This window comes from Nicotiana tomentosiformis, chromosome 2 (genome assembly GCF_000390325.3).
Source record: "Nicotiana tomentosiformis chromosome 2, ASM39032v3, whole genome shotgun sequence".
NCBI classification, from domain to species: Eukaryota; Viridiplantae; Streptophyta; class Magnoliopsida; order Solanales; family Solanaceae; genus Nicotiana; species Nicotiana tomentosiformis.
Genome location: NC_090813.1, coordinates 63,139,166 through 63,283,344, shown reverse-complemented (window position 1 = coordinate 63,283,344; position 144,179 = coordinate 63,139,166). Strand labels below are relative to the sequence as shown.

Below are 144,179 nucleotides of genomic sequence, written 5' to 3'. Positions count from 1 at the left end.
TGATATGGAATTAATTCCTATAATTGTGTGGACTGGATCAAATTTATTGTGGCTAGATTCGAGCCGTTCAGAAGTTGATACGCACATAATGGGAATTCTGGAGCATTATTTAGCTTGCTCGACTTTGGATTCATCTTATTCGAGGTAAGTAACTCTTCTAATATTGGAGTTGAGGGCATGAACCCTGAATATACGTATTATGTGAATTGTTTGGAGGTGACGCACATGCTAGGTGACGGGCGTGTGGGCGTGCACCATAGAAATTGTGACGTAATTGTTCCATAGAATGTTGTTGTCAAATAATCTTGGCATTTCCCATGCATTTTTATGTGTTAAAAAAATTGAGCTGAGAATCATATTAAAAATCATGTGAGGCTATGAACCAGTATTATTGAGACCCACAGAGGTCATATGGTTGTGAATTATTTGTTAAAAATAAAATTTCATACTCAGACATATTCATTTCATTGCATATCATATCTCAGTCTCTGTTATTTATTGATACATCATATCATCATTTTTGGGCTATTTTTATGACATTGTGAGCCCATGAGAGAGAGACTGGAGAGATTAATGACTGAGGGAGGCCGAGAGCCTGGCTGTGAGGATATTATTATGTGAATCGGGGCTGCCCGCCTGCAGCATGCCTTATAGGCTTTACTATAGTACGTGAGTTGTCCATGCAGCACGTGAGTTGTCCATGCAGCACGTGAGTTGTCCGTGCGGTTTATAGAGCTTGGGCCGAAGGAGCCCCTCCTGAGTCTGTACACCCCCAGTGAGCATGAATGATACTATTGAGGGATGGATTTCCCTGGACATGGATTTGTCCGAAGTACTTACTACCTGAGATGGATTTCTCCACATGGCTGGATTGCCCTTTTTCCTCGGTACTGGGTGACTTATATTCAGTGTTGTATATGTTCCGGGATGGATTTCCATGGGCCGTATGGGCCATATGCAGTATCGAGTGGCTGAGCATGATGAGTGAAAAGTGAGAAGCAGTGAGATTGAGTACTCTGAGAGTGTGAGTACATGAGTTCATCTCTGAGAAACATTGCATTGACATGCACACATGACATACAAGCATAGAGATGTATTTTTCTCATGCTTTACGGTATCACATCATTCATGATTTCTCACACATGTTGACAGATGGGCATAATGATGCATTTGTTTTACACTGGTTATGTCACGGCCCAATTTCACCTATAGGTCATGATGGCGCCCAACACTACAGCTAGGCAAGCCAACTTAATAAATTAATCATATATTGATAAAATTTAAAACCAAGAAAAATAATAAAACACCAAATTCTACCAATGTGTGTGCCAAGACCTGGTGTCACAAGTGTATGACCATCTAGTAGATTATACAAAGCCTCAAATACTGCCTGAAATAAAAATAGACAGAATGAAAAATACAACGAGAGACACTAGTAGCTGCACAACGGTTCAGAAAGGCAGCTCACCACTATGCCCCTGGATAATGTGGGTGTAAGACGATAGGTTCCCCACTAGTACTTGCCTCAGGTCCTGCACAAAAAGTACAGCAAGTGTAGTATGAGTACTTAAACAACGTGTACCCAGTAAGTATCAAGCCTAATATCGAAGTGGTAGAGACGAGATGACCGACTTTGACACTCACTATGGGTCAATAATAATAACTGAAATACAACTAGAATATCTAAATCAGCATGATTCACAGAATTTACAATAATTTATTTAACCAGTGGAAATAATCAAATTCCTTTAAATGCAACAATTCTTAATATATTAATTAAATTCCTTCAATTCAAATAATTTCCAATTTATCAATTAATCTCATTTACAGGAATAATAATTAATTCCTTAACAAGCAGGCATAATAATTCATTAAATTCCACGGATTCTCAAATTTAACAATTAGCTTCGCAAGCTGAAATAAGCTATTAAGGTATCGTGTGATTATTATTATTAAGCACGATTTCTGCCGAGGACGTACGGCCCGATCTAGAGTGTCGTGTACACTGTCGAGGGACGTGCGGCATGATCCATAGATGCATCTCTCCTGCCGAGGCGTTCGGCCCGCTCCACAAGAAAGGAGGACATTTTCTAATATACCTACGGAAGGAGAGTATATTTATTATAAGATAAATTCTGAAGGAAGAACAATTTCTTTCATCTCTCCTGCCGAGGCGTTCGGTCCGCTCCACAAGAAAGGAGGACATTTTCTCATGTACCTCCAGAAGGAGAGTATATTTATTATAAGATAAATTCTAGAGAAAGAATAATTTCTTTTAACAATTAATTAATTTAAACAGAAAATCAAGCATATGAGATTTCCATCCTTTAATATATTTATCTAACAATTCACAATATATTCATATATATCAATTAATATTAATTAAACAAAGAATACAATTTACACAAGTAATTCGTGCTTTGAGTCCTAAACTACCCGGACTTTAGCATTAATAGTAGCTACCCACGGACTCGTGTCACTTCGTGCGTACGTAGTCCCCGCAATTAGCAACAATTATTCAACATAATACCTATGGGGTAATTTCACCCTCACAAGATTAGACAAGAGACTTACCTCGTCTCAAAGTCCACTTTTCGATTACCACGTCGCGATGAATTCTCGATTCTACGCCGAAAATCCGAAACTATCCAAATATTATACAAAATAATTAATATATGCTAAATGATTTGAAATTTATCTATTAAATAAATTACCTTATCCAAAATGGTAAAATTCCTAAAATTTACCCCGGGCCCACGTGCCTGGATTTCGAAAATATTTAGATGAAAATGTTGCCCATAACCTCAAGAACTCAAATATATAATTTCTACCAAATTCCATTACTATTTTCGTGGTTAAAATTTCACTTTTATAAAAATCTAGGTTTTTCATCTAAATCTTTGATTTCTAAGCGTTACTAGTTATAATCTACCTATAATCTATGTATTTAACTCAAGGGGTATAGAATTAACTTACCTTTTAATTGCTAGTTGAAACCCCTTTCTCAAAAGCTCTGAAATCGCCCAAATGTGGAGAGAAAACGGGAAAAAATGGTGGATTCCCGTTCTTTTAAGCTTTCTGCCAATCAGGCCTTTCGCACCTGTGGAGGTTGGAATGCACTTGCGGCTCCGCACCTACGGAAAATCCTCGCAGGTGCGAGTTCCACTCGCCTGGCCAATTCTCGCATCTGCGCGTCTAGCCTCGCACCTGTTTTCAACTCAAAGTTCCACTTCTGTCAACATTTTGAGAAAACGACCCCGGAATCGGGATTTGACGGCTCCAATAGGTTCGTTTGATAATTTTGGACTTGGGTGTATGTTCGAATCGGGTTTTGGATAACCCAGGAGCGTTTGACGTTTAATAGTAAAAATCAAATATTTAAAGGTTTAAAATTCTTTAAATTTGGTTTGGGGTAGGTTTTTTGAGTAATTGAAGTCCGTTTGGAATTCTTCAACTCAAACGCTTCCAAATCCCGAACCAACCATCCCCGGAAGTCAATAATCATTAAAAGCACAAATGGGAAATTTTATATTTTTTAGGGAACGAGGTTCTAAAAGTTAAAATGACCAGTAGGGTCATTACAGGTTATCTGGAAAGAAAATGAAATATCTTATTTATTATAGAAAGGATTTTGGGAAAATTATTGTGTTCAAACTTATTCATATTTTTGGCAACTCTGGTAAACGATTTGGGTTTTCATTGGTGTACTTGAAAGGCAGAACTATTTTAAAAAATCATGTTTTGTGTTTGGTGAGCATTTGATTGTTGAGTTACTTATGGTATTACTTGTTTTATATTGTTATGAACTATTGTTGGTTATTGAAATTGGGATCTGGCCTTGGTACAAGCTTGTCACTAGTTTCAACCTAAGGTTAGGTTTGTTATTTATTGAGTACATGGGGTCGGTTGTACTCATACTACACTTCTGCACCTTGCGTGCAGATGTTGGCTGCTGATGTTGCTGTGTTCGTTGGGAGTTGGATCTGAAGATGTACCTGCGCTCCGGTTGTAGCTGCCTCTTGTTCATGGTTGCCTTAGATTCATAAAACTCTGTTTATGTACTTTTCAAATAGATGATGTATTTACTTCATATCAGCATTGTATACTCTATTCTTAGAAGCTCATGACTTGTACTACCAGTTCTTGAAAAATGTATAAGATTAAGATAATGCTTTACTTAAATTGTTTTATTAATTATTATTGGAATTGGTTAGTGGTTAAGAGGCTTACCTAGCGGGTGGGTTAGGTGCCATCACGACTAGTCGAATTTTGGATCGTGACATTTAACGAACACTTCTTTGTCCTTTCCTCCTAATGTGTTGGTTGCTCTGCCTTAACCAGAACTCTTGTTATCGATCTTGATATCCCTCTTGAAAGTGCAACATACAATTGTTCGTGCAAGAAAACATATTGCGGTAAATATAATCCAATATTTAGGATGTTTGTCCCTATGCTTTATTTATTATATTTGCTAAACATAAACATACTAAATATTATGTTCACAAAAATTTAAACAGATATTATTAGTTCCGCAAGACGAAAGTTGAATTTAGGGATAATAATATACTTAGAAGCACTTTAACCTGTATGATAATTTTGTGTGTATGACGTTATTGTCAAAACTTCTATATACTATATGTGTGCAATTACATAAGCTATTCGGCGTATCTAAGTTTTCAGTAGCATGATGTACATATTTTTCTTCAAAATTAACCTATATACAATGGAAGATCAGTTTTAACTTAGTCTATTATATATACGGTGACATTAACATATGTAAGAAATAAGAAACTTGACAACAAACATGTATGATAGAAGGCCATTTGGTATTAAATTTGTAATGATCCGGCCGGTCGTTTTGAGAATCAGAGCCCCGATCCCCTAATATCTGCTTTCCCCATATTTGTTTCTGCTTTTGGGACTTGCCGAAGTGATTGGTTATGGAATTTAGAGAGTTTTGGGACACTTAGTCCCTAGTTGTGAGTTTAAGCCTTAGAGTTTGGACCGTAGTCGGAACTATGTGAAGACGGATCCGGAATGGAATTTCGTCGACTCCGTTAGCTCTGTTGAGTGGTTTTGTGGTTAGGAGCGTGTCTGGAATATGTTTTGGAGGCCTGTAGTAGATTTAGGCTTGAATTGGCGAAAGTTAGTTTTTCGGCGATTCCGGCCGATAGTGAAAATTTTGATATCAAGCTCGGAATGGAATTCTGAAAGTGGTTGTACGTTCTTAGTGTCATTTTTGACCTGTGTGTAAAATTTGAGTTCATTCATACTAGATTTGATGTGGTTTGGCGTCGTTCATAGAAATTGGAAAATTTTAAATTCTTAGGCTTGAATCCGTGCTTAATTCATGATTTTGGTGTTGTTCGATGTGGATTGAAGGCTCGACTAAGTTTGTATGGTATTTTAGGATTGGTTGGTATGTTTGGTTGAGGTCCCGGGGGCCTCGGGTGTGTTTCGGTGCTTAATAGGTGAAAGTTTGGACTTAGAGGAATTTTTGTGTTGCTGGTTCTGGTGTTTTCGCACCTGCGGTGGGGAGTCCGCAGGTGCGGCCCCGCAAAAGCAAGGCTGGTATCACAGGTGTGCTTTTAGGATGGGTGTCAGTGGTCAGAGATGCGACGAGTGAGCCGCAGGAGCGGAGCCGCATCTGTGGAAGGGCAGTCGCAGAAGCGGACGATTGAGCGCAGAAGCGCATCCACAGGTGCGGACTCAAACGCGCAGGTGCGGACCCAACCCGTAAAAGTGACCTTTGCACCTGCGATGATTTTTCCGCAGGTGCGCGACCGCAGATGTGACCCCATGAGCGCAAGTGCGGAAATCGCTGGGTTGAAGAGGCATCTTCGAGAGTTCACTCCTCATTTTTCACCAATTCGATTTAGAGCTCGGTGGGGGACGATTTCTCGAGGGATGTTTAAGGAGAACTCTTGGGTAACTAATTCTAACTCTATTTTGATCATAATACATAAATCTATTATTGTTTTCCTCGTCTAATTAAGGAATTTGAGGGTAGAAGTTTGGAAATGGGGGGAAAGGTTCCCTAATTAAAAATCTAAGATTTGAATGGGAATTTGACGTCGTATTTAGATGATTTTTGTTCGAGTGAACTCGTGAGTGAATGGGTGTTCATAATTTGTAATCTTTACCCGATTCCGAGACGTGGGCCCGGGGAGACTTTTTGGGCGTTTTTCCTAATTTCACGCTTTAGCTTCGAATTAATTAGTTACTTGTAGTTATATTTATATTGTGCAAATAATTTGAATAGATTCGGGCCATTTGGAGTCAGATACTCATGGCAAGAACGTGATATCAAGTTGATTTGAGCGGTTCAAGGTAAGTGGCTTGCCTAACCTTGTGTTGGGGACTTTACCCTTTGGATGTTTGATATTAATTGATGTGTGGGCGCCATGTACATAAGGTGACGAGTACGTACACGGGCTATTATTGCAAAAATCCCGTTTTCCTTTCTAAATAATAAAATATTTTTCCTTATTAAATTGCACTAATACGTTTAATTGTTAAACTTAGACTAGAGAAGCATGCTTACGTGTTTTAACTGCCTATTTGACATTCTGTGTGCCATGCTTAGTTAAGTCCCTAATTTCCTTATCTATGTTCAATATAAACTGTATAACTCGATGCCATACCTGCCATTTCATCTTGCGTTGCATATTTAAATTGGGACTATAGACGTATTCCGGGAGATCCCCCTATCTTGCATATTTACTTTGGGACTACGGACGTATTCTGGGAGATCCATACTTTGGGACTACGGACGTATTCCGGGAGATCCCCTAGCACTGCATATTTACTTTGGGACTACGGACGTATTTCGGGAGATCCCCTTGTACTGCATATTCATTCGGAACTACGGGACGGTATCCCGGGAGATTTCCCACTGTGTTTACCTTGTTCTGAGCCGAGGGCTCCCTTAACTGTTAAATTTTCGAGAATTTCTTTAACTGTGTTACCGTAAATTTTACTTATATCTTTTAATATTTAATTTATTATATTTACTCCGGTAGGGCCTTGACCCGACCTCGTCACTACTCGACCGAGGTTAGGCTTGACACTTACTGGGTACCATTGTGGTGTACTCATGCCCTTCCCTGCACATGTTTTCGTGTGCAGATCCAGGTGCGAGCTATCAGCCTCAGGGTTAGTGCGTGCTGCTGATTTTAGGAGACTTCAAGGTACTACTGCTTGCGTCCGCAGATCTTCAGAGTCCCCTTCTACTCCTTCGCCTAGAGACTTTCTTTATTATCTTCAGACTTTTGTATAGAGCTACATAGATTATAGTAGCTTGTGACTTAGTGTTATTCCGGGTCTTGGAAAATTATTTTGTATATGTCGAGTGGTACTACTCTTGGCTATTCACAATATGCTGATTATTTTTAAAATGTTGTGTTTTCTTTATATTTTTCGTAATATTAGGCTTACCTAGTCGTAAAGACTAGGTGCCATCACGACACCTTACAGAGGGTTAATTAGGGTCGTGACAAAAGTTTTAAAGTATTCTTCTTGGTAGTTATTATTGGTATTATTTTCTGCTGAGTCAAAAACTGAAAAATATTTTATTTTTACTATAAAATTTTGCAATCAACATTTTATTTAGTTGATCAACATATTAATTTATGCTAACTAAGATATCTTTTTAATTCTATCGTGCGATTTGCACAAGTTGTGTTTTAATCTAATGATAGAAATATTTCTCTTATTAAATGCACCACTATTACCATTGCGATTGATAATCAAGTGTTCGAGAAGAACCAAATCATCTTTTATTGGATGTTCTTCATCGTTTCCCACACGAAGCAAGAAGACACTGAATACTAGATCTGTTCTTACTTTATATTTCTTGTCAGTTGAATCTTTTTCGTTTGAGGCCAGAAGTATAACTTTAGCAAGCTAGCTTTTACAGTCTCTGCTTTTGTCGATTTTGGAACTATTGGTAGTACTTGACAATCACCTCCCAAACCATTAATTTTTTACCAAACGGTTCATTAACAGGGGCAGCTCGACATAATATATGGCCTAAGGTGAAAAGAAAAAGTGAGGCCTTAATTTTTTTTAATTATTATTATTTACTCTTAACATTCTGCAATCATTTTTGTTATCATCTGACTCAACTAAGTTAGTGACTTATTCATCTATAGAACATTCTCCAATATTTTGCGATTTAGATTTTTCATTGTTTGTCAAAAATTTGTCAAGAGCTTCCTTTTGAGATTTTATTAGATTTTCAACTTTTCTTTTCTTTTGGATTTTTGAATAACCAGATTCATATTTTTTTGTTGACATATTTATATTCTAAAAATAAATTAAACAATATGTATGGAGTAAAATTAATAAAATAATAAATAATAAATAAAAATAATACTAGAAAGTTAGAATGATATTACCCAATGACTGATTCAAGAAGTTTGAAGATTTTGATTCCAAAATATCTAGTTGTTGGCTTGTAGGAAAAAGAAAGAAATCTAGTAGAATTGTAGAAAGAAGATGACACTACTAGAAAATAAACCTATTGCATCTATTGCAAGGGTTACAATCGTCGCAATAGCCTCTTGAGCCTATTAAGACAGTACTAAAACTAAACCGTCGCAATAGTACCATAACCGTTGCCACATACCTATCTATTGAGACAGTTTGGTAAAATAACTCAGTGGGGACGGTTCTTTGTAAAAAAGAGGATTTAATTTCCCTCCAATTATTTTACTAAACCCGCGAATGCTCCTTTTTATAATTAAAAAATAATTTCAAAATAAAAAACTACACGTATCAAACTAAAAGAGGGGTCTTCTTACATCTTTTCTATTCATTGAGAAAAAAACCCTCCAGTGAAGGCTTCTTCAAGAGGAAAAAACCCTCCACATCCAGCGAAGGATTTCGACCAAGTTTACATATTGCTCTCTACCACAATAGGTCTGCATGATTCTCTCTCCTCCACGGCTTATAAGTTCTCTATCTCTAGATTTTCCATTCAAGTATTTTTGGAAAAGCTTACAAAATACACAAATGGATTTCTATGAAGTTACTGTCTTTTGTTCTAATATATGTTTGGTTTTTAATTTTAGTGTGGTTTAAAGTTTGTATCTCAAATTTGGTGAAGAATTGAGTTTTCCGTGAAAAAATCTATGATACAAAATTAAAGAAGATTGCTTAAATATTGGGTTTTAGTAAAATTGGCGTTTGAGAAACTGGGTTTCAATTCTTTAAACAAAACTTTTATTTGAAGTTGATTTTGTACTAAATATTGAGTTTACTGTTGTTTGGGAGGAATTAAAGTGACAAATAGCCTTCAAAACTCCATTGTTGAGGTCGACAAAGTTCTAAAACTTAAATAGAGAAATTCAAAGTTGGGAGAGTTGGAGAAAACTGCTGTATATATACGGGAATTTTACTTTTTTGTTGGTTTTATGGTTGTTTGGCTCTTGTGTTCTAAAATGGGTGTTGAGGGGTAAGTTTTAGAAATGTACTGTATGTGTGTTTTCTCGTAGAACTGTTCTATGTGGAAGAAAATATTATATTTTCTTATCTTAATGATTGGTGTGACTGGAGAAGAGAAAAGTATGTTAATGTTAATCTTATTAGTGTTAATTTTAAATCCCTGGCTGCAATTTTGTGTATGAAAATGCTATTCTTTTTCCTACCTGCCGTAACGGTTTTGGAACCGTCGCCATAAGCCTAATTTCTAGTAGTGTGAACATGAATAAAGAGGAAGCAAGAAGGTATGTCTCATATATGGAATATCATATATGAGGAGTGAAATAAAATTGTAACGTTGGGATTTACTAGAGAAGAGTAAAAAATAGAATTGTCAAATCAAATTAAATTGAAAACTATTCTTCTACTATGAAAAGTACAAAAGTACTATATATATATATATATATATATATATATATATATATATATATATATATATATATAAATATTATTCCTAGAAAATGGGGTCCCCAAAATTGGGAGCCTAAGGCACTTGACTTACCCCATACAATGTTAGAGGCGGCCATGTTCATTAATACCAATATATCTCTAAAACTTCGGACAATTATTTCGATCGTTTGACACTTAGCCATAAGTGCTTCATCCCATATTATCAATTTTGTTTTCCTTATAAATTTAGCACCATTGATCTGCTTTGATATATTTGTGATGGTTATTTAAGTTGTTTGAAAAAGTATATCAAATCTAAAGTGGGTGATCTCACAATAAAATCGTTGTTGGTACACCACTTGCTATTATTGCTAACAGTGTCATGCCTCTTGATATAATATTTGCAAGTAATGCAAGACATAGAAATATTATTTCGATTCCGCCGGAGGCATCTACAAAGAATAATCCCGTTATATCAGAGTCGACTCTTTATAATATAGTCTTGAATGTTTGTTCTTGTTTATGATTTAGCTTTGATTGTGCTTATTCAGACACTTGTATAGCATTTTGATTCTTAACAATATATTAACATTTTTACTTTGTGTTCTAACGCTCTTTTTATGGAATAAATTTATGTACCCTAAGATTGTTTTTAACTTGACTAAGAATTTTACTCATATGATAAATTTAAAATATAATTGAATTGGATTCTCTTGCTAAATAATTAATTAAAAGAATTAATTATTTCGTTGTAACATAAAAAATAATTTATTCTATGTTGATTCAGCTCTTAATAATAGTTCATCTCTTGTTTCGAATATTTAATCTTAATTATAATTATATTGATATGACATTTCACTTTTAGATCTTTATGTTTGCAGAATCATTATTGGTATAGACTCTTACCAACTATTTTTTTTTTCTCTTTCTCACATATTTATATTCTTGAATATTTTCTTAATTGTTGTTTAATAATTGGGTATTTTTCAATATTACATGAAAAATTGATTAAAAAAATTATTTGAGTAGGAAAATAGTTCAAATATAATATAAAAATATATTATCGTAGGGGTATTTTTTTTTCTCAATTCAACTTTTTATGCATCCCATTTAATATTACTTGTATTTTTTCTTCGTATTGGACATTATGGAGTGGTAATGTAATGCCAATACAGAGGATTATTATGAAAATAATTTTATTAAACCTTCATACATATTTTTAATAAGAATTTAACAGACACGATTTTATTAATTTTAAAATCTTAAATATTAAAAATTAGCATAGAAGGTATTGTCGTAAAGACCCAACCGGTCATTTTAACTTTTAGAACCCCGTTCCCTAAAATAAAATTTCTCGTATGTGTTTTTAATGATTATTGATTTGCGGGAATGGTTGGTTCAGGATTTGGAAGCGTTTGGGTTGAAATCGGAACACTTGGTTCCTTAAGTTAGCCTTAAAAGGTCAAGTTTGACTTCGGTCAACATTTTGAGAAAACGACCCCAGAATCGGGATTTGACAGTTCCAATAGGTTCGTATGATGATTTTCGACTTGGGCGTATGTCCGAATCGAGTTTTGGATAACCCGGGAGCGTTTTGACGCTTAATAGTGAAAATGTACTATTTTAAGGTTTAAAGTTCTTTAAATTTGGTTTGGAGTAGGTTTTTGAGTAATTGAGGTCCATTTGGAATTTCGGGTTTGGGAATAGTTCCGTAAAGTGATTTAAGACTTGCACACAAAATTTTGTGTCATTCCAAGTAGATTAAGTATATTTCGGCACATTAGAAGTAAATTGAAGAACTTGAAATTTTTTAAGTTTGAATCGATTTGGTTTGAGGTATGATTCTTAGATTTAATGTTGTTTAACACGTTTCGAGAGTTCGAGCGAGTCCATTTTATGATTTCAAACTTGTTGGTATGTACAGACGGGGTCTCGGGGGCCCCGAGTGTCAATCGGACGAGGCTCGGACCAAGTTGGAAGTTGGGAGCCAAAACTAAAGCTCCCAGCTACTGTCAGAATCGCACTTGCGCTTGGCCAGTCGTAGGTGTGACATTCACAGGTGCGGCAGTAGCTCACAGGAGCGAACCTCGCATATGTGAGTCTTTGTGCACAGAAGCGGAAAAGGGGGAGGGGGCAGTAGACTGCAGATGCGGAGAATTTACGCACTTGTGAACGCGCAGGTGCGAAGAAGGGTGCGCAGAAGCGACCTTGGCCCAGGCGAGTGAAACTCGCCCCTGCAAGTATTTTTCCGCAGGTGCGAAAGCCGCAGGTGCGGAAATGCCTGTTGGGCAGAATGGTTAAAAAGTCGGGGCTCAGACATTTTGAGCCCATTTTTCCTCCATTTTCGAGCAATTTCAGAGCTTTTGAGAGGGGGATTTCAACTAGCAATTGGAAGGTAAGTTAATTCTCCACCCCTTGAGTTAAATACATAGATTATGGGTAGATTATAACTAGTAAATCTTAGAAATCAAAGGTTTAGATGAAAAACCTAGATTTTTATAAAAATGAGATTTTAACCATGAAAATGGTTATGGAATTGGATAGAAATTATATATTTGAGTTCTTGAGATTATGGGTAACATTTTCATCTGAAAATTTCCAGAATCCGATCACGTGGGCCCTGGGTAAATTTTAGAAATTTTACCATTTTGAATAGGGTAATTTATTTAATAGATGCGTTTCGAATTATTGAACATATATTAATTATTTTGAATGATATTTGGATAGCTTCGGATTTTCGTCACCGAATCGAGAATTTTACGCGATGCGGTAATCGGAAAGTAGACTTTGAGACAAGGTAAGTCTCTTGTCTAATCTTGTGAGGGGAAAATTACCTCATAGGTGATTAAATTAAATAATTATTGCTAGTTGTGGGGGCTACGTACGCACGCGGTGACGAGAGCTCGTGCGTAGCTACTATTAATGCTAAAGTTCAGGTAGTTTAGGACTCAAAGCATGAATTACTTGTGTAAATTGTATTCTTTATTTAATTAATATTAATTGATTTATATGAATATATTGTGAATTGTTAGATAAAGATATTAAAGGATGGAAATCTCATATGCTTGATTTTCTGTTTAAATTAATTAATTGTTAAGATAAATCGTTCTTCCTCCCGAATTTATCTTATAATAAATATACTCTCCTTCCGGAGATACTAATAAAATGTCCTCCTTTCTTGTGGAGCGGGCCGAACGCCTCGGCAGGATAGATGCATCTATGGATCGTGTCGCACGTCCCTCGGCAGTATATACGACACTCTGGATCGGGCCGTACGTCCTCGGCAGAAATCGTGCTTAATAATAATAATAATAATAATAATAATAATTACACGATACTTGGACAATTTATTGTAGCTTGTAAAGCTAATTGATAAATTGGAAATTTATTGAAATTGAATTGCAGCTTGTAAAGCTATTTGATAAATTAAAATTTTTATTGAAATTGAAGGATTTGATTAATAGATTGGAAATTGTTGCATTTGAAGGATTCTTATTATTTCTGCTAATTGAAAAAAAAATATTTTTAACTCTGTGAATCATGCTGATTTGAATAATTATAATTTATTCCATTTATTATTGCTGACCCTTAGTGAGTGTCAAAGTCGGCCATCTCGTCTCTACCACTTCGAGATTAGGCTTGATACTTACTGAGTACACGTTGTTTACGTACTCATACTACACGTGCTGCACTTTTTGTGTAGGATCTAAGGCAAGTACTAGTGGGGGACCTATCGTCTTATATACAAAAAAAAATCATTTTTCAAGCAAATGGTTTGGAAAAAAATGTGATATGTAGCAATTCGATCAATTATGGATCTTTTTTCTATTTCATAGTGACGGTTAAGGATTTCAAACATAAAACTGTGTCAATTCTTTGTATAGATATGTCTGTGCTTCGTCGTCTATTGAGCACGTTCCGAAAATCAATGAGCATGTGGTTTGATTGATATTGTCTAAATCCAAATTTTAATATTTAGTCATTTAATAAAAGAACAATAGAGTAGATTGTTGGTGTAATTATTTTAACTATTTTTTGTGTAGGAGATGTAGTGAAGGCCGGAGGTAAGCGTAAGTTTGAATCTTTAAGTAAAGAAGAAATTTAAATTATATGGTTGTTATCTAGGACAACATAACTCAAAATTCTTTAAAGTACAATAAAAGTGCATTACTTTGTTGTTTAAAAACACACCGTTAGTTGATTCAAATTTGTCACGACCCAAAATCCCACCACATGCGTCGTGATGGCACATAGTCTCTAAGACTAGGTAAGCCGACTTCAATTACCTTTTGAAGCCAATTTTATTTTTGAAACTAACAACAAAATAATTACAATATACAACCTCCCAAGACTGGTAGTATTGAGTCACGAACTCTAACTGAATACATGGAATGATCACGAGGACCGAATATACAATACTGTTTGATTACAAATTAACAGTACAATGAAATGAAAAGACTCCAAGGGACTGCGACGGCCAAGCAGCTCTACCTTGAATGCTTACGATCCCACTTTAACTGTACTCAGGTTCGATATCTCCAATACCTGGCTCTGCATAAAAATTGTACAGAAGTGTAGTATGAGTACACCACGGTCGGTACCCAGTAAGTATCAAGACTAACCTCAATGGAGTAGAGACGAGATATAGTCCAGACACCCACTAGTCTAATAATAGGTGCAATATAATATACAAAATACTAGGAAACATATAGCAATAAGGGCAGGATAAAACAACTAGTGGTATGCGCAGAAAGACAACAAGAATACCATAAATATCACTCAACAATTAATAAATACATGTACGCCCAATTAATTCAAGCTTTTCAAATAAATATCCTTCACATATAATTCTTCTAAATAACTCTCTTCTAAATGTAGTTTTCTCAAATAAATATCTTTCAGATACAATTCTTTCATATAATTCTTTTTTAATAAAAATCCCTCCAAATAAATATTTTGAATATAATTATTTCAATTAAAAAGTCACCATGTGACACCTCATTTCATAATCATAAAAAAATTACGGGTCTCAGCCCATTTTCATATTTTTCGTAAACACGGGTCTCAGCCCAATTTCATATTTTCACGGCACCTCGTGCCCATAATTAAATCATATCACAGCTGCACGGACAATTCACGTGCCAATTATCATCATCATTTCATCACAGCACCTCGTGCCCACATTTCATATCACAACTACACGGACAATTCACGTGCCAAATATCCTCATTATTTACTCACGGCCCCTCGTGCCCATATTTCAATTTATAATCCGCTTGCCAATAGCCACAGGCTCTCAATTTCAACATAAATCAGATTGTTATCAATTTACCAACAACAAGACAAATTGTACAAGGTATAAAAGTAAACACAAGAAAATCACAACATCACATGAAAATTATCAACACCACAACCCCACATCATCACATATCGTCCCTGACAATAGTGGCCCTTATCGCTCCTATTGCCACCCTTATCACTCCTATAGCCACCCTTATCGCTTCGCCCAGACAATACAATAGCCACCCTTATCGCTCATATTACCACCATTATCGCTCCGCCCAGACAATATTCCAACAAACACAACAACAGTGAAATATCACCCTTATACCCACATAATATCGACGGTGAAATGCCACCCTTATACCCACATAGTATCGACGGTGAAATACCACCCTTATCTCCCCAAAATAATAACTCACACAACACAATAATTTTCATGGGAAATTAACACGGCAATATAATAAAATCAATTCATATCACAATTTGTCCAATGGCCACAACCAAATTCCAAAGATATAACAAAAATCAATTAAATTCACTACAAATAGCCCAAGTCTCCACACAATGTATATAACACCCAAAAACAATCAATAGAGATAGAAATTACTTAGCATAAAGCAAAACCTTCATTAATGCAAATTTAGATAATTATATTAACACTTATTCTTAAGCTCGCTTAAATTAATTATTTGCATAAGAAAATTCATATTGGAATTAATTTCCAAGAAATATTAAGCCAACAATACTCACGAAATTTCATAAATATTTCAAGTAACAATCACATCAAATTATCATATAAAAATAAATTCAACAATAAGGATATAGGCATGGCAAACAGATGATTTAATAATTTTTCACAATTTTTCAATTTACTACACAATAATGCCTAAGACTTTAATTCAATAAATTTTGCACGTATAAGCCCGAGTGCGTACTCGTCACCTCACGTACACGGATTTTCACATTTCATAAATGGCACATAAAACTCAATGCCTAAGGGGTAATTCCCCCACTCAAGGTTAAGCAAGACACTTACCTTTTTGAAGTTAGGCCGATATTCCAAAATAGCCTTCTTGCTTGAATTGACCTCCGGACAGCTCAAATCTATCCAAATTAATTGTATAACTCCATTAAAATTCGTCGGAAACAATTTTGGATAATAATATGTCGACTTAAAAAATTATTCCAAAAAGTCAAAAAATGTCAACGTGGGACTCGCCCCTCCGAACCCGACATAATTTTCATGAAATCCGAACACCCATTCCGATACGAGTTCAACCATACCAATTTTATTGAATTTCAATAATAACTCGACCTCCAAATCTTAAATTTTTATTTTTTTTACAAAAATCTTGATTTCTTCCATTAAAATCCAAATTAAACGATGAATATAATCATATATTCATGAAATATAAACACTTTAGGATATAGAACATTTACCCTAATCCATATGGTGAAAATCGCCTCAAATATCGCTTCAATCCGAGTTTCATAACTCTAAATATGTCAAAAATGGCTGAAACCTCAAAATATAGCTACTACCCAGGTATTTACTCTTCGCGATCATGGAAAATGCTTCGTGATCACGAAGCACAAAAATTTTCAGCCCCAAAATTGCTCTTCGTGATCGCCGAAAATCAATCGCGATCGCGAAGAACAAACTCCCCCAACTCATCCAAATAGCCTCTAGTATAATGGTCATAACTTTTTGTGCAAAACTCCAAATAACAAATAGTTTAACTTTATGAAAATTAGACATCTAGGGATATAACTTTCATTTGTTGCTCATCTCCCAATTCCTTATAGATTTCTAGATATAAGCTTCAAAATTCACTCATGTGCAACAGAGATTTCCAAACTCTTCCCATACAGTTTATAGTGTATCCACCATAACTTTTTGTACATAACTCCAAATTATAAATGGTTTCCTTTTCTGAAAATTAGACATTAAGGGCGACAACTTTTATTTTTGGATTATCGTCAAATTCATTATAGATTGCGAGGTATAAGCTTCTAAAGTCGGGTCAGTGCAACAGAGATTTGTTCTACGCGATCGCGAAAGAGCTTCCGCGATCGCGATTCACTAGGCCCCAAACTGCTGTTTGCTCTTCGCGAATGCGACCAAAAGCTTGTGATCGCGATGCACACCTCTGTAGGCACAAACAAGCAATTAAAAATGGCCTAAAAATAGTCCGAAATCACCCCGAAACTCACCCGAGCCCCTCCGGACATCAACCAAATATACCAAAAAGTCCTAAAACATCATACGAACTTAGTCAAAGCCTCAAATCACATCAAACAACGCTAAAACTACGAATCACACCTCAATTCAAGCCTAATGAACTTTGAACTTTCAAATTCTATATCTTGTGCCGAAATACATCAAATCAATCCGGAATGACTTCAAATTTTGCACACAAGTCATAAATAACATAACGAAGCTATTCCAATTTTCAGAATCGAATTCTGACCTCGATATCAAAAAGTCAACCCCCCGGTCAAACTTTTCAAAAATTCAACTTTCGGCATTTCAAGCCTAATTCCACTATGGACCTCCAAATAATTTTTCGGACACGCTCCTAAGTTCAAAATTACCATACGGAGCTATTGAAATCATCAGAATTTGAATCCGATGTCGTTTACACATAAGTCAAATCTTCGGTCAACTTTTTTTTCATTTAAGCTTCAAAAATGAGAATTGTTCTTTTAATTGAATTCCGTATCTTTCGAAAATCAAACTCGACCACACTCGCGGGTCATAATACATATTACGAAGCTGCTCGAGACCTTAAGTCACTGAACGGGGAGTTAATTCTTAAAACGACAAGTCGGGTCGTTATAATTATTCCTTCTAATTCCTCAGCTATTCTCTTCAGATGATGCCACAAATTAAATCTTCTCCATTAATTAATATATTTACATCTTCCTCTTTAAGTCTCCTCCTGTTACAAAAATAAAAGAAATTAGTTTATGAACTACCTCGCATATAAGGAAGACGAAATAACTCATGAACATACTATCAAGTTAAAAGATAAGAAAACGAATATTATAGTCCCACTTACTTATAATTCGGCCACGTCCTTGAACGTTAGTTATAGCCATGCTGAGCAAAATATTATAAAATAGTTCCTTTTGATGGGAATTATGGAGACCGTATTCCCACTATTCCGAGTGTCGTTTAATTCAAACTTTACATCAACATCCCTTCCAACAAACAAACAAAAATCTTACTTAACCCATAAAGATATGGACGAATTATCAGCCAACATGCGTAAAATTAAAGATTCAACATCTTAATTATTAGTAACTTTTTTTGGCTATGTTAGAGAGCTAAATCTAATTTATAAAATATGATAATAAAAGAGATAAAAATTACCTCTAAAAAGATCCTTGTATACATGTTTTGTGCTGCAAGCATGAATACAATGAAATTGTTTATATAGAGGCAATATATGTTTCATATGTGGGATTGATATGGGTTTGGAACTCTGAGAGCACATGGGATTCTACTATTGTAGTATTGTTCCATGTAATTGTCCAAGTAGAATTAGTATGAAAATAGATCTTTACATTCAATTATTAAATTTTTAAAAAATTCTATCTTTAGTTGGTATCATATTCCTAAATATTAGGCAAATTAATTAGATAGTACTGTTTAATCCAACATGGAACTATCTTTTTGACAAAATATTTAAGGATATAAAAGTCGATTAATATATTAAGGATATTTTTGTCGTTTAATATTTAGCGTGAAATATTTGTACTTTTATAATAATATAGATATAGATAGGTATAGATAGCTATAGATTGTTCAGTTTGCATTTTGCACTTTCTTTCATAAAGTATTAATAAAATGCTTATTTTATTAAATTATCCTTATTTAAAATACTTTGAAAATCTAAATTTGACTACTATATGTGATATAGTTTGGGAATGATTACTTATAGATAAGGGTAAAAGTGAAAAGAATTAAGTATTAAATCTGAATTTGGCAACTACTCCACTTGTATGAAAACCCCAAGCACATCTTGAAAACAAGTATTAGGTGCGTACTCCATATAATAACATAATTAATTTAAACATTTATTACAAGTAAAACTTATTACACGTACGTAACCAAATGATGAAGCACATGACCGTTACTCATCATACACTTTATTGTTCCTGACCAAGTGACGGATATCCATAGGATAAGCATCTGACGGTAGGACGGAATTATAAGCTCTGTTGGTCGCGATCATATTGGCAATCTCTGTGGGATGAAAATTATCATAGAAAAAATATATTCCCCTAAGCAAACATGGAGTTTCTCCAGCTACGCATTGCCCTTCAGGCATGCTTTCCGAAACTTCACAGCATGGACGATTCAACACACTAAAGATATCTGAAAAAAGACAGTTCGCAATATCCAATCCATGGAGTTAAAAGTGCAAAATATCTCATAAAGATTCAATAGCAGGGGTGGCAAACGGGGCGGGGCGGGTCGTGTCGGATATGGGCGAGCTGAAAATGAATAATGCAAAAACAGATAAATTATCTGACCCGACTCATATTTAATGCGAATAGAAAATGGGTTAACCGGCAGATAATATGGATATCCATATGAGGGGCGTACATAGAGTTTTTCGCAAGCGGTGTCGATATTTAATAAAGTAATAAATGAACAAATATAACAGTGATGCTACATTAAATTCAATTATATCAATAAAATGCAATACAACTACAATACTATAACTTTCCTCGACGAGTTTTTACTTTTTGAAATATATTCATAAAGCCTCATATAGTACTATATAATTTTTTATATAAGGCATCACACAACCATTCAAATTTAAATAAATTTCAAGGAACTTAAAATAATTTTTTTTTACTGTGTAGACGCCGATTCTTTTTTCCAAGTTAAATGAATTTTCAGATGTTAAACTTGATTTTGAAATCTTATAAGGTGTTGTCTTCAAGAAAAAGAAAAGGACAAAAAGTAGTAGCAAACACCTTATAACGAAAAGAGTATACACTATACTTGAATTGAATTAGAAGGCTTTAAAATGCTCATCGCACAGTTAATAAATGAAAGTTAGCTTTTTTTAAAAACATCCATTTTGGGGGTAAGTTACGAACCGCTTACCTTCCACTCAAGATTTGCCGCTTAACCACTGGATCAAGACGCGCTTCTTGGCAAGCATTATCATTTCAACATATATAGAGCTAATTTAAAATATTGTATATTTAATAAAATATATATTAAATGAAATTTTCTGATGAAGCAGTGTCGGATGATATCGCTTTCACTAAGGTGCATCCGCCCCTGATCCATATTATCCATGACTTCTTGAATATGATCATTTATAAACGTAAAAGTTAAACTCGTTGGTTATTCATTTTTTAAGTGAATAATATTGATCTTATCCATATTTAACCCACTTTTAAAAAGTTTATTATACAACCTATTTTTTATTAAATAATATGAATGAATAACTATTTTTTTATTTATTTTGCCACCGCTAAATAGATTGAAAGGAAAAGTAAAGGGGGGAGAATTACCAATGAGTGATGAAATGCTGTACATGTTTATATAAGTGAATTTTGCGTCCGGAAAATTGGTGTTAAGATTATCTACGAGAGACTTTAGGTTGCTGTTGAATAGTTGAATTGCATCATTTGTTGAACCCACACATCTACGTGTATTGTGTTTTTGCAACTCGTCTGGAATGCAACCAATCCGGCCTAGTCCAAATAGGGCAACTTTCCTTGCACCATCTTCATATAAAGTCTAATCACATCAACCAAAGAGTAGCATTAGAAAAAGTAGAAATCCGATTTTTATATGAAACGCCAAAAGAAAAAGAAACTCCCCAATTTTAGTCCCATTTAATACAATGTTCTACAGTTTGACTTTCAGATTACTGTCATAAAATATGTTTACAAAAATAAATTAAATAAAAAACTATATTAAAAGGAAAAATTAGTTAGAATATATTTTTCTTAATGACGTATATTTTTTTGGAAGGAATATACGAATATGTTAAAAGAATTTTTACAAAAAAAAAAAAAAAAAAAAAAAAAGATGAGGTAAGCATAATATTACAAACCATAAAGAAGGGTAGTATTGCGAAACCAAATTCTCTGAACTTATCCCTTTTTTATTTATCTTTCTTACTTATTTGAACTTAAATATATGAATAAGATATGAGTATAAATTAAAGTAAAACTCTAACCCTAAGATGTTGTGAATATTGTTCTATCAAGGCAGTTGCATATTCGCTTGGTGTGTACAAATGACTTGAGGGATAGGTTTCGGGCATCAAGTAGTTGTTGATGTAGTCATTGCTCCCTATTCCCACAATAAAGAGACACTTATTCAAGTGCTTTTTTGCTGAGGTTGTATTCCCAAGTAAATCAGCAAGACGGGAAATTGTGACTTGATGATTCTCCAATTGCCTGCCCAAGTAAATCCGATCACCCTAAAAACAAAAATAGGAAGAGAATAAAAGATCAAGAAAACAAACTTTTAAGTAAATTCCTTATATATTTTTTCATTTACTATTAGTCATTCACGTCCAAAGAGGAAGATAAAATGCGTAATAAAGGTGTTGTGTTAAAACCGTCCAACGATACTCTTAACATGGTGTGATATTATCCGATTTAGGTCAAGCCCGCACGGTTTTTCTCAAAAGACCACACGGTGCTGAAGTTTATTTTTATTTTTTACTTTTCATGTAGGAGTTTGTTCAACTGTTACTTATGTTTGCTTTGGACGCAATGAATACAGCACATATATACACTTACAAGATGGCTTCCGCTGTCATTGCGAATTCCAGCTGAACCAGATGCATAATTTACACCTTCCAAGATCTCACTACCTTCTGCACTTGCAAAAGGTGGAATGTAGTGATCAAAATCTAGGAGTTCCGCTGCAAATATGGAGATAAAATCAAGTCAAATGGGTGTATGCGCTAAAGAAGAAATTGATGTTAATAAAATGGACGTTTGATCTAACTAAATTCGAAAAACTAGCTCAGGATCGATATGAGGATTACAAAGACTAGCTATATAAGGAGACAATAGTTCATTCATTCAACATTGTGGGACCTCTAACACCCATACACACTCAGGATTGGACAATGATGATTATATAACATGCGCGCAAGACCATATATATTATGAGACCACTATCAATTCCCTCGACCAATGTGAAACACTTAACAACCGAATACTCTAGCAAGTTCCTTAAACGATAGTGTAGCTGAAACAATTAACTTTGTGGTTCAAAGACTAAAAAAGTCTAGTAAAGAAACACAATAGAATGGAAGTTTACGAAACAAGCAAGAGAATACCTAGGAAGTCTGCCGTATTACGGCCATTGGTGAATCGGCCGGTAGGACCATCACGAAAGTCAACCCCATAGGGTGCGTAATTAGCCTTTGCTGCTGTGTCAAGGTCGTTGTTATTTCCATTATCAAGTAACGAGTCTCCAAAGATGAAGTAGCAAGGTACTTGGGGTGCACCTTCAACAAGTATTTTTAAGCTAAAGACAAAGAATGTTATGGCTATTGTGATCAACCATATCTTGACACAAGAAGCCATTTAATTAGGAGTAGGAGGAGAAGAAGTTATAGTACAAGACTACAAGTAGAGGAAAGGAAGAAAGAGATATGTAGAAGCAAGCATGACGGTGTAAAAAAGATTCACTCACATAAAAGGTACTGCACATATATAATTCTCCCCGGACAGACATGTGTAAATACGGGATGCTTCATGTACATATCATTTTAAACAATACTCCCTCCGTTGTAATTTATATGAACCTGTTTGATTGGACACGGAGTTTAAGAAAAAATAAAAACTTTTGGAATTTGTGGTCCTAAACAAGTCAAAAAGGGACTCAGAGTATTTGTGTGGTTATAAAAGCTTCTCATTAAGGGTAGAATTGTAAGTTTAAGCAAAATTATTTTTAAATTTAGAAAGGGATCATTCTTTTTTGAACGGATCAAAAAGGAAATAGGTTCACATAAAGTGAAACGGATGGAGTAGTTGTTAACCACAAAATAATATATATAGGAAGTAGTAATATACATCCTCTTTTGCCAAAAAATATATATTGTATATCTTTCAAGCCTATGTTGAGCAAAATCAATCGTGCATCATATAATAAGAAAATAGAGAATTAATAAAGATGACGAGTTACGCTGCATGTCTTGTGTTTCAACTGGTACGTGCTTAGCACCACTTTCAATGAAGTTCACATGAATGATTAAAGATTTTTTGACTTCATGACACGTATGACCATAATAAGCTCAGGCAATAATTCCGGGGCTATACCAGAAAGTCAACTCGAAATGTTCTTACATTTTGTATTTTCCCGTTGCGCAGATACTGTTTGAAATCTAGCTATTTTATGGTGGAAAAAGATAGTATAAAAACAAGTTATTCCATTCCACATGCAAAGTCGTTTCTAAGAAGTTGATATTGCAGCTAGATCTATAATAACTTTTTTTCTTTTGCTTTTGGATGAAGTTATATATTATTATAAACTTTTACCTTCATCGTGAACATGCCATATTAAAAAAAAAAAAAAAGCCAAATACCTAGATAGCCCCTTAAACTTGATAATTTTGTAAATAAGTCTTATAAACTTATTAAGTGAAAATATTTTTGTTAACCTTTTATTTTTATTTTATATATGAAAAAGCCTTAAAATTTCAGTCACCTCCTCCGGTGAATACTTGATCGGAAAAAATAGCTCATCTCCCCTAATAAAATCCAAATAGAATCCAAAACCACTTCACATTCAGTTTAATAGATATCTCAAAAATTTAAAATTGCAAACTTAAATGTGAAACCCAGACCAAAACGAAGACTTTCTGGCGGTGTCTGATTTCTATTTGACTTTTGCGATGCATCCCATCGGAGAAGATGCTTCGCCGGCATTTGATCATTTTTTTTACATTACCCCTTTGACAAAAAGAAGCCATAGGATTTAAGATATCCCCTGCACAGTTGAGGCTCACCTCCACCATACACATATATAATTCTTTCTAGTGTTAATTCAACTAAAATTTTTTTTCATTCACAAAGACAACACATAGAGAAATAATCTTCTTCGTGATACACACAATTAGTGCACGACACACTCACATAAATCTCCATTTACAAAGAAAAAAGAGTCACTGTGAGAATAAGAGAAACACCGAGTGTAATAAGTATAATTGTGTATTCTCTTTTTCATACTATATAATTAAACTAATACAAAAAAAAAGGAAGTAAACACCTGAGAGAAGGAATAATAATTGTACCAAAAATGAAGATAGGGGAGGAAGCGATGGGGACAAGGGAGGGGACGGCCTGGGTTTTGGGAAAAAATCAATCCTTTTACTAATTGTATTTTTTTTTTACACTAATTACATGTGGCATTCAATAATTGAATTACTTAAGCAAGTGTATTTCATGCATTTGGTCTTATGAACACGGGTATTCATAAAACACACTTCTGTCATGTCAAGTAGAAGTGTCTATCTGGTCGCTAGCTATGTTAGAGTGTCTAATTTACAAAACGTGTCAAGTTTAAGGGGCTATCCAAGCATTTGGCCTAAAAAAAAATGAAAAGTCATCCTTCCCGCAGCCAAACCCCTTACAAATTGAACCGAAAAATCGCATCAAACCGAAAAGTCAAATCAAATCGATTAAAAAATTCGACTAGGTTTTGTTTGATTTAGTTTGGTATTGAGTAAAAAAAATTCGAACCAAACTGACATATAAATATATAATTTTTTATATATAATTTTAAGACTTTATATAAAAATTTATTTAAAAGATGTCTAGAAATATTTGAGATCCTCTCATGGAATATAATATTTAATAGAACTATAAATTAAAGTGTATTCATTTTTATTTACTTTAAATAATAGATTGTATCACTTTCTTATTATGTGTTATTGAAATGCGTCAATCATCTCTTTGTTCTTTCATATTCATATGTCAAGATTTATTATATGTTTTTCGAATTTGAAGTGGTATTTCGATAATCTAAAATTACATAGAACATGTCATTATTTAGGTATCATAATGATCTTTATGTTTAATTATTAAATTTGGTTAACCCTGAAAGTATCAACCAAAAATTATTGGTAGACGACTAAGAAAATAAACTATTATGTGTTACTAAAAATAATTCTCCCGTAAGATCACTTTAATAGATCATATGTTTGTTATTTTTTTAAAAAAATTTAGTAAACATATATTCACTTATCAAAATTTTATCTATAATTTTAATAATGCAAGATTGAAATAATATTCATATAACAAAAAAATCCAAAAAATCCAACAAAACTGAACCAATCCAAACCGATATAATTGATTTGGTTTGATTTTGATAAAATTCGAACAAACCCGGTCCATATATACCCCTACCTATATATATTATTTATTATTTTAACCTTCAAGGAAATTAATAAAAGAGTCATCTCTAATACAGAGTAATTTGTTTGCGGTAGCATCGACAAGAGTTGATATCGATAATATGAAAATGGTAACACAAGCTGACAAATAAACTTTATCTGATCTTCTGAATGATATGATATCGATAGGATACAAAACCATTGATAAAAGTCATGTGTAATTGGGATCTTTTGTTATTAGAAAAGTATTTAGTAAATATTAATTTTATAAAGAGGAAAGACATCCGAATTTTGGCATGTGGATGCCAGCTTAAAGACCAAACATATAACCCCCCCCCCCCAAAAAAAATAAAAAAAATAAAAAAACCATCACCACCTTCTTGAAAATGCAACCAATTACAAAAGTGGTTACTTATTATATTATTCGTCGTTTTGACTTTTATTTCCCTAAGTAAATACTGCTTAACCCCTTAATTTTTTTGAATTCCGAGAGCAATACTCCCTTCATGAAAAACTCCCTTGATCTTTAATCAACAGCTTAAAATGAGCTGGTTATTGCTGTTTATGTACATGTTTGTCGTCTTTCAATTAATTAGTAAATAATGGCCTATTGTTAGAGCAGCTGCATGAGAATGCCTAATTTATATATTATACGCCTTGAATAAAGTTTGCTTCATCAATTAATTAATGAAAACGATACGAATATCTAGGCTGGAAAATTTAAAATTCAAAGAAAATTTAAATGAAACGAAATTTTATGGTAATGATACACCCAATAGCTGCAGGTATCTGAATGGTTGATTCAACTAAGGGAAGATGGGGCCTTTCATTACATAAAATAAAATATGGGTTTTTTTACTTTTAACCCGTGTCAGAAACTATTTAAATTCGATAGTTAAAAAAGTGTATAAAATTTATATAATTTTTTTTATATAACACAAGAATGTACATATATACAAAAAGTATACAAATATATATATATATATATATTACAGCTATTATTTTGAGAGCGGCTCTACAATGTCATTTTGTCATAATTTATATTATTATAAAAGAATGAATATAATGTTGGTTTACAAAAATAGCCTTATAATATAAGTATAATAACTCACAATAAAAAAATATAACCGAAATTCTAGACATTAGCCTTATAATTCAATTTGTTTTAGGACATAATATTACATGTTAGTAATCCCTACATGATTACCTTTAGGATTTCTTTTAGTATAATTACTTTCGGGTATAGACATATAATACTACATGTGTAACGACTCGACCGGTCGTTTTGAGAATTAGAGCCTCGATCCCCTAATAACTGTTTTTTCCATATTTGTTTCTGCTTTTGGGACTTGTCGGAGTGATTGGTTATGAAATTCAGAGAGTTTTGGACACTTAGTCCCTAGTTATGAGTTTAAGCCTTAGAATTTGGACCATAGTCGGAACTATGTGAAGACGTATCCGGAATGGAATTTCGTCGACTCCGTTAGCTCCGTTGAGTGATTTTTGGGATAGGAGCGCGTCCGGAATGTGTTTTGGAGGTCTGTAGTAGATTTAGGCTTGAATTGGCGAAAGTTAGTTTTTCGGCGATTTCGGCCGATAGTGAAAATTTTGATATCGAGCTCGGAATGGAACTCCGAAGGTGGTTGTAGGTTCGTAGTGTCATTTGTGACCTGTGTGTAAAATTTGAGGTCATTTGGACTAGATTTGATGTGGTTCGGCGTCGTTTGTAGAATTTGGAAAGTTTTAAATTCTTAGGCTTGAATCCGTGCTTAATTCATATTTTGGTGTTGTTCGATGTGGTTTGAAGGCTCGACTAAGTTCGTATGGTGTTATAAGATTGGTTGGTAGGTTTGGTTGAGGTTCTGGGGGACTCGGGTGTGTTTCAGATGCTTAACGGAATGAATTTGAACTTAGGAAAAATCTGGTGTTTTTGTTGGTTCTGCTGTAATCGCACCTGTGCAAGGTTGCCGGCAGGTGCAAGAAAATTAGCGCAGAAGCGGAGTTGGGTGGATTGGTCAGGGGTCGCAGGTGCGTGGGAAAAGGCCGCATCTGCGATGCCCGCAAATGCGCAAGACCGTTCGCAAGTGCACAAGTTACGCAGAAGCAGAGGGGATTTTCGCAGGCGCGCACGCGCATGTGCGGCCCTTTTGTCGCAGGTGCGAAGGCAGAGGGGGAAAGTGAATTGCGTAGATGCGTACTTTTTCCGCACAAGCGCACTCGCAGGTACGAGCCCAGGTTTCGCAGGTGTGGAAATACCTGGGCAGTGGTTAAAATCGAAGAGCTTCGCGATTTTTTGTCATTTTTGACTTTGCAAACTCAGTTTAGGGCGATTTTTGAGACGTGGGCCCGGGGAGACTTTTTGGGCATTTTTCCTAATTTCACGCTTTTGCTTCGAATTAATTAGCTAAATTAGTTACTTGTAGTTATATTTACATTATGCAATTAATTTGAATAGATTCGGACCATTTAGAGTCGGATACTCGTGGCAAGAACGTAATATCGAGTTGATTTGAGCGGTTCGAGGTAAGTGGCTTGCCTAACCTTATGTTAGGGACTTTTCCCTTAAGATGTTTGACATTAATTGATGTGTGGGCGCCGTGTACGTGAGGTGACGAGTACGTACATGGGCTATTATTGCAAAAATCCCGTTTTTCCTTTCTAATTCATAAACTATTTTCCCTTATTAAATTGCACTAATACGTTTAATTGTTTAGCTTAGATTAGAGGAGTATGCTTACGTGTTTTAACTGCCTATTTGACATTCAGTGCGCCATGCTTAGTTAAGTCCCTACTTTCCTTATCTGTGTTCAGTATAAACCGTATAACTCGATGCCATACCTGTCATTTTATCTTGCGTTGCATATTTAAATTGGGACTACGGATGTATTCTGGGAGATCCCCCAGCACTACATATTTACTTTGGGACTATGGACGTATTCTGGGAGATCCCCCTGTACTGCATATTCATTTGGAACTACGGGACGGTATCCCAGGAGATTTCCCACTGTGTTTACCTTGTTCTGAGCCTAGGACTCCCTTAATTGTTAAATTTTCAAGGATTTCTTTAACTGTGTTACCATAAATTTTACATATATCTTTTACTGTTTAATTTATTATATTTACTCTGGTAGGGCCTTGACCTGACCTCGTCACTACTCAACCGAGGTTAGGCTTGGCACTTACTGGGTACCATTGTGCTGTACTCATGCCCTTCCCTGCACATGTTTTCGTGTGCATATCCAGGTGCGAGCTATCAGCCTCGGGGTTAGTGCATGCTACTGATTCTAGGAGACTTCAAGGTACTTCTGCTTGCGTCCGCAGATCTTCGGAGTCCCCTTCTACTCCCTCGCCTAGAGATTTTCTTTATTATCTTCAGACTTTTGTATAGAGCTACATAGATTATAACAGCTTGTGACTTAGTGATATTCCGGGTCTTGGGAAATTATTTTGTATATATCGAGTGGTACTACTCTTGGCGATTCAAAATATGCTGTTTATCTTTAAAAATATTGTGTTTTCTTTATTATTATTTTTTGTAATATTAGGCTTACCTAGTCGTAAAGACTAGGTGCCATCACGACACCTTACGGAGGGTTAATTTGGGTCGTGACAAGTTGGTATCAGAGCACTAGGTTCATAGGAGTCGCGAGTCACAAGTCGGTTTATTAGAGTCTCGCGGATCATATTTCTTTGATTTCTTTGATTTCGGGAGGCTATGTAACTGTTAAGAACAATCATATTTCTTTGATTTCTTTGTCGTGCGAGTTATTGACACCAAAAATTCTAAGATTCTATTCTATTCTTTCTCACAGATGGTGAGGACCCGTACTTGGAGGACCGACGATCAGGCACCCGAGCCCCCTGCCAGAGCCGCCAGAGGCCAGGGTCGGGGTAGAGGACGACCACGCAGCGCAGCCCGAGCACCTGCGAGAGCTGCATCAGAGGAGCCCCCAGCAGCTCCAGCTGGAGGGCCAGCACCGGAGATCCCTATTGCTACTCCAGCCTTCTAGGAGACTTTAGCTCAGTTCATGAGCATGTTCAGCACTCTGGCTCGGGCTGGACTATTTTTGATTGCTCCCGCTACATCTCAGGCCGGGGGAGGGGCACAGACTCCCGCATCCCACACTCCTAAGCAGAGGGTCCAGGTTGATCAGGACCCAAAGTATATTCCTATGCCCCCAGTGGCTCCGGTTTAGCATGAGATCAGGGTAGCTGCTTCTGAGGTAGAGCAACTCAGACTTGAGAGGTACAAGAAGTACCACCCACCTACTTTCAGCGGACTAGCTTCAGATGATGCTCTGGGTTTTCTTGAGGAGTGTCATCGTATTCTCCGCACTATGGGCATTGTGGAGACGAGTGGGGTTTCGTTCACCGCTTTCCAACTGAGGGGAGTAGCATATCAGTGGTGGCATTCCTATGAGCTGAGTAGTCTGGACGAGGTAGCCTCACTCACTTGGACTCAGTTTTCAGAGATGTTCTTGCGTGAGTATGTTCCTCAGAGCCTCAGGGATGCTTGGCATGCAGAGTTTGAGCAGTTGCGTCAGGGTGCTATGACTGTGTCGGAGTATGCAGTCTATTTCAGTGAGTTAGCTCGCCATACACCGGCTCTGGTTGCTACAATCAGAGAGAGGGTTCGTCGCTTCATTGAGGAACTCCACCCCAGTATTCGGACCAGTATGACCAGGGGGTTGGAGATGGACATCACTTATCAGTAGGAAGTGAGCATTGCTAGGAGAGTGGAGGGCATGTTTGCCCGGGACAGAGAGGAGAGAGAGGCAAAAAGGTCTCGAGAGACTGGTCGTTATTCAGGAGCTCGTGCACCAGTAGCACGCTATGGTAGGGGTTTTGTGAGTCGCCCTGTTCATTCAGCTCTTCCAGCAGCCAGCGGTGTTCCAGCTCCTCCTAGACCTCAGGAGCCCTATTATGCACCGCCAGTATCCAGTATGCCTCCTACTCGAGGTGCTATTATCGGCCAGTCTAGCAGGCCAGGTCCGAGTCAGTCTCAGTCGTCGCGTCCTACGAGAGGTTGTTTGGAGTGTGGTGACACTCGTCACATGGTTAGAGATTGCCCCAGATCCAGGAGGGGTACACCTTCATAGACTTATCAGCCTCCACGTGCTCCACCGGGTCCTCCGGCCATTCTTCCAGCACCAGCTGCCACCCCACCTCCTCAGTCAGCTCGATGTGGAGGCCGGGGAGGTCGAGGTCTCCCTAGAGGGGGAGGCCAGGCCAGGTACTATGCCCGTTCAGAGGCCGTCGCTTCAGATTCAGTCATCACAGGTATCGTCCATGTCTGTCCTAGGGATGCATCAGTATTATTTGACCCAGGCTCTACATATTCATATGTGTCTTCTTCTTTTGCTCCACATTTGAGGATATCTCAGGATTCTTTGAGTTCCCCTGTTTATGTATCTACTCCCGTGGGAGATTCTCTCATTGTGGACTGCGTATATCGGTCGTGTTTGATTGCTCTTAGTGGTTTCGAGACCAGAGCCGATATGTTATTACTCAGTATGATAGATTTTGATGTTATCTTGGGAATGGACTGGTTGTCGCCTCATTATGCTATTTTTTATTATCACGCTAAGACCGTGACGTTGGCTATGCCAGGCTTGCCGAGATTATAGTGGAGAGGTACCTTAGAGTATACTCTCCGTAGGGTCATTTCATTTCTTAAGGTTCAGCGAATGGTTGAGAAGGGGTGTGATGCATATTTGGCCTATGTGAGAGATGTCAGTATTGATACCCTTACAGTTGAGTCAGTTCCAGTTGTGAGGGACTTTCCAGATGTGTTTCCAGCTGATCTTCCGGGCATGCCGCATGACAGAGATATTGATTTTGGCATTGATTTGTTGCCGGGCACTCAGCCCATTTCTATTCCTCCCTACCGTATGGCTCCTCCTGAGTTGAATGAGATGAAGAAGCAGTTGCAGGAGTTACTTAATAAGGATTTCATCAGGCCCAGTGTATCACCTTGGGGTGCTCCAGTCTTATTTGTGAAGAAGAAGGATAGTTCTATGCGTATGTGTATTGATTATCGGCAGTTGAACAAGGTTACAGTGAAGAACAGGTATCATTTGCCTCGCATCGATGATTTGTTTGATCAGTTACAGGGTGCCAGGGTGTTTTCCAAGATTGACTTGCGTTTTGGCTATCATCAGTTGAAGATTCGGGAGCCGGACATCCCGAAGACTGCTTTCAGGACCAGATATGGTCACTATGAGTTTCTTGTCATGTCATTTGGGCTGACCAATGCCCTAGCAGCCTTTATGCATTTGATGCATAGTGTGTTCTGGCCTTATCCTGATTCCTTCGTCATTGTGTTTATTGACAACATCCTGGTATATTCCCGGTCTCGGGGAGATCATGAGCAGCACCCGAGGACCGTGCTTCAGACTTTGAGGGAGAAGAAATTGTATGCAAAATTTTCTAAGTGTGAATTCTGGCTTGATTCAATGGCATTCTTGGGCCACATAATGTCTTGTGATGGGATCAAGGTAGATCCGAAGAAGGTGGATGCAATGCAGAGTTGTCCCAGACCGTCATCAGCTATAGAGATCCGCAGTTTCCTTGGTTTGGTGGGGTATTACCGTCGCTTTGTGGGGGGATTTTCATCCATTACAGCACCTATGACCAGGCTGACCTAGAAGGGTGCTCCGTTCAGGTGGACCGAGGAGTGTGAGGAGATCTTTCAGAAGCTCAAGACAGCTTTGACTACAACCCTAGTATTAGTATTGCCTACAGGTTCGGGGTCCTACACTGTCTATTGTGATGCCTCGAGTATTGGCCTTGGAGCGATATTGATGCAGGATGGTAGGGTGATTGCCTACGCGTCTAGATAGTTGAAGGTACATGAGAAGAATTATCCGGTTCATGATCTCTAGTTAGCAGCTATTGTTCACGTCCTGAAGATCTGGCGTCATTATTTGTACGGTGTTCCCTGTGAGATTTACACTAATCAATGGAGTTTGCAGCATTTGTTCAGGAAGAAGGACCTTAATTTGCGTCAGCGGAGCTGGTTGGAGCTACTTAAAGACTATGATATCACTATATTATACCACCCGAGGAAGGCCAATGTAGTGGTCGATGCCTTGAGTTGCCGAGCAGAGAGTTTGGGGAGTTTGGCATATCTTCCGGCAACTGAGAGGCCCTTAGCCTTGGATGTTCAGGACTTAGCCAGTCAGTTCATGAGGTTGGATTTTTTAGAGCCTAGCCGGGTATTAGCTTGTGTGGTTTCTCGGTCTTCTCTTTATGACCGTATCAGGGAGCGCCAGTATGATGATCCTCATCTTCTAGTTCTTCAGGACAGGGTTCGGCGAGGTGATGCCAGCGATGTAACTATAGGTGATGATGGTGTGATGAGGATGCAGGGTCGGATCTATGTGCCCAATATATATGGGCTTCGGGAGTTGATTCTCGACAAGGCCCACAACTCGCGATACTCCATTCATCCCGGTGCCGCGAAGATGTACCGGGATTTGAGACAGCACTACTAGTGGAGAAGGATAAAGAAGGATATATTTGGGTTTGTGGCCAAGTGTCTCAACTGTCAGCAGGACAAATATGAGCACCAGAGGCCGAGTGGATTACTTCAGAGGCTAGAGGTTCCAGAGTGGAAGTGGGAGCGGATCACCATAGACTTTGTAGTTGGACTTCCACGGACTTTGAGGAGGTTTGATGCTATTTGGGTGATCGTGGATCGGCTGACCAAGTCAGCTCATTTTATTCTAGTGTTGACCACTTATTCTTCTGAGAGGTTGGCTGAGATTTATATCAGAGAGATTGTTCGCCTTCATGGTATTCCAGTATCCATCATTTCAGACAGAGGTACACAGTTCACATCACGGTTTTGGAGAGCCGTACAATAGGAATTGGATACTAGGGTGGAGTTGAGCACAGCCTTTCACCCTTAGATGGACGGGCAGTCCGAGCACACAATTCAGATTCTTGAGGATATGCTATGTGCCTGTGTGATAGATTTCGGAGGGTCATGGGACCAATACTTGCCACTTGTAGAGTTTTCTTACAACAACAGTTACCAGTCCAGCATTCAGATGGCACCGTATGAGGCTTTGTATGGCAGGCGGTGCCGGTCCCCAGTGGATGGTTTGAGCCGGGCGAGGACTGATTGTTGGGTACAGATTTGGTCCAGGATGCCCCGGATAAGGTGAAGGTGATTCAGGAGAGACTTCGCACAGCCCAGTCCAGGCAGAAGAGTTATGCGGACCGAAAGGTTTGTGACTTGGCACTTATGGTTGGTGAGCGGGTCTTGTTTCGGGTATCGCCTATGAAGGGCATCATGAGGTTCGGGAAGAAGGGCAAGCTGAGCCCGAGGTTTATTGGTCCTTTTGAGATATTGTGGCGAGTTGGGGAGGTTGCTTATGAGCTTGCCTTGCCTCCCAGCCTAGCAGGAGTTCACCCGGTATTCCACGTGTCTATGCTCCGGAAGTATCACGGTGATCCGACTTATGTATTGGATTTCAGCTCAGTCCAGCTGAACAAGGATCTATCTTATGTTGAGGAGCCAGTAGCCATTTTGGACAGGGAGGTCAGAAAGCTCAGGTCAAAGAATATTGCTTTCAGTAAAGGTCCAGTGGAGAGGTCATAATATTTACTTTGGGACTACGGACGTATTCCGGGAGATCCCCCAGTATTGCATATTTACTTTGGGACTACGGACGTATTCCGGGAGATCCCCCTGTACTGCATATTCATTTGGAACTACGGGACGGTATCCCGGGAGATTTTCCACTGTGTTTACCTTGTTGTGAGCCGAGGGCTCCCTTAACTGTTAAATTTTCAAGGATTTCTTTAACTGTGTTACCGTAAATTTTACTTATATCTTTTACTGTTTAATTTATTATATTTACTCCGGTAGGGCCTTGACCTGACCTCGTCACTACTCGACTGAGGTTAGGCTTGGCACTTACTGGGTACCATTGTGTTGTACTCATGCCCTTCACTGCACATGTTTTCGTGTGCATATCCAGGTGCGAGCTATCAGCCTCGGGGTTAGTGTGTGCTACTGATTCTAGGAGACTTCATGGTACTTCTGCTTGCGTCTGCAAATCTTCGGAGTCCCCTTCTACTCCCTCGCCTAGAGATTTTCTTTATTATCTTCAGACTTTTGTATAGAGCTACATAGATTATAGCAGCTTGTGACTTAGTGATATTTCGGGTCTTGGAAAATTATTTTGTATATGTCGAGTGGTACTACTCTTGGCTATTCACAATATGTTGTTTATCTTTAAAAATATTGTGTTTTCTTTATTTTATTTTTTTGTAATATTAGGCTTACCTAGTCGTAAAGACTAGGTGCCATCACGACACCTTACGGAGGGTTAATTTGGGTCGTGACAACATGTTAGCACGTAAACTTAATACCATTAGGAACATGTTAAGATTCCTATTAGTATAATCACTTTTGGGATAGAGACATATTTTTAGCCATGTAATCCTATTATTTTTAAGATATACTTCTTAAAAATTTCTATTACTAATTTAATTAAAAAACGTATTATATTGTCCTATTACTAATTTAATTTGAGAATGTATTCTATTGTCCAAATCCATTTAAAAAGGAGAGCCTCTATTATTATAAAAGTACGAGTACAATATTGATAAACCAAAATACTCCTAAAATATCAAACAAATTGTCCCGACCCAAAATTTTCACCTTCGGACCGTGATGGTGCCTAACATTTCACTTGCTAGGCAAGCCAACATTAGAATAATATTAACCAATTTTTAAACAATCTTTAAATTATTAATAATCAAAGCAACAAATGCGGAAGCAAAGTTTGAAATATAGTGAAATAACCCATAAAAACTACGGTGTCTAAATACCATACCAGAATTGGTGTCACAAGTGCACGAGCTTCTAGAATAAATACAAACAAAGGTCTGAATAAAATAAAGCTGTCTGAAAATAAACACACAACTAAAGTAAAATAGACAGGGACTTCAGAACTGCGGACGCCATGCAGTTATACCTCAAGTCTCCTCTGGTAGCTGAAATCCAAGCAAGTCTATGGTACACCGCTGGGACCAACTCCAAAATCTGCACAAGAAGTGCAGAGTGTAGTATCAGTAAAACCGACCCCATGTACTGATAAGTGCTGAGCCTAACCTCGACGAAGTAGTGACTAGGCTAAGGCGGTTCACTTACATTAACCTGTACGCAATATTAATAACAACAACAAATAAATAAAATAAATCAAGTAACTCATTTATAATAATTGAAGCCAACCCAGCAGTCATAATTCATTATCATTTCCACCAATTCTGTTGCAGCGTGCAACCCGCTCTCACAATATATTCACATTCAATTTTGTTGCAGCGTGCAACCCGCTCTCCCAATATATATTCCTTTTTATCAAGTCTGTCATATATTTATTTCAATCAAGTATATATATAGACTTTTAAATAAGTCTGTTGCGGCGTGCAATCCGATCCCCCAATATTGACTTTTAATAAGTCTATTGCGGCGTGCAATCCGATCTCCCAATATATACATATACTTTCATTTCCGTTGCGGCATGCAACCCGTTCCCCCAATATGATTTTAAACAACTCATAAATGCATTAAATCCTACTCCAATAAATACCACGTCCAATGAGAACTATTAAACATCAAGGCACACGATAATTATAATTTATTTATGAACAAACAATGGCAATAAAAATTTATTTTGGAAATCAGGGAGAAAATAGACAGTTTAATATTTAATATGCTAAATGTCAAGTAGCAATTAGTGCACATAATTCAAATAAGCATGTAGCAATTATTACAGGAATTTAAGAATTAATATTTGGCAAAGAATAAGAGAGAAATAATTATTATAACAATTAATTTATGGTTTAAAATAATTTATGATTTTTCAAGTAAGCAGGCAAACAATAAATTCCACGACATATAGACACTCGTCACCTCGCCTATACATCTTTCACATGCATTTCATATAACAAATAATTTAAGGGCTCTATTCCATCAAGTCAAGGTTAACCACGACACTTACCTCGCTTTGCAAACTTCAATCGATTACTCAACCACAGCTTTTCCTTTTAAATTTGTCTCTGAAAGCTTCAAATCAATTCATAAACAATTCGATATATTCAATACTAATCATAGAAATTAATTCCATATGAATTTACAAATTTTTCGGATAAAAATCCAAAATTCATTTAAATATTTGACAGTGGGACCCACATCTCAAATCTCGAAAAAACTCGCGAAATCCAAATACCTGTTGAGTTCAATCATACAAAAATTGTCCAATTCCGATATCAAATGGACCTTCAAATCTTAATTTTTCGTTTTTGGAAGATTTTATAAAAATCTGATTTTTCTTCCATAAATTCATGGATTTATGATATAAATGAGTATGAAATCATGAAATATAATCAATATAGGATAAGGAACACTTACCCAAATGTTTTCCCGTAAAAATCGTCCAAGAATCGCCTTACCCGAGCTCAAAAATGGAAAATAGTTGAAAATGGGCCGAAACCCCATTTCCAGAACTTAAGTTCTGTTTCTGGGATTTTTACTCATCGCGATCGCGGAAATTCATTCGCGATCGCGTAGAACAACTTTTGCCCAGGTTCATTTTACTCTTCGCGATCGCGAAGCACATTTTGGCTGCCCAGACTTTTAACTCTACGTGATCGCGTAAATGCTCATGCGGTCGCGGAGCACAATTGACGTGCCTAGCTCCTGCCTTCCTTCCTTCTACGCGATCGCATCTGGTCCCTTGCGTTCGCAGTGCACTGGGAGTTTACCTTCTGCGATCGCGTGCCTTTATTCGTGAACGCGAAGGGTAAAACTCACTACTTACAATTTACTCTTCACGATCGCAGGAATGGCTTCATGATCGCGAAGCACAATGCACCAGATGACAGCAGAAGCTCAAAAACCAGATTTTCTAAGTTCAAAATCATCCCGTAGCCTATCCGAAACTCACCCGAGCCCTCGGGGCTCCAAACGAAAAATGCACACAAGTCCTAAAACATCATACGAACTTGCTCGCGTGATCAAATTGCCAAAATAACACCTAGAACTATGAATCGGACACCAAATCAATGGAAATTTTCAAGAAAACTTTAAAACTTATATTTTTACAACCGGACGTCCGAATCACGTCAAATCAACTCCGATTCTTACCAAATTCGACAAACAAGTCATAAATATTATAGAGGACCTATACCGAGCTCTGAAACCAAAATACGGACCCGAGGTTAATAAATCCAACATCAGTAATTTCTTAAAAATCATTAAGCTTTCAAGCATTTAATTTTTTATCAAAATTTCATATCTCGGGCTAGGGATCTCGGAATTCGATTCCGGGCATACTCCCAAGTCCCCAATCATGATACGGACCTACTGGAATTATCAAAATACTGATCCGAGTCCGTTTGCTAAAAATGTTGACCAAAGTCAACTCAGTTGAGTTTTAAAGCTCTATTTCACATTTTAATCTGTTTTTCACATGAAAACTTTCCGAAAAATTTTACGGACTGCGCACGCAAGTCGAGGAATGATACATGGTGCTTTTCGAGGTCTTAAAATACAGAATTACTTATTAAATTTAAAGATGAAAATTTGGATCATAACATTCTTCACCTTTAAAATAAACGTTCGTCCTTGAATGGAGTTAGAAAAAGTACATGAGCTGGAGAAAAGGTGTGGATATTTACTCCGCATGTCCGACTCGGACTCCCAGGTAGATGCCTCTACCGGCTGACCTCTCCATTGCACCCGAACTGAAGGATAACTCTTACACCTCAATTGTCGGACCTGCCGGGCTAGAATAGCCACCGGCTCCTCCTCGTAAGTCAAATCTTTGTCCAATTGGACTGAGCTGAAATCTAACACGTGGGACGGATCACCCATGATATTTTCGGAGCATAGACACATGGAACACTAGATGAACCGCTGATAAACTAGGTGGTAATGCAAGCATGTAGGCTACTTCACCCACCCTTTCAAGAATTTCAAAGGGTCCGATATACCTAGGGCTCAACTTGCCCTTCTTTCCGAACCTCATTACACCTTTCATAGGTGAAACCCGGAGCAATATTCTTTCTCCAACCATGAATGCAATATCACGAACTTTACGGTCGACATAACTCTTTTTCCTAGACTGAGCTGTGCGAAGTCGATCCTAAATAATCTTGACCTTAGCCAAGGCATCCTGTACCAAATCGGTACCCAACAACCGAGCCTCTACCGGTTCAAACCAACCAATTGGTGATCGGCATCGCCTTCCGTATAATGCCTTATATGGAGCCATCTGAATGCTCGACTGGTAGCTACTATTATAAGCAAATGCCGCAAGTGGCAAGCAATGATCCCAAGAAACTCTAAAGTCTATAACACAAGCGCGGAGCATATCTTCCAGTATCTGAATAGTGCACTCTGACTGTCCGTCTGTCTGTGGATGAAATGTTGTACTCAACTCCACCCGCGTGCCTAACTCACGCTGTACAGCCCTCCAGAAATGTGAGGTAAACTGCGTACCTCGATCTGAAATAATAGACATGGGCACACCGTGAAGGCGGACAATCTCATGAATGTAAATTTCAGCTAACCTCTCTGAAGAATAGGTAACTGCCACTGAAATGAAATGCGCTGACTTGGTCAACCTGTCCACAATGACCCAAACTACGTCACACTTTCTCTCAGTCTGTGGGAGTCCAACAACAAAATCCATAGTGATACGCTCCCACTTCCACTCAGGAATTTCTAACTTCTGAAACAAACCACCAGGTCTCTGATGCTTGTACTTAACTTGATGACAATTCAGACACCGAGATACATATGCAACTATATCCTTTTTCATTCTCCTCCACCAATAATGTTGCCGCAAATCTTGATATAATTTGGCGGTACCTGGATGAATAGAATACCTGGAACTGTGTGCTTCTTCAAGAATTAATTCACGAAGCTCATCCACATTAGGCACATAAATACAACCTTGCATTCGCAGAACCCCATCTTCCCCCACAGCAACCTGTTTGGCATCACTGTGCCACACCGTGTCCTTGAGGACAAGTAAGTGAGGATCATCATACTGCCTCTCTCTAATGCGCTCATATAAAGAAGACCGAGCGACTGTGCAAGCTAGAACCCGACTGGGTTATGAAATATCTAACCTCACGAACTGATTAGCCAAAGTCTGAACATCTGCAGCTAATGGCCTCTCACCAACCAGAATATACGCAAGACTGCCCATACTCATAGCCTTTCTACTCAAAGCATCAGCCACTACATTGGCCTTTCCGGGGTGATACAAAATGGTGATATCATAGTCTTTCAACAACTCCAACCATCTTCTCTGCCTCAAATTAAGATCTTTTTGTTTGAACAGGTACTGAAGGCTGCGATGATCAGTAAATACTTCATACAAGACACCGTAGAGGTAATGCCTCCAAATCTTCAGCGCATGAACAATGGCAGCCAATTCTAAGTCATGAACAGGATAATTCTTCTCGTGAACTTTCAACTACCGTGATGCATATGCAATTACCTTGCCATCTTGCATTAATACTGCACCAACCCCAATGTGAGATGCGTCATAATATACCGTATACAATCCTGAACCTGTAGATAATACCAACACTGGCGCCATAGTCAAAGCGGTCTTGAGCTTCTGAAAACTCAACTCACACTCGTCTGACCATCTGAATGGGACACCCTTCTGGGTTAGTCTTGTCAGTGTGCTTGCTATAGATGAAAACCCTTCCACGAACCGACGATAATAACCTGCTAAACCCAGGAAACTCCGGATCTCTGTAACTGAAGTAGGTCTAGGCCAATTCTGAACAGCCTCAATCTTTTTAAGATCCACCTTTATGCCTTCTACCGATACCACATGCCCTAAAAAGGCAACTGAGTCTAACCAAAACTCACATTTTGAAAACTTGGCATATAACTGATTATTCTTCAAAGTGTGAAGCACACTTCAAAGATGCTGCTCATGCTCCTCTCGACTGCTGGAGTAAATTAAGATATCATCAATGAATACAACCACAAAAGAGTCTAAATAAGGCTTGAACACCCGATTTATCAAATCCATAAATGCTGCTGGGGCATTTGTCAACCCAAATGACATCACTAGGAATTCGTAATGCCCATACCAAGTTTGAAAAGCTGTTTTAGGGATATCAGATGCCCTAATCTTCAACTGATGGTAACCAGACCTCAAATCGATCTTCGAAAATACATTGGCACCCTGAAGTTGATCAAATAAGTCATCAATTCTTGGCAGCAGATATTTTTTTTTGATAGTGGCTTTGTTCAACTGCTATAATCTATACACATCCGCATAGAGCCATCTTTCTTCTTTACAAATAATATTGGTGCACCCCAGGGCGAGACACTAGGTCTAATGAATCCCTGATCAAGCAAGTCTTGTAACTGCTCTTTCAATTCTTTCAACTCTGGCGGGGCCATACGGTATGGTGGAATAGAAATGGGTTGAGTGCCCGAAACTAAATCAATACAGAAGTTAATATCTCTATCGGGTGGCATCCCCGGCAAATCTGCAGGAAATACTTCTGAAAATTCACGAACAACTGATACTGAGTCCATAGAAAGAGCATCCATACTAGGATCGCGAATATAAGCCAAATAGGCTAGACACCCTTTCTCTACCATACGCCAAGCTCTCATATAAGAAATAACCCTGCTGGCAGAATGGCCATGAGTTCTTTTCCACTCTAACCGAGGTAACCCCGGCATATCTAGGGTCACTGTCTTGGCATGACAATCCAATATAGCATGATAAGGGGACAACCAATCCATACCCAAGATGACATCAAAATCTACCATATCAAGAAGTAGAAGATCCACACTAGTCTCAAGATTACCAATAGTAACCACACACGAGGATAGACATGATCTACTACAACAGAGTCTCACATAGGTGTAGATACACACACAGAAGAACTCAGAGAATCGCAAGGCACAACCAAATATGAAGCAAAATAGGAGGACACATAGGAATAAGTAGATCCTGGATCGAATAGAACTGAAGCATCTCTATGGCAAACTAGAATAATACCTGTGATCACAGCATCAGATGACTCGGCCTCAGGCCTAGCTGGAAAAGCATAAAATTAGGGCTGGACCCCACCACTCTGAACTGCGTCTCTGGGACGGCCTCTAACTGGCTGGTCTCCACCTCTAATGGCTTGACCTCTACCTCTAATGGCCGAACCTCCACCTCTAATGGCCCGACCTCTACCTCTAGCTGCCTGACCCCTACCTCTAGCTGGCTGAGCAGGCGGTGAAGCAATCGGTGCCGGTATGATGGCACGAGAATCTTGCCGAGATCTGTTACTCGCCAATCTAGGGCAATACCTTCTGATGTGACCAATGTTTCCACATTCATAACACCCATCCTGATGTCGTGGCTGTTGAAGCTTAAGCTGATCCAAATGGGCCGGATAACCACTGTAGTAACTCTGGAGTGGTGAAGCACTGATAGGAGCTGAATGTGCACTAAATGCCGGCTGCCCAGCATAAGGCATAATAGGACCGTGACTCCCTGAAGCACCGGGAGATGCATGAAGTGCTGAATGAAATGGTTTGGGAGGATGACCCCAACCAAAATTACCTCTTCTTCCAGACGAGGCACCACTAAAACCACCAACTGACGAGGCCTCTTATCGGACCTCTGCCCTCTCTCCTGTGCAAGAACCATCTCGATCCTCCTTGCGACATTAGCAGCCGCCTGAAAAGAAATCTCACTTCCGGTCTCCTTGGCCATCTGAAGTCTGATAGGGTGAGTGATTCCCCTCAATAAACCTTCTCACTCTCTCTCCCTCCGTAGGTAGTAAAAGGAGAGCATGACGGGCCAAATCCATAAAATGGGACTCATACTGAGTAACAGTCATACTGCCTTGCTGTAGACGCTCAAATTGCTTGCGGAATTCCTCTCTCAGTGTGATAAGGAGGAACTTCTCCAGAAATAGCTGAGAGAATTGCTCCCAGGTAAGTGCAGGCGATCCAACTAGTCTGGTCAATGTATAATCTCTCCACCACCTCTTGGCAGAACTCGTCATCTGAAATACAGCAAAGTCAACCCTATTGGTCTCAACTATACCCATGTTCCGCAGCACCTTGTGGCAGCGTTCAAGATAATCCTGTGGGTCCTCAAAAGGTGTACCACTAAAGTGAACTGGAAAGATATTGGTAAACTTATCCAGTCTCAATAAGGCCTCAAAAGACATGGTGGGCCTATCATCGATCTGTGCCGCAACAACTGGCTGAACTACCCCAACTAGTGGGGTTGCTGGAGCCTGATTCTGGGGAGCCATCTGCTCCGGAGCGGGAGTGGTGGGAGTTTGTGCTCCTTCCCCAGCCTGTGAGACGGCTGGTGCCACTGGAAATGTACCATTCTGGGCCACGCCCTCCATAAGACTTACCAAACGGACTAGAGCGTCCTGAAGTACTGTAGTGGCTATGAATCCTTCCGGGACCTGAACTGGTCCAACCGATACATTCTGAACTGGAACCTCCTTCTGAAGGTCCATATGAGGTTCTACAATAGGTGCAGCTGCTCGAGCTCTGGACTAAGCTCTACCTCGGCCTCTAGCACGACCTCGGCCTCGACCTCTACCGCTGGCCATAGTTGCCACCGAGGGTTCTGGTCCCTATCCATCGGTAGAGGTGTTACGTGTTCTCACCATCTGTGAGAGAATAAGAGTATAATAGTTCAATTATCGATGATAGAATAAAATCGCACGATAGAATAAGAAATAAGTGATATTGTTCCTAAACTTCATAGCCTCTGAGAGATAAGTACAGACGTCTCTGTACAGATCCTTCAGACTCTACTAAGCTTGCTCGTGACTCGTGAGACCTATGTGACCTAGTGCTCTGATACCAACTGTCACGACCCGAAATTCCCACCTTCGGACCGTGATGGCGCCTAACATTTCACTTGCTAGGCAAGCCAACGTTAGTATAATATTAACCAATTTTTAAACAATCTTTAAATTATTAATAATCAAAGAAACAAATGCGGAAGTAAAGTTTGAAATATAGTAAAATAACCCATAAAAACTACGGTGTCTAAATACCATACCAGAATTGGTGTCACAAGTACACGAGCTTCTAGAATAAATACAAATAAAGGTCTGAATAAAATAAAGCTGTCTGAAAATAAACACACAGCTAAAGTAAAATAGACGGGGACTTCAGAACTGCGGACGCCATGCAGTTATACATCAAGTCTCCTCTGGTAGCTGAAATCCGAGCAAGTCTATGGTACGCCGCTGGGACCAACTCCAAAATCTGCACAAGAAGTGCAGAGTGTAGTATCAGTACAACCGACCCTATATACTGATAAGTGCTGAGCCTAACCTTGACGAAATAGTGACTAGGCTAAGGCGGTTCACTTACATTAACCTGTACGCAATATTAATAACAACAACAAATAAATAGAAATAAATCAGGTAACTCATTTATAATAATTGAAGCCAACCCAACAGTCATAATTCATTATCATTTCCACCAATTCTGTTGCAGCGTGCAACCCGCTCTCACAATATATTCACATTTAATTCTGTTGCAGCGTGCAACCCGCTCTCCCAATATATATTCCTTCTTATCAAGTCTGTCATATATTTATTTCAATCAAGTATATATATAGACTTTTAAATAAGTCTGTTGCGGCGTGCAATCCGATCCCCCAATATTGACTTTTAATAAGTCTATTGCGGCGTGCAATCCGATCCCCCAATATATACATATACTTTCATTTCCGTTGCGGCGTACAACCCGTTCCCTCAATATGATTTTAAACTACTCATAAATGCATTAAAACCTACTCCAATAAATACCACGTCCAATGAGAACTATTAAACATCAAGGCACACAATAATTATAATTTATTTATGAAAAAATAATGGCAATAACAATTTATTTTGGAAATCAGGAAGAAAATAGACAGTTTAATATTTAATATGCTAAATGTCAAGTAGAAATTAGTGCACATAATTCAAATAAGCATGTAGCAATTATTACAGAAATTTAAGAATTAATATTTGGCAAAGAATAAGAGAGAAACAATTATTATAACAATTAATTTATTGTTTAAAATAATTTATGTTTTTTCAAGTAAGCAGGCAAACAATAAATTCCGCGACATTATAGACACTCGTCACCTCGCCTATACGTCGTTCACATGCATTTCACATAATAAATAATTTAAGGGTTCTATTCCCTCAAGTCAAGGTTAACCATGACACTTACCTCGCTTTGCAAATTCCAATCAATAACTCAACCACAGCTTTTCCTTTTAAATTTGTCTCCGAAAGCTTCAAATCTATTCACAAATAATTCGGTATATTCAATACTAATCATAGGAATTAACTCCATATGAATTTACAAATTTTCCGGATAAAAATCCGAAATTCATTTAAATATTCGACAGTGGGATCCATGTCTCAAATCCCGAAAAAAACTCGCGAAATCCAAACACCCGTTCCTCTACGAGTTCAACCATACAAAATATGTCCAATTCCGATATCAAATGGACCTTCAAATCTTAATTTTTCATTTTTGGAAGATTTTATAAAAATATGATTTTAGTTCCATAAATTCACGGATTCATGATATAAATGAGTATGAAATCATAAAATATAATCAATATAGATAAGGAACACTTAACCCCAATGTTTTCCCATGAAAATCGCCCAAGAATCTCCTTACCCGAGCTCAAAAATGGAAAAAAATTGAAAATGGGTCGAAACCCCATTTCCAGAACTTAAGTTCTGTTTCTGGGATTTTTACTCATCGCGATCGCAGAAATTCGTTCGCGATCGCATAGAACAACTTTTGCCCAGGTTCATTTTACTCTTCGCGATCGCGGGAATGGCTTCGCGATCGCGAAGCACATTTTGGCTGCCCAGACTTTTAACTCTACGCGATCGCGTAAATGCTCATGCGATCGCGGAGTACATTTTTCCAGCCTTACGCGATCGCGTAAATGCTCATGCGATCGCGGAGCACAATTGACATGACTAGCTCCTGCCTTCCTTCCTTCTATGCGATCGCATCTGGTCCCTTGCGTTCGCAGTGCACTGGGAGTTTACCTTCTGCGATCGCGTGCCTTTATTCGCGAACGCAGAGGGTAAAACTCAGTACTTACAATTTACTCTTCGTGATTGCAGGAATGGCTTCGCGATCGCGAAGCACAATGCACCAGATGATAGCAGAAGCTCAAAAACCAGATTTTCTAAGCTCAAATCATCCCGTAGCCTATCCGAAACTCACCCGAGCCCTCGGGGCTCCAAACCAAACATGCACACAAGTCTTAAAATATCATACGAACTTTCTCGCTCGATCAAATCGCCAAAATAACACCTATAACTACGAATCGGACACCAAATCAAAGGAAATTTTTAAGAAAACTTTAAAACTTATATTTTTACAACCGGACGTCCGACAAGTCATAAATATTATAGTGGACCTATACTGGGCTCCGGAACCAAAATACGGATCCGAGGTCAATAAATCCAACATCAGTAATTTCTTAAAAATTATTAAGCTTTCAAGCTTTTAATTTTTCATCAAAATTCCATATCTCGGGCTAGGGATCTCGGAATTTGATTCCGAGTATACGCCCAAGTCCCCAATCATGATACGGACCTACCAAAATTGTCAAAACACTGATCCGGGTCCGTTTGCTAAAAATGTTGACCAAAGTCAACTCAGTTGAGTTTTAAAGCTCTATTTCACATTTTAATCCGTTTTTCACATGAAAACTTTCCGAAAAATTTTACGGACTGTGCACGCAAGTCGAGGAATGATACATGGTATTTTTTCAGGTCTTAGAACACATAATTACTTATTAAATTTAAAGATGACAATTTGGGTCATCACACAAATGAACTTATAGGGAAAAGCATAATTGCAATAACTTATTATTTGTACTACAATACCTTCTATATTAATATTTAAAAGTTTAAAATTAATAAAATTATCTATTAAAAATATGTTGTAAGTTTTAATAAAATTATTTTCATAAGAATCCTCCATATTGACAATACATTACCACTCCATAATGTCCAATACCAAGAAAAAAAAGTAATATTAAATAGAGTGCATAAAGTGTTGAAATTGAGAGAAAAAAATACCCCCGTGATAATGTATTTTACATTAAATTTGAACTGCTTTCCTGCCCAAGTAATATTTTTTATAATCAATTTTTCGTGTAATATTGAAAAATATACCCAATTATTAAAAAACAACTAAAAACTATTTAAGAAAATAAATGTGTGAGAAAGAGAAAGAAAAATGGTTGGTAAGAGTCAATCCCACTAATGATCCGCAAACATAAAGATCTAAAAGTGGAATGTCAGATCGATCTTTTTACTCTTTGAAAATAAATTTTATGGTAAATAAAATTATAATTACGATTAAATATTTATAATAAGAGATAAGCTAATGTTAAGAATTACTTTATGATTAAAATTATTTTTCAAGTTAAAAAACAAATCTTAGGGTACATAAATTTATTCCATAAAAAGAGTGTTAACGATTAAAAATCTAGAACACAAAGTAAAAAAGATTAATATATTATTAAGAATCAAAAGGTCATACAAGTGTCTGAGGAAGCACAATCAAAGCTCAATCCTAAACAAGAACAAACTTTCAAGATTATATTATAAAGAATCGACTCTAGTATAGGGGGCCGGGATTATCCTTTGTAGATGCCTCCGAAGGAATCGAAATAATATTCATATGTCATGCATTACTTGCAAATATCATATCAAGAGGCATGAAACGATTAGCAAAACAAGTGGTATACCAGAAATGATTTTATTATGAGGTCGTACAACTCACTTTAGATTTTATATTGCTTTTCAAACAATTGAAATAACCATCACAAATATATCAAAGCAGAGCAATGATGCTAAATTTATAAGGAAAATAAAATTGATAATATTATATGAAGCGCTTATGGCTAAGCGTAAAACGACCGATATAATTGTCTGGAGTTTTAGAGATATATTGGATGTCGGTGAACCATTTGATGGAAAAGTAAGGGTTTGGGAGGTGATTTCTGTCAAGTACTACCAGTAGTCCCAAAATCGACGAAAGTAGAGACAGTAAAATCTAGCTTGCCAAAATTATACTTATTGCTTTAATGAAAAAGATTCAACTGGCGGAAATATATGTAACGACCCGACCGGTCATTTTGAGTATTATAACCCCATTCCCCCATTTACTGCTCAAGTTATGCTTTACAGTTATTTTATGACTTACCGGGCTGGTTGGTTCGGGTCCGGAAGGATTTCGGAGTGAAATGAGATATTTAGTCTAATAATTAAAAACTTAAGTTGGAAACGTTGACCAGGTGTTGACTTATGTGTAAACGACCTCGGATTTGAATTCTAATTATTCCAATAGATCCGTATGGTGATTTTGGACTTAGGAGTGTGTCTGAAAAATTATTTGGAGGTCCGTAGTGGGATTAGGCTTGAAATGGCGAAAATCAAATTTTCGGGAAGTTTTACCGAGGGTTGACTTTTTGATATCGGGGCCGGAATCCAATTCTAGAAATTTGAATAGGTCTATTATGTCATTTATGACTTGTGTATAAAATTTGAGGTTAATCGGACGTGATTTGATAGGTTCCGGCCTCGTTTGTAGAAATTGGAAGTTTCAAAGTTCATTAGGCTTGAATCTATGTGTAATTCGTGTTTTTAGTGTTGTTGATGTGATTTGAAGACTCGACTAAGTTCGTATGATGTTATAAGACTTGTTGGTATGTCTGGTTGAGGTTTCGGGGGCATCGGGTAGAATTCGGGTGGTTAACGGACTTGGAAGTAAGTTGAAGAAGGAGCTGAAGTTTTGCTGCTGCTGGTGTAATCTCACTTGTGGAGTGGGAACCGCAGGTGCGAGCCCGCAGAAGTGGGGAAGGAGCCGCAGAAATGGCCAGGAAGGATTTGGGCAGGGGCCGCAGATGCGGACTTGTGGGCGCAGAAACGCTTGTGTAGAAGCGAGAGGACGGGCGCAGTGCGGGCAGGCGTGCAGGTGCGATGGAATTTTCCGCACCTGCGAAGGTGCAGATGTGGAAATATGGCCGCAGGTGCAAAAGCACTAGGCAATGTACAAAACAGAAGGGTCCGAGGAATTTTGTCATTTCTGACATTTCCATAAGCGGGTGAGGCGATTTTCGAGCGAGAAATCACGGAAAATCTTAAGGTTAGTCACTTTTGATCATTTCTACTATATAATATTGAATTATCATCGAATAATCTGACTAGATTACAAGTTTTTGAGGTGTAAATCGGGGATTTGAATTTAGGGATTTGAAAATAAAATTTAAAGATTTGGAGGTCGAGTTGAGGTCGGATTTTGATAAAATTGGTATGGTTAGACTCGTGGTTAAATGGGCTTTCGGATTTTGTAACTTCTGTCGGGTTCCGAGATGTGGGCCCCACGTGCGATTTTTGAGCTAAATTTCGGATTTTGTTGGAAAATTGGTATTTTCTTATGAAATTAATTCCAATAAATTTTATTGACTGAATCGAATTATTTGTGGCTAGATTCGAGGCATTTGGAGACCGATTCACGAGGCAAAGGCATTGCAGAATAAAGAATTACACGATTTGAGGTAAGTAACAGTTCTAAATTTGGTCCTCAAGGTATGAAACCCCGGATTATGTGTTATGTGATTGGTTTTGAGGTGAAGCACATGCTAGGTGACGGGCGTGTGGGCGTGCACCATAGGAATTATGACTTGGTCAAATTCCATAGAACTGTGTAGTTGAATAATCTATTGATACCAGTACATTCTCTATGTGTTAGAGAAAATTGAGGTGAGACTCATATAAAAAATCAAGCTTAGACATATGTTATTATTATTGGTACCCACTGGGGTCATTTCTGTGGTTGAATTATATGTTCAAATTGTAATTTCACACTCAGTCATGTTCATTCATTTCATATCATATCTCAGTCTTTGTTGCTATTTATTAATACATCATATTATCATTTTTGGGCTGATTTTCATGACATCTTGAGCTCGAGAGACTGGAGAGGTTGATGACTGAATAAGGCCGAGGGCCTAATTGTGAGGATAATAATGGGATCGAGATGCGCGCCGCAATATGTTTCATTGTTATATGCCATGATTGGCTTGATATAGCGCTTGGGCTGAAGGAGCACCTCCGGAGTCTGTATACACCCCCAGGGAGAGTGCGAGTGCCGAGTGCTGAGTGACTATGAGGAATGAGTGAATGTAAAGGAAGAGTGATTGTGAGGTAGAAGTGAATGGGAGGACTGAGTGACTGTTACTCTGAGAGGATACATTGATTTCATTATTTGCTGAATTTCAGCTGTCATATATAACTATTTTGGAAATTTCAGAAAAACATAATTTTCTGTTTTAGTCAAATTTGATATGAAATTACTGTGAAATTTTAAATGTTGAACTTAAGAGCATGCCTACCTTTTTATATTGGAAAGTATTGTATTTGGACTTAGCTGAGAATCTCGTCACTACTTTCAAATCCTTATTTATTATTGTTACTTGCTGAGTTAGTTGTACTCATACTACACCATGTACTCAGTGACACCAGGTTTTGGGAGTGTTTGTATTGGGATTTGCGAGATTTTTGGTATTATATTTAAACATCATGTTTTCAAACTTAAAGGAAATCATGGGTTATTATGTAACTCGTACAGCAGTTGTAATATATAGATTCTCATGTACTCAATGACACCAGGTTTTGGGAGTGTTTGTATTGGGATTTGCGAGATTTTTGGTATTATATTTAAACATCATGTTTTCAAACTTAAAGGAAATCATGGGTTATTGATGTTGTCGACTTGCCTAGTATTGAGATAGATGCCATCACAACAGGTTAGAATTTTTGGGTCGTGACAAATTGGTATCAGAGCCTAGGTTACATAGGTCTCACGAGTAATGAATAGATTTAGTAGAGTCTTGCGGATCGGTACGGACACGTCTGTACTTATCTTCGAGAGGCTGCCTAACCCTTAGGAAAATTTCACTTTCTTATATTATGTCGTGCGAATTGTTGATTCTGAAAACTAAATTTCTGTTATTCTATTCTCTCGGAGATGGTGAGACATGTACTACCGGATTGGACGGTCAGCCACCAATGCCACCAGTTAGGGCCGCGAGAGGCCGGGGCCATGGTAGAGACTGCGAGCGAGGTAAAGGTCGAGGTGTAACTCGTACAGCATTTGGAGCAACACCAGTTGCTCCAGCTCAGGAGCAGATTCTAGATATAACTGAGCCGACAGGACCAGCTCAGGCACCAGTTGTGCCCATTGTGATTCCAGGCCTTTAGGAGGCTTTGACCCAGATATTGACAGTTTGTACTGGCCTTGCTCAGGTGGTTTTGGCTCAGGCCGCACTTGACACTTCTCAGGCCGGGGGAGATACTCATACCCATGTTGCTCGTACTCCAGATCAAGTAGTACAGAGACTTCAGATATCGGGGGCACTACCAGCCCAGCTAGTTACAGCTGCTCAGGCCCCGGTAGTCCCTGTTATGGCAGATGATGAGCAGAGAAGACTTGAGAGATTTGGGAGGCTTCGACCTCCATCATTTAACGGTGCTGAATCAGAGGATGCTCAGGGTTTTCTGGATAAGTGCCAATGGATGCTTCGGACAGCGGGTATTTTGGAGACTAGTAGGATCTCGTTCACTACTTTTTAATTTTCTGGAGCTGCCTTCAGATGGTGGGAGGCTTATGAGAGGTGCAGGCCAGTTGGTGCGGTACCACTTACATGGCAAAATTTCTATGTTCTCTTTTTGGAGAAATTCGTGCCGTAGTCTCGCAGAGAGGAGCTGCGCAGACAGTTTGAGCAGTTACATCAGGATGGCATGTCTGTGACGCAGTACGAGATGAGCTTTTTTGAGTTGGCTCATCACGCAATTTGGTTGGTTCCCACTGATAGGGAGAGCATTAGCTACAGTTACTTATGACTCAGGAGTGAGTATCTGGTGCTACTTTTGATGAGGTAGTTGACATTGCCCGACAGATAGAGATGGTTCGTAGTCAGGAACGTGAAAGGATGTCACGACCCAGAATTCCCATCGTCGGGACCGTGATGCTGCCTAACATTTCACTTACAAGGTAAGTCAACGTTAGAGAATCATTAAACCAATCCTTATTCCATTCAGTAAATAACCGCAATTTAGCTAAGATGAAATATAGTGAGTGCGGAATGATATAAAAATGGCGTTAATTACTACCACCCGGATCTGGAGTCATAATTCATGAACTTCTAAGATTTCACGACAAGTAAATATCTGAAGGAAATACAATTGTCTTCGATACAAATGAAATAGTAAAGGAAATTCATAGAAGGGGACGCCCGGGCCTGCAGACGCCAACAGAACTACCTTAGGTCTCCAAATGGATCAAGCCAGCAGTTAGACTCAGGGTCAACTCGGTCCGGTACCAAAATCTATACAGAAAGTGCAGAGTGCAGCATCAGTACAACCGACCCCATGTACTGGTAAGTGTCGAGTCTAACCTCGGCGAAGTAGTGACGAGGCTAGGACAAGACACCTACAAACAAACTTGTACAATATATCAATTTATACAACAATTAAAGAAGCAAGGCAATAAATATTGGGAAGGGGACATGCCGAGGGGATTACATGGCGAGGAATCACAACAAGAATGAGAACATGATCAATCGATATATCTTTAACAGAAAGAAACAAGTAAACACAATAAAGGAAAATGCACGGCATCACCCTTCATGCTTTTACTCTCAACCTCACCATAAGAAACAATAGGAAAGTGCACGACATCACACTTCGTGCTTTTACTCTCAACCTCACCATAAGAAACAATAGGAAAGTGCACGGCATCACCCTTCGTGCTTTTACTCTCAACCTCACCATAAGAAATAATAGAAACGGAATGGCATCACCCTTCGTGTATTAACTCTCTCATATCATGGCACGGCATCACCCTTCGTGCATTATCACTCACTCACAAAACATTGCACGACATCACCCTTCGTGATTTAACACTCTCCCTCACCAAGATAATGAACAATAACAACAGGGAGATAGAAATATCAAGAACAAGTCTTACTTCAACATTCAATTCCATGTTACTAACCTCAAATTTGAGTCAATACTCAATCAATACCAATTTCCGTATAACGTAATCAGAGATGTTCAACATAACGAATAGCTAGTCTAATCATTAACAATATGATCAAGGAATACCACGATTACAATAATAAGACTCACTCGCATGTTATGACTCGGCAACAACGCATAGGTACTTGTCACCTCACCTATACGTTGTACTCGACATACAAACATGTAGCAAATAGGCACATAATACCTAATCTCTCAAGCCAAGGTTAACCACGTCACTTAACTCACTCCTACGGCTAAACTCAAAGCTCGATCACAGCTTTTCCTTTCACACAAGCCTCCGGACCAATAGGATCTAGCAAATTACCAACCAAACGATTCAATTTAAGCCTTAGGAACTACCCACGATTGCAAAGAATTCAATTTAGGCCATTTTTGAAAAAATCAACAAAAGTCAACACCCAGGCCCGCTTGGTCCAAACCCAAAATTCAAACTAGAACCCGATTACCCATTCACCCCCGAGCCCGGATATACAATTGATTTTGGAATCCGACCTCAATTTGAGGTCTAAATCCCCAAATTTTGAAATCCCTAATTTCTATCCAAAAATCCCCAATCCCACCATGAAAACCTTAGATTTTAGGTTGAAATCTTGTAAAATGTAGTGAAAGATTGAAAGAGATTAAGTTAGAATCACTTACCTATGATTTGGGGAAGAAATTTTCTTTGGAAAATCGCCTCTTGTGTTTTAGGTCTTGAAAATTTGGGAAATGAATAAGAATCCCATCCAAAAGCCATTTTGATCAGCTGCAGATGTCGCATTTGCGACCTAGGCTTCGCAAATGCGAAGCCCGCAAATGCGAGAAAAGTATCGCAAATGCTAACTCCTCGCATCTCTGCTGCCTTCAAAAATGAGAACATTGAACCATCGCAAATGCGACGAAAATCTCGCAAATGCGAGAATCCCAGTCCCATCCCATCTTCGCAAATGCGGACAAACGTTCGCAAATGCGGCCTGTGATGATCGCAATTGCGATCCTGAACTTCACAAATACAAAGGTCCCCTTCCAACCCCACTGCTAGCAAATGCGAAGCTTCTTCGCAAATGCGATACTCGCACTTGCGAGCCAGACCTCGCAATTGCGAAGTCTGCAGACCTGAAGCACACCAACTATGATTTCTATGTTCAATTCACTCCGTAGCCTATCCGAAACTCACCCGAGCCCTCGGGGCTCTAAACCAAAGGTGCACACAAGTCTGAAAATACCATACTAACTCGCTCGCATGATCAAATCGCCAAAATAACACCTAGAACTACGAATTTAGCACTAAACCAAATGAAATTCGCAAGAACACTTTAAAATTTCTGTTTTCTCAACTGGACGTCCGAATCACATCAAACCAACTCCGTTTCTCACAAAATTTCATTAACAAGTCTTAAATATTATAATGAATATGTACCGGGCTCCGGAACCAAAATACAGACCCGGTACTAACAATTCCAAACATCAATCAATTCTTAAAGACATTAGATTTTCATACTTTTAATTTTCATCAAAAATTCATAACTCGAGCTTGGGACCTCCGAATTCGATTTCGGGCATACGCCTATGTCCCATATTTCATTACGAACCCACCGGGACCATTAAAATACGGGTCCAGGTCCGTTTACTCAAAATGTTGACCAAAGTCAACTAAAATCAACTTTTAAGGCAACAATTCTTATTTTCATCAATTTTTAACATAAAAATCTTTCCAGAACACGCCCGGACTGCGCACGCAAATCAAGGAAGATAAAAATGAGATTTTTAAGGCTTAAGAGCGCAGAATTGAGTTCTAAAACATAAGATGACCTTTTGGGTCATCACAAGAGAGGGAGGCCAAGAAGCCTCGTGGTCTAGGTGATTTCAGCGGTGTTCCTTCAGGGGGTTAGTTTTACCGCGGTAAGGGTCGTTCTTACAGACACGCTCAGATGGGTCATCCAGTTCACCGTGGTGCATCATCCAGCCATGGTTCATATAGTTCTCATCAGGGCCAGTCATCTCTCAGTGCCCTTCCAACCCAGAGTTCGTCCCGTGCTCTTTCAGTTCAGGGTTCGTTTTCACCGGGTGCTTCTAACAGTTATTCTGGTTCTCAGGGCCCGATTCAGTCGACACCACCACTAGTATCAGGGAGCTGCTTTGAGTGCGGGGAATTTAGGCATATGTGGAGACAGTGTCCTCGTCGCTCGGGAGGTCCAGTGTAGTAAAGGAGTCAGACTACGACTTCAGAACCAGTTACTTCACCACCCGCCCAGCCAGCTTAGGGTGGGGGTCAGTCAGCTATGGGTCGCCTAAGAGGGGGAGGCCGATCAGGTGGCGGTCAGGCCCAATTCTATGCTTTTCCTACCAGGACAGATGTCGTTGCCTTAGATGTAGTGATCACAATTATTGTCTCAGTGTGCCACATGGAAGCTTCTATATTATTGGACCTTGGTTCTACTCATTCGTATGTATCATCGCACTTTACTTATTATCTGGATATGTCCCGTGAGTCCTTAGTTTCACCTGTTTGTGTATCTATGTCGGTGGGCGATACTATTATTATGGACCGTGTATATCGGTCTTGTGTGGTAACCATTGGGGGACTGGAGACTAGAGTTGATCTCTTATTGCTCAGTATGATTGATTTTGATGTAATCCTGGGTATGAATTGGTTGTCTCCATGTCATGCTATTCTGGACTGTCACGCAAAAACTATGACGTTGGTGATGCCGGGGTTGCCGAAGTCTTCCGGAGTCTGTACACACCCCCAGTGAGAGTGCGAGTGCCGAGTGCGAGTGCCGAGTGCTGAGTGACTGTGAGGAATGAGTGACTGTGAGGAAAGAGTGATTGTGAGGTTGGAGTGAATGGGAGGACTGAGTGACTGTTACTCTGAGAGGATGCATTGATTTCATTATATGCTGCATTTCGGCTGTCATATATCACTATTTTGGAAATTTCGAAAAAATATTATTTTTTGTTTCAAACAAATTTGATATGAAATTACTGTGAAATTTTAAATGTTGAACTTGAGAACATGCCTACCCTTTTATGTTGGAACGTAATGTATTTGGACTTAGCTGAGAAGCTCGTCAATACTTTCAGTTCCTTATTTATTATTGTTACTTGCTAAGTTGGTTGTACTCATACTACACCCTGCACTTCGTGTGCAGATCCAGATGATCCCGGACACAGTGGGTATTAATTCTTTCACACAGTTGATTTTCCGGGGATTCAGAGGTAGCTGCTATATTTTGCAGACCTTGTCTCTCCTTCCCTATCCTTTTGTATATTATAGTTGGCCTCAGATTATTATAGATCGGGTTTTCTAGACTTGTTATGTATAGATGCTCATGTACTCAGTGACACCAGGTTTTGGGAGTGTTTGTATTAGGATTTACGAGATTTTTGGTATTATCTTTAAACATCATGTTTTCAAACTTAAAGGAAATCGTGGGTTATTGATGTTGTCAGCTTGCCTAGTATTGAGATAGGCGTCATCACGATATGTTAGAATTTTTGGGTCGTGACAATATAAAAGTAAGAACAGATCTAGCATTCAGTGACTTATTGCTTCGTGTCGAAAACAAAGAAGAGCATCCAATTAAAGAAGATTTGGTTCTTCTAAACACATGGTTATCAATCCCAATGGTAATATTAATGCATTTAATAAGGAAAATATTTCCATTATTAGATTAAAATCCAATTTGTGCAAATTACATGATAGATATCAAAGAGCTATCTTAGCTAGCAGAAATGAATATGTTGATCAACTAAATAAAAGGTTGATTGCAAAGTTTCGTGGTAAAAAAAAATATTTTATTTTTTGACTTAGCAGAAGATGATACCAATAATTACTCCCAAGAAGAATACGTAAATACTTTAATACCAAATGGCTTTCTACCATATAGGTTTGTTGTCAAGCTCATTATTTCTTACGTATGTATATATAATTGACTAAGTTAAAATTGATCTTCCATTGTATATAGGTTGATTTTAAAGAAAAATATGTCTGTCATGCTACTGAAAAACTTAGATCCACCGAATAGCTTTTGTAATAGCACACATATAGTATATAGAAGTTCTGATAATAACGTCATACATGCCAAAATTATGATACTGGTCAATATGCTTCTAAGTATATGTTTATCCCCGAATTCAACTTTCGTCTTCCGAAACTAAAGAATATCCTTTTAAATTTGTGTGAAAATAATTTTCAGTATGTTTTGTGTTTTGCAATTATAATAAATAAAGCACAAGAAAAAATATCTTAAATATTGGAGTACATTTATTGCAATATATTTTCTTGCACAAACAACTATATGTTGCACTTACAATAAGAGTTCTGGTTATGGCAGAACAACTAAAGTATTAGAAAGAAAAATACACAAACGACATCATCTGCAAATAAGTGTTCGGTAAGATACGATCGCATTAAATACTTTTAAACTATAATACATAATTATCTAACTAACATGAATAAATTGATCATTTGTATACAATCTGATGATTTCCTTTCATTTTGAATTCACGTATTATGTTAATGTAATAATATTTTTTGACATTTAGATAATTGTTGCATTATTCAACATAAAATTTCTATCATTAATTAAATTTTGTCGTTTCTTCATATAAATAAATATTTAAACCATTTAAACGCACGTCCATAAATACTAGAATATATAAAAAAACAGAATATAAGAGGCAAGACCGGAGACAAGAGTGTAACTAAAAATTGGATCGTATCCCTTATGCTATCTACAAGAGAATTACATGTATTTATAATGAAGTTGAGTACCTGAGAGTAATCTAAATGCTCTACTTCACGAGCAGTGTTTTAAAAAGTGTTTTTGGGGCGAGCCCCTGGGTGAGCCTTGGGGCGAGGCGCACAAAAATGCCCTGAGGCGATGGTGTGGGGTAAAAGTCTCAAGAGGCGTACGCCCAGCATGCCCGGGCGTTTGAGGCGCATTTTTTTAGTGAGGCATAAGCCCTAGAAACTTTTTCAAATTAAAATAAAATTTGTTGAATAAGTCCTTCATATAATAATACTCAAATTCTCAAAATTCAGCTTGGTAATTACTCAAAAGTTTTAAAAAGGAACTTATTTGTATTAAATTTAAAAGTCAAGACCTTTTTTTATTGATTGAATCCCTAATTCATGGTATTTCCCAATTCTTTATCTTATCCGCTAATATCTCCCAAAAGCAACTAATATTCAATTCATTTTACAAATACAAAGAGAACTAAATTCTCCTTCATAGCAGCTAGTTCAAAGCTCAAATTGCAGGTTAGTCGTCCTTTTTATTCCTCCATGTAAAAAGCTTTATTTTTTTTTACTCAAGTTATTTGTACTTCTAAGTAGCGTATAATATATTATTTTGACTAATTTTTGCGGGGATGGAGCACATCTATATATATATATATATATATATATATATATATATATATATATATATATATATATATATATATATATATATAATTTTTATGCAATTTTACCTGTTTATAAATATTTACTGTAATTATATTATTTATAAAATATTAAAAATTAAATACTTATGGGGTTTACGCCCCGTGCCTCGGGGCTTACGCCTCACTGAGACATATATAAAACGCCTCGCCTTGCGCAAAAACGCCTTTTAAAACACTGTTCACAAGTGAAACTAACCATACCTACATAAGCTGGCCAAATTTGTAACCAACTACGCTCCTAGTTAAGATTGAAATTAGCTAAACTGCAAGCTAAATTTTGTGCACCAAATTTTATCATTATCTTCCATAATAAAACCCTTATCATCATTTTCATACACATAAGGAAGAAGAGATGATAGCTGAACCATTTCTAATTTTCTCATATATGGACCCACTCACCCAAGAACATTAAAGAGAAGTAGAAGTGCGGTTCTCTTTATTGATAGTACTGAAGATATGTTCCTCTTTTTCCTTGTTTCTACTAACAAACAAAAAAGTAGTTCTTTAGAAAATAATCTAAATCCTGTTTCTTCGCGATTAACTCACTCTGGTTTTACACCATTGGAGCTTTTCTTTTTCAACTCATTTAATATTCTGTCACTCATTCTCCTTTGTTTATGTTTTCGGATAAAATGCTCAGCAAAAACATTGTTATCATTCAAGATTAATTTTGTCATCTTACATTTCCATGGCACTTCCCCCAGAGCTCCCTAGCTTGTTAATTTGTACAAAACTAATACCCTTTCTGGCCATTAGAAGTAGCACTTATCTTGCACGAAATTTCATGTATCTGTCACTCGTATGCCTTCCAATATTTTTAACTGAAATTTCTTAGTCTGTTTAGAGTAGTGGTTGTTTGACCAAAAAGTGTAACTTTCGGCTAATCTATTAAATTTATGTAACAATGGGTTAAATCTAGTTAAAGATAATAACTTTAGATGCAAATCTTAAAAACGTGTGGAGATGGGAACAGATCCCGTAAAGGGTTGATAGCAATAGGTGTAAAATATTCTTAAAGCATGAGCAATAATGGAGGTATAACTAGCATTAAATAACAATAAATGGTATCTATGTAAACAGGAGGAATGATTCGCCCAATAATTGATGAATTTGACGAATGTTTTCCCTTGCAATGATGAATGACAGATAGAACTAAGATTTGCTTGATCAATCCTCGGATCCGGTGAAAATGTGTGGAATAATATGAGCAACGATCAAGTGATTTCTGATTCAGTAGTACTATTGAAGAACATGGGATGAACTGTGCGTCCGTTAGGCTGCTCTTTGTAATAGACGTTTAAATGTAATTACAGTTTCAAACAAAAGTATTGAAGCCCCTTCCCTAGCATGTAACTACCAAAATATTTTAATTATGAGGACGGGCTAGCTATAACCTAGTATAAAGTATAAAACATAAAAGATACATATGACCTAAACATATGCAAAAGTGAACAATTTGAAACTCAGTCCAACTTACTCAAGTATTTGTGTATGTTAAATCACCGCTGTAATTATATATCTTCTCCTGGCTAGATATCCCACATTTTGTATGTTATATACAAATTTTATACACTTTTTCGGGTAATGTAAATAGTTTATAACGCGAGCTAAAAGTGAAAAAAAACCAATAATGTTTGAAGAAAAAATTGGTTGTACATAAAAGAAATACAGTGAAATTACAGATACTTGATTTTGAATAAACAGCTTGCAGGTGAATGTCTGAAAAATATTTTACTATACATCAAGCACAAAGAAGGCAGTAACGTTCTATAACCAATTACAAATAGAAACAACTAATAATAGTTCACAAGCCTAAACTAATTCAAAAACCGCCATTGCACAAACAGATGAAAGAAGCAAAATTTCATAACATGTTACAGAAAATCATCATGGAAATTTTATAAGGATTAGACCAACGGGAAGACATAGAAAATGGAAAACATGTACCCTCTACTCTACGTCAGGTTGACCAAAGTAATCATTCACTATTAACCATTGTTAAGGGGCACGCGAAGGAAAATTAGCAAACATCAATTTGCACCATCTATATCAGACAAACTTGCTTACTGTTTTCAGTTCCAATTCATCGATGCAACTTCAAGCTGAAAAACAGCAGAAATAAATTGATGCCACAAATGGCTGGTTGAGAGATAACTCAACAAGCATCCCAAAGCTCCATTCATTGTCCTGAAGCTATAGTACAAAGAGTGCTTTCTGATCAGGAAGTAGAAATAAATATTACCACAAATCTGGTTGAGATGTTAGAGTTAAGATGTACTTATGTGAACGCCAAAGCTCTCTCTTCGCCAGTCTTCATCTCTGCAATAGCCCCATCATGAAGCAGTGTTCCACCAATTATCTAAGAGTTCCAATTAAAACACAATGGATCAATTTGCACAAGAAAAGAACTACACAAATGCTATATATAATTTAGCAACTTAATTCAATTTGTACTAACTGGATTCGCAAAGTTATTTTTCTTTTGAACTGTTTAATCACGCCTAACATCCATATGTTATATGATTACACATGATCACGAGATTACAAACTACTTCTTTTGGTGAAATTGAGCAGATTTGCGGAAACATATTAGCTATGAAGTTAGACAACTGGTGAAAGAGTACACAAAGAATTCACTGAACATGAAATATTGTTTCTAGTAGAAATTCAATGCAAAAGCATTTCATGATGTAGAATCAAAAATAAAGTTCAACATACATCTGTTCCGATGGGATAGTATCCTGTAGTATTTTGGATCTCAACATTTTTAAGACTCTCCTTTGACTTGGATCACATTTTCAAAATTGAACTGGTACATGATTGATGATTTTTAATGCATAGTAGCATGTCGTCTTAAATATGACCTTGTACAGCTGCTCAGGATATAGAAAGACAAAGTATAAGAACAGACCCATCTGAACAAGGATACATCCTGATGAAAAAGGATGTACAGAGGCCAACCTCCTAGAATCAAATGCCAGGCGAAGTAACACAAATATGTCTCACATACCCTTGACCCAAGTCCAATTGGCCTACGCTGTAATTTAGACCTTTTTTCAGCTTCGATAGGATAGTAACTTGCATTAAGAAATGTAGTAACCTGTCTCACAGAAAACAGAACTAATATCAAGATCAATATCGAAGACATATATAACCAAAGACAATGTCAGTGAACACGTCAGAGGAGTTGATAGTCGGAATTAATCAAATCCCTGTGAGTTTGTCAAAATTAAAGTATCAACTTCGCCAGCTGCAAACAAGTTTAGATGGATGTGATTCACTTGTTACCCCCTGAAATATACGAAGGCAAAACCACAATAAGAGGCAAAGAGATTTAGGACCAAGCAATGCTTTATGTCAATTGTTGCAACCTTTCTCTAACATATCATGGAAGAGCAATCAAGGCGAGATTGAACACAACAGTTTCAGCTGGACTTGTGTACACAATATACACGAGTTAGAAGACTTCATAGTGCGCAGATTCTGCGCAAGTACAATATAATAACAAACAGAATAGTAGATGAATAAATTTTCCAACGAGCAACGAGGACAATAGCAAAATCATATGAAAGTCATCTTAAACAAAACAAGGGTCCTGTTTTCTATTTGGGACTTCAAGATCTCAAACCAAAGATTTTGTACCTGGACAACCCTCATTTTCTGGACCTGAGATGACAAAAGTAACTTATTTAAATCAATGGTGACAAGGACCACTTAATCCACAGTAGTCAGTAAAAGGTGCAAGCAGTTAACCTAGGTTGCAGACTTGTTTTTACCTCTTTTTCAAAAACTTCATGCAGAGGTTTCTCAAAATCATCACCCCAACAGTCTACCAAACTAGGAGCCTTATTTGAAAAGAACAAAGACAAGGCACCCCAAGAGCATAGAAAGGATCTACCGCCGCATACTCTTCCAGCAGATACTGAAATGTTAGTGATGTCTTGTCAAAATGTGATAATAGAAAAGCCTTGTATATGAATTTAAAATAGAAATTCTAATGCACTTGCAGATCTTTCCATGGTTCTTAAATAAGGAAATTCAAATTTATCAGCAGGTCTAAAAATATGCAGTTTAACGGTAAGAAAAAAATCAAAAGAAGGCCTTAACCCCTGCACTTGTATTCTAAACAGACATAGAAACGAGGCCATGCCCTTTCTTTTGCCACCCCTTTGTCAACAGATCGGCAGTGTCATTGAACACACACAGCATTGAAGCAATTCTATTTGATGTCCCATTTGTTCCATTAATGTACGTCCGAGTAGCACTATATTGTGGACAGATACTCATTTTCCTCCCTGGTTTGCAAATAACTGCACTCCTTAAGAGTGTCATATGTGCCCTCAAATCTCAATGCCATCCTCTTTATTGCATTCAAGGAAGCAGCTACTTAATTGCAAATCACAAAAGAACACAATGTAAGCAATAAGGGAAACTTTTAATGAAGCTATTACCGAACAGGAAAAGACATGTTGGATAAGAAGCAGGTTTTTAATAACAGAGAAAAAATTCACCATGACTTGAATGAATGGAATCAAGAAAAGAAAACACAGCAGTAAAACCAGTTAACCTACTTGAGGCCTTGGAGTTCTAGCTTTAGAAAGTATTTGAGATACAGGAGTGAACTATCGCTAATACATCAAATGGTAAGGCTTGATGGCAGATTCAACATCATCCGTGTGGAAGACTCTGCAAGATGGGAATGTGCAATGTGTGTGTGTGTGTGTGTGTGTGTGTGAGAGAGAGAGAGAGAGAAAGAGAGGGAGGGAGAGAGTTCCCCTCATAATTAAACAAATAACACTCACTTTTTCAATGCAAAAAAAAAAAAAAAAAAACTTAAAGTTTGGCTTTTCTTGATTTCATTTCCTTGTCCGTGTGAGAATTAGCCTCATAATTCATAAATACTCCTACGTATGATATTAGTTCACAAAATGCAAAATTAGAAGGAAACATAGTTAGAAAGAGTCTGTGGGTGGTTGATGCAAAGGTCAGCTCTCTTGGGAAATTATCAATTTATTTTTCTCGATATCAAGTGCCAGAATGGTGGAAGATTCTAGTCTTATTCATGAGGAGACCAAAGGCCAGCCGAATTCCTTAACACCATGCTCAAAACTGACATAAATTCTTTAACATTACGCTTAAAATGAAGCAAGCATCAGACGACAGAAGTTAGAAATAGTGTGCAACAAGTGCTTTGGCAATACAAAGGAGATTCTACCTTGGCAATACAAAGGAGATTCTACCTTGGCAATACAAAAGGGGTTCTACCTTAGCTAGAGATTCAATATTTTCTGGATATCAAAAGTGCCAAAATGTCAGAAGATTCTATTCACAAGGAAATCAAAGGCTAACTGAGCTCCTTAACATTATGCTCAAAACTGAAGCAAGCATCAGGTGACAGCAACTAGTTAGAAATACTGTGCTACAAGTGTAAAGCATGGAACAAACAATAAAGTCATCAATCATGAATAGGTGTATGCATATTTTGCGCCTAATTACTCCAATACTGATCCTCCAAGATTATGACTTGTATTACCGCGTGTGATTGTACTCTTGTGTATCAAAAACTATATGTATGTCCTTGCATGTACAGGACTTATTCATGAGTCCTCTACTGAGCATGTTCTAAATATTCAACGGGAATAACAGCAACATGCTGTGTGTTCTGAGCTTTTCTTAATGATTTTTGGGGTTATTATTCTTCTCATGTGGACTGCTTGATATTTGACAGAGAATTATCATGTCATATTCTATTTCATTCGACTTTGTCAATGATTAAAAGAATAAAGGGCTTCTTCACACAACCCTAATAATCCTATTTCCAGAATTGAACTACCCCAACACCAGATTTGCAGTCAGTAAAAAAGGGAATCAGAAACACGTCATGAGCAGCAAATATTATTGTATATTAGCAGAAGGCAAACAAATATTACTCTTTTTGAACAGATTTTAGGATAAAAGAAAATTTTAGCAGAAAACGAGAAAGAAGCAGATTTTTGCTGACAAGAGAGACTTTGTCGGATGGGGATATGTGTGCCCTACAGAGAGAGAGAGAGAGAGAGAGAGAGAGAGAGAGAGAGAGAGAGAGAGAACCACAATTAACATTACAAGTTTTGTAAGGTTCATATTTATGAAGGAACTGACTTATGAAAGACAATAAACCCTCCTCCTTTTCCGGGCTTGGGACCGGCTGTGGGATAGTAGAATCCTAACACAGGCGGAGTTAAAAACTCTGTTTTTTTTTCTTGAGGTAGGATCAGCATGACCTGTCATCACTTACGATCATAGACAAGTCACCTTAGCATCACTATGTCACCCTGAACAGTTGAATTAATGATTGGACAATATGTAACAAGCCTTTATATTTTGATTTGTAAAGATGAACGCAGTCAGTGATAGCTCTTTGAAAACTTTTCAGAATCTCAGATATTCCATAGAAGTGCACATGATCAGACCGGATCAACTGAAATGTAGCCAGTTCTCTGTCTTCAGAATGTGTGAGGGGTGGAAGAGGATCAAGTCCAATGAAAGCAAGCTGCTCAAGTATAATATATGACAGAAATTAGGTATCGCCTGCCCCAGCTATGAGTGAGAGTGGATATTTTGAAAAAGTCATCCAAAGACCGTTGTCGTCGACTTTCAGTGAAGCAACCAAGTTGTTGGTTTATCAGTAGAAATATAGTCCTCTATTAATTGGAGGCACCAGTGAGAATCCAAAAGGCTCACTCACCAGGACCTAGGGAAATGCAACATGAGACATGATGGGCCTGTGGGTGCAGACGGCTTAGCATTCAATCATATATGGATCTAACATTTAAGCTCATACGCTGCCTCTGTTGTGGTGGATTTCATAAATTCATCCCATTGTCCCAGATACATACATGGTGTGTCCCAGTTCAACCCGTTGGCAATGCATGTAAGAAAGTTGCCTTATTCGTTTATTTTTTGGTTAGACCGTAGTCAAATGCAGATGGCTGTTTCAGCATACATCACCTTCGGACCAAAACAAGGACCCATCCTTATTCAGTCTAGTGAGGGTCCAAAAGGCTAACTCACGTACAACCCTTGGGGAACCACAATCACGTACACCCATTTGCCGCATTGGCAAGGCGCCTCACCTGCCCTTTTTATTGCTTTCTCTGTCCCCCCACCAATTAATTGATCTATATTATCAACTCTATGTCCATCACAAAGCACCAAACTTCAAATCTAAAACAAAAGCCTTCTTCAAACTGTAGCGGATAATAAAGCAGGGCAGATTTTACTTCATCCGTGCCAATGATTATGACAATTGCAGCAATAAACCATCACATGGACTTGGGGTTCGGAAGGTGAAATGTGTGTGCAATAACCTCCAACAGATCACCAGCATACACAAAAAAAGGAGCTCGGGCCTGTACAAACTGCACTTGAATAGAATCAGAACTGAGATTAAAAACAAATATATAAAATGGCAGTAAAAAAAACTTTATCCTTTTTCATTTTTGGCTCAAAAATTAGAAAAAGAAGACTTGACACAATATTTCCTGTTAATTCAACCATTCAAGATCAACCTGTGTGCCTAAAACCTCATAACTAACAGATGACACCAAGTGTCATAGGCTCATAGCACAAGAAATAGGTCCAACAATCCTAAACACCCTCAAAACTGAACACATCCAACCTGCATAACATACTTCCTCAAGAGGCAAAAGGATATACCCTCAGAGCACATTCTCTACATCAAAAAAATCTTAATCTTTCATCTTCTATAGCAAAAACAACACAATTACAAAGGCAATAAAACTATCTATCCTACTCGACAATCCTAAGAGTTTAGCCTCGAATCATGAAAATATCACTATCCTCCAGCTCAACCTAAAATATTAAAGCCTAATGCAACCCTCATAGTATGTCCAAGACAGCCCACAACAAACATCACCACAACGAAAATTCTATTTTCAGAATCCTTTAGTCTCGTCACAGCACAACTCAACATATATCAAAGCCTAAAGCATCATATACAGTCCAAACAACATAATTTAAGAGCCAAGAAAACTATAAGTCCCCACTCGAAAATCCAGAAAGTATAGCCTCCTCAAAAAACCACCATCCTCCAGCCCTATCCAAATATAATAAATCCTAATGCAACTTGACCCTTATATATCCTCCAATCCCAAAAACTATCAATACAGCTTAACATTAGCCTAATACATCAATAAATATTAAAACATGCTTAAGTGCTTTATAGCAACCTAAGATATGAAAGAATGAAACCATAAACAACATAAGACAAGAAAAGAATTAGAAAACACAGAAAGAAGAACTAAGACACACGTAGAGAACGGATTACAAACCAGCGCAAAGAACCAACTAGGGAACACTCACGAACAAACTTGTAATGATCTCAATTTGTTAGAGGCATGTGGGTTGGTTGAAAGTCACGTGTGTAACAACTTGGCACAGCATCACTTTGTAATCAATATAAACAGAGAAAGAATGCGAACCCATGCAGTGAATATTCGATTGGAATTTTCGTTCTATCTCAATCTATTCCTCTCCTCATTTTGTTCTCTTCTCTCTTCTGTTCCTTCTCTATCTCTCTACCTTACTACCTCTGTATCTCTCTCTCTCTACCTCTCTTTCTCTTATTGCTCTGCAGCCTCAAGGAACCATTTATCCTCCCATCAGTAATAACTTGTTTTCCAACCTTAACATGTCTCATCACAGTATACTGCATAATATATTTCCTCAAGAGGTAATGCAGATCATTTTAAGCTACAACGATATACCCTCAAAGCACATTCTCTAGATCAAAAAACATCTGAATCTTTCATCTTCTACAGCAAAAACAACACAATTACAAAGGCAATAAAACTATCTATCCCCATTCGGCATTCCTAAAAGTATAGCCTCGAATCCTAAAAATCCTCCAGCTCAACCTAAAACATTAAAGCCTAATGCAACCTTCATAGCCAAACATATGTCCATGACAGCCCACAACAAACATCAACACAGTAAAAATCCTATTTTTAGAATCCTTTAGTCTGGTCACAGCACAATTCAACATATATTGAAGCCTAAATCATCATCTTCAGTCCAAACAACATAATTTCAGAGCCAAGACAACTATCAGTTCCTAATGGAAAATCCAGAAAGTATAGCCTAGAATCCTCAAAAACCACCAATCTCCAGCCCTAGCTAAAACATTATCCTAATGCAACTTGACCCTTATATTTCCTCCAAACCCAAAAACTATCAATACAACTCACCATTAGCCTAACACATAAAGAAGTATTAAAAAAATTGACACATATCTACAACAAAGATTTGTTTTCATTCTATTAATTGGATCTACCTAAACTCCATACCCAAACTCTGAACCTTGTCAGCACACTTAACCTCTCAAATAGTTCTTCTCCCATAATCAAGCAAGAAACCGAAAAAAGGTCCAGTGTTGTAGTTTTTCTGAAATTGAATTAGAGTAACACACACTTGAAAAATACTTCAGAGATATGAAAAAGATTGGATTTTTACAACAGATGTGAGGATTTGGCTTGGTGGGCGTCGATGAAATTATCAAGAAGATGGATTTTTTGGAGAAGTAAAAAAAGATTGGTTTTTTGGGACAGAATTGAGGATTTGACTTACTGGGTAGGGATGAAATTGTCAAGAAAGAAGATGGAACTGAAGTTTGTGCATGTTTAGTTAAGAGGGAAAAATGATTGGAGTATTGTTTTGAGGGAAAAGCAGAGAATTTTTTACTTGTTAAAAGTAGATGTATCCAGAGTCTGAAAATTTAGTGTAGATTTTTCTACTGATGTTAGTACAATGCTGGATTTCTTATCTTAAAATATGCTGTACTTGGCATATTTTATTTTTTATTTTATTTTTATTTTTTTACTTGGCTTATTACTAGCTACTGAGTTTTTATTAATAAAAGTTTACCTTTACTGATCAATAAAAAAACACAGAAAAATAACCTAAAGCACATAAAGAACAAATTACAAAACAGAGCAAAGAACCAACTAGAAAACACAAACGAAATAAGTTTTTTTTGTTTTTTCATTTTTTTATTTTTTTTTTTTTTTTTCTTGACTTATTACTAGCTATTGAGTTTTTATTAATAAAAGTTTACCTTTACTGCTAAATAAAAAAAAAACACAGAAAGATAACCTAAAGCACATAAAAAACAGATCACAAAACAGAGCAAAGAACCAACTACGAACAAAGTGCAAAACATGCAACACCTATGGAAAGCACGACATAATCTTGAAACGAAAAGAACGAGACAGAATACTATGGACAGTTAATATGAATCACAGAAACCACAAAAAGAAGGAACTAAACACCACAGTAAGAACAGGAAAACACGAACAAACGCAAAAAACGAACAAGAAAAACCAAAGAAAGAACGAACTAAAAGATTAACAAGCAACATCTATGGAAAGAACATGAAAGCACACAACGTCTAAGCCACAAGAAGAGGGGGAAAATAGAAAGCAGAGAAAGAACGAAACAAAACCCACATAAAGAACGAAAACATAGACGAACATAGTGAAAAAACATGAAACAACTATGGAAAACACATAAAAAAGACAAAAAACTTGAAACAGAAATAAAAACTTATACTGTGACATACTAGTAAAGATTAAAGAGAAGTTCAAGCTTAGTCTTAAGATGAGAAAGAAACCTGTGCTTGCCGTTGCTGCTACGAGCCCTGCACTCTGCTGCAGGTGGCTGCTCTAATGGCAGTCCCTTAGATGATTCCCAACCAAATCTGCTGAGTATGGGACGAAAGTTGAACCTTTTCCACATCTGAACATTGGTCGGCTTTGGGTCATTTACCGCCCGCTTCAGAAACTCTTTCCGCAGTTTAGACTTGTTCGGGAAAACTTTGGTGATTTTGGTACCTGGCTTCGCAACAGAACGTAAATACAAAGCCTCTCCTTTTTCAGTATAAACATCCCATTCTTCTTCACTGTGAACTTTGCTCTCGAACACACCTTTCAAGCAACAAGAATAAGCGGCCATCGTTGTCCGTCTAACATGCGGCAAAGGCACGAAAGAAGAGTTATTTATAGGCGTAATTAACTATAGGGTAAGTTATAGCGAAAATGACTCTCTAACTTTTGCGTAGGTTAAAAGTGTCTTGAATATATTCTTGGTCCATATTAAATATTTACAATTTGTGGTTGTTGCATTAACGAGAACAATAAATAAATATTAAAAAAAAGAATTTAACATGAACTCGCATTTATATGTGCGATTTGTCCTATTTTTGATCCATTTCTGGAGATCGAGCAGCTTTTTGGGTGCAATGTTTTGCTACTCCCTCTTTTCTAATTTGTTTGATGCAGTTATGATTTTGAGAATTAAATGAGTTTTTTTACCATGATTTATTAATATTTTAAATTATTAATTATTGTAACTTATAATACTTTTATATAATTTCTAAATATGTAAATTTTATTTTAAAAATTAAAGATTATATGTCCAAATTCGCGGTAAAAATTGAGAAGTTTGAGTCTCAAAATTCAAACTGCAACAAACAAATTAGGGTAGAGGGAGGAACTCTTATATATTTCTGGTATGTATTGCAATTTTTAGTGTTGCGAAACTAGGGGTGTTCATAAAAATCCGAAAAATAGAACCAAACCAAACCGACTAAAAAAACCGATACTTTTTCGGTTTGGTTTGGTTTTGGTTTGGAATTTTAAAAACCTACCAAATTTGGTTTAGTTTTAGTTTTAATCAAAAAATAACCGAAAAATAACGAACCAAACTGAATATAGAAGTAGCTATTTAAAATTTATTATTATACCATATATATATATATACAAAGTTTCTAAAATTTTATGTTACATTTTAATAGTTTGCACTTTTAGTCTACTTCTTTGCTATTATAATAATCTAGTCATTTGCGTTTACATTCTAGTTTGATTAGTAGTTTTCTTTTGCTAAATACAAGAATTTATTTCATGTTAAAAATAATTTATTTTTAATTGAGTCCTAAAATTATTCATCACTATTTGATTCAATTATCATCAATATATCTTGGCAAAATGATAGATTTCTCAAAGATCAATTGGTTTAACAGTGTTATGTTGAAAATGTAGACGCCTGAATATGTGTTTGGTAGTGTATATCTCATATTTAAGAAAAAATCGATAAATAACCGAAAAAATTAAAAAATCGACAAAATCCGACATACGCCGAATCGATAAAAAATCAACTTAATTGGTTTGGTTCGGTTTCAATATTTAAAAAAAAAAAAAACTTACTTGGTTTATTTTTTTTTTTAGGGAAAAATCGATCCAAACCGAACCATGAACGCCCCTAGTTGTGACTTCTAGGTTTGACAGGATTTTCCTGGTATTTCTATTTAAATCTTTTTATAACTATTTTTCGTTAAATATAACAGTCACATTTTGTAAAATATTTGATGAAGACAAAAAATGCTCACTTTTCTGAAAAAATTAGAGGACTAAAATTGCTCAATAATAAATTTAAGGAATCATTTTGAACCTACTCCCAAATATTTGGGGCCATTTGTGTCATTTTCTCAGTAAATTACATTAGGTAAAATAGTCTTGTACTCAGATGCAGATACACCTAGGATATTTAAAAATATGACACGTTGTATACGATCGAAATAGATTTCGGTCTGTGTATGATTGATCGAGTTCGAAACATAATCGATCGAAGTAAGACTTCGAGGTGGGTTCCGAAGATGGTACAAACAAGCTTTGAGTCCGAGTGATCGATCAATGTCGAGCTCGATATTATTATCAAGCTCGAATCTAAATCGAACTATGATGCAAAGTAAAGTTGTCGACCTTATGGTCCAGAGACCGACCAACATTGACCCCGAATTAATTCAAGGGTCCGAGTCAGAATCGAGATCAAGCCAAGATCGAGAGCTCGAGGCAAGACCGAAAACTCGAGTCAATATCGAGCTTATAGACAGGAGCTGTTGCAATCCCACTAGAAGAGAGAATCTTGGCAGGAATTGTGAAAAAGCTGATTTATCATGGATCTCCCACTACGTATTTTTAATTATATCTAAAGTAAAATCCCTCTGCTATAAAGGGGATGGTTATCATTTCTGTAGGGGGCAAGTTTTTACTAACATTGTAATTGAAGCACCATTCTCCTATAGTAAAGAGTTGTTCTTTCAAGTTTCGTAATTTGATTCCACTTGTTTAGTCCTAAAATTCATCTTCTTTATAACCTTATCTATTTTTGCATTCTTTGCAATCCATACTTGATATTCCTATTTATCCTTACGATTTGTATTAAGTTACACCATATATCCTTAGAACTGCGTACAAATTCAACTCTATCCGTTTTTTGGGTAAACAGCTTGGCATACACCGTGGGGCTAAGGATAACAGTGGTTATCTGATACGAATCTGCAAAAATACACCGTTGCGTTTTGCGCTTGTTTCCGAAAATATCTTGGATTTCGAATTAGCAACGACTAACTACCAGTCAAATGGCCACACCAATCGACAACGAAGCCGGTTTTCAAGATGAGAACAATAACTTGATGCCCAGTACCGAAAGACCACTTGTCAACGCCGTTGGAGCCCGAATCGGAGCGCCGATAGATATCAATTCGCATGTGGCCATTGAGGCGAACCTACATTCTGAACCCGAAAATAGCATTCATGGTGGCACTCGGTCTGCAGCTCGAGATACCTATAATGTCGAGGAAAACAGTGTCAGCTTGCATATGATTTTCGAAATATTGCAAGCTCAACAGGCAGCAATAGCCCAATTGCAGAGCCAAACCCAGCTACAAAGCCGGTCGGAGCCCAATCCACCTCGAGAAATCACCCACAGAACAGAGCCAGCCATAGTGAAATTAAATGAGCAAGAATCGGGGACTACTCCCGAAATTGCTAAATTGTTCGAGGAACTCACAAAGCGAGTCGAAGCCAATGATAAAAAAGTAGAAACATATAACTCCAAGGTCGATCAGATCCCGGGAGCTCCACCAATGATAAAAGGGTTGGATTCAAAATAATTTGTGCAAAAACCTTTTCCCTCAAATGCAGCCCCAAAACCAATCCCCAAAATATTTCGTATGCCCGAAATTCTCAAATATAACGGAACGACCGATCCCAACGAGCACGTCACTTCTTACACATGTGTCATCAAGGTCAATGATTTAGAAGACGATGAAATCAAATCTGTGTTGTTAAAAAAATTCGGAGAGACCCACTCGAAGGGAGCAATGATTTGGTATCACAACCTACCACCAAATTTCATCGACTCGTTTGCCACGTTAGCAGATTCTTTTGTGAAAGCACATGCCGGCGCCATAAAAGTCACAACATGGAAATCGGACCTCTTCAAGGTAAGACAAAAGGATAACGAGATGCTGAGGGAGTTCGTATCTCGTTTTTAAATGAAACGAATGGATCTGCCACCAGTCACAAATGATTGGGTTGTTCAGGCTTTCACTCAATGTTTGAACGAACGAAGTTCGATGGCTTGACGGCGTTAAAGCATAACCTGATCGAATACCCAGCCATCACGTGGGCTGACGTGCACAATCGATACCAATCAAAAATTAGGGTCGAAGATGACCAATTGGGGTCTGAACCCGCTGTTCGAAGTGATATTAATCGAGAACAAGGTCTGATCGGGGATCGATACCGACCGTACAATAGAAACCACAGAGTCAGTGAATCGAGACATAACCCCGGGAAAAATAACAAAAGAAGTGATCGAGGTCAAGGGTCCCAGGGACTGATAAACAGTAGGTTCGATAGGCCTGCCGGATCTAAGGAAGCGCCTCGGTTATCGAAATATAATTTCAGCATTGATGCATCTGCATCGGGTCGGCTATCAGACGTATCAAAGACACTAAATGGCCTTGACCCATGCAGATCGATCCTGCCCAGAGGAATCCCAATCAAATGTGTGAATATCTTGGCACCCATGGCCACAGAACGGAAGATTGCAGGCAACTAAGAGAGGAAGTAGCCCGGTTATTCAACAAAAGGCACCTTCGAGAATTTTTAAGCGATAGGGCGAAGAACCATTTTAAAAATAGGGATTTCGGCAAGCAAAACGAACAAGAAGAACCACAGCACATCATTCACATGATCATCGGCGGCGCCGATACCCCTCAGGGACTGGTGTTTAAACGCACTAAGACATCGATTGTGAGAGAAAAGCGATCTCGAACTCAAGATTACACACCCATAAGAACTTTGTCCTTCAATGATGAATATGCAGAAGGAGTCATACAAACTCATAACAATGCACTAGTAATATCCGTACTCATGCATAAAACTAAAGTTAAGCGTGTGTTGATTGATCCAGGTAGCTCGGCCAACATCATCAGATTGAAGGTCGTAGAACAGCTCGGCCTGCAGGACCAGATCGTACCTGCAACCCTAGTTCTAAATGGATTCAATATGGAATGTGAAACCACCAAAGGCGAGATAATTCTACCGATAAACGTGGCCAGAACCATCCAAAAAATGAAGTTCCACGTGATCGAAGGCGACATGAGATACAACGCCCTTTTCGGAAGGCCATGGATCCACAATATGAGAGCTGTACCTTCGACCCTACACTAGGTCCTTAAATTCCCAACATCGAGAGGAGTCAAAATAGTGTACAGAGAACAACCAGCCTCAAGAGAAATGTTCGCCGTCGAGGAAGCGAAACCAATATCCATACTTTCAATGTCACCTCATATGTGTATTAACCACTTACCCGCTTCATAATATTTTGCACAAGCCCGAACTATCAGGCCGATTGGCCAAATGGGCCATCAAACTCAGTGGGGACGATATCGAATATCAATCCCGTACGGACATCAAGTCTCATATTTTAGCAGACTTCATGGCCGATTTCACGCCAACCCTCGTACCCAAAGTCGAAAAAGAACTCTTGTTGAAACTGGGTACGTCATCGGGGGCATGGACCCTTTTTATGGACGGGGCTTCGAACGTGAAGGGGTCCGGGCTAGGCATAGTTTTAAAGCCACTCACGGGTAACACTATTAGGCAATCTATCAAAACTACCTGGTTGATGTTTACCCGAAAAATGGACAGAATTGAATTTGTACGCGGTTCTAAGGATATGTGGTGTAGCTTAATACAAATCGTAAGGATAAATAGAAATATCAAGTATGGATTGCAAAGAATGTAAAAATAGACAAAGTTGTAAAGAAGATGAATTTTAGTAGTAAACAAGTGGAATCAAATTAAGAAGCATGAAAGAACAACTCTTCACTATAGGAGAATATGGTGCTTGAATTACAATGTTAGCAAAATCTTGCCCCTACAGAAATGATAACCATCCCCTTTATAGTAGAGGGATCTTACTTTAGATATAATTAAAAATACATAGTGGGAGACCCATGATAAATCAGTTTTTCCACAATTTCTGCCAAGATTCTCTCTTCTAGTGGGATTGCAACGGCTCCTATCTATAAGCTCGATATTGACTCGAGTTTTCAGTCTTGCCTCGAGCTCTCGATATTGGCTTGAGCTCGATTCTGACTCGGGCCTTTGAATTGATTTGGGGTCAATATTGGTCGGTCTCTGGACCATAAGCTCGACAACTTTACTTTGAATCATAGTTCGATTTGGATTCGAGTTGATAATAATATCGAGCTCGACATTGATCGGTCACTCGGACTTGAATCTTGTTTGTACCATCTTCGGAACTCACCTTGAAGTCTTACTTTGATCGATTATGTTTCGAACTCGATCAATCGTACGAAGGCTGAAATCTATTTTGACTGTATACAGATAGTCCCCTCATTTCTCAGGAAGAATGTGGTGAGAAACGATATGATTTTTCAACAGCTCGATCGGATTATAAGCTGACGCTTACATTGGGGTCGACCATGACGCACGTGATAGATGTCCCGTCGATGTAGTCTTTCAAGGTATTTAATTCATGTCAGACGGTGGTAGGCCACCGCTAATACTGAACCGCCATTGCTTAAACCTATAAATAACCCTTTCTTTTATCATTTATCACTTTTACATCTTCAATCCTCCAAATTTTCCAATTTCTTTTTCGTATTCTCTGAGCTTATTCGAAAATCTGTGATTTCTCTTTGCAAAATTCTTCTTCTAAATTACCAAATCTTTGTCACCTTCTTTAAATCCAAAATGGTGAAGACATCCAAAACTGTCCCCCAAAAAGAAAAAGCTTCTTCTTCCCAATTCGCCGCCGATAAAACACCGGTGGATCCTCGTCCTGAGGAGTGCATTCCGGTGGCGTGTGTTCTTACCTCCGATTTCAAACTTGATAAAGGTTCGCCGGTTCCTGGACGATGTGAGCCCGCATTGAGATATATTTGTTTGATAACCCGGGAGCACATCGAGCGGATAAAAAAAGATTGTAACTGGGAGAACAAAGAGGTAGTAGTGTCGTCTCCTGAAGAGGATATTACTACTCACGTGAGAGGGTTTTTAAGCGTGTATACTTATCTTTTCACGTTAGGTCCCCTCGACCCTGTTATCATAGATTTTTGCCATAAACACTTAATAACCCTAGGCCAGATACATCTTTCCTTTTGGCGGATTGTTATTTTATCCGATATTTTGTGAGTAAAATTGAGGGGATGCCTTTCACCCTCGATCATCTTGTCCGATTATATCGTCCTCGCCTTTTTCGAGGAGGGTTAGTAAAACTCCAACGTCGAGCTGCCAAGGCTTTGTTCTCGAGTATAGACGAGGATAAGGATCGAGGCTGGATGGGCCGGTTCATTCGAGTGAGGACTTCGGACCTGATCCCAACCGAAAAGATGCCTTTTCCCGAGGAGTGAAACATGAAGCGTAAGTTTAATTCTGCGATTATCTTTTATTATGTTGTTCTTTCATTCCTTTTCTCACCAATATTCCCCTTTTGTGATGCAGCGGTTCCCTGGATTCCCAACGCAGTGCCAGATCTCAAGAACTGGGTACGTGATCTGGTTTCGACCTCCTCATATGCCGAGTGCTCATGGCGCGACTTGTCAAAGGGCCGATGGGAGGCCAAAAAGCACGATGAGCACCTCTCTCGTATCTTTTGGTAATTCGAATAAGATGTTTTTCACATACTTCAGTAAAAGTTTTCGTATGCAGGTGTGGGCAAGGATGCGGTTTTGATGCCCTTTTCTGTCGAGGATGAGGCTTTGGCCTCTTTCCCAAAGCCGGTGAAAAATAATAAGAGGAAAAGAGTCCCCGTCCTCGAAGATCAAAAATCGAAGAGGAGGACGACTCGCAAGCCGAACAAGAATGCCATTCTTTTGACCGTAGAATCAGTTCTGCGTCTCAGGGATAAAGAAGAGGAAGAAGAAGAGAATGATGGGTCTGCTTTGGCGGCCCAAACAAAGAAGACCACCAACGCTCCACAGGCAACTGGATCGATGATGGTTCATCAGGCTCAGCCTTGAACTGAGGATATATCGGAGAGAGATTCGGGCAGAGTCCCCGAGTTGCTGGAGATCGAAGATGTTTCCCATCGAAGCCGACGGATGGGGGATATCTCTGAAGATGATCTTCCTAAATCTTTTCGAACCGAAGAGAATACCCCAGATAACTCATTTGGGGCAGTAGCAATCAAAGGCTCGCCCACATTCCCTGCTTTTTTCGCAGGGGCAATTCGGGAAGCCCAAGCTTTGGGGGCTCTCGAATTAGATAGGCCTCATGATGGAGAGGATCCTTTTCATGACCTGTTTATCGACGTCGAAGACACTGCCGGTACTAGTGAGGCATCAGATCTTTTTCACGGAGTGAAGCAGGCTTTGAATCAGGTAGGCCTTAAATCATATGGCGTTACCTTTAAGTTTGCTTTTCTTTTCTGACTTCGTTTCTTCTTTCCTTGCAGGCTGCGGCAGTTCATCGAGAATCATGTTCTCGGTCCCGAATCGAACTGCGTCGATACGAGGCCGAGCTTCAACGGGTGACAGAGGAGAGGAACTCCTTAAAGCTCCTTTTGGGCCAAAGGGGAGAGGAAATAAAAGACCTCCAAGCTGCGTTAGCCAGGGCTCACCAAGATCAGATCGATCTATCTGAGCAGGTAATAATGCTTTTAAAAGCCTATGGGCTTGATACCGGAACGATGGCTAATCTTTCGGTCTCACAGCTACAACAGAAAATCGAGATGATTGGAAAACTCTGTGAAGAAGTCGATGTGATAAGAGCGGAGTCTTTGAAGTGGAAAGAAGGAATGGACCGCTTTGCTGCAGAGAAAGAAACTGCTCGAGCCCAGTTGTCATCAGCCGAAAACCAACTTCAAAAAATAAAGGAAAAAATCTCGGTCCAAGCAAGAAGAATAGAGGAGCTCGAGGCTCGGTTGGCCTCTGTATAGACAAGGCCGAATCTGACGCCGAAAAGGAAAAGGCCGATGCGAACGCACTCGTGGCCGTCTATCGGTAACAAACTCTTTTTTTCTGCGTTTTCTGTCTTTTTTTTTTGTAGGTCAAACGAGAAAGACAACTTTTGTTTAACGAGATAATCCATGTATGAAGAAGATAATCTTATAGTGTGAGGGGATGGGTATTCATCCCCGCCCGAATATTGGAGAGATTACTCTCATGGCCCAATTATCGGAGAGATTAATCTTAATGTGGCTCGACTATCGGAGAGATTACTCTCAATGTGGCACGACTATCAGAGAGATTACTCTCAATGTGGCTTGATTATCGGAGAGATTACTCTCAATGTGCCCCAACTATCGGAGAGATTACTCTCAATGTGGCTTGACTATAGGAGAGATTACTCTCAATGTGCCCCGACTATCGGAGAGATTACTCTCAATGTGCCCCGACTATCGAAGAGATTACTTTCAATGTGCCTCGACTATCGGATAGATTACTCTCAAGAGAATTATATGTCCACCTTAAGATTGGAAAATATAGTTTCCTTTTAAGAACAAACATACAAAGAGACCAACTTAAGGTGCAAAGGGACTTATATGTCCACCTTAAGATTGGAAAGTTGTAGTTTCCTTTTAAGGAAAAACACAAGAAGAGGCCAACTTAAGGTGCAAAGGGACTTATATGTCCACCTTAAGATTGGAAAGTTATAATTTTCTTTTAAGGACAAACCCACGAAGAGGCCAACTTAAGATGCAAAGGGACTTATATGTCCACCTTAAGATTCGAGAGTTATAGTTTCCTTTTAAACCCACAAAGAGGCCAACTTAAGGTGCAAAGGGACTTATATGTCCACCTTAAGATTGGAAACTTATAAAGCTTCAACTCGAAGACTTCGTGGACTTGACAACATTGACTTGAATATTTGGAAACTTTGAAGATTTGACGGACTTTGCAGACTTCAACTTGAAGAGTGGCGAACGTGAAGACTTCAACTTGAAGAGTGGCGAACGTGAAGACTTCAACTTGAAGACCGACAAACTTTGAAGATTTCAACTTTGAGACTTCAACTTGAAGACTGACGGACTTGAAGACTTCAACTTGGAGACTTGGAGGGTTTAAACATTTCAACTTGAAGAGCAACAAACTTGAAGACCGGAGGACTTAAAGATTTGGTGAACATGAGGACATAGTAAATCGCTGAATTCCAGTGCAAATACTTGGTAGCCTCCTAAAAGACTATAATCGCCCTATTGGAGACACTGGTTTATCATGAAGGCTTGCCCCCATCTAAGTCATATGAGATCCAAGGTTCAAAAGAAGATTGAAATTTCAGCCTGATTTTCAAGTGTTGTTTGAATGAATTACTTCGATCATACTTCATTTGGACAACGGCTAGGGCAATATATATCTTTTGAACTTATGCGACTGAACTCAAAATGAAACTCTAAGTTGCCTACGTACCTCGGTGAAAAGGATCAAGTCATACTGTAGTTCAGAATGGGTGATTTTTTTTATGTCCTAACTTTTGCCTAGGATGCCCCTTTCGAGGTATTCAACCTAGCAGACTTTATTTTTTTTATGTCCTAACTTTTGCCTAGGCCGCCTCTTTCGAGGTTTTCAACCTAGCGGACCCTTTTTTTTGTGGTGGGTCGTACACAGTTTAGACTCATACGGACCAGGAGTGTAGGAACATGCAGTTTAGGCTCATGCGTCAAGGAGAGTTGCAACTTCAAGGATAATACTTCTTCAAAAACTTGCCATTGATAGGGCCGATTCTCATGCCATCTGCATCAACTAGCTTGTAAGCCCCACTTGAGTAAGATTCTCGTACGACGTATGGCCCATCCCATTTTGAAGTGAACTTCACTACAAGTTATGGGAAGTAATTATGGGTCTTCGTACGGCAAGGACTTGATCCCCTACTTGAAAGGATCTCGGGCGAACTCTTTTATTGAATGCGCGAGACAATCGAGCTTGATAACATTCAAGACTCTGTTGAGCTTCCAACCTCTTCTCATCAAGAGCCTCCAACTCTGCTAATTGAAGTCAAGCATTTTCTTCATCAGTGATCCCTTCTTGAATAGCCTGTCGTAATGAAGGTATTTGACGCTCGAGTGGCAAGACGGCTTCGACTCCATAAATGAGTGAATAAGAAGTCGCTTGGCGTGCGGTGAGTCATCCTATATGCCCATAGAGCTTCTTCCATATGGTCATTCCAGTCTCGTTTGGATTTGGAGACGACTTTCTTTAACAAGTTTCATAGAATTTTGTTGAATGCCTCAGCTAGACCATTGGCGGCAGCATTGTACATCGAAGAGTTACGTTGCTTGAAGCCAAAGAGATCACAAATCTTGTTCATCAACCTATTATTGAATGGCTTTCCATTATCCGTTATTATGTAACGATGAATGCCAAAGCGATAGATTATGTTTACTCGGATGAAACTTGTAACATTTTCCTTCTTTACCTCCTTAAGAGCAACAACTTCAGCCCATTTTGAGAAGTAATCAGTTGCATCAAAGATGTATAGGTACCCACTAGAGGACTTTGGTAGTGGACCAACAACATCCAATCCCCAAGCGTCAAACGTCCAGGATGCCACAGTCGGGTGCAACACTTCAGGAGGTTGATGAATAAAATTCGCATGGAATTGACAAGCCTTGCATCTTTGAGCGTAGTCCAAGTAATCTTTTGCCATAGTTGGTCAATAATATCCTATCCTTTTTATATGGAAGTAGAGCTTTGGTCCAGACTGATGTGACCCACATACCCCAAAATGTGCCTCTTGCAAAGCTTGGAGTGCTTCTTCTTCCCCTAAGCATCGCAAGATTACTCCCTCGAATGACCTTCTGTATAGAGTATCTTTGTAGTAAAGGTAGCGAGGTGCACGACGATTTCAAGCCCAAGTATTAGTGCTTGATACTCAGCAAAGTTGTCAGAGCAGAGTTGCATCAACGTAAAAGAGTAGGGCAGAACTTCACCTTGAGAAGTGATAAATACTACACCAGCACCACCTCCTCCGCGATGTGCAGCACCATCAAAGTACATCTTCCATGGAGGTTAAACTTCAATGACCATTGCGTCCTCATCATGTAGTTCATCAGTTAACTCCCAATCATCAGGTATAGGGTGATCTGCTAAGAAGCCCACTAACGCTTGTCTTTTATGGCCTTTTGAGGGATGTACACGATTTCAAATTGTTGAAACTGGAGGTACCACCTTGCTAGTCAATCACTAAGGGCAGGTTTTGACATCACGAACTTGATGGGATTTGCTCTAGAAACCAAACGAACGACATAAGCTTGAAAGTAGTGCTTCAACTTTTGGATTGAGAAGACTAGCGCCAAACATAATTTTTCAATTGGCGAATAATGCAGCTCATTTGGTGTCATCATCCTGCTCAAGTAGTAAAGGAATTTTTCTTTCCCCTCACTATTTTCTTAGGCCAACAGCGCTCCAACAGACCTTTCATGTGCTGAAGTATATAGTATCAACGGCTTTCCAAGTATAGGGGCTGCTAAAATCGGAGGCTTCATAAAGTAGAATTTAATGCTCTCAAAGGCATTGCTAAACGCTTGGTCCCATTTGAAAGGGACACCTTTCTTCATAAGGCGACTGAATGGTTGGCACCTCCCAACTAGGTTTTAGATGAATCTGCTAAGGTACACTAACTTTCCTTGCAGACTTTTCAATTCGTGAATATCCCTAGGTTCAGGCATTTTCAAGATTGCATCTACTTTGGCTTGATCAATTTCAATCCTTCGATGCCGGACAATGAAACCAAGGAACTTTTCGGAATTAACTCCAAAGGCGCATTTCAATGGATTCATCCTAAGTTGGAACCTTCGGAGCAACTCAAACACCATTCTCAAGTCTTTCAAGTGGTCGCCTCTCTTTCTTGATTTTACCACTGAGTCGTCCACATAGCACTCAACATTTTTGTGTTGAAGGTCGTCAAAAATATTCTGCATAGCCCTTTGATAAGAAGCACCAGCGTTCTTCAAGCCAAAAGGCATTATTACCCTATAGCAATAAATACCCTTGGGGTGCGGAATGCCGTAAGCTCTTCATCTTTTGGTGCCATGCGAATTTGGTTATAGCCTGACGAACCATCCATAAATGACATTGCCTTATACCGATAGTAGCATCGATCATCAGCTATGGAATAGGAAGCAGGAATTTATCTTTGGGACACGCATTGTTGAGATCCCTGAAGTCGATGCACACTCGAATCTGGCCATTCTTCTTCCTTACAGGGACAATACTTGAAACCCATGTTGGGTATTTAACTTCATGAATAAAGCCATCTTCGATGAGTTTGTTAACTTCGGTTTCAATCAAGGGAACCAAGTCCGGCCTAAAGCGCCTTTGGGCTTGTTTAATAGGGCGAGCACCATTCTTGATGGCAAGGTGATGGACTGCTACTTTCGGGTCCAAGCCAGGCATCTCTTTGTAGCTCCAAGCAAAGACATCCCTGAACTCCTTGAGTAACTCAATATAAGTGCTTTCTTCATCCACTTCTAGTAAAGCACTTAGGTAGGTGGGTCTTGGTTCTTCATCGGTGCCAAGGTTAGCTTCTTTTAAGGCATCAACTGTGGTCTTCACTCCTTCTTCAAGTTCAGGTGGAGCATCTTTCGCATCTTTATCTTCTTGAGGGTCCCCATCATTGAAGGATATATGATAACACGGTGAAACATTGTCCAATTTCTCGTCATCCTCCATTAGAGATAAAATGCCATGCTCGCCTTGTGCAGTAACATGATACGAAGAACCCATAATTTCTTCATCTTCATCACGTTCTTTAGTGTAGACCACAGTGTATGGCTTCATCTTCAGTACCTCATCAAATGAAACCATGACTTTTGTTTTTTGCTTCATTCTAGAAGGAACCAAACTTTGGAAATCTTTAGAGATCTTCTGAATTTTGGGCAAAGCAACTGTTTTTGTATTTCGATAATTTCTCTGGAACTTATTACCCTTCTTTAATGGACCCAATCTCTCAAATACAGAAGTTCTCACAGTTGATTTTCCAAGTCGATCAAAGACAGAAGGCCTGTTAGAAGCGACAGATTCATCTTCTACAGTGATATAATTGCTGCTCGCCCTTCTTATAGAGATGCGCACTGGTGACAGTTGCTTGTATACCAAACCTTCACGTGGTTGCCTCATCGCATCTTCTGATGGGAGCTTCCCTAACTTTGACGGTTTATTGGGATTGTATCCAGCTTTTGCAAATAGCCTGTAAGCATTAGGATCAAAACCTTCATCTGTTCGCTTTGTAGGGAGTGCCATATTCTGCAAACGATTTTGGGATACAAACCCTGCAAGTGGCTTTGAGGACAACTTTATTGCCTCAATTCATTTTACCGGAAGAGTTAACTCCTTTAGCATGTTAGTTTGGAGATTAGATGATTCGCCTTCATCTTTCTTTCTTTTAGGGACATATTGGAGTGCAGGACTTACTTTCTTGCCATAAGACGCAATATCCCCTCTATGAGATTTATTCGTGTTGGGTTGTACCTCCTCAGTTATAGCTTTGGCTCTACCAGCAATCACCTCAGCTCTTTTAGTTGTGGGCTCGTCATTCTTGCTTTTCATGCTATCATCAGCTTTTAGCTCCTTCACAATGCGGTTCTTCAAGTAAAACTTTGCATCGGCGAAGTGTGACTCAGCCTCGATGAATGGCTCATCATCAGCAACTATCTTCTTCTCGACTTCACCCTCGTAGTACTTCAAACATTGATAGTAGGTAGATGGAACCACTTTATTCTCATGTATCCAAGGCCTTCCAAGCAAGACGATTTATGAAGTCTTTGCATCGATCACATGCAGCCATGCACTTGATTGCATATCTTCAATGGTGATTCCCAACCTGATCGCACCTATGGCTCTTTGCCCCCCTTAGTTGAATCCTTGGATCATCACATGACTTTCTGAGAGTTCGTTCATGGGAATACCAAGTTCTTTCACAGTGCGAATTGGAAAAATGTTCACTGAGGATCCTCCATCAACCAAAATTCAATTTACCCTTTCATCACACATATAGCAAACCAGGTACAATGGGCGGTTATGAAGAGTGTCACCTAGCAGAAGATCGTCATTTGTGAACGTGACTTTTTTCTCACAAGCATTAACTTCTTAAGGATTGGACTCGATGAGCTTTTCCGAAGATGGTACCAATGGTAGGTCATCACTCTTTTCTTCCCCTTCGTCAGCATGGCAACATGAGGCATTAATACCCCCATGGGAAATCTTCGTGCGGAACCAACTTGGTAAAAACTCCTCCAAGGTCACTGGATGTCGTGACTTTTGAGGGTGGTGCACCTCCACTTTTGCTTTCTTTAAGTGCTTAACTGGATTCCATCTCCTTGGTCTTTTTACCATTATTTTCCTTGTTGGTTGTTCTACTGATTCTTTTCATGGGCTCCTTCTGTGGTGCCTATGAAGAGTCACTAGCATCCAACCTTCATCATCCTAGAGTTGATCGTCTTCAACTTTGTTGTTCTCCAGTAATTCTTCATCTTTACTTTCTTTAAAACTACATAATTAATCTGGATTGAATGAGCCAAATGTGATAGAGACTTGGTTTGCGCTTGCTTTCTCATCTTCAAGCACGATCTTCTTTTCACGATCCAAGTCCATAACTTTTTCCTTGAAGACAAAGCACTTCTCTAGAGGGTGGCTCACAACTCGATGATATTTGTAGTAATTTTGGTCATCAGTTTTCCCAGCTTCATTTGGCCGCTTCATCTCTGGAAGCTCAATGAGATTTAACTCGAGGAGTTCTTCAAAAATTGCTGGCACATCAGAATCTAGAAATGAGTACTCCTTCTCTTGTATTTCTTTTAGAGTCAACTTCCCACTTAGTTTATCTTGAAAAGAAGTGGATTTTGTACTCTGCTTCTTGTTCACCTTTGTTGTGAACTTCACAGGTGATGCATTGACATTTATAGCTTCTTTGTTTTCAAACTTCGGTACGAACTTGCCCTACTTCTTGACTTCTTGCTTGTCGTTCCCTTTGCGAGGCTCATAGATAGGCAACCTTTCGTTTCCAGTGGAGGCCATGCTTAACTCCATGTCATGGGCACGAGTCGCAAGTTCTTCAAATGTGCTTAGCTTGATACCTTGCAGGATATAGCGGAGTCCCCAATGCATGCCTTGGATGCACATCTCCATGCCAGAAGCTTCACTAAGCCTCTCTTTGTAGTTGAGGCTTGTATTCCTCCAATGATTGATAAAGTCGATAACTGGTTCACCTTTTCGTTGACGAGTATTTGTAAGTTCTATCATACTCATAGTACGTCTCATGCTATAAAAGCGATTGAGGAACTCTTGCTCTAGTTGATCCCAGCTATCTATAGATCCATCCTCGAGGTATGTGTACCAGTCAAAAGCATTTCCTTTTAGCGAGCGGACAAACTGCTTGACGAGGTAATCTCCATACGTCCCAGCATTATTGCACGTCTCAACGAAGTGCGCCACATGTTGCTTTGGATTACCTTTACCATCAAACTGTTGAAACTTTAGAGGTTGATAGCCAGCAGATATCTTCAACATATCGACCCTTGCAGTGTATGGCTTTGCATATGTAAGGGAGGACTTAGCAGCAACTTCATACTTGTTCTTAATGGTTCCTTTAATCTACTCTTTCAATTGATCGATTGGAATTATCCCTTCAGATGAGACAGGGATAGCCTTAGCGGATGTTACTTGTCTTGGGGGAGAATCAATCTCTGGAACTTCTCAGAGCTTGCCTGGTGCATGGGTGGATTCTTATTCCATCAAGATTCCCACCCTGTTTGTTAGCTTGTTAATTCTAGCATCTTGATTTTGTATGCACTTGGTCAAGCCAGCGATTGTTTCCGTCAAGTTTGCCAACTGCTCCTCCATATATGAAGTGTTTGTTACCACGGCTTACATGATTGTCGTGGACGAGGGAGAGTAGCATGGATTGTCATACAGATTGATCCTCGATTGGCTCACGCTATGTGATGTAAGTGGGGAGGATCCATCACTTGAAGCATCATCATTTTCCTTCACAGCATAGTGCTTGGATCCGGAGAGGTCAAGCAGAGCAAGAGTTTTCTTGATCTTTTCAGCAACATCGCTTCCTCCTTCGGGTGCGCTTGTGGAAGATCTTGCTCCTTTAGAGGACGAAGATCCGAAAATAGGGGTTGATAGGGACGACACTTGGGGTGCTTGTTGTCCTAACGAGCTTGCTTTACTCCTCGTAACTGGTCCAAAGCTTCCAAAGGTAACATCGAGGATGCTTTCCACATCAGCATAAAACCTGAAATTAGCGGCCTTGGTGGAAGTTGAACTGGAATTGATTTTCTTTGAAACCATTTCAATGTTCTTGAACTTTGGTGATTGAAAAGTTGAGATGAGAGGTAGAGATTGTCCCACTGGGTATGCCAGAATTTGTAGACAATAAATTTGCATCAGGAAAATAATCGAGACTGAAAAATATTGCAACAATCATAGTATGATTTCAAGTAATTTGAGTGTACAATCTCTATGAATCCTCTGATTCTTCTTTTCAATAGTAAATAAATTTAAGGGCCTTCGAGCTTGATCTTGAATATGTAGTTGTTGCCATGAACGATGATCTTCTTCTTGAGCCTGAGCTTGATTGCTTGAACTTGAACTTGATTTGTTCTTCGTTCTTGAGCTGAACTTGATTTGTTCTTCGTTCTTGAGTTTGAACTTGATTGCTTGAACTTAAAACTTGTGGAGGAATTTGCAGTGTTTGATCCATGAGCTCTTTCTTACTTCTTGTTATAACTTCTGGTGTCTTTTATGAGTTATGAAGACCCCTATTTATAGTTGTGGGAGGTAAGAGTTATGATAAGAACAAACTCTTTCTGATCAATCAAATTGAAGCGTGACAAGGCCGCATTTGATTGGCCAGAACATGTCACTTGCACACGTGGCATGATTTTATTAGCATTTTAATGTGACTTATCATGCCTTGTCATTTTGACACGTGGCATGATCTTATTGGCTCTTCCGATTGACTTGGCGTACCATGTAATATGACACGTGGCACCGAATTGGGCCTCTAGGAAGATGACATCTTGGGCTTAATGAAGTGGGTTCATCACTTTAACTCAATTAAATGGGCTAACCCAATGGATTAAGACTTATTTATTTAATTTATATATATTGGACTTATATAATTAATTCAATTATATTAGCCCATAATATTTATTTGGACTAACATATCTTGAATTTAAAATATAGTCCAAGTAATTGTATTAGTTTAAATCCAATAAAATTTAAATGCTTACAGAGGCTGCTGGTTTGGCGGTGGAGATGGGGCTGTTTAGCGGAGCTTTTTGAGTTGAGGAAAGATGGTGAAGCTTTGATGGTTGATTTCTCGTGGAGAGGGAGGCTGTGCTATTGTATTTTTTTTTTCTCGTCTGTTTCTCTGCTCAAATGTGGGCAGCTTAATTGTGTGAGTGAGTGAAAAATATATAAGGGTGAGATGAATTACAAAACCCATATGCAGGTGAGTGGAAATTTCTTGGAAGTAATATTTCTCTCTTTCAAATGCAATAAAAGAAGAAATCCGTGAATGAAGTATTTTGAAAGCACGTGAGGCACGAAAATTAAATTGGTAATGCCATTGTGAGGAAATCTTTTGTAACTTAGCCATCTCTGATTGGTTCTTTTTTTTTTGTATTATTTTCTTTTCTTGATAATAAATAATTAAAATAAAGTCTACTCCTACTAAATCAAAAATAGTAAAGTACAATTACTACATACTCAATATTCATTTGTTGAAAGTATCTAATCTTAAAAATTGCACTAAACTAAATAAAACTATATTTTTTTGAGAACTTTTCTTTCTTTATAAATGAAGGTAAAACTTATACTGACAATGTGACTCTTTTTTTATCATTTTTAATTTTCTTAAGTAAAACATATAAAAAAAAAAAAGGTGAAACAAAAGCTAAAATATGTAGATTAAACTTAAAGAAAATTTACATACTAAAAAGTGGTTAAAAATTTAAGTATGGTAAAAAATTAGGTGCCCACACTAGTAAGAGTATTTTTTAAAAGATCAAGAGGTGGTACTGGTTCTTCTAGTAGTTTTACACATATTTTTGAAAGTTCACCTGAAAATTTAAATGTAGATTATGAGCAACTTCAAGAAGATTATGGTATAGATGATAATTTAGATAATATTCAATCACCTGATAATCTTGAAACACCACCACCTACACCTGGTACTGCTAGTCAAAATACTAGGGGTGACGGTCGTGGTAATACATGTAGGCCTCCCCTCCCTTTTAAGAAGAATCGAAGATTAAGAAGTAAGTATTGGCAATTTTTTGAAAGATTAGAAGAAGATAAAAATTATGTAAGATGTACTATTTGTAAGGAAGTTTATAAACATGAGACCAGAGGTAAGCAAGGGGGAACGGGTCAACTTCGTAGGCACATGGTAGATAACCACCCTATTGCATGGGATGTTGATGAAGAATCTGGCCAAAAAAAACTTAACCCGGGTACTGGCAGTTTAATGGGCAAATACGATATAGTAAAAGATCGGGAAGAATTAGCTAAAATGATTATTTTAGGTTGTTTACTTTTTAGTTTTGCTGCCTCACCGTATCTTGTTACTTATATTCAAAGAATTTATAACCCTTTATTTAAAGGTATTCCTAGAAGTACTTGTAGAGCTGATATCTTTAGACTTTTTGGACAATATCAGACATATATCCGTTATTTGTTCGCTAGTCTTTCTTGTAATGTTTCTCTTACTTCTAATATTGGTCATGTTGTTAATGGAAATAATTATTTGACTGTTACATGCCATTTGCCTAATTGGTGCTATTTTAAACCCTTCTATCAAAATGGCCACTTGTCGCCAATTAATCACTGCTTTATATGTATATATGGATATTGGACAAACTGAAACCCCTTATGTTGAAACTTGTATTTCTGATCTACACAAATATTTACAAACTTTATATAATTATTATGCTGACATTGTTGATGCTTCTTCTGCTATAGATGCAAATATTCCTTCAAGTTCGGTTTCTACATCTGCATCGGGTGCTTTGGAGGATAATGATGGCGTTGAAGATTATTTAATTTGGTCTACACTAGGATAGCATCAACAAACCAGTAGCAGGAATATTGATGAACTCCAATTCTACTTGCAAAGTCACCAGAGCCCCGCACAAAAGAATTGCTATCGGTGGGTTGGTGGAGGAGAAATTCAAATCAATTTCATGTTCTTCCGCCCATGGCTCGAGACGCGCTAAATGTGCCGATTTCAAGAGTTGCATCAGAGAGCGCATTTAGCCAAGCAAGGCAGCAACTAGGAGATACCTGTCATTCATTGGGTAGCAACGCTTTGGATGTCCTAGTGTGCTTCAGAGATTGGATAAGATCAGAACATCAAAATCAAGGGCATGAAGAGGTAGATGAAATGGAGGACTAGGAAATTGGAGATATAATAGTTTATGGTTCCGATTCAAGCAATACCGAAAACCAAGAACCTCATGTTGATATGGATGAACTTACAAAAATGATGCAAAGCATGTGATGTACTCTTTCTTATTTTTTATAATTGTTGTAAACTTTTAATTTGCAAGTTCAAAAATAAAAAAATCAAAATAGAACTTGTAAATTAATTTAAAGTATTATTTATTATTCAATGAAAATATGAAACGAAAGCTTTCGGAATTTGATCCTTATATATTGGTCTTATTAAATAATTTTTTGTAGCTACTTACTTTTAATTTTAAATTTCAAATTTAAAACTTTAAACTTTAAAAGTTTAATTTTATGTCTTAAAATACTTATTTCTTTAACTAAAGTTTGCAAACACTTAAGTATCAATTACATTGAATAAGGAAAATATAATACACTTAAAAAAAAATAACTCGACCCAGTCCGGACCCGATAAGCCCGAATCCGGACGGGCCCAATTTAACCCGGAAATTCTCAACCCGCTAGCAGCCCGATAAGCCCGCCCACTATCCAGCCCGCCCCAGTAACCGGACGTACTGTTTTTTTTTTTTCGTCTGGTTAACAGCTTTATTTATAATACTACAACCAAATTAAGCACAAAGCATGAAGAAGCAACAAAGATCCTTCGGCGCCCCATAAGTGATAGCCTCAATTCACAAGCAGGCATAGGTCAATTTCAACTAAAAATTAGCCCATTAATACTGAACATCTCATACATCAAAGCCTAAATTATGAATGAAGAGGTACTAAATCCTTAATTGCGGCCTCAAATGATCAATACATACTAAACACCATAAAAAATACGCTTTTGAGGCAACAAACCATCACCATAGTTGTTTGCCTAACCTCGGCAAAGGGTTTGAAAGAAAGACTTAAGTTATAGGGGAATTACACTAGACAGACACCCTGTAATATGGCTGACGGCTCATATATGAAAATACCTTTACTAAATACCCTTTATGCCATAAGACTACTAGCTCGATCAATGCATAACAAGTACTTTTCAAACTTAATTATGTAATTTCAACACATGATTAACTTATAGTAATAAAATTCTCATTGAAAGTGGAAGATGGAAATACAACATTTCAGTAAACGATTAAACACTTCCGATTACATGTAATAAATGGTGAGAATTCCACAAGAAAATTTAATTTGAAATGAAGAGGACACTGGATTTGTCATCTCGATCTATCTTTAAAGTTGGGCTAGGCGACTAATATCAAAAGGGTATGCATCAGATGGCTTTTGAGCTCTATATGATCTCCTCCCAACTACTATATTTGCAGCTTCAGTTGGATGAAATGCATCCCAAAATAAATATTGATTTCTATTTCTGCATGGTCTTTGGAAAGGAAGACATGTAATCTGGCCATTATTCCTTCCTACCCCACAACATCCAGCATTTGTCACACTAAGTCCTGAAATTAATAGACTCAGATTAGATTAATTTATAAAGAAATATTTATAATTCCATGAAAGTGAATCATTTTCTAATTAGTCATGTAATGTGAGTTTAGTTCTTAAATTAAACTTAGATGAGAAAGCTTACCAAAGGCAAAGGGGTTATCAATTAAGTCTTGGAAAATCCCATAAGCATCAATGTAGATGAATTTTGCATCTGGTGTATTTCTATTCAAGTTATCAACAAGTGCCTTTAGTTTATTGTTGAATAATTGGTTTGCTACATTGATTCTTTGTACACAGGTTCTCCCATCTGGGCTGTTCTGGGCCAATGCATTTGGGCTGCACCCTATTTGGCCCACTCCAATCAAGGCAAACTTCCTTGCTCCATTATTGTATAAAATCTATGACCACAAAACATACAATTATCAAATACTATTAATGTCAAGAGTCCCTTTTTTCTTTCTACTTTATGTTTTTTTATATTATTTGTTCAGAAAGGGGGAGTAAATAAATATACTTACCTTTAGTTGCTGGGTGTATTGTTGAATAAGAACGCTAGCATATTGTTCAGGAGTGAACTGTCTGCTAGTGGGGTAATAAAGAGGCATGAAATAATTGTTGAGATAGTCATTGCTGCCCAATCCAACAGAGTATATGCACTTGCTCAAATAATCTGCTGCTGCATTTTCATCTCCTAGTATTTGCACTACTTGTTGCACTGTGTTTATGTAATTATTCACTTGTCCAGAAAAGCTTATCCTTCCTCCCTATAAAAATTTCATAAAAACAACAATTTTCAAACTGAATAAAAAAAATGGACGAAAAGAAAAATTGAAAAGCATCACAAATTTTAAGAATAAAAAGTACCAGTTGTCTGCCAGTTTCATCTCTAATTCCAGCAGCTGCAGAAGCATAATTGACACCTCTGAGAATGTCTCTACCCCTAGCAGTTGCATAGGGTGGAATATAACCATTGAAGCCCAGTTGTTCCGCTGTAAATTTAAGACATATCACAGTAAGTTAATCACAACTTTTTCCTAGCAAAAGCTCTAAAGAGAAAAATTTACAGCAAAATATATACGTAGTTTCTTTCTTTTCCTTTTTGTTTTCCCAATTACTATCATATGAATCACCACTGTTATACAATTTGGTTGCTCTTACATTATATACTCTCTTTTTAGGTAGCTGAAAGATTTTAAAGAAAGAATGTTTTTAGTTGGAGTTAGGACTTAGTAGTACTTTCAGGACAGGAATACTTATTGTCGACGTTTCCAGGCATGCAGCCAAATTTATTAAGGCGATAAATTGCCACAAATAAACAATAAATATCGTGATTTTGATTTATGTTAATTGAAGAATAAAATGACAACTATAGCTATCAGAATCTTTTTGAAACTAGAGAGGGACAAAGGTGCTTCAGACGTAGATGAAGATAACACTTGAATATTTGTCCTATTATATAAAAGGAGTCAGCGACATTAAAAATAGTAATAAAAAAATTGAATCATATGTTGTTATAAAACAGACATAATTGCATAGATTTGGATCCTATAGACTCATTTTGTAAGAGGTTTTCCGAGCTTAAATTGTGTTGTTATTAACTTCATGCCAATCCAAACTAGAGATTTTGTCACACACACGCAAAGCAAAGTACTGTTGAATCTGCACTATATCACACGTACAAGAAAAAAAAGAGATGGGATCTTACCAATGACATCAACTGTAGTTTTTCCATTGGAAAATCTCCCCGTAGGACCACCAGGGAAATCAATACCATAAGGTAAGTAGTTAGCCCTAGCCAATGACTGAATATTGTTGTTATTCCCATTATCTACTAAAGAATCACCAAATATAAAATAACAAGGCACTTGTTGTGCATTTGCTCCATAATTTCCCAAGCTGATCAACCCTAAAACCACCACGTATTGCACCACCAATATCCATCTCCTCAACTCCCCGGTACCCATTCTAATTGTGAAACCCTTATCTTTAGCTAGCTAGAAGCGATAATAATGAGATGTGGGATGAAAAGTTTGGAAAATGAATGAGAATATATAGATGTTGAAAGTCAAACATAGAGAGACAAACGAGTGGGAATAGACCACCGAAAACTATTCATCTAAATTTATGTAATTTTTACAGATGAGAAGTTGGTTAGATTGCATTAAATTCACGCGGATATTATTAGTACTAGTAGATTTTCCACAGTGATTAGCCGGCCTCTCACTTTTTCTCTTTTTAGCTAATGTCACACTCTAAATTTTCACTCTTTGCATGGAGCTAGCTAAGTATACTTCATATATACACTATGAACAAAGTTCCTTGTTCATGCATGTACAATTAATGAGCTGTGTACTTAATTAGTCAGTGGTACTAAGCTACAAATTTGTCATCATCATCTCGATCATTGTATATTAATGATATAGGGACCATGTTATTATTCATTAACACCTTAAATGATTAATGGTCTACTAATAAGCATGTACTTTTTGATAAAAAGCTTATTCTGAATCTTGCAGTTCAGTTGAATCGGTGCATTGTTTTCCTGAATAGTTGGGTGTTGTTAAAATCAGTTTAAATATAGAAGAGCAAACAAACTTAGCTTATTAAGTTTGAGTTTAGAGGAAAAAATATACTCTAAGCAATTTTGGATATCTTCTTTACTAGTATTTAATTTGGCGAGGAAGGGGGTGGTGGAGAGGCATGGGGAAGAAAAGGATGTGGTAAGAATTAAACTTCACATAACACATTGATGATATAGCTAGTTACCACATGCATATATAAATTCAATTTTACATTATTTTATCTTCATATTTAATATTCAGAAAAAATTAAATTCACAACCTCCCAACTACTAGGCAAGCATATAAATTAATTTTGCAATTTAAAGCGCCAAAATGCATATTGCAAAGTCTTAATCAGCTGTCATGAGCAAATCATGAAATGATCCAAGTCTTCTACAATTGTCTCAAATATTTGGTTTGACTTTACACATTAGCCAAAATAAAAAAGAACCATGCATGTGAGTAATGGCCCAGACCCAGAAGATAAAGAAGATAGCAAGTTTCAGTAGAAGAACAGTCCATATCAATAGCCATGCTAGCTAAGAGCTAGCTAGCCATAGGAGCCAATGCCATTAATGCAAAGTTTTGGGAAGACTTAGTCATATATATATGGTGAACAAAATCTACGAATTACATAAACGGGGATAAGGAGTTCTTGTATTTATGAGGAGAAGTGATGATAGTGTGGATAGAAATTGAATAGTGGATATTCTTACTAGCCACATGGTTTTGAAGAGGAAAGTAGGATACAGAAAGTTATGGGATCATTATATCGTTGACCATTTGGCCACCTTGAATTTGGTTGCGGAGTTGATTTTATAATAATTGGTTTTTAAAGAATAAAATAATTTAGGGATGGGTTCGTTGTCTAAAAAATTCAAACAGAAAGTGGATCCTAATTCATCAATTGGAACTTTAGAAACCCAAACAGAAAGTGAATCCTAATTCAAGTGGAACTTTAATAGAAAGATCATGTCCTTGGTAGTCAAATTATTAAGTACCAATCAGGCTTGTTCTTATAAGTTTAGTTGAGCTTTTATGACCTTTAATTTCTATTTAACTCGAACCATAATAATTTGTTGACTTTGTCAACTTTTATTTATTTGGTACTCTGTTTACAATATGATTTACTAGCAGTATTAAAAATTATATATCTTAACTTTAGCAATATAAATCCTCATGTCACGATCAAAGTTCAATCTGGAAGTCAATTTTGTGCAAGCTCTTTATATATGCAGTTGGATCTTGGATTCAGCTGATGAGGGTGCGTTGGATAGCTTTAGAAAGTCCAAGATCAAAGTGGTACAATCATACACACAAGAATTTGAAAGCTTAAAGGTTGGATAAGTGATACCTAGTTTGGATTTTGGAAAGCAATGTTACTACTGTGAATTAGAGATTGCAAGTTAGGAAGTTAAAGCAATTAATGGTCGTCAAATAGGGAGGGTCCACGTACTATCGGTCAAGCAATTCTTAATATTGTAGTACAAGTATATTGACATACGTTATCAACAACATGACAAGAGCACAAATGCCTCCATTAGGAAAGATAATGTTACAATTTTGAAGCAAGCAAAAAAATGTCCTATAATTAAGTCGGGGACAAATTGGTCAAAAATTTCATAAAATTACAAAAGGGTTCCTTTTGTTTAGGCGCTAGGGTAGGTCTAAAATAGTCCCTTAGGTATACTCCTGAGCAATTTTGGTCTTTTAAGTTTGTCACAATTATTACTTTGATCTATGTCAAATACTTAATAAACTCCGGCTCATATTTGGAGGTTCATTTTTTTGCACTTTTTATTTTTATTTGTTGTCTTTTTTTTAAAGGAATAGTGAGAGCGCCCAGATTGTCATACCCTTCTCGCATTGCAAGCATTGGCCACTCGTCACATTCCCTTCAAACTTGCATGGCGGATCTATGTTTTGTTTATGTCAAGTATCTGGTGCAATTTTTTATCATGTAATTTTTATTATTTTTTGTCTATTCTAGTGTCAGGTACAGTTTTTGGTGTTATATTTTCTAGAATCTGCAAGGAACTTTCCTAATTTTCTAGTTAAAATTTTCTTTTTCACAATTTTCATTACATTTGTCAATCATAGTTTATTAAATATTTGAATACGGGCAAATGTTCGCACTTTGGATAAACTTAAAAGCTCAAAACTGCTCAAGAATATATCTAAGTGTCCATTTTCGTTATTTTCTCCAAATGGTGTCAATTACGTACGTACTTGATTGAGTCTCACATTCATAGACTGAAGTATAGTTTCTCTTCATGCTAAACTAAAGAATGTTTAACAGTGGATTCCCCGAAGGAGTTGATCTCGAAGCCACTTGAGCAAATGTTGATGGGAAAGACAATTAGGGGCTTCTGTTTGACATATTGCAGTTTTTACTTTTTACTACTCGAGACTACGTATAGTTACATAATACGCTATATATTTTGCTTAAAGGTCACTTCAAGCAAGTAAATGAAGTTAAAACTAAAACGACATTGTTCTAGTATAATTTATTAAATGCTGTCGAATACACCGTTTAATGGGAAAATCTACACACACTATTTGAAACTAAAAAAGGAAAAAAAATAAAATTAAGAAGCAAGTCGTTGAACTCACATGTAGGACAAAGCTACAACATTTCTCAAATAATAAAATTAATTAATAACTCATAGTACATTATATATGACAATTACAATAGAAAATTCCACGAGAATATTATAGAAGAGGATGAGTGAATTGATTTAGCCTCATTTCTTAGCTTCAGAGTTGAGCTAAGCGCTGAATATCAAAAGGATAAGAATCAGATGGTCTTTCAGCTCTGTATGATCTCCTCCCAACAATTACATTTGCAGCTTCACCTGGATGGAATGCATCCCAGAATAGATATTCATCTCTGTTTGGGCATGGATTTTGTAGAGGAAGGCATGTTATTTGCCCATTGTTCCTTCCTACTCCACAACATCCAGCATTTGTCACTCTAAATCCTGAAAAAATAATTAAAAGTCAAATGTCTTAGCCGATTTCCAAAAAAAAAAAAAAAAAAAATTGATGCCTAATAAGTACGTAACATTTATGTACGAAAAGTTTTTATTTAGTCAAAATCTCATGAGGCATAGGTTGTTTTAACATGCACGGAGTGTGTGATCATTTCATCTAAAAGCTTAAGTTGTATGAGAGAATTCACTTTTATTTATTTAATTATGTCCTCAACATACACACAGAATTATTGGGAAGAAGAAATCATTACCAAATGCTGAGGGATTGTCAATTAAATCTTGGAAGATGTCATAAGCATTAATGTAGATGAATTTTGCATCTGGTGTATTGCTGTTGAAATCATCCACAATACCCCTTAGCCTACTGTTGAATAGCTGGTTTGCAACATTTATATTTTGTGCACAGGTTTTGCCATCAGGACTGTTTTGTGCCAGAGAATTTGGGCTACAACCAATTTGCCCCACTCCAATTAAGACAAACTTCCTTGCTCCATAGTCATACAAAGTCTGAAGCAATACACAAATACGCGAAAGCACAATTAGAGTTGACTTGTGTGGATGGTGTGAGTTAATTTGTCGAAAATAAATAAAGAATTAACTTAAATAGGTAAACTTACCTTCAATTGTTGAGTGTACTGTTGAATAAGAACATCAGCATATTGCTCAGGATTGAATTGTCTGCTAGTGGAGTAATAAAGGGGCATGAAATAATTATTGAGATAATCGTTGCTGCCCAGTCCAACTGAGTATATGCACTTGCTCAAATAATTTGCAGCTGAATCTTCATCTCCTAGTATTTGCACCACTTGTTGCACTGTATTCCTGTAATTATTTACCTGCGCAGCAAAGCTAATCCTCGCTCCCTATAAAGATTATGTAAACAGAACTTCAGAAATGTGAAAATAAGAAAAGATAAATGTCTTATCAATGTATAAAAACCCAAGAAAATCAAAGGAAATGAAGAATTACCAATTGCTGGCCAGTTTCTTCTCTAATTCCAGCAGCTGCAGATGCATAATTGACCCCTCTGAGTATGTCTTCACCCCTTGCAGCTGCATAGGGTGGAATATAATCCTCGAACCCCAAAAGCTCAGCTGTAAAGTTAAATACAATGTTTATATAGTAAGAATATTTGGTTTATTCTGTAAAAGTTAAAGAAAGAAACAAATTGTGGAAAGGAAAGCTGAGGCTTTTATGTTACTCCTTATTTTCAACCCTCCGTTGCCTTTTCTTTTTCCTTCTTTTTGAACGGAAAAGGTAGAATTATGCCTTATATTCTATCTTTAGATGTTAGGTAGAATTAAGATTGTGATAGGCGGATAGCATCATAATTAACATCCTACTCCTACACGGCTTCACAGAAATTTATTAGTGTAATAAATTAGCAGACACACATATTATCACATTGTGGGATAAATTAGTGTAGAAAATGAAAGGTGCGTGCTAATGCTTGTATAAAAATAACAAAGGTAACATAGGAATCTTTTCTACAAACGGAAGGAGCAAGTGGTATATTAAGTCTATCACAAAGAGTTTCCTTTTTTATGAGAGACAAATACAAGCCTTTCCAAAGAAATAAATCCATCAGTCAATAAGGAATAATTGATCAACCAGCATATCAATGAGGATTTATGAATTTTATATTCGTTACATGAAATTTGCTTTTAGCTTTAGAATGAAACAGAAACCATAACAATATTATTATTAATTAATTTGAGAGAAGTCGTATATCTTCCATAGGGTTGACAGCATAGACGCTTAATCCACAGAGAGAGAGAGAGAGAGAGTGCATATATAGTTTACTTAAGTAAGTTAATAACTAGGAATAAGCTACCTGCAGACTCGTTTTGGTACCATAAATACATTAGCTATTTGAAAATTCTAAGTTGAAATAAGTTACTACATTACTTCTATTTAACAAAAATCTTACCATCCCTAAAATTGAAAATGATGCATTTCAGGGGAAAACAAACACAGAGAAAACCAAGAAGATACTTACCAATAACATCAACTGTAGTTTTTCCATTGGAAAACCTCCCAGTTGGACCACCAGGGTAATCTATACCATAAGGCAAGTAATTAGCCCTAGCCAATGACTGAATATTGTTGTTATTTCCATTATCTACTAATGAATCACCAAATATAAAATAACAAGGCACTTGGGGATCTCCTTTTGCCCCATAATATTCCCCCAAATTCAATCCCAGAAACACCACATACACCATCATCCATTTCATCACTTCCCTACCCATTATAATCCTACGTAAGAAAAAGAAAGTAGAATAAGAAAATAAAGAGTCTTTGAGACAGGGATGAGAGAAGCTTCAAATCAGTGTCTAGTATATATATATGGGTTGAGGTCAATGAGTGAGAGACAAAAAGACTAAAGAGTACTGGGAAGACTTTAATTTATGGAAAGTCAGTAATTAAGAGGTTAGTTGGATGCATTTAATTTCACGCGGCGGAGAAAGTGTGATGAGCAGTGAGATTCCACAGTGTGACTATATACAGTAGTGTCATTTGCATATTTCCTTTTAGTTAATTTCACAGATTTCCAATGTCTCTGAAACTGATGTGCATGTGCATGGGACTTCAATTTCTGATCAAGGAAGAGAACCAATCAGTTTTATATTGGGAGAAATGAACTGTGAATTCCATGGTAGTAGTTAATTAGCTGCTACAGAAATCATTTTCTCAATGATTGTAAAATATCAACTCCTTTATTGCACTGCTGCCAGCGCTCTTTCATTCTCTTTCTACTGTTTCACTTTATGTGTTACATAGTTTATCAGCGTCCATTAAAAGAACGAGAAAATTCAACATCTAATATATATATAATTTTTGCCTATATATAGTGTAATTTTCTGTCGAACGAGGTCCCTTCCGCCCTCGGCTCAGCCCATGCCAGCAATTGCAAACATTACTTAAAATGACCATGTCTGGAAAAAAAATCATCATTATGGACAAGATTATGGACAAGCAATCAGTGGTGAACCCAAAATTGAGTTCTGATTATTACTCTCTGTCAAGTGTCAACTACTTCCCCTCCCACTGAGTCACTCTTTCACACGCACACGTATACTATATAGTTTGAGCTAAACACAACGAGTTTGACACGGTAGAATTTATTGAACCCATTGCGTCTAGCCGCAATCAATCACTCACCATGTCACACGACAGTTACACAAGAATAACAAGTGACTTGCCTGCTATGTGAAAGTTGATGAGTAACTATTACTAATATATTTTTGCGATCAAGTTGTTCGTAAATGATATACATCGTTATTATTCAAGCTAGCTAGAGAAAGCTGTACGAAGCATTAGTAACATTAAATTCCTTTGGAAAAGGTCAAACTAATGCTCAGAACGACTTAGTGATCAGACAGAAACAGCAAGCTAACATGGAGGGGGAGTGGAGAAATGAATGAGTGTTGGGATTTTATGAAGGGAAGTTATGAAGATATAGGGACCCTAGGGTATTCAATGCACGGAAAATTACCAGTCTCATGGTTTTTGAAGATGGTGAAATTAGAATGCTGAAATTTATTGCATATCGATCTACTTGCCGACATGTCTTATATATCTTGAGAAGGCTTTTCTTCTTTTCTTTTTTTCTCGTTTTAGTGGGGTTGGATCAAGGGTAAAACAGACTTGCATCCAATGTTACACCAAATAAATTAGTGCAAGACGTGTTTACTCCTTTATCGGTTAACTATGGTTAACCGTTGTATTTTCACTTTAACCTTTTTAATGTTATTATTAAGTTGCTAAATTAGATATAAACACCTTAGTATTTCCTGGTGATCGCCTTGACGGGGTCTATCTCATTCAAAAGCCAAAGTAATAGGCATGTGCCTAAGGAAAATATTTGGCTGAGAATTTCTTTGGTTTGGTAGCCAACTTTGTTGAATTTCTTTGGTTTGGTAACCAACTTTGTTGAATTTCTTTGGTTTGGTAGCCAATTTTATTGAATTTCTTTGGTTTGGTAGCCAACTTTGTTGAATTGTCAACATTGAAGAAAAAGAAGAAAAATTGTGTGCAAACTGTCAAATATAGTAGGCTTTATAGAGTGAGGCTTCGGCTATAAAAATAGAGTTTCGACTCTCATTTCTACACACCAACAAAGAAAGAAAGAAAGAAATAAAGAAAGAGTGAGGTTTCACAGACAAGGTATAAGAAAATAGTCTGTGAGAAAAATAGAGAGTGAGCGATATTGTAGTGAGGTGGGAATATCAAAAGAGGATTATTTCTATAGGGGGTTTATTCCCAATAACTGGTATCAGAGCACAGGTTCTGGTCGTTCACAAAAATACTATTCACTGTCGGTAGTACTTTACTCGGTGAAAAATAAAAATGTTCGGAGTAAAGTACGAGGTAGCAAAATTTAACGGAGATAACGGTTTCTCAACATGGCAAAGAAGGATGAGAGATCTGCTCATCCAACAAGGATTACACAAGGTACTAGATGCTGATGCCTAAAAGCCTGATACCATAAAAGTTGAGGATTGGACTGACTTGGATGAAAGGGCTGCTAGTGCAATCAGGTTGCACTTATCAGATGATGTGATAAATAACATCATTGATGAAGACACCACGCGTGGTATTTGGACAAGGTTGGAAAGCATATACATGTCCAAAATGCTGACAAATAAATTGTACTTGAAGAAGCAGCTATACGCCCTACCCATGGGTGAAGGTACGAATTTTTTATCACATTTAAATGTGTTTAACGGACTAATCACACAGCTCGCCAATCTCGGAGTGAAAATCGAGGAAGAAGATAAAGCCATCTTGCTATTGAACTCATTACCATCTTCGTACGATAATTTGGCAACAGTCATCCTACACGGTAAGACTATCATTGAGTTGAAAGATATCACACCGGCCCTTCTACTCAATGAGAAGATGAGAAATAAGCTTGAAAATCAAGGACATGCTCTCATCACAGAAGGTAGATACATGAGTTATTAAAGGAGTCCGTACAACTATGGTAGATCCAGAGCTCGTGGGAAGTCTAAGAACCGATCCGAATCAAAAGTCAGAAATTGCTACAATTGTGATCAACCAGGTCACTTCAAAAGAGATTGCCCAAATCCAAGGAAAGGCAAAGGTGAAAGCAGTGGCCATAAGAATGACGACAACACAGCCGCCATGGTGCAAAACAATGATAATGTTGTCCTCTTTATAAATGAGGATGAGGAATGCAAGCACTTGTCAGGTCTAGAGTCGGAATGGGTGGTTGATACAACAACATATTACCATGCCACACCAGTAAGAGATCTTTTTTGTAGATATGTAGCAGGTGATGTCGGCACTGTGAGGATGGGTAACACAAGTTACTCAAAGATTGCGGGGATCGGTGACATTTGTATCAAGACAAATGTCGGATGCACATTGGTTCTAAAGGACGTGCAACATGTACCTGATTTGTGGATAAACTTGATCTCGGGAATTGCTTTAGACCGAGATGGATACGTAAATTATTTTGCAAATCAAAAGTGGAGACTCACCGAGGAATCATTGGTGATTGCAAAGGGAGTTTCTCGTGGCACGTTTTACAGGACAAATGCAAAATATGGTAAGGTGAATTGAACGCGGCACAAGATGAGATTTCTGCAGATTTGTTGCACAAAAGGATGGGTTATATAAGCGAGAAGGGATTGCAGATTCTTGTCAGGAAATCACTCATTTCCTATGCCAAAGGTACAATGGTAAAACCTTGTGACTACAGTTTATTTGGTAAGTAGAATAGAGTCTCATTTCAGACATCATCTGAAAGAAAATTGAATATACTTGATTTGGTATATTCTGATGTTTGTGGTTCAATGGAAATTGAATCTATGGGTGGTAACAAATATTTTGTTACTTTTATTGATGATGCTTCACGAAAATTATGGATTTATATTTTGAAAACCAAAGATCAGGTGTTTCATGTTTTTCAGAAGTTTCATGCTATGGTGAAAAGGGAGACATGCCAAAAGCTAAAGCGTCTCAGAAGTGACAATGGAGGTGAGTACACTTCAAGGGAATTTGAAGAGTATTGTTCGAGCCATGGGATCATACATGAAAAGATAGTTCCTGGAACCCCATAACAAAATGGCATAGCCGGAAGGATGAACCGCACTATTATGGAGAAGGTGAGAAGCATGCTCAGAATGGCTAAAATGCCTAAGTCATTCTGGGGTGAAGCAATTCAGACAGCCTGTTACCTGATTAATAGGAGCCCATCAGTTCCGTTGGTGTTTGACATCCTAGAGAGAGTTTGGACCAACAAGGAGGTGTCCTACTCGTATCTGAAGCTATTCGGTTGTAGAGCTTTTGCACATGTACCAAAGGAGCAGAGAACAGAGCTGGATGATAAATATGTTCCCTGCATATTCATCGAATATGGAGATGAAGAGTTCGGATATAGATTGTGGGATCCTGTAAAGAAGAAGGTCATCAGAAGCAGAGATGTAGTCTTCCGAGAAAGTGAAGTTGGAACTACTGATGATATACTAGAGAAGGCCAAGAATGGTATAATTCCTAACCTTGTTACTATTCATTCTACTTCTAACAATCCTACAAGTGCAAAAAGTAGGATCGACGAGGTTGCCGAGTAGGGGGAGCAACCTGGTGAGGTTATTAAGCAGGGGGAGCAACTTGATGATGATGTCGAGCAAGTGGAGTGCCCCACTCAGGAAGAAGAACAACCTCAACCTCTGAGGAGATCAGAGAAGCTAGGGGTAGAGTCATGCAAGTACCCTTCCACAGAGTATGTCCTCATCAATGATGAAGGGGAGCCAGAAAGTCTTAAGGAGGTATTGTCTCATCCAGAAAAGAACTAGTGATGAAAGTCATGTAAGAGGAGATGAAATCTCTACAGAAAAATGGCACGTACAAGCTGGTTGAACTTCCAAAGGAAAAAAGACCACTAAATTGAAAATGGGTCTTTAAACTCAAGAAAGATGGAAATGGCAAGTTGGTCATATACAAAGCTCGATTGGTAGTAAAAGGCTTCGAACAGAAGAAAGGTATTGATTTTGACAAATTTTCTCACATGTTGTCAAAATGACTTCTATTCGAACAATTTTGAGTTTAGCAGCTAGCCTAGATCTTGAAGTTGAGTAGTTGGATGTGAAAACTGTATTTCTTCATGGAAATTTGGAAGAGGAGATTTATATGGAGCATCCTGAAGGATTTGAAGTAGCTGGAAAGAAACGCATGGTGTGCAAATTGAATAAGAGTCTTTATGGATTGAAGCAGGCACCAAGGAAATGGTACATGAAGTTTGACTCATTCATGAAAAGTCAAACATACATAAAGACCTATTCTGATCCATGTGTATACTTCAAAAGATTTTCTGAGAATAACTTTATTATATTGTTGTTGTATGTGGACGACATATTAATTGTAGGAAAAGACAAGGGGTTGATCGCAAAGTTGAAGGGAGATTTGTCTAAGTCATTTGATATGAAGGACTTGGGCCCAGCACAACAAATTATGGGTATGAAGATAGTTCGAGAGCGAACAAGTAGAAAGTTGTGGTTGTATCAGGAGAAGTACATTGAACGTGTACTGGAACGCTTCAACATGAAGAATGCTAAGCTAGTCATCACACCTCTTGCTGGCCATTTGAAGTCGAGCAAGAAGATATGTCCTACAATAGTGGAGGCAAAAGGGAACATGGCTAGAGTTCCTTATTCTTCAGCAGTCGGAAACTTGATGTATGCAATGGTATGCACCATACCTGATATTGCTCATGCAGTTGGTTTTGTTAGCAGATTCCTTGAAAGTCCTGGAAAGGAACATTGGGAAGCAATCAGGTGGATACTCGTGTATCTAAGAGGTATTGTAGGAGATTGCTTGTGTTTTGGAGGATCCGATCCAATCTTGAAGGGATACGCAGATGTTGATATGGCCGGTGCTATTGATAATAGAAAATTCACTACTGGATATCTATTTACTTTTTTAGGGGGATCTATATCATGGCAGTCTAAATTGAAGAAGTGTGTTGCACTTTCAACAACTGAAGCAGAGTATTATTGCCGCTACAGAAGCTGGCAAGGAGATGGTATGGCCCAAGCGGTTTTTTTAAGAGCTGGAATTGTATCAAAAGGAGTATGTCGTCTATTGTGACAGTCAAAGTGCAATACACTTGAGCAAGAACTCCATGTATCATGCAAGAACAAAGCATATAGAAGTGAGATATCATTGGATTCATAAGCAGGTGGAGAACGAATCTTTACAGGTAAAAAAGATTCACACGAGTGAAAATCCTACTGATATGTTGACCAAGGTGGTATCAAGAGACAAGTTCGAGCTATGCAAAGAACTTGTCGGGATGCACTCAAACTAGAAGACAGTGTTACCTCCTCTAGATGAATGAGACTGGAGGGGGAGATTGATGAGGTCCATCTCATTCAAAGGCCAAAGTAATAGGCATGTGCCTAAGGAAAATATTTGGCTGAGAATTTCTTTTGTTTGGTAGCCAACTTTGTTGAATTTCTTTGGTTTGGTAGCCAACTTTGTTGAATTGTCAACATTGAAGAAAAAGAAGAAAAAGTATGTGCAAATTGTTAAATATAGTAGGCTTTAGAGAGTGAGGCTTACGCTATATAAGGAGAGCTTCGGCTCTCATTTCTACACACCAACAAAGAAAGAAAGAAAGAAAGAAAGAAAGAAAGAAAGAAAGAAAGAAAGAAAGAGGTTTCACAGACAAGGTATAAGAAAATAGTTTGTGAGAAAAATAGAGAGTTAGCGATATTGTAGTGAGGTGGGAATATCAAAAGAGGGTTATTTATTTTGAGTGTTGTAGTGGTCTTTGGAGTATTTTACTCGGACCTACAAAGTGTAAAATTCTTTGCTATAGTGATATTAGTTGCTCGTCTTGGGGCCGTGGTTTTTTCCTTATTCAAAAGGGTTTTTCACGTAAAAAATTTGGTGTCGTTGTCACTCTTTTATTCTTGTAAATTACCGTATCTCGATGCTACGTTATTATTCCGCTTTTATTACTGTAAATATTATTTCTGTAGGGGGTTTATTCCTAACACGCATGATCGGTGAGGGAATGTGATAATTCTTGGTATTATAGCAAACTTCGGATCGATCAAAACGGGTTAGGCAATGGTTCTTCAGCGCTACGATAGGTTGAATGGGAAATGGATCTTTAGGATTCGAGATACAAGTTCCATGCAGCAAAGAACTAGCACAGCATGTTAGATTAGATAAACACTGCTCAAGTTAATTTCTTAATTTCTTGAAATTCTTTGCATATCTTCCTTTTAATTTTGTTTTTTCTTCTTTAAATGGATTTGTGTGCTAGTGGAACTTGAATAAGGGAGGGAAATGAACCATTCAACGGAAGTGCGCCACACTTTCTTTAAAATTTAATTATTCGATATCTGAAACTCATTTGTCGACTAATGTTGATTAATGCAAGTAAATACAGTACTAGTGATACATTAGGGAGGTAAAGCGTTGATTCTTTGCTGAAAATGGCACTCTAAGTATATGATAATCAGGGGTTGAAGTCATGTCACAAGCTAGGTAGTTCTGATTTTAAAGAAGTCATTTATGATAATGCACATGGTATACATCTGTACGACCTTCCAAAGTCAAACTAATGGAGTAATAGACTTGTCCATTATTAAACCGATGATGATAAGAATAAACGTTTTGCTTAAAGCAAGCACCTACTTCAATTAGCTATTAGCTCGTCGTAACGTATTCATAGCCATCTTTATATTCAGAAAATAATTTCACTGGAATAATCTCTTTGAATGAATCCTATCTACTGAAAACGTTTGTAATTTCACCTTTACTGCATTTAGCAAGATTATTTGCTGGAATATCTCAGTAAATTTTTTATTTATCATTTTCACAAAAACTTGAGCTCCCGTCTATGGTGTACCGGTAAAGTTCAGGGTGGTTGTTCTTCAATAGACAACATCAGAGATGTTAGAGAGAAGCCAGAGACAAATTTAACGACTTTTTAAACAACAAGAAGCAATGGAATTCGTTTTCTGGGTCTTAAAACATTTTACTTTATTTTCTTGTTTTAACATGGAAAATGTAATTGAGATAATAACAGACATCTTCATCTGGGATTGAATTGGGAAAGAAGTGGTTCATTTTTCTTTTATCACAGTAGAATTCAGTTACCTTAACTTGACAAGTACAAACTTATCAAATTTTCTTATACCAAGAAATTCTCATAAGCTCAACGGACTTACACCAAGATAGAATACGAGTAATAGCCGCTCTCAAAATAATAGCCGAAAATATATATATTTTTTGTATACTTTTTGTATATTTATATATTTAGTATGTTATATATAAAAATTATTCAAATTTTATATACTTTTTCGAATACCGAATGTAAATAGTTTTTGGCACAGCTGAAAAGTGAAAAAAAAAAAAAAGGTATGTGGTACATTTTCTTACGTGAATAGCTTATCAAATTTATTTTATAGAATTTTTTTACTTCTACTTTAAAAGTGAAGTTACTTCCTTTATACTTGAAAAATTCTCCACAATTTAATCCAGAATGGATCTTTAGATTTCTAAATTAACTCTTAACAAAAGTGCAGTAAAAGGATGAGCTAGTAAATCCCTTGTCCTCCACACTTAAAATTCACAAGAATGTAGTTGATTTTAGGATTGAGTTCCCGTATTCACTAATTTTAAGATATTGGACCTTCAGATAAACACACTAGTTTTAGTTCTTCAATCCATTTCAGTTATATCAGGTACCTTTACAAATTGCTAGCTTTAAGATCTCAAAGCTTCAAAAAATTTCAGTGAGCCCCATAACTAGGTCAAACTTTTGCAGAAATAGGATACATTAAGGGCTGGTGTTTAAATTTTGTCCCCAGTTTTATAATGTTTTTACAGATATAAGAATAAGCGGTTGGGACATAGCTTGTTCCCCGCGCTTGTTCAAAGTTATGCCCGCCCCGCATAATCCCCCCACCCCCCAACATAAGAACTTTGAATAAGATATGCTCTATTAACCTACTTGGCAAAACGTACTTAGACGATTCTATTTGTGCAAATCTCCCCTGAGTGGACATGTCTTCTGGGCCTTTTTCTTAGTTCTCTTCGTTTAGTAAAAATAGTAAAAATTGCATGGGGTCTATTTGGTCGCCCCAATTTAACCTATACCCACTTTTTAAACAAATTCAAGTCTTTTTCTCCTCATCCTTCTTCTTCGGATGATATTATTCTTTCCTCTAGATAATATTATTATTCATATTATTATTCTTCACATAAAGCGAAGCTCTTGGATTCAGGAAACTTGGTTTAATTGATGATTTGTCAGGGAAGCCACTGTGGCAAAGTTTTGATGAACCCATTGATGCCTTCCTTCCTGAGGATGGACGACGTGAAGCTCAAGTTGACTGCTTGGAATATTACCCAAAAGGACCCAAGCACTGAAGTGCATCCTCTAGGAGCTGAAGTTCAGCAAATACTAAACAAACTTCAGCTCCTAAAATACTGAAGTTCAGCAGATACTAAACAAACTTCAGCTCCTAGAATGCTGAAGTTCAGCAATTACAAAACAAAAACTTCAGCCAAAATTGCTCAAGTTCAGCAATTATTAAACTGAAGTTTTTCATTGTACTATGAACTGAAATTTGCGCGATTGCCTTTGCAAGTCAGGCCAAACTTCAAGCAAAAATATCTGAAGTTTTGCTTTGATAAGGCTACACTTCAGGCAAAACATTCTGAAGTTCAAACTTCAGACATAAATTTTTGCTACTTCAGGCCCGTATACCTGAAGTTACCCGAAAAGTGGGTACGCTTGCAATTTTTTTGCAAAGCGGGTATAGGTTAAAATGTGACCCAAAAACTGGGTATAGATGCAAATTCCCCCTTCGTTTAAGATACCTTTTTCTTGAGTTCTTAGGTCCTTTTCTTCGTGTTGCATCTTCAGCTAATAGCCTCATAAACTCAATGGACATAATTTTTACCACTTTTTGTTCTTGAATTCTTCTAGCCGTCATCAAACTTCTTTTTTAATCTTTCAACCTTCATTAGGATCTGGATTAATCAAGTTTAAATCCTTAAACTTCAGACCCTCTGCAAACAATCAAATATCCAAAAAGGAAACTTGGCATTAAATGTACAGGACCATCAGTTCTCAATACTTCACATAGATTCTTTTGCAAATTCCTTCAGTAGTTCAAAGTCCCTTTTCCATTATAGGGCTCTACTAGTCCACGAGCTTTAGTTTTCCAATCAGATAACAAGAATGAAACTAAATGCATCAATGTGGCTGACCATCTGATGAGATGCTTGGGCAACTCCAGAATTTAAATTCAAGCTACTCAGAAGTCAGATGTATGCAATAGTTAAGTAAACTATGTAATCTTGCCTAATACTTGCTAGGCATGCAGCAAATGCTAGTAGAGCAGGTTAACACTTGATAGAATAACATTAAGCTAAAAACAACATTCTCTTTTGCCTTCCCTTGTCCTGAGGAAGTGAGGATGATCATCTATCACGAATTCCATGCCAGTATATCTTGCTCTATGGTGAGACATGCAGCAAATGCTAGTAGAATAGATTAACGTTTGATAGAATAACACTAAGGCAAAACAACCATATTTGCATTTTCTTTCACAATATAAAAGCCTTTAGAAAGTAGGTCATGATGAACACCATGTGGACATGCACACCGCTGCATTATCCAACACAAGAACCTTCCGCCGAGTCTAAGGCAAGGAAAACTCAGATTGCCCTGCCTGGAAAGAAAACTACAGGCCCTAAATTACAACAGGCTCCCCGAGCATGTTAAAAGTTTGTCCCAGAGTTGCTCCCCCCGGCCGAAACACTTACAGAAGCTCCTGTGTCAATCACCAACTGATACTTCAATTTGGACAAATGCAAGGGAAATAGCACTTTTGGTTACGAATGACTTAACATTTACTAGCTAATTGTCATTAAGGTCAGAGAGGACTGCACAAGGGACAAAGAGGAAAAGGAAGATAATATCGTAATAAAACAAAATTCAATGTGATTACCAATATTAAAGCCAGACAGTTCTGATTGTACACTGTTTCCAACTTTGGAGAAGTGGCTTCAGATCAACTCACAATAAGATCGACATGATGTCCACCCCCATCCCCACACCCCACACCCAAAAAAATGAAATCAAAATCTACAGAACCAAATATACTACTAGTAAGTAGTAATGGCTATAGCGACAGCCCATGTCACGCAGCTTCTACTTGAGGAGTCCCACCACACTAATAGCATTTTTCTTTGAGTTCCTTTCAGAAACTCTCTTTTCATTGAACACAAATCAGCCACTTTTACACTAACAAAAATATGCAGAAGATAGTTTTGGTTCTTAACAAGTCACATAAATACAGCTTGAAAAAGAACGTTGAGCTTCTTCTACATTGATCTTTAACGCTTATGTTGCCATGTTGGTACTGCACTGGAAAGCGACAAAACTAGTTACAGAGTTAACCATAATACCTTGGTTCCAAACTTCACTAAGTCACAGGTCTGTCCTGGTAGAGGAAGTAGAGGTATATTTCGAAGAAATATCCTTGAAAACCATGATCAGGCCCTTCAAATCATTAGCGCCCAATTCAAGGCAGTCCTTAAGCAAATCGCCATCTACTACTTCCTTCTGAAGTGTCTCCATGACTTCCTTCAACGGACCCTGAATTCAAAATAAAAAGAGACAAACTTAGACCAAGTACAATGGACCGTCACTTCATTTTTAGTTTAATCAATAGCATTGGCAATTCAATATCTAGTACTCCCTCTATCCCAATTTATGTGACGTTCTTTCCTTTTTTTTCTTTATCCAAAAAATAAATGACACATTTCTATATTAAGAAATAAATTGACTTTATACTTCAAAATGTTGTGTCACACAAATATCTATGAGTTGATTTAAAGTTTAATCCACAAATTTGGAAAGTCGTTCTTTTTTCCTTAAACTTCATATCAAGTCAAACACATCACATATATTGGGACGGGGGTAATACAATCCTAAACTGAAGTTATAGCATAAGCATCAAATTTGCCACAAAATATTAAAATAAAACTTACGGATTGTCGAAACATCTTCCGAAATCTACCGAAAAGGGATTTGGAAACTCTAAAAAGATTCTCATAATTCCGATTCATCCAGTTAACCCTTTCCCTATCTGAACTGACACTCGAAAAATCACTAAGACCACGCAGAATTTCATTCAACTCCGACAAAGCACCGAACATATCAAACGACGTCGTATCTCTCCAAGCATAATTTCTCGCATAGTCCCAACCCACGTTCCAGATGACTTTCCAGAACCCAATACCCAAACCATTCTCCAGTTTTATGGCAATGGATCGAGCTCGGGCAGCGCCAGCGGAGTCTCCGCGGGATTCCCGGAGGTTGGCGACGCGGGAGAAAAGGGAATGAGAGACAGAGAAGAGGGTGCGGTAGTTAGAAAAGGGGAAAGAAAAGGAGGAACCAGGGAGTGGGTTAGAGAGAAGGAGGAAGAAGAGTAAGAGGAGAGAGATTGGGGGAGTTACGCCGGTTCTGCGCATTGGAACCACCGGGAATGGCGGTGGCTAACTTGCCGGACAGTGAAGAAAACAATTGAGGTTTTAGGAGGGTTTTAAAAGGAGTACATGGACATTTTCTTTTATATAAGGTGAATATGATAATATAAAATTAAACAATCATGTTATAAAATAAAAACCGTAAAGTAAAGACAAGTATAGAGAGAAACTGATATATTATTCAAACTTCAAACTTATGTATATAATGAACTGAAAACTAATCTATTTATATAGAAGAAAGGAAGTAGTTGCGAGGCTTTTCAGGAAGTAGCTACAAGGCTTTTCTTTAGCTGCTTGTAAGTTGTCTGCATGAGCTGCTTGCAACCTGCCTATTTAACAAGAAACTGATGCAAATCATTTCATTGAGCTGCTTGCAACCTGTCTGCATCAGCTTCTTGTAGATAAACTCAACAGAGTACTAAATGGATAATCTTCTTCAGGAAGATTATCTATAGCGGAGTAATAAATGAACATCCATAATATAATTATTTTCATAACACTCCCCCTTGGATGTTCATTAAAAGGTATTGTGCATCGTTAAAACCTTACTAGGAAAAACTCAGTGGAAAAAATTCTAGTGAAGGAAAAAGAGTACACATATTTAGTAATATGCATTTATAGCTGCCTCATTAAAAACCTTATAAGGAAAATCCTGTGGGGAAAAATCTTAGTAAGAAAAAAAAGAGTACATCGCGTATTTTACTCCCCTGATGAAAACCATGTTTCAAATATTTGAGTCTCCGCATTCCAATCTTATATACTATCTTCTCAAAAGTTGAAGTTGGCAAAGATTTAGTGAATAAATCTGCCGGATTGTCACTTGAACGGATTTGCTGCACATCAATGTCACCATTTTTCTGAAGATCGTGTGTGTAGAATAATTTTGGTGAAATGTGCTTCGTTCTATCTCCTTTTATAAATCCTCCCTTCAATTGGGCTATGCATGCAGCATTGTCTTCGTATAAAATTGTGGATCTTTTATCACACTCCAAACCAATTTTTTCTTGAATAAAATGAATCACCGATCTCAACCATACGCATTCCCTACTTGCTTCATGAATAGCTATTATCTTAGCATGATTTGAAGAAGTAGCAACAATTGACTACTTTGTGGAGCGCCATGATATGATAGTACCTCCACATGTAAACACGTACCCAGTTTGAGATTGAGCTTTATGGAGAATAGATAAATAACATGCATCTGCATAACCAACAAGATCCGCACTACCTTTGTTAGCATAAAACAAACTCATATCAAGAGTTCCCTTTAAAAATCGCAAAATATGCTTAATCTCATTCCAATATCTCCGAGTAGGAGAAGACCTATATCTTGCTAGTAAATTAACAGAAAATGCTATGTCAGGCCTTGTAGCAATAGCAAGATACATAAGTGCACCAATTGCACTGAGATAGGGTGTTTCAGGACCAAGAAGTTCCTCATCCTCTTCTGGAGGTTGGAACGGGTCCTTATTCACTTCAAGTGATCGAACAACCATTGGTGTACTCAATGGGTGCGCTTTGTCCATGTAAAAACGTTTTAAGACCCTTTCTGTATAGGCAGATTGATGCATAAAGATCTCGTTTGCTAAATGTTCAATTTGTAATACAAGACAAAGTTTTGTTTTCCAAGATCTTTCATCTCAAATTCTTTCTTAAGATATTCAATTGCCTTTTGGAGCTCTTCTGGAGTTCCAACAAAATTTATGTCATCAACATAAACAACAAGTATAACAAATTCTGATGTCATTTTCTTTATAAAAATACATGGACAAATAACATCATTTATGTAACCCTCTTTCAGTAAATATTCACTAAGGCGATTATACCGCATGCGCCCAGATTACTTTAAATCGTACAAAGATCTTTGTAATCTGATTGAATACATTTTCCGAGATTTCGAATCAATTCAATCGCAATTGAACACACTTGCTAAAAGAGAGGTCTTTGGACCAGTAGTCCAAACACCTGCTGGTGTAAAACCAGTTGGTTATAAATGGGTTTTTGTGCGAAAAAGGAATGACCAAAATGAAGTTGAAAGATATAAGGCTCGCCTTGTCACACAAGGATTCTCACAACGACCTGGAGTCGATTATGAAGAAACATATTCACCAGTTATGGATGCCATAACATTTCGCAAGGCCATAACAATTATGGATGCCATAACATTTCGCAAGGCCCATCACCAGTAGTGGGCAGTTTTATTTTCATAAGTAGTGGTCTTGCTATCAATTGCAGTCGTTTAATAAATGACTCTGCAAGGCCATTTTGAGTATGAACATAAGCTACAAGATGTTCAACTTTTATTTCAACTGATAGACAGTAATTATCAAAAGCTTGAGATGAGAATTCTCCAGCATTATCAAGGCGAATAGCCTTTATAGGATAATTTGAGAATTGTGCCCTTAATCGAATTATTTGGGCTAATAATTTTGCAAACGCCGGGTTGCGAGATGATAGTAGGCAAACATGAGACCATCTTGAAGATGCATCTATTAAGACCATAAAATATCTAAATAACCCACTTGGTGAGTGAATAGGTTCACATATATCCCCATGTATACGTTCTAAAAAGGCAGGGGATTCAATACCAACCTTCATTGGTGATGATCTAGTGATCATTTTTCCTTGATAACAAGCCTCACAAGAAAATTCATCATTTGTAAGAATCTTCAGATTCTTTAATGGATGCCCACTCGAATTTTCAGTAATTCGCCTCATCATTATTGATCTAGTGTGATGACCCAAAATGTCATCTTTAAATTTAATGATTAATTATGTGATCTAAGCACTATTTACCATTACTCGACTTGAGTGTGCAGTTCGTAAAAAAATTTCGGAAAAGTTTTCAGGTGAAAAATAGATTAAAATGTGAATTACAGCTTTAAAACTCAACTGAGTTGACTTTGGTCAATATTTTGAGCAAACGGACTCGGATAAATATTTTGACAGTTTCGGTAGGTCCGTATCGTTATTTAGGACTTAGGCGTATGCCCGGAATCAAATTCCGAGGTCCTTAGCCCGAGATATGAAATTTTGATAAAACATTTAAAGTTTAAGTTCAAATAGTGACCGGATATCGAATTATATGTAAATGACCCGAAATAGAATTTTGATGATTCCAACAGCTCCGTATGGTGATTTTGGACTTAGGAGCGTGATCAAAATTTTATTTGGAAGCCCGTAGTGGAATTAGGCTTGAAATGCCGAAAGTTGAATTTTTGAGAAGTTTGACCGATGGGTTAACTTTTTGATATCGGGGTCGAAATCCGATTCTAAAAATTTTCATAAATCCATTACGTCATTTATGACTTGTGTGCAAAATTTGAGGTCAATCGGAATTGATTTGATATGTTTCGGCGCACAATATAGAAGTTGGAAGATTTGAAAACTCATAATTCGATTCGATGCGCGATTCGTAATTTCGGTGTTGTTTGGCATGGTTTGAAGCCTCAACTAAGTTCATATTGTATTTTGGGATATGTTGGTATATTTGGTTAAGGTCCCGAGGGCTTCGGATGAATTTCGGAAGGTTAACGGAATAGATTTCGGACAAAAAGGAACTGCTGGAATATTTCTGCTGCAGAAGCTATTTTTGGACAGCAACCGGTGCAATCGCAGAGCTGACTTTGAAAGCTTATATCTTGAAATCTATAAGGAATCTGAACATTTTTAAAACATGAAAGTTGTAGCCCTTTGATTCTAGTTTCCAGAATAATAAACCATTTATCATTCAGACATTTATAAATTTTATGATCGATTGACTGAAGCTAGTACTGCAGATTTTGACTACAGCAGTGTGCATCGCCAGAAAGATATTTCACGTTCATTTAATCTATTGTCTCAACATGATACCCATTACGGCGGATATCTATAAAACTCAACAAGTTTCTTCGGGACTTGGAGGAGAATAATGCATTGTCTAGAATAAGTTTTTTTCTCTTAGGCAAAAATACAATAGCTATTCCGGAGGCTTCAATCAAACTTATATTACCAGAAATTGTAGAAACATTTGCTTTTTCCTTATGCAAATAAGAAAAGTATTTCTGATCTTTGAATATGGTATGAGTTGTTCCACTATCAATTACACAAATATCTTTATGATTGGTCTTTGATCCAAACATAATTTGAGGATTATCCATATTCTTCAAAATGACATAAACAAAATAAATATGATAGTAAACATTATTATTAAAGCATAACTTTTATTTATGTACAACAATTACATAACCATACAATCTATTACAAACAATAAAAATTAAAATATTTATATTTCTACAGATTCACTACCGATCACATGACTTGTTTCTCCTTCTGGGAGTGCAAAATAATCAGCTACATCCAAATGCATGAAGTCTAAATTATCTTCAGAAATAAAATTTGCTTCAACATTTTTCTCTGTCTTCTTCAGGGAGGCTTGATACAGCTCAACCAGGTGCTTAAGCGTACGACATGTACGTGACCAATGCCCTTTTCCTCCACATATATAACATGTATTTTTTGGCTTTGTTGCTTGCACCGCTTCATGCTTTTGTTCCTTACTTTTCCACTGCTGGTGGTGAGGATGGTTCTTTGGTGCATTGTTATTACCACGATTAGAGTTTTCTCCCCGACCACGGCCATGACCACGACTGGGGCCACGTCCTCTTCTATGCTTAGCTTGGTGGAAGTTCGTCTTATTTACTTCAGGGAATGGACAAGAACCAGTAGGTCGACTTTCATGGTTTTTCATTAATAACCCATTATGTTGCTCGGCTACAAGAAGATGTGAACTAAGTTCAGAATACTTTTTAAATCCCATCTCTCGATATTACTGCTGCAGGAGCATATTCGAGATATGAAAAGTGGTGAAAGTTTTCTCCAACATATCATGATCATTAATATTATCACCACATAGTTTCAATTGAGAAATAATTCTGAACATAGCTGAATTATACTCACTGATAGATTTAAAATCTTGTAGCCTTAGATGAGTCCAATCATAACGTGCCTTTTGAAGAACGACCATCTTCAGGTGGTCATATCTATCTTTCAAATTATTCCACAGTATGACTGGATCTTTAACAGTAAGATATTCCATTTTCAGGCCCTCATCAAGGTGATGGCGTAGGAATATCATTGCTTTGGCACGGTCTTGGTTTGATACCTGATTTTTATCTTTGATGGTGTCTGCCAGACCCATCGCATCAAGATGAATTTCAGCATCAAGCACCCAAGACATGTAGCTTTTGCCCGATATATCCAGGGCTACAAACTCAAGTTTAGAAAGATTTGACATTATTTAGAAAAAGAAAGTTCGTACCTCTGATACTTTCAAAGTATTTTCTCGAGATGGCAGAGTCTCGTGCTGATAACGTGTTATAAAATAAAAACTGTAAAGTAAAGACAAGTATAGAGAGAAACTGATATATTATTCAAACTTCAAATGTATGTACATAATGAACTGAAAACTCCTCTATTTATAGAAGAAAGGAAGCAGTTGCGAGGCTTTTCAGGAAGCAGCTGCAAGGCTTTTCTTTAGCTGCTTGTAAGTTGTCTGCATGAGCTGCTTGCAACCTGCCTGTTTAACAAGAAGCTGCTGCAAATCATTTCATTGAGCTGCTTGCAACCTGTCTGCATCAGCTGCTTGTAGATAAACTTCAACAGAGTACTAAATGGATAATTTTTTTCAGGAAGATTATCTATAGCGGAGTAATAAATGAGCATTTACAATATAATTATTTTCATAACACATCAAAATTATTTTCAATATTCAAAAAAGATTTATGTTAAACATAGTTTTAATTTATTGACAAATGCTTGACTTATTACATTCAAAATGACACATACTAAGTATAATATAAATTAATAGATATTTTTTTGATACTTTCTATTGAATATATATCATTAATTTCAATGTCACGTTAATACATTTAAAAAAATTGAAAGATATACATTAGTAATTACTCTATTTTTAATTATTGACAAATTGATAAGATATTATTGCAATTGAGTTATGCAAACGCCATTATCTTTATATAATTGGTTGTAGTTTCCTTTTTAAAAAAGATCATACTTCTTTTTTATACATTAAGACGTGATTGATCTTAGGGCAAAGGTCCAAATATGCCCTTGTACTATACGAAATTGAGCATATTTGCCTTTCGTTAATACTTTAGCTCAAATATGTCCTTACCGTCACATAGTTGGTCCATATATGCCCTTAGAGTTACACAATTAGCTCATATATGCCCTTTTCGAAACGGAATTCACCCAAACTAATTAACTCTTTCTTTAATTGTATTAAAATGTATTAGAAACACTATTTCTTTTTTATTAGTATTTTTTTTTCTTTGCCTTTTTCTTTTCTTTCTTCTTTTTTCTTTTCTTCTCTTTTTTTTTTTTCCCTTTTTCTTTCTCCCTTATCCGTTTCTTCCATTATTGATGTCTTCTCCATTTTCGTCACCAATTTCACTTGACAAAACTCATGAATTCTAATTACTAAGAAAATTCTCCCATAAAACCGAACCAACCCGTTTCATGTACACCCCTAATTTACATAGTTAATAAAAAAAAAAAAAAACGTCCAGTTGAAAAAAGATGAAAAAAGACTAACAACTCAAATTTATAACACTACAACTTGAACTCTAGGCTTTTAATCATTAAATTATCTTTCTGAAAATAATTTAAATATTTTGGTCTTTTGAGTATTGTTAAAGGTTGAGATATTTTTATTATTTTAAAGTTTAAACCATAATTTTTGGAACAATTTAATTTCGTTTATTTAGAGGGCCAGTGAAATTGGAACTTGATTACCTTATGGGAGAATTTTCTTAGTAATTGAAATTCATGAGTTTTGTCAAGTGAAATTGGTGACGAAAATGGAGAAGACATCAGTAATGGAGGAAACGGATAAGGGAGAAAGAAAAAGGAAAAGAAAAGAGAAGAAAAGAAAAAGAAGAAAGAAAAGAGAAAGGTAGAGAAAAAAAATACTAATAAAAAGAAAATAGTGTTTGTAATACACTTTAATACAATTAACGAAAGAGTTAATTAGTTTGAGTGGATTCCGTTTCGAAAAGGGCATATATGAGCCAACTGTATAACTCTAAGGGCATATATGGACCAACTATGTGATGGTAAGGGCATATTTGAACTAAAATATTAACGAAAGGCAAATGTGTTCAATTTCGTATAGTACAAAGACATATTTGGACCTTTTTCGTTGATCTTATGAAACGTACTCTTGGCTTGCTTCATAAGTTGTTATTAACTTTGCATGATTTAAAAAATAGCAGTTATGATTTATTTTGTTGACCAAATAATAAGTATTCCCCCACATGTAAATAAATAATATATTTGAGAATCGAACTTTATGTGCATCACACAAATATTTTATGTTTACATAACCAATTAGTTGGGAATTAAATTTATTTAAATAAAACAATCAAATATCAATTAATTCTTGAAATATCTAGATAGATGCTTAAAAATCGTTCCAGTATTTTCGTATTAGGTCAAAACTAATTTTTGTTGATAAACTTACAATATATATATATATATATATATATATATATATATATATATATATATATATATATCGTGTATTGGTAGCAGGTCATATGGATACTCTAATTGTATTAAGATATAGTGTTTTAGTACCAAGAAGTTTTTCATAATTTTTAGAGATAGTAATATATTATTATTTACTCAAGTAATCTCATAATTATCGGGTGCAAAACATATTTATTCTTATCCATGCACAACCATTCTATGTGCGAGATAAGCTTAAACTTATTAATTTTTAAAAAATAATTATTTTACGGGTTTTAGAAAACAACAAAATCCAAGAAAATAAAATCTAAACATGCCATTTTGTTTCCCAAATCTAAAACAATTTCAAATGCCTTCTGAGCTTATAAGTTATAACTATCCCCAACACAGCAACACTTACCAGTAAAACAAACTTGATTTTGTCTTATATTTTTATTCCGTTCTTTCTAATTCTTCATTTTACTCTTGTAATACTATTATTACAATAAAGTACTCATTTTATTAAAATAAAAGAAAATATTTTTTCTACTTCACGAAAGAAAAATTAATTTTGTTGAAATGAAAAAAAAAATTTTTTTTCTGCATCATGAAAAGAAAGTAGTCTAAATAATATTTTCGTGGGGTCGGGTGGTGGGTAGGTGGGAGTGATGGTTAGGTGGGGTAATGGGTAAAGTTGAAAAAGAGTTTTAAACAATATTTTTCCTTTTCTTGATAGAGAAAATATTTTCCTCCAATTGGAGAAAAACGAATTCATAAACAAAATATTTGTTCAAATATTTAATCCAACTAAATATGGATTTTTTTTAAAAAAATAACTCCAAGGGGTTGTTTGGTACGATGTATTAGAGAAAGCGGAAAAGGGTCAAATATGCCCCTAAACTATTGAAAATAGAGCAATTATACCCTCCGTTTGTATTGGGTACAAAATTGTCCTTGCCGTTAATAAAGTGGTTCACTTTTGCCCCTCCCCACTAACAAACTCCACATCAAGGACAATTTTGCACCCAAATACAAATGGAGGGCATAATTGCTCTATTTTCAATAGTTCAGGGGCATATTTAACCCTTTTTCGTATAAAATAATTCTTTTTTGCTAAGTTGAAAAGGTCAAAATATGCCCCTAAACTATTAAAAATAGAGTAATTATGCCCTCTGTTTGCATTTGGGTACAAAAGGAGGGCACAATTTTGTCCCCAAATACCCACATCAGAGATATGGCAAGACATTCCTTTCCCTTAGCTGGCCGGAGGGATTTTCCGGTGAGATTTCTCGTCATTGTAGTAATTACTACGTAAAGGATATGGCAAGACATTCCTTTTCCTTTTTTTTTTTACAAAGAAAACTTTTTCTCCAACATGGATTTTCAACTCAGCAAAAAAATATTATTTTATACAAAAAAGGTCAAATATGCCACTGAACTATTGAAACTAGAGCAATTATGCCCTCCGTTTGTATTTGGGTATAAAATTGTCCTTGGTGTGGAGTATGTTAGTGAGGAGGGCAAAAGTGAACCACTTTATTAACGGCAAGGGCAATTTTGTACCCAAATACAAACGGAGGGCATAGTTGCTCTATTTTCAATAGTTCAGGGGCATGTTTGAACCTTTTCCATAGAGAAAATAATGCATGCATTAGCTTTTGGTGCTACTAATCCCTTGGGTTGTACACATTTTCAACCTATGTATTACTAATGCAAGTATTAGTTATACAACCTGTTTGGTATTATCCTATGTATAACTAATACATAGCAAACTATGGTATTAGCAATACCAATGCTATTAATGCATGCATTAGCATGGGTAAAGACAAAATTATCTTTAAAGTTCTTTAAAGCTAAAGAATATGAAGGGCATTTTTGTAAACAACTAATTTTTTTAAAAATTATGCATTGCATTTTAATACGCCACACCAAACAATGGATAAGAAATAATCTCTGCATAACTAATGTTTGCATTACTAACCCATGCATTATTAATCTTTTCATTACTAATACACCTTATTCAACAATATTTTTATACACCCTACCAAACGACTCCTAAGATTGAACATTTTCATGGGTCAAGGTTGGGCATCATCATCGGTCTATTTGGGCTGATGAGTTTTAATGGGTTAACTTAAGCTATCCTAAAAAAATCCATTTTCAAAATCGTTCTAGCCCAAACCCATTAAAATTTGGACGGATTGGGCAAGTCAAATGAGTTTGGGTTAGTTTTACTATCCTATGTAATAGTCCAAAAATAGTAGCAGCAGATATTTAAGGAAAAAGATAAGAAAAATGAGCCCATTCAAAGTATATATTCATTGGAGACTTATCCAATAACAAAACAAGAAACAAGCATGGCCAAGTAAAATTCACTAAGCCACAAACTCTAACCCTTTTATTGAGAAAAGAAACTAAATAAAAGGAGAATATTCCTTTCCTTTTTTTTTTTGCTTTGTGAGAAATATTGATTAATTTTTTTGGTATTCGAATTCTTTTTGTTGGATGCTACGAACTTCTTCCTCCACATAATTTTATTCACCTTTTCTTGTTCTTTCCCGTAATAACTACACAAGTGACAAGACAAGCAAAAGACATTTCGTATTTTTACCTCTATTTTCTCTTTCTTTTCCCAGACAAATGGTTAAAATAAATTAGCACCAAATAATCCAATGCAATATGTAATTTTATTAAGACAGTGAGCTTTGATAGGATGCTAGTGAAATATACGAGTTTATAATCTATGTCTAGAGGTGTAAAAAATATTTATATAATCAAATAAATAATATTGTTAATAAAGAAAAGCCTTTTACGGAGCATAATCTCTCCCTTTCAATTTATGTGAACTTATTTAAATGGTCACGAAATTTAAGAAAGAAACGAAAACTTTTAGAACATGTGATCCTAAACAAGTCATAATATTTGTGTGAGTGTTAAATATGCCAGAGTATTTATGTGGATATAAAAACTTGTCATTGAAGATAAAATTAAAAATTTAAATTAAATTATTTTCAAATTTAAAAAAAGACCATTCTTTTCGGAACGCATCTAAACTGGAATCGAGGGAGTATAATTTAAAACCGAAGTGAAATACCACCAAGTCACAAAAAGGACTTGGAAATCTCAACAGACAAAAAAAAAGAAAGAAAGAATTTCGATACAGCTGCTGAGTCATTAATGCTCAATTTTGGAACTTTAGGGGGCAAAAAAAGGTTAGTTGAGAGTTGGAGAGTAGTAATTTATTTATTTACTCATTAAAAAAACAATAATTTGAAAAAAAAGAAACATGTGTTGGCTTGGTGCCAAAAGGGGCCATAAGGGAAACCTTGAACAGCTGCTGCAATCTGCATGGCGAGAAAACCAAACCCGTGTTCCTGCAAAACTTTCTCTATTACACTCTCTCCTCAAAAGGGTTTGGATTTTATGAAATTTGCAAAAATCCCTTAGACTTGTTCGTTTCTCCATTTTCCTTTCTCTATTTACAGATTACAGATTTTTTTCTCTCTTCTCTACATAATACATACAAAAATTGTGACAGCTTGCAGCTTTGGTATGTCTCTATATGGACTGTCTTTCCACTTCAAATTCAATATCCCAATTCCTCATTTGGGTCTTTCTTGTTGTTGTAATTGTCGGTGCTGAAGATGGAGTCGATTGAAGATACCCGCATTCCTCAGAACAATTTGGTACTTTAATTCTTGAAAAAAATTCCTTTTTTTTTTTTAACACTTGCTGAGATCTTTTGGTTGTGCATTGAGTTTTATTGGGGGTGCTCTTGGTTGCTGGTTCTTGAATTTTACTTTTTGTGCTATTTCTTTGTGTAAAATGGATATTGATTTTGTTGTTCCTTTTTTGGTTTCTCTCTTATTATATACTTAAAATAGGAATTGGGTTTTGGGAAACTGTGATAGATATGTTGTTGTTCGTTATCTAAGGCCACGTTATGAGTTAATATTGCGGGAACATGCATTCACTATTTCACTACTAAATGCAACAAATTAATGTATAGAGTAGTTCTATGTTTTTTTCCTTGGAACAGCTAATTCTAGGTAAAATGTTCCTCTCATGAAATTCAGTTAAAAGTTTCTGCTTTACTTCTTCATCCCCGTCTTTCTGGTTGATGTTTTTTTTATTTTTTCCCTTTATTATTAACTTCAATGTTTGTTAAAGATTGGTTCTTGTGTGAAAACTCCTTTTCCCATTTTTGGTCTACCTTTGTATTCCATCAGGGCAATGGTAAATTAACCAAAAAGCTCATAACTTATAGTATTAGTTTCCTCACAGTTAATTGGATGTGTTTCAGATTGTCACTTTTAAGGAAGAGACGCAGACGCTATAACTGTTCACATTGTCCTTTTTGGTGAATATGAAATTTGTCCATTCTTTTAACTGACAGGAAAAGTTATGTTTTCATAATTGTATCATTTGACTGAAGTGTTATGATTTTTAAATTTTTGCGAAGATAATCTGCTTTGTGAATAAATAAATGCATCATATGATTCATGACTTATACTAATTCAATTCAAACACAGATCCTACAAACGCCTGGAATCAAGTATAATGGTGTTCCATCTAGATTGGAAAGGCTTTTAAGAGAAAGGGAACTACGAAAATCCAGCAGGTCTCTATATGCAAATGAAGGCATAAGAGATGGCTACAGAGACTCAGATGTTTCTGTAAATGGAATTGAACTCTGTCTATCAGATGGCGATAAGAGAACCCGAGATGAAGAGCTTATTGAAGGACTTGTAGCAGCAAAAACCCTTTCTGATGGCTCTGAGAGGCTAGATGGACGACCACAAAAGCAAAGATTGTTGGTTGTGGCAAATCGGTTGCCTGTTTCTGCTGTTAGGAAAGGCGAAGATTCATGGGCTCTAGAAGTTAGTGTAGGGGGTTTAGTTCGAGCGCTGCTGGGTAAGCCAAAAAAATAATGCTCTATATACACGAAAAATGACTAGCACATTTTGCTCTTGATACCTTTCTTTCTTTTTCTCTGCAGGCATTGTTCATTTCCTTATCTTCTTAAATTATCTACTACATTTGAGCTTCAGTGAGGTTCTTATCATCTTGTATGTGTGCTAACTGATGTCTTCTTATTTTGTTAAAGGTGTCAACGAGTTTGAAGCAAATTGGATCGGGTGGGCTGGGGTGAATGTATCTGATGAAATTGGTCAGAGATCACTTACTGAAGCTCTAGCTGAAAAGGTTTGTAAAATAGGTCCCAATTTAAATTCTTGATATATACTTGTCAACAAAGTGATATGTGTAGAGCCTCTACTTCTGTATACCGCCTATTATATGTTGTTGCCACATCAACATGTCATAAAATACTGAACTTCATCTAAAAGATTTTACCTTGATGCATGCTATCAAATTTAATATCTGTATAACAACTACCATAAAAAGGTTGGATTTTTATGTGCTTTATTGTTTACATGACTGCAGAGGTGCATTCCAGTTTTTCTTGATCAAGAAACTGTTCACCAATATTACAACGGCTATTGTAATAACATTCTATGGCCTCTTTTCCATTATCTCCCACTTCCGCAAGAAGACCGTCTTGCAACCACCCGTAGCTTCCAGTCCCAGTTTGCTGCATACAAGAAGGCAAACCAGATGTTTGCTGATGTCATCAATGAGCATTATCAAGAGGGTGATGTCGTCTGGTGCCATGATTACCACCTGATGTTTCTACCAAAATGCCTTAAAGAGTATAATAGTAAAATGAAAGTTGGTTGGTTTCTTCACACACCTTTTCCTTCATCCGAAATTCATAGGACATTGCCATCTCGATCAGAGCTGTTAAGAGCAGTTCTTGCTGCTGATTTAGTTGGGTCAGTCACTTATCTCTATTTTCAACAATTCAAATATTGTCACAAATTGCTTAGGTATTGCAAACAACTATCACTTTTGAATTATGGTATTGTTCAAGATCGGTGTAACGGAGTGGACAAGGCTACCTAGAAAGAGCATAAGAGACGCTTACCGATTGTACCAACTAATGTTCTCGTGCTGTTTCACCACGAGATATTATACCTTAAATGAATCTGGGGGAAAAGAATGTAAAGCAGTTTTAACTCTTAAGGATGCAATGCGTAACAAGATCGTCTGTGGACGGTCTAGATTAGTGTAAGCACTAACCAACCCTTCTCCTAAAGACTATCTTAAAGTAGTATTCAGAAGAAGGAATAAAGGTTTGATACCATTTGTGTCCAATTTGGTTGATGCCTATTATTGGGAAGGAGTGTTTAACATATTGTGAGCAAATTCTGGTTAATTAAAGAAGCAACAAGGTAATGATAATGAAGGACTTTTTAAAGAAAATCAAACTCTCCCTTTTACTTTTTTACTTTTTTTTTCTTTTTCTTGCCTCAAGAGGTTTAGAATGAGAAAATTCTTATTGTTGTGATGGTGATGGATAAATTAGGGTTTGAGAAGCATACCACCAGGGAAACAAACTGCTTGTGTTTTCAAATACCATCAGTAAATTTAGTAAGGGGATAAGTGCCTCATTAACATCACGAAGTTCAGCTTATTTTGAATCCATGACTATTTTCTGAACTATGAAAATTTTCTGTACTTCATAATTTTGCAGCAAGAGGATTTAGATTGTCCTTTATGTTAAGAGCTTTCAGCTGACTCCGGTTTTGGATTTTTTGATTTTGTCTACAGCTTCCACACTTACGATTATGCAAGGCATTTTGTTAGTGCTTGCACTCGCATTCTTGGGCTTGAGGGCACACCTGAAGGAGTGGAGGACCAAGGAAAGCTGACGCGTGTTGCTGCAGTATATGAAGCATTTATTGATAGCTTTAAATGTTTTATATTTTTTCTTTTTTCATCATTTGCAACTTAAGTCAAGTTTCTACTTTTGCAAAAGGTTATGGATGATATATTGACTGGATCCTTTGGATGAACAGTTCCCTATCGGGATAGATTCTGATCGGTTCATTAGAGCTCTTGAGCTTTCTCCAGTCAAGCACCATATCAAAGAACTGCAAGAAAGATTTGCTGGCAGAAAGGTTCGTTCCAGTATAAAATCTTAGATCACCATGATGCAGATTTTTTTACAGCATTCAATCAGTATAGCTCGAAATATGGAATGCCTTAATTATTTCACTCCTCAAATTTTCTGTCATCCTCAGTGCAACAGTTTGATGTATGCTTCCTCGTAAAAACACCAAAAAATTGGAATATAGAAAAAAAGGTGAAAACAGATATATTATCCCATCTCAGTCATTATCACAAGAAGAGTTGCCTTAGACCTTGATTACACAGTATTACAACTTGTTTTTAAATTTCTCATTTTAAAGCGACGTATTGGTGCGAGGTAGACAAAGAAAAGTGAGATGACCATCTATATAATAGATGGGATGACTGAGAATAAAGGAAGAAAATTGAAGAGAAGCAAAGATGGAAACCTAAATAAACTTTATTTACTGATTTTTGATTGGCAATTTGTTAATTTACAGGTAATGCTGGGCGTAGACCGTCTGGATATGATTAAGGGAATTCCCCAAAAAATATTGGCATTTGAGAAATTCCTCGAAGAGAACCCAGACTGGCGCGACAAGGTAGTTTTGCTACAAATTGCAGTGCCAACCAGGACAGATGTCCCCGAGTGTATGTTCCTTGTCATCAAGTTTATTTCTGTTGTTTAATTACAGCATATAATCTGCATCTACTACTGAATCATGTCTTGTAGATTTTGTGAACAAAAATACTGCTAGTTGTCAAGAACATCTGGAAAGAAAAAGAAAGGAAAAATGACGATGTTCTTGGATTGTGATACGCGAACTTAATGAATTCGAATTTGTTAACTGCAATAGAAGATCCTTAAAAACTTCTACAGATAAAAGCTCCTCCTCTCTAAAATTCCGATAATCCTATCTGCAACATTGCATCTTTCTGGTATTCTTCTCTAAGCTTGTATCTCTCCGATGTCTCTCTTATCTTCTCCATTCTCCCTTTTCCTCCTCGCTCGAGATCGTGAACCTTGTCAGCTTCTAATAGCCTCTTCTTAGCTCACTCACTTTCTGTTTTCATCTCAGGTGACTCTGTCTTCTGATCTGACATCTTTTGAATAGGGCAAAAAGACACTGCTTATGCAGTAATTAACCCTAGTTTAACGGCATTAAGAAATATAAGTCAGTACTTTTATCTTCTATGGAAAAGTCCCTTGTTTTTTGCCTGTGAGAAATCTTCCGAATGTTCAAAGACTGACAGTGCAAATTCGAGTGGACTGAATGGAAGAGAAGATCTGTAAACAGGAGTAATGTTGAGGGCGAGGTACATCAAGAGTTTGAATCCTGCTGGCGAATCAAATGAACCAATTTTGGTACTTAATTGCAGAAGGATCAAGGGGTAGGCCTATCATTTTCTGAGTTCCGAAGTTGGAAAGAGTGGATTCTGATTTAAAAAAAAAAGATTCGTTTATATCCTCCTCAAAAAAAAGAAGAAAAGATTTTGCACCAAGTAGAAAAATTCATATCTATAAAGCAGTAAAGCACAGTAATTAATGATCTTTCAAGATTTTTTTTGTATTGAATCGTTAATTGTTAGTGTAATTTCTAAAATTATTGTGCATTATATATATGCTATCGTCAAATTATCATTGAGAAAGATGACTCAAAACTTCTGATTTTTAGACTAACTTTGTAAAATTGAAAATAAAATCCGCATATGGGTAGTAAGGTATATTATTGCCAAGAAAGCCTTGTTATTTGTTAAACATTTTGATAATTATCATGGGATTTCCTTATTAAACCTGTTGAGCAGATCAAAAGCTTACGTGCCAAGTACATGAAATTGTGGGACGCATCAATGGAAGATTTGGAACTCTAACAGCTGTCCCGATCCATCATTTGGTCTGTCTCTTGTTACTTTATAGTATGAATTTAATTGTTGATATTAATGGATATGTATTACTGTTTTAATCATGCTAGGCTCTAATGCTTTGCAATTTGATTTTGTTGATACTTTTGTAAAGTCCTAAGTTGGTGCAACTTGTTTTGTTTTTTATTTTCAATGATTGATTCTTCTGTATTTTGAGAATTATTTTTTTCCATTTTAAGTTTTTTAAATTTTAGGAATGCTGTAATTTCTGGATGTCGTGCAGTTTCTTAAAATGTTGAATCGGTATGATATTGTTCATTCTGTTTCAAGTGGGTCTTCTCAGTTGCTTGAGTTTTAAAGTAAGATTAACAGGTTATTGGTTATTCCCCAAGTTGTTTTTTGTCATTTTTCCTTTACAAAAATGTTCACTGTCTCCCATTCCCCATTTTAACACTAGATCATAATGATCAAACGATAAGGACTTATCAAAAAGAAAAAAACAGAAAAAATGACAGCCCGATGCACGAAGCATCCCGCGTTCACGTAGGGTCCACGGAAGGGCTGCACGCCAAGGGGTGTGTGATGTGGGCAGTCTAATCAGTGGCGGATTCCACGACTCAAACATGTGACCTATAGGTCACATGAAAGATAAGTTTATCGTTGCTCCAAGGTTCCCCTCTATCAAAATAAATAAATAAAGAAGATATAACAATAAAGGTCTTAGGAGTACCTTTTTGAATCCTCTGATGTAATGGTGACATTAATACCTATGTCTTTGAAGGAGTATTGTAGAGGTAGAAGCATTTTACAGGGTGAAGTATTCAACATTTGTTACTTTGCAGCAAAATTTGTTAATTTTACAATTTGATGCTGAAACGTTACAGTTGAGAAACTCATCTCTTGCCCAAAATGTTGAGTGTTTTCTTACAAGTATAAAGGGGGAGACTGGTTTCCTTGCAGCGGATCTCCTCCCCTTCACCCCTTGCCACCTCTTAACCTGGTGCTGAATTTGGATCCTCGCCATACCCCTAACTCATTTACTTTCCTTCTATTCTCTTTTGTCAATCCAACCCTCCTGCCCCTTTCCTTACCCATGTCTAATTATGATAATTATTTCCTTTTTGTTTGCTGGATTGACACATGACTCAGAATCTAATTTTGAGCCAGCAGTTTGCATCTTATACATTTAATAGTATGAAGTTAGGTACCAAATCATAAAAAGATAAATACAAGGTGTGAAGTGCCAAACGGGCATATATTAGAAGCGCATTAAACGCAACATTTGGTTAAAATTGTTTTTCCTTTACTCTTATTTTCATTAAGTCTCTAAATTCACACTTCAACTTATTTATGCTTCATCTCGGCCTGTAAGTTCACTCCTTAAAACTTTACGATTGCAGACACAGATAAGAATTTCTCAAGGTACTATTGGTGTAAATACACCTACTTAGCATGGATATCAACATCTGTTTAGGGTAAAATGTAGAGTTGGACAGCACCGAGGGTTGAAAACAATGGAAGGCTAGAGTTCAAATCCCAGCAGACAAAACACGTTAGGTGATTTCTTCGTGTCTGCCTAAGTCTCGGTTGGTAGAGTTAACTGGTGCTTGTGCATGTGGAGGTAGCAGGTAGCCGATGCCATATTCGAGGAGTGCACACGATGGCCCGAACACCACTGTTTTAATAAAATAAAAGTGGAGTTGGGAATGTGAGGTAGTACGCACCATGACAAATTTACTTATAAGGAAACTATCATAACTGAAATATAAAAGTCATAATGAAGATCTTCGTCATTCGTAACTCATAACATGCATAATTATAGAAGAAATGGACCAAATATCAAAAAGTTTTGATGCTACAACACAAACGACTCTCAATAGTACTCAATGTTATGCGACATAAAGGAATCTCAATGTGAATCCTATCTTTGCTAAAATGTTAAGGCCTTTCATTATGATTAAAAACTTGCATATTATTTATCTTCTCGATTAGTGTACCCAAATAACAGATCAGTGGATGATTCATCAGTTATGTTTCTTTGTTTGTTCTATGGTGTCTTGATATTATGCTATAATTTGGGTAGTCCATATCTGTAGATACTCAAGAAAATTTTTGTCCTTTTACTTTGTGCCTTATGCGAAAAACATTTCTTCCAAAGGGATCCCGTTATAAAATGTTCTTTATTCATGGAAAGACTTCTGTTATCATTTCCTCTTTGGATTGGACATTTATGGGTGTTTCCTGACTCTGCCTTTTTTCCCCAGCTTCTATTAAAGGTGGGGCACAGATACTAGATTACTTCAGAATTCTTCTTAAAGTTGGAGCTCTCATTTTTTCTGATGTCATTTTTTAATTAATGATTCTAGGTATCCTTTTGATATAACCTACTAGGATGTTCAAAGCAATTCTGAGAGTAATTACTCCTTGAAAATTTCTCATCTTCATGGTAGATCAGACTTCTTCTGATTTTTATGTCAATACAGAAACTCAGTTGAACCTTGAGCATGAGGACACGCACTTGGCAGTTTTAGATATTTATTGTACTACAGGTGAAAGAAATATTGCGACAAATACAAAAGGATACTGTATTAACTCTTGAGATGTCATTCAAGTAATTCCCGAAAAAGTCTTATATAAAAATTTCTTGGCATATAGGAATGGCTATGAGTATACCAATTTGTCGTCTTCCGAATTGTAGTTGGGCTGGATGGGAAAGTAAAGGACAAACTAAGGAATTACTTACCTTTAACACTTAACTCTTGGTAATTTAATACACACAGTGTTTGGGCTGTTGTTAGAGATTAAGCAGCTAGTTTATGTCAGGAAACCTTGTATTGCTACAGCTTTCTGCTGGATAAATAGACTCATCCAAACTCTATCAGGTAATGCTGCATAGTCAAATCCTTAAAGTATAGTTTCCGTGCTTCAAATACTACTACTTTGAGGCATCAGGTCAATTAATGCAAACCTAATTTCTGAAATGGATTGAAAAAAAAACATTTCACTTCTAATTTTACTACTTCGTGGCAGAGGAAAGCCCAACACTTTGACATCACTCTACTTATCGGAAGGGATAAAACCCAATACTTTGACAAAGTCTATAACACTAACCAGTAACATAAAATAAGCCGAATTATTTTGTTGGTGTAGCATTTCTGCGTGAAGGGTTCCATCAATCTTATCTTCTCTGAATGACATTCTCTTTTGCTTGCTTTTAATACTTACTTACATCTTAATCAAAAAGGTCACGTCGTTATACTGAAGGTCTGGTTCTTCCGTGTTTTTTCTTTGGTTTTAATCATATATAATTAGAAAATATATTGCTCTTGATCCGGGAAAATCTTTATCTTTCTTCATCTGTTCTACTTGAATTGCAAATCCTCTGAACCGGGAAAATCTTTTTCTTTATCTTTTCTACTGGAATTGCATATCCTCTGAATAGATTTCATGTGGTGTCATTTTCCCAAGAAAGCTTTCATTTCATTGATGGGATTTGTCAATTACTTTTTTCTGAGAGTAGAAAACATTAATTATAGGTCTACAGTCTGAGATTGATGGTCAGTTAAACATCATGGAATTGAGTCAATTGTATCAGCACTAAGTTTCAAGTTTAACTTTTGTTGCTTGAATACAACAGTGTTTAATGAAGTGGCTGATAATAAGAGGAAATGTTTTTGAAAAGGGATGGTTCCTATTGGAATTTTTTTCACTCCTAGAGGGTGCTTTTTTATTTTATATTTTTGTGGGGGGTAAGTCAACTAAAGTTTATAGATATACCAAGATGGTGTTAGGTTACAGAAGCATTGACTACATGTGATGTTATGTCCCCAAGAATCAAGCCAACTAGATATAAAACACGGATCTTCCACTTTACACTAAAATAAACTGAAGGGTGAATATTTGAGTTTGAGAACGAGTTCATGATTCTGGCTGGTGGCATTTGGTATTTCTTATTCTCATTTCAGCTTTTTCTGCCACTTCTTCTCATCGTTCCTTTTTGCTTTATGAGCGATTGCCATAGCCCTGTGAAGATTCTAATGATATTCTCTTTATATTTACAGGACCGCTCTCTTGATTTTAATGCACTGTGCGCAATTTATGCTGTCACTGGTACTCATTCTTGTTCCCTTACAAGTAAACTGCCTCTTATCTTCCTATAAATTATACTGGAAATAACTTTAATATGGTTAGAAGGTGGAAAACATAGTTGAAATCTTCTGATAGAGAGGGACAGATATAGGGAAGGGAAAAAAGGAAAACATCAACACATTCCCAAGGGGTTGCCTGCTCAATATCTGAAGAAAAGAAAGCAAAACTTGCAGCCGTCTGTGCCAAAACTTTTATAAGAGTGCAAATTACTTATCAGTCCTAGGATGATGTCCTGAACTGACATATGAATGTACTAATACTACTGTTTATTTAGTTTTTAGATTTTTGGCTATGTCCATGTATGATAGTATATGTTGAGGGCAAAAAAGATGCTAGATGGGCGGCCAAAAAAACTTACTCTTTAGAAACTTGAAAGGACAAGTGGCATCTTTCTTGTTTGCAGCACATAATAATTTATTTTTTAACATTTTATTTCTTTTTTAATTCATACCACCAATTTTATGATGATTTTGATAACACTCGTAAGTTTCAAAATGCCTAAAGTTTTCCCGAATACACTTTTTGCTCCTTTTGTCACTTGTTTTTCTGTTTCTTGGATTTTGTTTAGATGTTGCTCTAGTTACATCCCTGAGGGATGGAATGAATCTTGTCAGCTATGAGTTTGTGGCCTGCCAAGCATCCAAGAAAGGAGTCCTAATTCTAAGTGAGGTAGGCAGTTCTCTTTTTATCTATGGATTTGATTTCACTAATAACATTTTTGGAATCCTGGATCGGTATGCATATGACCTATTCTCACCATTTGAGCTAGATTTTCGGGTTGATATAGGAGCTAGGTTATTTTCTCAACATGGCATCAGAACTAGGCTCATCCTCGATGTTGGGCTACCTAATGTTGGGTCACACACATTATGTTGCTCCACGCTCCAGACGGCCAGCCTTGAGCATGGGGGGAAGGGGTGAGGGTTGTTAACATCCCATATAGGTTAAGTATGATTGTAGTCTCTTTGTATGATTGAGCTTGTTTTTGGGATTGAGCTATTCACTATGTTCACCTTCTCAACCATGGTCTTAGTAGCAAAGAAGCTCCAATGGAAATCTTAATGTTTTGCCTAAGAAGATAGAGATATAGTATTGCAAAGGCCTTGTCTGGTGTTGGTAATGAATACCTCAACATGCAAAAAGGGATATATGATAGTGTCTATTTTGTTGCTTTTATTTCTACTTCAACTTCTGTATGCAAGTTTACATTGGCTTCTAGAATTCAGAAGCCCTTTGGAATGTGATTCAGGATGGAAAGTGGCATCATATCCTTAGATAAACTCTTCCTCCCTATAAATACTGTTTACTAAACATCAGATTGCTACTGCACATGTAGACGTGCTATACAAATGATATGAGTGGCATATTCTTGCATAACATTGGCATGAGATGACTTAAATGGAGTAACGTGGTCAGCGAGGATTCATATAGCTGACTCAACTTGTTTGGGACCGAGGCATATTGTTGTATTCTTGCATAATATTTCCTTGATTACAGTTTGCAGGTGCAGCACAGTCTCTTGGTGCTGGGGCTATTTTGGTGAACCCGTGGAATGTTACTGAACTTGCGTCCTCTATTGGTTATGCTCTAACAATGTCCGCCCATGAAAGAGAAAAACGACATCACCATAACTTCATGCATGTCACTACTCACACTTCCCAGGAATGGGCTGAAACATTTGTAAGGTATATCCTTAATGTGTCAGAGTAGCTCTTATGGTTTAAACTTGTCACATTTGTATTTTGATAATAAAGGACCCCCCTTTATGCTCTACATTATGTACTTTTCACGTTTTTTGAAGTCTAAATCAATAACAATATCAATTAAGCGGTCACAAGACAAACAGTTTGCTCAGACACTCTTTTAATCAGTTTTGCCCAATGTCAATCCTAGTGCAATCTGATGCTACTACTTTTTCTTCTTCTATGCAGCGAACTCAATGATACAGTTGTTGAAGCTCAACTGAGGACTAGACAAATTCCACCTCAGCTACCAACCAAATTGGCTATCGAGCGCTACTTGCGATCAAATAATCGATTGCTTATATTGGTAGTCCTTTTTCCTTTCCCCAAAATGCAAAAATATTATATGCATTTTTTTTTGTAAAATCCTAATTCCACCCGTTGATTATAATTTTTATATATATTATTATGGTCTTAGTACTTGGTGTCAACTCAAAAGGATCAAAATCCAGGAAACCGGTGCAGTATGACACTGCTGGTGAATTCTACATTCTATTGAAAGATGAAGTTTGTACAGTTAGTTGTTCATAAAGGCAGATAATGTTTTAAAAGCGTGCATTTAAAACAGCTCAGGCTGAAGCAATTGTCGTAGCTCCTATACGGATTTCTAGGGCTTGCTTTGCTCAGGATGTTATTTCCTTTGCCTTCTCAAACCATTTATTTAACTTTTGGTTCACGAATTTGATAAAGGATATGGAAAGACTGAACATATAGCTGTTTTGACCAGATACTGATGTATCTATATCCTGTCATTTCTTCATTACTGCTGCACATGTTTACTTAACCTCACCTTACTACTATAGGATCCCAATCAATGCTGGGACTGCAGTCTGTTGTGTTGCTCATTACTGCCTGACATATTTGAACATAAAGTGCTGAACTGGCTTTTATCAAAATATGTCTCATGATAAACTTTTGCTGTTTTTTGTCGAACAAATGTTTGTAATATCAAAGGGATGATGTCGTCTTAAGAAACTATCCTTGTAGGGTACATGTGATGCTGTTGCATAAGGTTATGCACATTTAAGGAGTTTCTGCACTAGGATACTTATATTTTTTTCTCTGTTACGATGTCTCACCTACTTATATTATTAGCTGAGGACAAGGTAGTTCTGATGTTGCCGTTTTCTCAAAGTCACATTTTTTCTTCCAAGAAAAGCTTCCTTGGAACTTGCCCAAATGAGAACGAAAAGTTCTATCTAGCTTTAGTCATGATATTTATTGGTAAAATAGTTATTTTTCCTTCACTGCTCCACTTATTCTCTACTATTCCATTTGTTAATTTATAGATAGTCTATTGGGCCTGTTGGAAGTGGAGAGGGACTGTATCGTAGAGCATTAGTCAAACTAAATGTCCAATTTACTCTGTATTTTTGCTTGCGCTAAGCTATTTGTCTCATTTAGTATGTGTTTTGAATGCTCCTTCTCATTATAGTTCCAAAAGTTTTGAACATATGAATGACGAAGACAGGGGATAAGCTGCTTTGCAGTTCCCTAAATATGGAATACTTGGTTTTGACAATCATTCTCTGTAATTCAGGGTTTCAATGCCACATTAACAGAGCCAGTGGACGCCCAGGGAAGAAGGATTGATCAACTAAAAGAAATGGAGCTTAAGTTGCATCCAGATTTAAAAGAACCTTTAAGAAAGCTCTGTAATGACCCAAAAACGACAGTAGTTGTCCTCAGTGGAAGTGACCGGAATGTTCTTGATGAGGTGTCCTACTTACATAAGTTAACGTCTTTCTATCAGCATTTATATTTGTTGACTGACTTCATTTACAGAATTTTGGAGAATATAGGATGTGGTTGGCTGCTGAACATGGAATGTTTTTGCGACAAACAGAGGGGAATTGGATGACTACGATGCCTGAAAATCTAAATATGGATTGGGTTGACAGCGTGAAGGTGAAACACTGTATTTTGAACTTGAATTGTCTCAAATTTGTGAAGTTTTTGAAATCATAGTCTATCTTCATTTGTTTCAGCATGTATTTGAGTATTTCACTGAGAGGACCCCTCGTTCTCATTTTGAGCTTCGTGAGACCTCACTTGTTTGGAACTATAAATATACAGGTCATTAGTCTATGCCCAATTTAGGTCCATCTTTAATCAAATAAATACCCTTATGTTTATTTGTCGTTTTGGACTACTCATTCTGTTATTGGGTTCTGAGCATGCAGATATCGAGTTTGGAAGACTTCAATCAAAAGATCTCTTGCAACATTTGTGGACAGGCCCAATTTCAAATGCTTCTGTAGATGTAGTCCAGGGTAGTCGATCTGTTGAGGTTCGAGCAGTTGGTGTTACTAAGGTCTGTGCTGGCATTCCTAGAATGTTCATTTTGTGTTAAATTGATTATTTTCTTATGCAGCTTATTCTGGTACAGGGGGCAGCAATTGATCGTATTTTGGGAGAAATAGTGCATAACAATGATGTGAAGGCACCAATCGATTATGTTTTATGCATAGGGCACTTTCTGCCAAAGGTGTGTAATCTTTTTTATGTTATGGTTGACAAAATGCTGAATTAACTGTTAAATGCTCTATTTGGATGAAAGTTATGGCTAACAGCATATATACTTGACCAGTCTGAACACTTAAGCTTTTAAATTGCAGTGTAGGAACTCCCTTTTGACCTAAAAACTCTGCGCAACATATAACTTGGCATGGTTTTGTGGTTGGATTTTGTGGCAGATTGCATCTTAACAAAGATTGTTGAGTCCTTGCTGATATTTAGTGCACACTATGCCTATGCGCCGCATGCGGGCCTAGATGAAGAGGTTAAACGGCGCTTCTGGGAGGGGTTAGATGAGATTGTGCGCCAGGTTCCGCCTGCTGAGAAGCTATTCATAGGAGGGGATTTCAATGGGCATATTGGGTCGACCGCAGGTGGTTATGGCGAGGTGCATGGAGGCTTCGGTTTTGGGGAGAGGAACGGAGGAGGTACATCGCTGTTGGACTTCGCTAAGGCTTTTGGGTTGGTGATTGCGAACTCTAGCTTTCCAAAGAGGGAGGGGCATTTGGTTACTTTTCAAAATGTAGTGGCGAAAACTCAGATTGACTATCTCCTCCTCAGGAGGTGTGATAGAGGGTTGTGCAAGGATTGCAAGGTGATTCCGGGTGAGATACTCGCGACGCAGCATAGGCTCTTGGTGATGGACGTTGGTATTATGTTAAAGAGGAGGAAAAGGTCTGCTCGAGGAAGACCGAGAATCAGGTGGGGATCCTTAACTAAGGATAAAGCCCAAGAGTTGGAGGGGCAGTTGTCGGCTATGGGAGCGTGGTGGAGCAGTAGTGACGCGAGCACTATGTGGTCAGCGACATCAGACTGTATTAGGGAGGCTGCGAGAGAGGTGTTAGTGGTCTCGACGGGCGTCTCTGGTGGGCACAAAGGAGACTGGTGGTGGAATGAAGTGGTCCAAGGTAAAGTGGAAGCGAAGAAGGCAGCGTACCTGAAGTTAGTGGGGAGCATAGGAGAGGGGGAGAGGAGAGCGTGCATTGAGAGGTATAAGGTAGCTAGGAAGGAGGCTAAGCTGGCTGTCACGGAGGCTAAGACTGCGGCTTATGGTCGTATGTACGAGGAACTGGGGAAAAAAGGCGGAGAGAAGAAGTTATTCCGGCTGGCCAAGTTGAGAGAAAGTCTCGGGATTTGGACCAAGTGAGATGCATCAAGGACGAAGATGGTAGAGTATTGATGGAAGATGCCCAGATTAAGAGGAGATGACAGACTTACTTTCATAACCTTCTGAATGAAGAAGGGGATCGGGATATTGTGCTAGGCGAATTGGAGCATTCCGAGAGTCACGGTGACTTTGTGTACTGCAGGCGTATCGAGGTTGAGGAGGTAGTGGGAGCTATGCGTAAGATGAGCAGGGGCAGAGCGACCGAGCCAGACGAGATTCCGGTGGAATTTTGGAAGTGTATGGGGAGAGCAGGTTTGGAGTGGTTGACTAGGTTGTTTAATGTTATTTTTAAGGCGAAGAGGATGCCGGATGAGTGGAGGTGGAGTACGGTGGTTCCATTATATAAGAACAAAGGTGATATCCAGAGTTGTAACAATTATAGGGGTATCAAATTACTGAGTCATACCATGAACGTGTGGGAGCGGGTGGTTGAAGCGAGGATGAGGATGACAGTGTCTGTATCCGACAACCAGTTCGGGTTCATGCCGGATCGTTCGACTACAGAAGCTATACACCTTGTTAGGAGGTTGGTGGAACTGTACAGAGAGGAAGAAGAAGGATCTGCACATGGTGTTTATTGACCTAGAGAAAGCGTATGACAAGGTACCTATAGAAGTTCTCTGGAGATGCCTGGAGGCAAAAGGTGTGTCGGTCCCCTACATTATGGCGATTAAGGACATGCATGATGGGGCTAAGACTCGAGTTAGAATAGTAGGAGGCGACTCTGAGCATTTTCCGGTTGTAATGGGGTTACACCAAGGTTCTGCGCTCAGTCCGTTCTTATTCGCCCTGGTGATGGACGCGTTGACACACCATATTCAAGGGGAGGTGCCATGGTGCATGCTATTCGCCGATGACATAGTTCTGATTGATGAGTCGCGAGCCGGTGTTAACGAGAGGCTGGAGGTTTGGAGACATGCTCTTGAGTCTAAGGGTTTCAAGCTGAGCAGGATGAAGATGGAATACCTGGAGTGTAAGTTCAGCGCTGAGCCGGTGGAAGTGGGCGTGGATGTGAGGCTTGAATCACAGGTCATCCCGAGTAGAGGCAGCTTCAAGTACCTTGGTTCAGTTATTCAGGGGGGAGGGAAGATCGACGAGGATGTCGCACACCGTATTGGGGTAGGATGGATGAAGTGGAGGTTAGCATCTGGAGTCCTGTGTGACAAGAGAGTGCCACCGATACTCAAAGGTAAGTTCTATAAAGCGGTGGTTAGACCGGCCATGATGTATGGGGCTAAGTGTTGGCCCTTTAAGAACTCACATATCCAGAAGATGAAAGTAGCAGAAATGAGGACGTTGAGGTGGATGTGCGGGCACACTAGGATAGATAAGATTAGAAATGATGATATTCGGGAGAAGGTGCACGTGGCTCCCATTGATGACAAGATGCGGTAAGCGAGACTTAGATGGTTCGGACATGTTCAGAGGAGAAGCCCAGATGCTCCGGTACGGAGGTGTGAGCGACTGGTTGTGGAGGGCACGAGAAGAGGTAGAGGGCGGCCTAAGAAATATTGGAGAGAGGTGATCAGGCAGGATATGGCGAGGTTCCAGATTTCCGAGGACATGACACTTGATAGGAAGATGTGGAAGTCGAGTATTAGGGTTGTAGGTTAGAAGGTAGTTGAGTCTTGCCTTACTTCGTACCATTGTGGGACTAGCCAGGTAGGGTTTTTGTTTAAGATAGCTAGTGGCAATGTTGTGTCTTACTATTTCGCTTTTCGGTGAAGGACCTATTTACTAGCTATCGCTTTTGCTTTGCATCTTTCTTCTGGATTTCATGGTGTTCTTATTTTTCCTATGATTGCTGTGGTGATACTAATATTGTCTCCTTTTGTCCTTTTGTCTTTTTGTTTTCTTGAGCCGAGGGTTTTTCGGAAACAGTCTCTCTACTCCTTCGGGGTAGGGGTAAGGTCTTCGTACACACTACCCTTCTAAGACCCCATTAGTGGGATTTTACTGGGTTGTTGTTGTATGCCTCTTTGACTTTCTCCATTGCTTTCCCTCATGTTGTCTGGGTATATCTACTCAGTCTTCCATGAGAAGAGATGGTAGTTATATATATAGTTATACAAAGTAAGAGAATGCTTTGCTATTACGCGAGATATCTTATGAATAAAATATTAAAGATATCTTATGAATAAAATATTAAGTGATTATAAAGAATTGAATTTAGTTTAGTTCAGTAAGTTTAATTAATCGAGATATATACTTTATATGTCGTAATTTACATTTATTGGCCGTATTCTAGTACCCGTATTTGCACTTGAATCCATACCCTCGAATCCTAAATTAATGTGATGAAGAATCCGACCTATAGATCCTCACCTGTATCAAATACCCGCACCCGAGTTTGAGCAAGATAGCATATGGTACCCCACAGACTTCTCTCCGGACCCCTCTAATGTCTGCAGATTTTTCCGAGCCTGTTGTGGCCTTTTGGGGGCCTCGTTTGCCTTCAGTTACATCATCAACCTGTTTGTCTGTCTGCTGTAGTAGTTTGCTGTTTCTCAGTCCTTCAGAAGTGAAGTGCGCGCTTCTTTGAAGTGCACAATTTATGACATTAAAATTTACTAAACATATATTGATTAACGACTATAATTCAAATTGCAATTAATTCAATATCCAACATACAATAATGCCGATATGAGAGTTGCCTGGTATCAATGCTAGCGGGAGGTAGCATGCAGCTGGTTCTGGTGGAATAGTCGAGGTACGCTCAAGTTGGCGCCCTCACTACCGTGATAAAAAAAGTGCTGATATTAATCCAATTCCCTGAAATTGTGATTCAAACAACTGTCTGCTTTTCGGTGGAATCTATTTGTGCGTCATTGTTTGAAGCACAAACTTCTATGAAGCCTATGGCCTCACCCATGAAGCGATAACCTCTTGCTTCACATCGCTTCATCGATTCAAGAGACAATGAGATGGCTTTTAATAACATTGCTCTTATACTCCTGGATGTTCCTCTCCCAGGGACTCTAGAATCTAGGCGACTTTTGGTTTTAAGTTTTTTCAACTGCTCATTGGCGAGGAGCTTGAAAGACCCTCTATTCCCACCCGCTCTGCCCAGCAGCTTTGTGAAGAGCTTCACAGAACCTCACTGCTAGTAGCTTCATTTTGCCTCCATCTTTGAATATTGCTCATGAAAAATTGTTATGTATCAATCATTCATTTAGGTACAACTCGTTGTTTTCTTTCTTGTGTATTTCTTTTCCTTGAACACTTAGCTTGGAATAAACTTCTTTCAGGATGAAGATATTTATTCATTTTTTGAGCCAGAGCTTCCTCTTGGACAAGCAGCAACTACAAGAACCAAGATAGCTAACCATCTCAATAGAAATACTTCAAATCATTCAGCTGGTAAAAGTGGGCATTGGGCAGTTAGTTACAAAGTTTCCCAGCAAGCCTCAACCTTAGACAAGAAAGCTGGCAGTAATGAAAATGGAAATTGGTGGTCCATGATGCGTGATAGAATGACAGTTCATGAAGGGTCATCGGTTCTTGACCTCAAGGCTGATAACTACTTCTCTTGTGCAGTTGGTAGAAAGTGCTCTACTTCCAGATACCTTCTTGGTTCATCAGCTGATGTTGTGTCCCTACTGAAAGAGCTGGCCTACTGTTCATCTTACAGAGCTGCTTCTTCGTACAAATAGAAGTCTATTATTTGAGGTACATTCATATTTTACTCATTTCAGGTAATGTGTACCTTGTGACCAAACATCTTGGGCTAATTTAGTATATTGTTAAACTTATCCATTAGGAAAAGTTACCAAGACTACAGCCACTACAAGCCTTACCAAGTTGAGCTCGAGGGTTGGCCTTTCTTTCTCTGTTTTTATACTCCAGCAGCAAATCTTATCTTCAAGAAATACAATTTCTAACACAACCTTTGCATAAAGCGGGATAGGACAGATAATGAAACTGCAAACATGCCCATTTTCTTTTTGGTTGTTATGTTACTTCATGTAACTGTGAGATTGTTGATCCTTCCATATTAGTTGACCTACTTTTTTTGTCTGTCATGACTTAGTGCATCACTTTCCCTAATTGGAGGACTTTTGGAGAACAATTAAGTTTAACAATCTAAAGCTACTGATTATTATCTTGATGTAACATCCTTTTAGTAGTGGAACAGATATAGAGGATTCATATAGCCGAACCAAGCTAATTTGGGATTAAAGTACAGTCGATTGATTCATTCATATTTTGACATTTTAAAATTAGTTTTAAACTATTTATTTATCATATTGATATATGACAGTACTGTCAAGATCTTATTCCTAACCTGCATGTAGGTACAGTAAGTTGACTAATTTGAGATAATGTTATCTGAATAAAGAAAAATATTCTCTATCATGTAATAGGATACAGGTCAGTCATAAACTTGAGTATCTATCTTCTTTTTTTAGGTACAGACCACATCAGATCTGCTGATACGGCAAAATAATACTGCACCACGGTGTTTCTAGACCGTTCTTGCTGAGTTTAGCTTATGTTGTCTACATGTTAAAAGTAATGGAACATGTTGGCACTATTTACTTATCCGGTCTTTTGATCTTAGCTTATTGGATATGCTAAACCTCCTTTCAAGCTGTGGAAAGTGTGACTGCTGATGCTGCACTGTTTTTACATGCAGACAGACACTCGGGGAGGGATAGTACGATCGCGTTCATTCACAGCTGAGGAAACATGCTTGTACTTTCCAAGAGTTAAGCATATAAATAGAAGAAATTCCCCTGAAAGAAAATTTAGTAGAAATAATGTCCACAGGACCCTTGGGATTGGCTTGTAAACGGTATCCTTTTGGTTGGATTTTATAGAACCATATGCCTTGCCTTTTCATTTCCTTTAGATGTGTTTTCTTCATCCATAATTTTCATTGCCTTTTCAGTTCCTTTAGATAATATACATTTGTGTTTATATAACATATATACGTTGTAAATTTATATGGGCTATTTGTACATCATGCCTCTTTATAATTTTAAAATAAAAAAAATGACCTTTTTAGATCTCTTATCTGTAAATGACAGATCTCTTACGTGTAAAAGTGAATCTCCCATACGTAAAAAAAGAAGAAGAAAGAGGTAGGGTCATAAAACTAAAAATAAGTTTGTAAAGAGCCACAAAATCAATTGACCCGGATGAAATTTGAGTATAAAAGTTTAAACAAATACCTTGTGATTAAGGCTGTTAAATGTTTCGTGAGAAGAGTACAAAATTTAAAAGACATGATATCGATTGGAGGGAGTAGATTCTAATCAGTAGCGTACAAAATTTAAAAGGGATGAAAAGGGAATTAGCAATCTCACTTTGCCTGTGGAATTGCTAATCCCCTCAATTAGTGTGATATATATAGTCGAACCATTTCTCAATTATCATTATATCCTCAAAGTCACCTAATCTGGAAACCAATCGCGAAAAGCCAATCTTACAAATAAATGTTTTTTCCCTTCAAATTGAGTTTCAATATTTGCCTTGGCATGATTAACAAATTTGGAGAATGTACCCTTTTTTTCTCTAGATTTAAATTTCTATTTCCTTCCACTTTTCAAGCTTCAATCAGAATCATCAAGATTTGTTATGGGACAAGTGCACATATAGCCATTCTCAGGGATGTTATTTAGGGATTTATTTTTGTCTTAAAATTTTAAACTAAAAATTTTAATTTCAGGATAATTCAGGAGTCAGGACATTTCACTGACTAATTCTTAAATACATCCTTTTAGAGTACACATTTTGTCCATAACAGTATGTGATTCTTCATTTTGATTCCTTTCTGCCCTTCTTCCCATTTCCCCCAGACAAATTTTTTTTACAAAATAAAATGTTTTATCTTATTTTCAAGAAAGCATACATAAATCATCGTTCTTGATAGTTATTTACCTACGCAATGGATATGAATATACTCTGGATCAGAATCATGAAGAGTACTTCTCGATTATTTGTATGTACGTAAAACACCAATAATATCATCTTACTCTCAAGTACTAATCATTTGTGTAGCTATCTATATGTCTTCCTAACCATTCACTCAATTTTGCATTTCAACCTCCCGTTCTGGAAATCCACTGCTTAGCTTTAAAACCAACATCGTGTAAATGTAATGAAGCACACATGTTTGAGGATAATAATAATTGGTTGCACCACTTCAACCAAATTAGTAAAAACCATTAGAAAGAAAAAATAGAGTTCAAATTCTAACAATGACAAAAATAATACCTATAAAATAATCGAGCACAAATTGACCCTGAGACTACCATTATAATTTTTTTTTACTTGCACCATGTGCATGCACCATCAAATTAAATAAGATAAGATACAAATGCATCATCAAATTAAATTGGATAAGATACAAAGCTTGAAATTGCTAACGCTTTTCTCTAATGGATCTGGTAAATATGGCATAATCTTTTTATAAATCAAAAAGATTATTGTTTCTACTTTTCCCACAAAGATATGAAATCAAAATTCACATTATATCAGACCTCTTACTTCTCTGAAATCGGCATATTTATCCGTGTAATGCAAACAGGCACTATATCACTTTCAAACAATCTATCTATCCCAGAAAATATTCTCTTTTAGGAGGGATAGATTTAGTCTGAAGTCAAAGTCGTACACAATTTGCTCAAAATAAAAAAGAAATAAAGAAGAAGAAAGAAATGGGACTTTCTGCTTTCTAAAAAACGCCAAAATAACGAGAGCAAAAGCTATGGATGTTATAGAGATATTCTTTAGGGCGTTGAAGTTGAATTGTCAAGGGGATATATATGGGCAATTCGATCCAATTATGCAAAACTTTTGAAGCAGAAGAAGACACAAAATTAGAATGTGAGTTTGAAATTCAGTTCTGCACGCCTAATTGGTTTAGTGGTCCTTTTTTAAAGCTACTTCCACCTTGTAAATTACATATATGGAGTAGTGAAGAGTTGTGAGTTCCATTCGAGTTTCTTCATATACCACTTACCCATGCCCAATTTCGTAGCTTTGCTTCTTTTAGGGTGGGGAACCTACAAAAGTTTCCCTCTTCTTTCTCTTTTTTTATTTTTTTAAACGATCGACGCTCGTATCCGAGCAAATTAAAGTTGTGCGCATGCACCTATCAGGTATCTACTACCATAAGGTCAAATTAATATTACAAAAAATAGGTCACATTCTTGGAAAGGAATTACCTAACATTTCTTGGGTTCATTTTCTTAATTAGGTATTTTGGAGTAACTTTTCGGATACTGCGTATATTGCTTCTTCTTTTTTCGCAAATGAATGAACGTGTCAAAAGGAATGTTACTCCAAGTTCATAAAGTACTTAGAAGAAACAAAACAAGTTAAGGTCAATGTTATAAGGGCAAGTTAGATGGAAAGTTGCATATGCTGGTGCAAACTGGTGTCAAGGTGACCTCGCTAGCTAGCATGCCCAAGTTCAAGAATAGACCCCTCCATTTGTTAATGATGTCTTTTCTAGTTATCCAAGGGGATCTCACATGTAATTGCACCCCCCCGCCCCCCCCCCCCCCAAAAAAAAAAAAATTGAAGTTGAGATGCCAAGATTTTGAGCAGGAGAAGCTATTGGCTAACAAATGAGTTCCTTTTGAGTTTGATCCTATAGCTAGTGCCAAGGTTTAGAAAATGGATAAAATCTGGCCTCTACATTTAGTCCAAGAAAAAAGGTAGACCAACAAAGATGTCGTTTTTTTTATAATCGATATTCGGTTCAACTTGTACGCATCTAATCTATAATTAACCCACCATGCTTAAAGCAAAAATAACACTAGCATGCACT

At 37.3% G+C, this 144,179-nt stretch overlaps 6 protein-coding genes and 1 long non-coding RNA gene across 17 annotated transcripts; 1 reads left to right on the top strand and 6 right to left on the bottom strand.

The window, feature by feature from the left end:
- Positions 1–19,184: 19,184 nt before the first annotated feature.
- Positions 19,185–22,848, bottom strand: LOC104106226 (GDSL esterase/lipase At1g29670-like). Its single transcript, XM_009614726.4, has 5 exons — positions 22,491–22,848; positions 21,943–22,067; positions 21,372–21,617; positions 20,698–20,926; positions 19,185–19,540 (listed from the first exon to the last, which is right to left on the bottom strand). Exons 1-5 carry the CDS (start codon positions 22,738–22,740, stop codon positions 19,296–19,298), a joined length of 1,095 nt encoding a protein of 364 aa, XP_009613021.1. The 5' UTR covers positions 22,741–22,848; the 3' UTR covers positions 19,185–19,295.
- A 37,028-nt stretch (positions 22,849–59,876) lies between these two features.
- LOC104105819 (uncharacterized) lies at positions 59,877–64,364 on the bottom strand. 4 transcript variants are annotated; one of them, XR_004509515.2, is made up of 3 exons: positions 60,879–64,364; positions 60,439–60,519; positions 59,877–60,353 (listed from the first exon to the last, which is right to left on the bottom strand). It is a non-coding gene; the product is annotated as an uncharacterized lncRNA (long non-coding RNA). The 4 variants fall into 4 exon arrangements; XR_011413922.1 differs by having other exon boundaries at positions 59,877–60,519; positions 60,879–61,033; positions 61,122–64,364; XR_011413923.1 differs by having other exon boundaries at positions 59,877–60,519; positions 60,879–61,826; positions 61,937–64,364.
- A 19,663-nt stretch (positions 64,365–84,027) lies between these two features.
- On the bottom strand, positions 84,028–85,371 carry LOC138904936 (uncharacterized). Its single transcript, XM_070193431.1, has 3 exons — positions 85,276–85,371; positions 84,481–85,122; positions 84,028–84,393 (listed from the first exon to the last, which is right to left on the bottom strand). The coding sequence occupies exons 1-3, from the start codon at positions 85,369–85,371 to the stop codon at positions 84,028–84,030; spliced, it is 1,104 nt and encodes a 367-aa protein (XP_070049532.1).
- A 4,636-nt stretch (positions 85,372–90,007) lies between these two features.
- LOC104105817 (GDSL esterase/lipase At1g29670-like) lies at positions 90,008–92,412 on the bottom strand. Its single transcript, XM_009614215.4, has 5 exons — positions 92,084–92,412; positions 91,243–91,367; positions 90,897–91,142; positions 90,521–90,776; positions 90,008–90,389 (listed from the first exon to the last, which is right to left on the bottom strand). Exons 1-5 carry the CDS (start codon positions 92,340–92,342, stop codon positions 90,166–90,168), a joined length of 1,110 nt encoding a protein of 369 aa, XP_009612510.1. The 5' UTR covers positions 92,343–92,412; the 3' UTR covers positions 90,008–90,165.
- A 2,997-nt stretch (positions 92,413–95,409) lies between these two features.
- LOC104105818 (GDSL esterase/lipase At5g45670-like) lies at positions 95,410–98,313 on the bottom strand. Its single transcript, XM_009614216.4, has 5 exons — positions 97,932–98,313; positions 96,902–97,026; positions 96,550–96,795; positions 96,184–96,439; positions 95,410–95,920 (listed from the first exon to the last, which is right to left on the bottom strand). The coding sequence occupies exons 1-5, from the start codon at positions 98,182–98,184 to the stop codon at positions 95,697–95,699; spliced, it is 1,104 nt and encodes a 367-aa protein (XP_009612511.1). The 5' UTR covers positions 98,185–98,313; the 3' UTR covers positions 95,410–95,696.
- A 10,860-nt stretch (positions 98,314–109,173) lies between these two features.
- LOC104105816 (uncharacterized) lies at positions 109,174–110,549 on the bottom strand. Its single transcript, XM_009614214.4, has 2 exons — positions 109,985–110,549; positions 109,174–109,589 (listed from the first exon to the last, which is right to left on the bottom strand). The coding sequence occupies exons 1-2, from the start codon at positions 110,465–110,467 to the stop codon at positions 109,422–109,424; spliced, it is 651 nt and encodes a 216-aa protein (XP_009612509.1). The 5' UTR covers positions 110,468–110,549; the 3' UTR covers positions 109,174–109,421.
- A 10,725-nt stretch (positions 110,550–121,274) lies between these two features.
- Positions 121,275–141,250, top strand: LOC104105815 (alpha,alpha-trehalose-phosphate synthase [UDP-forming] 1-like). Of its 8 annotated transcripts, XR_011413920.1 has the most exons (21): positions 121,275–121,674; positions 122,521–122,902; positions 123,096–123,193; positions 123,434–123,822; positions 124,661–124,775; positions 124,909–125,010; positions 125,461–125,611; positions 126,767–126,855; positions 130,885–130,933; positions 131,541–131,641; positions 132,470–132,657; positions 132,904–133,021; positions 134,255–134,431; positions 134,500–134,622; positions 134,703–134,790; positions 134,898–135,028; positions 135,104–135,202; positions 139,648–140,068; positions 140,160–140,212; positions 140,809–140,911; positions 141,036–141,250. XR_011413920.1 is itself a non-coding variant. In XM_070195465.1 (20 exons), the coding sequence occupies exons 2-19, from the start codon at positions 121,633–121,635 to the stop codon at positions 140,050–140,052; spliced, it is 2,847 nt and encodes a 948-aa protein (XP_070051566.1). In that variant the 5' UTR covers positions 121,275–121,538; the 3' UTR covers positions 140,053–140,068; positions 141,036–141,250. The 8 variants fall into 8 exon arrangements, 5 of the variants coding, with proteins under 5 accessions (XP_070051566.1, XP_070051564.1, XP_070051563.1 ...); XR_011413919.1 differs by lacking the exon at positions 140,160–140,212; XR_011413918.1 differs by lacking the exon at positions 140,809–140,911.
- The last annotated feature ends 2,929 nt before the right edge of the window (positions 141,251–144,179 follow it).

What these genes read in the sequence shown, in the direction of transcription:
- LOC104105817 (XM_009614215.4), bottom strand. Translation starts at nt 92,342, where the DNA reads ATGGGTACCGGGGAGTTGAGGAGATGGATATTGGTGGTGCAATACGTG. An exon ending in AACTACAGTTGATGTCATTG is followed by an intron (nt 91,368 to 92,083) that starts GTAAGATCCCAT and finishes TTAAATTTACAG; the next exon opens with CGGAACAACTGGGCTTCAAT. An exon ending in TGATAACCCCTTTGCCTTTG is followed by an intron (nt 90,390 to 90,520) that starts GTAAGCTTTCTC and finishes TATTAATTTCAG; the next exon opens with GACTTAGTGTGACAAATGCT.
- LOC104105816 (XM_009614214.4), bottom strand. Translation starts at nt 110,467, where the DNA reads ATGCGCAGAACCGGCGTAACTCCCCCAATCTCTCTCCTCTTACTCTTC. An exon ending in GGAAGATGTTTCGACAATCC is followed by an intron (nt 109,590 to 109,984) that starts GTAAGTTTTATT and finishes TTTTGAATTCAG; the next exon opens with GGTCCGTTGAAGGAAGTCAT.
- LOC104105815 (XM_070195465.1), top strand. Translation starts at nt 121,633, where the DNA reads ATGGAGTCGATTGAAGATACCCGCATTCCTCAGAACAATTTG. An exon ending in AGCTGACGCGTGTTGCTGCA is followed by an intron (nt 124,776 to 124,908) that starts GTATATGAAGCA and finishes TTGGATGAACAG; the next exon opens with TTCCCTATCGGGATAGATTC. An exon ending in CAGGACAGATGTCCCCGAGT is followed by an intron (nt 125,612 to 126,766) that starts GTATGTTCCTTG and finishes CCTGTTGAGCAG; the next exon opens with ATCAAAAGCTTACGTGCCAA.
- LOC104105818 (XM_009614216.4), bottom strand. Translation starts at nt 98,184, where the DNA reads ATGGGTAGGGAAGTGATGAAATGGATGATGGTGTATGTGGTGTTTCTG. An exon ending in AGTACACTCAACAATTGAAG is followed by an intron (nt 96,440 to 96,549) that starts GTAAGTTTACCT and finishes GTATTGCTTCAG; the next exon opens with ACTTTGTATGACTATGGAGC. An exon ending in TGACAATCCCTCAGCATTTG is followed by an intron (nt 95,921 to 96,183) that starts GTAATGATTTCT and finishes TTATTTTTTCAG; the next exon opens with GATTTAGAGTGACAAATGCT.
- LOC138904936 (XM_070193431.1), bottom strand. Translation starts at nt 85,371, where the DNA reads ATGGAGGAGCAGTTGGCAAACTTGACGGAAACAATCGCTGGCTTGACC. An exon ending in TTAACAAGCTAACAAACAGG is followed by an intron (nt 85,123 to 85,275) that starts GTGGGAATCTTG and finishes TTGAAAGAGTAG; the next exon opens with ATTAAAGGAACCATTAAGAA. An exon ending in AAGGGAACGACAAGCAAGAA is followed by an intron (nt 84,394 to 84,480) that starts GTCAAGAAGTAG and finishes TTCACAACAAAG; the next exon opens with GTGAACAAGAAGCAGAGTAC.
- LOC104106226 (XM_009614726.4), bottom strand. Translation starts at nt 22,740, where the DNA reads ATGGCTTCTTGTGTCAAGATATGGTTGATCACAATAGCCATAACATTC. An exon ending in TAATACGGCAGACTTCCTAG is followed by an intron (nt 22,068 to 22,490) that starts GTATTCTCTTGC and finishes CCATATTTGCAG; the next exon opens with CGGAACTCCTAGATTTTGAT. An exon ending in ATGACAGCGGAAGCCATCTT is followed by an intron (nt 21,618 to 21,942) that starts GTAAGTGTATAT and finishes TTTTGTTTTTAG; the next exon opens with GGTGATCGGATTTACTTGGG.